General features: G+C 41.5%; 6 protein-coding genes across 11 annotated transcripts in view; 5 read left to right on the forward strand and 1 right to left on the reverse strand.

The window, feature by feature from the left end:
- The first annotated feature begins 916 nt into the window (after positions 1-916).
- Positions 917-6,526, forward strand: LOC134574814 (zinc finger protein OZF-like). The gene is made up of 2 exons (XM_063433879.1): positions 917-947; positions 4,899-6,526. The coding sequence occupies exon 2, from the start codon at positions 4,916-4,918 to the stop codon at positions 6,503-6,505; it is 1,590 nt and encodes a 529-aa protein (XP_063289949.1). The 5' UTR covers positions 917-947; positions 4,899-4,915; the 3' UTR covers positions 6,506-6,526.
- Positions 6,527-17,090: 10,564 nt separating this feature from the next.
- LOC134574815 (zinc finger protein 282-like) lies at positions 17,091-22,251 on the forward strand. The gene is made up of 3 exons (XM_063433880.1): positions 17,091-17,361; positions 17,440-17,563; positions 22,214-22,251. Exons 1-3 carry the CDS (start codon positions 17,194-17,196, stop codon positions 22,249-22,251), a joined length of 330 nt encoding a protein of 109 aa, XP_063289950.1. The 5' UTR covers positions 17,091-17,193.
- Positions 22,252-23,858: 1,607 nt separating this feature from the next.
- On the forward strand, positions 23,859-25,442 carry LOC134574816 (zinc finger protein 547-like). Its single transcript, XM_063433881.1, has one exon. It carries the CDS (start codon positions 23,859-23,861, stop codon positions 25,440-25,442), a length of 1,584 nt encoding a protein of 527 aa, XP_063289951.1.
- Positions 25,443-33,882: 8,440 nt separating this feature from the next.
- LOC134574817 (oocyte zinc finger protein XlCOF7.1-like) lies at positions 33,883-70,337 on the forward strand. The gene is made up of 7 exons (XM_063433882.1): positions 33,883-34,252; positions 47,682-47,864; positions 47,946-48,069; positions 48,613-50,114; positions 64,639-64,758; positions 64,840-64,963; positions 68,311-70,337. The coding sequence occupies exons 1-7, from the start codon at positions 34,103-34,105 to the stop codon at positions 70,275-70,277; spliced, it is 4,170 nt and encodes a 1,389-aa protein (XP_063289952.1). The 5' UTR covers positions 33,883-34,102; the 3' UTR covers positions 70,278-70,337.
- On the forward strand, positions 64,591-106,982 carry LOC134574538 (oocyte zinc finger protein XlCOF22-like). Of its 2 annotated transcripts, XM_063433654.1 has the most exons (4): positions 100,632-100,812; positions 102,666-102,845; positions 102,925-103,048; positions 105,187-106,982. In XM_063433654.1, exons 1-4 carry the CDS (start codon positions 100,636-100,638, stop codon positions 106,905-106,907), a joined length of 2,202 nt encoding a protein of 733 aa, XP_063289724.1. In that variant the 5' UTR covers positions 100,632-100,635; the 3' UTR covers positions 106,908-106,982. The 2 variants fall into 2 exon arrangements, with proteins under 2 accessions (XP_063289725.1, XP_063289724.1); XM_063433655.1 differs by lacking the exons at positions 100,632-100,812; positions 102,666-102,845 and adding an exon at positions 64,591-64,758.
- An 18,445-nt stretch (positions 106,983-125,427) lies between these two features.
- Positions 125,428-144,179, reverse strand: part of LOC134574527 (oocyte zinc finger protein XlCOF6-like) — a 169,018-nt gene continuing 150,266 nt past the window's right edge. Inside the window, exons 1-6 of one of the 5 annotated variants that reach the window (XM_063433638.1) lie at positions 143,162-143,176; positions 134,489-134,578; positions 129,773-129,893; positions 128,611-128,787; positions 128,406-128,529; positions 125,428-127,862 (exon numbers count right to left, since the gene is read on the reverse strand). In XM_063433638.1, the coding sequence (XP_063289708.1) occupies positions 125,728-127,862; positions 128,406-128,529; positions 128,611-128,787; positions 129,773-129,850 (2,514 nt within the window). In that variant the 5' untranslated portion in view covers positions 129,851-129,893; positions 134,489-134,578; positions 143,162-143,176 and the 3' untranslated portion in view covers positions 125,428-125,727. Of the gene's footprint in view, positions 127,863-128,405; positions 128,530-128,610; positions 128,788-129,772; positions 129,894-130,457; positions 130,692-134,488; positions 135,490-143,161; positions 143,219-144,179 lie in introns of those variants that run through there. The other 4 variants (XM_063433640.1, XM_063433637.1, XM_063433639.1 and 1 more) reach the window with 4 other exon arrangements.

Genomic DNA, 144,179 nt, shown 5'->3' on the forward strand with positions numbered 1-144,179 from the left:
TTGCTATTTTTTCTTATTTTTTTTTTATTTTTTTTTAAAGATGCTTGTTTTTAAACTTTCAGGGATACTGTAGGTATTGTAACCATTTTATCTCATTGACGTGGTTGTGTTGCCTGTAATCCCTTAGACTCACAGCAAAACATTTTTTTAACACTGAATAAGGGTCTGCCATCATCTGTAGCCTGACACTTCTCTCTTACTCAGGCTAATGTAATGGGCAGCAATGGTTGGCAGTAACTGTTTCAGCGTATCCACGGAGTGCTTTCTGCCTATCTCTGCACCCATGGCTGATATTAGTTGGTATGACTAAGGTTTATAATTGTTCCAACATCTCCTTCTGTGTTGACCTACACATAAATGAATTCATGCTCTTGGGAGCAAGGCCCTCATCACTAATTCTTATTGAAATGGGGAAGCATGTTACCACTAATAATAATAATAATAATGCAATAGGAGCCCAGGATTACAGACACATTTAGAGGTAATATCTAATTTACAAAAAAAAAAGTATAATATTTTAGTTATGGGAACACTTCAACATTGTCCCAGAATACAGTGAAATAACACATATATCTAATATAGCAGCAACAAATTAAAATGAGCAATGGAAGCCTAAACAAACAGAATATAAATAAATCCAGTCCAGTGGGGGCTGAGTAAAGACAGCAATTGTGGTGCAAAGTTCTAAACGTGGAGCAATCACCATGGTAACCAATGGAACGTTACTGCTCATTGCTCCACATTTAGAACGTTCCATTACAGACACCGACTGGGCAGCTCAGTGCGTCTAACTGACCGCTGCTCTCTATGCCCTCCATGTCAACCTGAACTACAGCTCCCAGAATTCCTCTGGGCGGAGCAAGCCTGGGTTGGCTTAGCCCTGGTGACGGATTGATTACACGTTCGGTCACAGTGAAAGATTGCTGATTTAACGAAGAGAAGGACATGTACGTGTATCACGTGTTTATGGTTTTGTGACGCAATCTGTATGCGCCTGGACAGGTGTTTATTCTTTGTGCTCAGTGTTGAGTGTGGGGGAGATCTGATAAAGGAGTAGTACGCACAGTGCACGGGTAATGGGAGAGGAGGGCTGGGTATGTGTGGGGTCTGCTGGCTGGTAAAGGGTACTGGGAGAGGAGGGCTGGGTATGTGTGGGGTCTGCTGGCTGGCGGTTTATAATCAGTTAGTTATATTATAGCTCTCTGACAAAGAGATGGGATGCTCTACAGCAAACAGGAGGGGGTTAGGGGGGTTGGCAAACTGTGCTGCTGCCTGTGAAGACAGGACTGGGGTGGGCTACTGATACCGTGTTACTCAATGAAGGGGAGAGGGCGTGACCAGGGCAGATGGTGTTCTTGGAAAGGCGATGATCTGCTGCACTGAAAAGAGGTGGGATGCTCTGCTGTATAAGGATGAGGAGAAGTCTGATGTTCGGTTGAGCTGGGAGGAGGGATGAGGAGAGGTGAGATGTTCTGCTGCTCTGGGAGGATGGATGAGGAGAGGTGAGATGCGAGGAGGATAGGTGGGATGGTCTGCTGCACTGGGAAGAGGGATGAGGAGAGGTGGGATACTCTGCTGCACTGGGAGGAGGGAGGAGGAGAGGTGGGATGCTCTGCTGCACTGGGAGGAGGGATGAGGAGAGGTGGGATGCTCTGCTGCACTGGGAGGAGGGAGGAGGAGATCTGGGATGCTCTGCTGCACTGGGAGGAGGGAGGAGGAGATCTGGGATGCTCTGCTGCACTGGGAAGAGGGATGAGGAGAGGTGGGATACTCTGCTGCACTGGGAGGAGGGATGAGGAGAGGTGGGATGCTCTGCTGCACTGGGAGGAGGGATGAGGAGAGGTGGGATGCTCTGCTGCACTGGGAGGAGGGAGGAGGAGATCTGGGATGCTCTGCTGCACTGGGAGGAGGGATGAGGAGAGGTGGGATGCTCTGCTGCACTGGGAGGAGGGGTGGGATGCTCTGCTGCACTGGGAGGAGGGATGAGGAGAGGTGGGATGCTCTGCTGCACTGGGAGGAGGGATGAGGAGAGGTGGGATGCTCTGCTGCACTGATTGGTGGGATGGTCTGCTGCACTGGGAGGAGGGATGAGGAGAGGTGGGATACTCTGCTGCACTGGGAGGAGGGATGAGGAGAGGTGGGATGCTCTGCTGCACTGAGAGGTGGGATGAGGAGAGGTGGGATGGTCTGCTGCACTAGGAAGAGGGATGAGGAGAGGTGGGATACTCTGCTGCACTGGGAGGAGGAGAGGTGGGATACTCTGCTGCACTGGGAAGAGGGATGAGGAGAGGTGGGATGATCTGCTGCACTGGGAGGAGGGATGAGGAGAGGTGGGATACTCTGCTGCACTAGGAGGATGGATGAGGAGAGGTGGGGTGCTCTGTTACACTGGGAGGTGGGATGAGGAGAGGTGGGATACTCTGCTGCACTGGGAGGAGGGATGAGGAGAGGTGGGATACTCTGCTGCACTGGGAGGATGGATGAGGAGAGGTGGGATGCTCTGCTGCACTGGGAGGTGGGATGCTCTGCTACACTGGGAGGATGGATGAGGAGAGGTGGGATACTCTGCTGCACAGGGAGGAGGAGAGGTGGAATGCTCTGCTGCACTGGGAGGATGGATGAGGAGAGGTGGGATGGGATGCTCTAAAGAAAGTTGCACTGGGAGGGGTAGAACTGGGATTGTCTGCTGTATAAACAGGAGGGATAAGGAGAAGTGAGAAGATCTGCTGCCCTGGGAGAAATGGTGTGATGCTTTGGTGCACTGGAATGAGGAATGCGGAGGGGTGGGACGCGCTAAGAACCCCCACAAATCTTAAAGCTTTGGAATTGATATTTTTATCCTAAATGCTTCTCTATGAGAAACAATTGATTGGACAAAGCCCAGTACTAACAAACAAGTAAGTGCTGGGCAAAAAGGGGGTGGATCGTCAATAATAAATGCCCTCAGATGGCATCTATCATTGATAAAGGGACAGGGGTCCCGAAATGATTGTACTGTGGATGCTCTTTGAATAAATTTGGGCTGCACAAGTAGGCCCCTATAACTAATCTGCGCTTTGTGGATGAATACTTTGAATTGCAGATACACTGATACACATGTACTGACAAGCAGAAAAACTGACACATATACACAGACATACACACCAACACATAGAGATACACAGACACACGTGCAGATGCACTATGACACTCATACCAATTCTGACAAACATACAGATACATAGGCACCCATTAACAGACAAGATACACATGCACACAGACAAATATACAGACACACATACAGACATAATGTACACATTTTAAGCCACCCTCCTGTTTCCTACCTTTTGGGTGCAGGGGAGTGGCTTCACTGGGTCCAGTCGTCTTGCTCAGGCTGTTGGAAGTCAGACGATCTCCCACTCTGACCCCCCTCCACTCGGCAATCCTCCCTTGTGGCTCAGTGTTTTTTGGGAGAAAGTGACATCACTTCCTCCCATGCAGCTGAGATTGTAGGGGCCTGGTCGTGCTATTAAAGGGCTGCAGAGCTGACTGGGACCCTAAGAATACATTTGCCATTGGTTTGCCCTAACTGCATGGGTCCCCTTTGTGGACAATGGTGCAGCTGCACCAACGGTAGTTCCACTACTGGTCCCCAAGCAGGTCAAATGAGAGCATCCTGTGGACCGGCAGGAGAGTAACACCCATGAAACTGAGTACATGGTCGTGATGGATCCATGGTGAGGTGAGTTTATCTATAAATATTTTACATTGAATACATCATTTATCTCTTTACTAAATTATGTATTGAGGGCGTTGTGGGGATTTATATTAAAGTGAACCGGTCATTACTGCACAGTGTGCCGCACTGGTGTTCACCGTCTTCGCACAGTGCATGGAGACTGAACACTCCCCATAGAGATGCATTGATTCAATGCATCTCTATAAGAAGATGCTGATTGGCGCAGCACAGCATTTTTACTATGGGAAATCATTGGTTTGGCTGAAATCATTAAGATTGATGATCTCAGCCATGGAGGTAAGATCATCGCAGTGTGGGAGAAAAGGTGAGTAAACTAACTTTCCCCATGTCATCTGAAGGTGGGCAGTCACTACACTATAGTGTCAGGAATAGTGATGTCCCGAACTGTTCGCCGGGAACCGTTCGCTGGCTAACATAGCTTGTTCATGGCGAACGCGGCGGGCGAACATATGCGATGGTCGGTCCGCCCCCTATTCGTCATGGAGGTGGGAGGGTCTGCTGCTGATTGGCTGGAATGTGTCTGCTGACTGTGAGGTACAGGGTCAAAGTTTACTCAATGATGACGAATAGGGGGCGGACCAACCATCGCATATGTTCACCCGCCGCGTTCACCGCGAACAAGCTATGTTCGCCGGCGAACGGTTCCTGGCGAACAGTTCGGGACATCACTAGTCAGGAATTCTTGGCACTATATAGTGGTCCTTTAGCCATGTATGATGGTGTGTTTACACTTTATATAATAGTAGAACTGACATGCCTGTATAAATATCGATTCTCTATAAATGTGTGACATTCTATCATTGGAGAAACCGCCATCTGTTTCTAGAGCTATACCCTTGCTGTATGTTGATGACTCAGGGAATGGCAGTTTCCTCTAGGTCTTATACAAGGTTGAAGTTCCTGGCCCTTGTTCTGTCCTGCACCCCCCAGCTACAGCTACTTAATATGTTACATTTCCAGGCAGCACCATAGTAATTAGTAGGTTGAAGAATGGGTACTGACAAGTTAAAGGAGACCTGCATAAGTCCACTTATTTCGGCAATGAACATCTGTAGTTATGACCGATTACTTTATATTTGTTGAGAGCTCAGCTCCTCTGTAGCTGGGGATGATGCTAGAAAGACCTCCGAAAGATTTTAAATCTCTTTTTCATTAACAGATCCTGAATGTGAAGTCATGAAGATCATTAACAAAAATCAAAGAAGAAAATGCCCAAAATTAAATAAACCACAGAAAAGACTATTTAATTCTGAGGGAGATCATTCAGATTTGAGTAAAGATGATGTTGGATCTGAAGATTCGACACCCCAGGAACTAGCAAACACCGGCAGTACATCTACACATATTAAGGAAGACTTATCCATCGTCTGTAAAGAAAGAGATAACACAGACATTGATAAAGAGATAGAATATATATCAGTCTGTATTAAAGAGGAATCTGATGATGATGACACAGACATGTATCCATCCCCAAAGCATAAAGACGAGTCTGTATCCGGTCATATAGAGAATAAAGTTTTACTTGACCTTACGGAGATGGAATGTACAAATGTAATTATTAAAGAGGAATCAAGCACATTGATGCAAAATAGATATTTATACAGACAGAGAGTATATCATAATAAAAAGTGCAATGTACAGAACAAAAATAAACTGAGGAAAAATAAAAGTCTTATACAGTTAAAGTGCAGTGAGTGTGGGGCTAAATTTACAAATAAAGCTGCTTACACCATTCACCAAAAAACACACAGAAAAGAGAAGAGATTTGAATGTCCTGAGTGTCCCAAAAGGTTTACAAGCAAATCAGTTCTTGTTAGACATCAAGAAACTCACACAGGCGAAAAACTGTCTTGTTTAGAATGCGGGAGGTCCTTTACTTATAAATCAAGTCTGGTTTATCATCAGAGGAGTCACACTATGAAGGACCTGTTTCCGTGTTCTAAATGTGGGAAATGTTTTACTGGTAAATCAAGTCTAGTTTACCATGAGAGGATTCACACAGGAGAGAAACCCTTCTCATGTTCTGAGTGTGGGAAGTGTTTTCCTGATAAAACCTATCTTTCTAGGCACCAGAAGAGTCACACGGGAGAGAAGCCATTCCCATGTTCTGAGTGTGGGAAATGTTTTACTAGTAATACAAATCTAATTGCCCATCGCCGAATTCATACCCAAGAAAAGCCATTTTCATGCTCTGAATGTGGAAAATGTTTTACTGGAAAGTCGGCTCTTGTTAGACACCAGAGAAGTCACACGGGTGAAAAGCCTTTCTCATGTTCTGTATGTTATAAACGCTTTACAACCAATACAAATCTTACTACACACCATCGGATTCATACAGAAGAAAAGCCATTTGAATGTTCTGTATGTGGGAAATGTTTTAACAATAAATCTAATTTTGTTAAACATCAGAGGAGCCACACTGGAGAGAAACCATTTTCTTGTACTGAATGTGGAAAATGTTTTATGGACAAATCAAATCTTATTACACATCAAAGAATTCACACGGGTGAAAAACCATATTCCTGTATGGACTGCAAGAAATGTTTCACCTGTAGTTCCTCTTTTATTAAACATCAGAGGATTCACACGGGAGAGAAACCATTCTCCTGTTCTAAATGTGGACGATGCTTTTCAGATAAATCACATCTTGTTACGCATCTGCAGAGTCACACAGGGGAGAAACCGTTCTTTTGTTCTAAATGTGGGAAATGTTTCACAATTAAATCAAGCCTTGTAAGACACCAATTGAGTCACACAGAGAAATGAATTGCTACAACTTAATCTTAAATGATGGAAAGTTAAGTTTAATCTACACATTGTTCCAGCAGAATTGCTAGCAAATGTATAGATTTTTTTAATAGCAGAAGTTAAACAACTGCCCCCCCCTCCCCCCCCCCCCCCCCCCCCCCCCACCTCACTTGCCTAAGTCAGTACAGTAAGTTTTATTAACATGCTATAAAGCCAACATACAGTGTTGGGTACATTTGACCTGTTATGAGAAGCTAGACTGTAAATGGATATGCAGGAGAGATGTGTCCTATAGCAAATGTAACAACCAATGAAAACATGATCGATGGAGCAATGGAAATAAATTAGAATATAAGCTTTTAATCATATTAAAGGAAGAAGAAATACTTAATTGTATAACATGAATCAAGCCAGATGGTTAGAAAACAGCAAACGGTTAAACTTTAACCAAAAGTAATGAACTGATAGTAAAATGAATTTTAAATGTAAAATTGTACAATACAGATCCTAACTTTATTAAACATGTGTCCATGTTTCACTATGACATGTACAACTGGTTGATATTTTTGTTTAAATAGCGTGTGTAATTTTTTTTGTGTCTGTTTCGTCTATTTTTAGTTCATGAATAAACACAGATTTTGTTATACTTCTCATTGGTAAAAATAATTTAATGGTGAATGGGGCATGGTTTTTCTTTACCAAAAAAATATTTAAAGGCCTGTGATACTGTGCTGAAGAAAATATATGAAACATTGATAGAAAGACAGCTGTTTATGTGTTTTAGATAACAGAGGAGCATTATAGAGATAATCATAACTAAGAAATTAAAATTAAAAAAAATATACTTGGGGTTGAATGTAACTTGTTTAGAGTAGATCTCCATGATGTGCTGCTTCTGCCATTTAATGTTTTTTTTTTTTTTTAATAGGAACACATTGCTTATCCCATGATGATGACGAAAATGTATTTGCACCTCTTAGGCCTCTTATAAGAATTGAGCATCATTTGAACGTTACGGCTTACTTTAAGGGATACTCCAAGCCCTTAAAGCACTTCAGCTTGTTCCATTGCTTTACGGGTTACCTGCATGTTCTTTGTCCCAATTTATAAAAAAAATATTATGGATTTAGGACAATTTGGGAAAACATCCCTTCTTTCAAGCTGACAGCAAGGAACGCTTCATGGTTCCTTCTGCTTGAACCATTGTACATGCGGAAGTGCCGAACTTCCATAGGAAAGCATTAGTCATTGTTTTCCCATGAGAAGCATATAATTGGGTCAGCGGTGCATTATAGGTACGTTCACTGCAATCGCTGTTTATGCAACAGTTCCCGCCAAACAGTCACTGATAGTCTCCCAGAAGCCGGGGCAGAGGATACTACCCACTTGATAAAAAGGTGAGTAATGTATTTTTTTGTCAATCTTTGCAACTGTGGGGATATTTATGGGATGATAATATTAAACAGTTGAGAATTGCCCACTATTTCAATTCTCTTAGATCTTAGAGATCGTTATCATGTAAGTGAAATGTATTCCATACAAATAAAATCACAATTTGTTATAAAAATAGATATAATTTATTGTGACAAATATAATAATAATATTAGGCAGCATGCATGATAATAATCAGTGAATGTTTAGTATAACATAAGTATGCAATACAATGGCAATGTTAAAACACGTTCCAATGGCTAACAGCATCAACTGTCAAGACTTTAGATTTATGAGGGTATTTCACAGACAGAAAGTAAAACTTCACACAGTCCAGCGAAAAGCCATAAAACCTTGGCTAACAGTTAACTGAATAACCCTTTCAATGCTGGCTAGATCCTCCTAGGCATATAATCTCCTATTCTCATGTAATTTTTAATTAAAATAACATTCAAACCAGCTCATTAATCACTTCCTGGAACCATCCAATAAGAATAATCTACCAGATTCTATAAGCCGAATTTGTATTTGCCTAAAATGATATCTTATCTTATTTAGAGCAAATCAATACACCTGGATAAAAACAGCGGTATACTAACACATGATAATATCACATTAATATATAATTATTCTTAATTCCATCTGCAGAATGGAATGTTTATAACTATATATTCTTTAGTTAACTAAGATTTCTAAATATTGAAATCTGACCGTGATTTATCCAGTCATATATCATGCTATTAGATTTTAATTAAAGCGGCACTGTCATGCCGAATCCCGTTTTTTTTTTTTAACCCGCCTCCACTACATCCAATCGACCCCCTAGCCACCCCCAAATGCCCCTAAGCCCCCCACAATACCTATTTTTTATTCTTTATCTTCTGCCCCGATCTTTATTCAGGGCGTCGCCATCTTTGTGTGGGTAGGTGAAGTCCCTGTGGGACACGTCATCTACCCACACTACACAGACTGTGAGATTCCCGCACATGCCCAGTGAAACACCTGGACATGCGAACAGGAATTTCACCTATTCATTCATTCATCAGACAGACGAATGAATGAATAGAAAAAATCAAACGAACAAACAAACACCGAATATCAGTGTTCGTTTGTTTGTTTGTTCGGTTTATTACAAGGAGGGAGCTACCGGCGTGCAGCTCCCTCCTTGTAATATGTAAAGACAGAAGCGTCAGGGAGCTGTGCTCCCCACCACTTCATAAGCCCCCCATGTCCCCCCCTCACTCTATGGGGGTCAATATGACCCCCATAATAGCATAAGGGAGATAAAAATCTCCCCAATGCCCCTACTCGCTATACCGCGAGTAGGGGCATGTCCACTAAACAGTGAGCAGCCTGTGGCTGCTCACTGTAAAAAAAATGGTAATAAGGGGGGGGGGACCTACTGTCCTCCCCCCCAGCCCCCACCCCTGGGCGGCGGGTGGGGGCCATAATGGTAATAAGGGGGGGGGACCTACTGTCCTCCCCCCGGCCCCCATCCCGGGGCGGCGGGTGGGCGCCATAATGGTAATGAGGGGGGGGACCTACTGTCCTCCCCCCCCGGCCCCCACCCCTGGGCGGCGGGTGGGGGCCATAATGGTAATAAGGGGGGGGAGGACCTACTGTCCTCCCCCCCCGGCCCCCACCCCTGGGCGGCGGGTGGGGGCCATAATGGTAATAAGGGGGGGGACCTACTGTCCTCCCCCCCTGGCCCCCACCCCTGGGCGGCAGGTGGGGGCCATAATGGTAATAAGGGGGGGACCTACTGTCCTCCCCCCGCCCCCACCCCTGGGTGGCGGGTGGGGGCACTAAGTCAATTCCCCACCCCCCATCAAGGTGACTAGGGGTCCCCAAGCCCCTAGTCACCCACCCCCCACCCAAATAAAAATGCCCCTACCTACCCCCCTCACCCTAAAAAATAGTGAGGGGGGAATAAAATTGCTAACCTGTAAAGTAAAATTAAACTTACCATTCAACGTATTCTTTTTTCTAAAATCTTCATTTTTCAGCCCCAAAAAAGGCCAAATAAAAAACCATCATACCCGTCGAACTAAAAAAATAAAAAACCCGAGCGCAAAAAAAAAAACCGGACGGAAAAGAAAAAACCTGAGCGCAAAAAAATATATCCATCTTCACCCATGGAGGGCTCCGCGCAGACTGAGCTCCGCAGGGCGGGGGAAGGCTTATAAAGCCTTGCCCCGCCCTGCAATTAGGCTAAGAACACTCTGATTGGTGAGTTTAAGCCAATCAGAGTGTTCTTTGTCATTTTACAAGCGTGGGAAAGTTCTTTGGAATTTTCCCACGCTTGTAAAATGACACAGAGCACTGTGATTGGATGGATTTCAAGCCATCCAATCACAGTGCTCTGTGTCATTTTACAAGCGTGGGAAAGTTCTTTGGAATTTTCCCACGCTTGTAAAATGACAGAGCACTGTGATTGGATGGCTTGAAAACCATCCAATCACAGTGATCTGTCATTTTACACAGCGTGGGAAAGTTATTTTGAATTTTCCCACGCTGTGTAAAATGACACAGAGCACTCTGATTGGCTTAAACCAGCCAATCAGTGTGTTCTAAGCCTAATTGCAGGGCGGGGCAAGGCTTTATAAGCCTTGACCCGCCCTGCGGAGCTCAGTACGCGGCGTGCCCTCCATGGGTGAACATGGATTAATTTTTGTTTGCGCTCGTTTTTTTTTAAAGTGCGACGGGTATGATGGATTTTTATTTGGCTTTTTGGGGGGCTGAAGAAAGAAGAATTTAGAAAAAAGAATTAGTTATTTTATTCCCCCCTCACAATTTTTAGGGTGAGGGGGGTAGGTAGGGGATAGAATGTTTTGGGTGGGGGGGGGGTGACTAGGGGCTTGGGTCACCTTGATGGGGGGGGGCATTTAGGGCCCCCACCCACCACGAAGGGGTGGGGGCTAGGGGGGGAGGAAAGTAGGTCCCCCCCTTATTGTTTTATTAGGGCCCCCACCCACCGCTCAGGGGTGGGGGCCAGGGGGGGGAGGACAGTAGGTCCCCCCCTTATTGTTTTATTAGGGCCCCCACCCACCGCTCAGGGGTGGGGGCCAGGGGGGGAGGACAGTGGGTCCCCCCCTTATTGTTTTATTAGGGCCCCCACCCACCGCACAGGGGTGGGGGCCAGCGGGGGAGGACAGTGGGTCCCCCCCCCTTATTGTTTTATTAGGGCCCCCACCCACCGCGCAGGGGTGAAGGCAGGGGGGAGGACAGTAGGTCCCCCCCCTTATTGTTTTTTTAGGGCCCCCACCCACCGCGCAGGGGTGGGGGCCGGGGGGGAGGACAGTAGGTCCCCCCCTTATTATTTTATTAGGGCCCCCACCCACCGCTCAGGGGTGGGGGCCAGGGGGGAGGACAGTGGGTCCCCCCCTTATTATTTTATTAGGGCCCCCACCCACCACTCAGGGGTGGGGGCCAGGGGGGGAGGACAGTAGGTCCCCCCTTATTGTTTTATCAGGACCCCCTCCCACCTTATTAAGGCCCCCACCCACCGCGCAGGGGGGAGGACAGTGGGTCCCCCCCCCCCTTATTGTTTTATTAGGGCCCCCACCCACCGCGCAGGGTTGGGGGCCAGGGGGGAGGACAGTAGGTCCCCCCCTTATTGTTTTATTAGGGCCCCCACCCACCGCGCAGGGGTGGGGGCCAGGGGGGAGTGTAACGGATCGCCTGGCACTCCGACTGGGTACCTCCGTTAAAGGATGCTCCTAGCGTTTCCTGAGGACTCCAAGCACTCTGGCAGACACCACAATCACTGAATCTGAGAAGCATATAAATCCTCTCAAGCCTCTGAATGCTGTAGACAGTTGAATAGGAACCATACGAATAGGTTTGCACTCCTAGCAGTCAAACTGGAACAGCATGCAATAAATCCTCCCCCAATAATGAGACGACACTTCACTTTGAGGGTTAAGCAGGAACACTGGACTGGCACATCCAGCCTGGCTTTTATTTCCATCTCACACATATAAGACCGCCCACAGGGGAGGTGTAAAATATCCAATAGCATTACGGGTGCAACCCACACATCCCCTCCCCTTAGTGTGACACATAATCCCATTATTCATACAGTTTAAAATGTACTTTTTACACAATATTTATAACTTCAAAACCATACATCACATTCACATAAAATTACATATCCACAATCAATCCATTCAGGGGAACAACATATTAAAAAATGGCATGGATCAGACCAGGGGTTCAAAAGTTAGTAAAGTATCTTTTAAAACCCCTAGCTTTCCAGCTCAGACCGGTTTACAGAGCCTTCTCTCCTGGAGAAGTAATCCAATTACCTCCCAGCACAGAGACAGACTCCATTGAGCACATGGGGACACAAAGACAGTAAACCACTTTAAAATACATAAATTCATCTTTTACACATAACACACAGACATTTCACATATCCCCAGATAGCTGGGATCTGAGCGCACAAAACTACCGAATAGTGCGCAGATCCTATTCACACAGTTCACTTGCCATGGAGCCGAAGTCTTTAACTACACAAATGGGCTCCATGGCATAGCTATCTGGGTTAACACATTCACATAAAGTCTGGTCCATAGTCCAAAGGCAAGAGGCGGGCAAGCAGCCCCCTCCAAGGACACGTGGCGAGGTCGGTTTCGCCACACTTCTCCCCTTTACCCCCCAGACTAACAGGGTATCTGACCTCCTGCCGGTCAGTGCCCTGGTTAGTCCAGCAACCCACCCACGAAGCACTAACAGCAGTACCTCCCACCCACAATAAATGTTTACTCCACCTGGATAAAGTAGCAGCTTGTCCAGGTCCAGGTTCCTCACCACGGCTGTGCGGGGAGCTGGTAGACTGCCTTGGTGGGTTGCTGAGTGGGCAGAGACCAGCGGTACTCTGCCCTGGTGCCAGCGCTACCACTGAAGTAGCCTGACAATCTCCCCTCTGGGTACACAGCTCTGTGGCTGGGGGAGAGGACCGACCATCCTTACCCCTTGTGCTGCAAGTGCAGAGACTACGGTCCCATCTGCATCGTTGGGGGGTGTAACATCTCCCCTTGGTGGGTTAGGCTGCCGCTGGAGAGAGGGTGCAACAAGTTCCTCTCTCTGCACTGTAAGCTGCCGCTGGGGAGAGGGGGGTAACAGGCTCCTCTCCCTGACGCTCTCTCTGCTGGAGGGGAAAACCGACTGCCTCCCCTTCCAATACCTTGGCTTGCTGTTGGGACACAGGACAGACTGTCCCTATCCCCGGTGGTGCAGATGCAGAGACTACGGTCCCATCTACACCGTTGTGGGGCTTAACATCTCCCCTTGGTGGGCTAGGCTGCCGCTGGGAAGCAGGACCGACTGTCCGTACTCCTTGTAGCTTGGGCGCAGAGACCCTGGTTCCATCTGCGCCAGTGGGGAACTTAGTGTCTCCCCTTGGTGGGCTAAGCTGCTGCTGGGGAGAGGGGGTAACAAACTCCTCTCCCTTAACCGTAGACTGCCGCTGTGGAGCAAGGACGGCCCCTTCAGCTCCCTGTAACTTGGGCGCAGAGACCACGGTCCCATCTGCGCTGGTGTGGGGCTTACTGTCTCCCCTTGGTGTGCTAAGCTGCCGCTGGGGAGAGGGGGTAACAAACTCCTCTCCCTTACACACTTTCAGCCGCTGGGGAGCAGGGCTGACCCTCTGTACTCCCTGTAGGCAGGGCGCAGAGACCACGGTCCCATCTGCGCTGGTGAGGGGCTTACTGTCTCCCCTGGGCTGCCGCTGGGGAGGGGGAACTAGACTCTCCCCTCCCGGTAAAATATTCTGCCGCTGGGGAGGAAGGATGGCACCTTCAGCTCCCTGTAACGCACACTGCCGCTGGGGATCTGGGCCGACTGCCCAGCATCCCTGTAGGGCCGGTAGAGAGACCGCAGTCCCACCTCCACCTGCCATCTGTGGGTCTTCCCAGGACCAATCCGTGAGGCCCCTCAACATTTGTGAGTAAGGGCCACCTGGCAACTCTGGCTGCTGCTGGGGATCTGGGCCGGCTGCCCAGCATCCCGGTGGGCCCGGTGGAGAGACCTTGGTCCCATCTCTACCTGCCTGTTGTGGATCTTCACAGGACCAGTCTATGAGGACCCCCACTTCGGGTTCGTCCCGCCGCCTCAGGGAAAGACGGCTAACCTCCTCGGATGAAGCCTCTACTCGGCTGCTGTAACGCTCCTGCTGCTGAGCATACTTCCTCTCTTTCGCAAGCCGGAATTCTCGGCCCAGCCTTGTGTTTCGCTCGGCCATGACCTGGTTCCAGATCACCCGGCGTGTCTCCATGGGTATATCATCCCCATACTCGGCCACTCACTGCCTAACCTCGGCCAGCCAATCATCTCCAGAGCCAGAACCTTCCATACTTGTCTGCTCCCAGGGGCGCTGCACGAGTGCTAGCGTTGCCCTCAATTTGTAAATCCGAACATTGTCTCTGAGCTGCTTTACCTCGCACTAGGACGCCATCCCACCGCTTGCCACCAATGTAACGGATCGCCTGGCACCCCGACTGGGTACCTCCGTTAAAGGATGCTCCTAGCGTTTCCTGAGGACTCCAAGCACTCTGGCAGACACCACAATCACTGAATCTGAGAAGCATATAAATCCTCTCAAGCCTCTGAATGCTGTAGACAGTTGAATAGGAACCATACGAATAGGTTTGCACTCCTAGCAGTCAAACTGGAACAGCATGCAATAAATCCTCCCCCAATAATGAGACGACACTTCACTTTGAGGGTTAAGCAGGAACTCTGGACTGGCACATCCAGCCTGGCTTTTATTTCCATCTCACACATATAAGACCGCCCACAGGGGAGGTGTAAAATATCCAATAGCATCACGGGTGCAACCCACACATCCCCTCCCCTTAGTGTGACACATAATCCCATTATTCATACAGTTTAAAATATACTTTTTACACAATATTTATAACTTCAAAACCATATATCACATTCACATAAAATTACATATCCACAATCAATCCATTCAGGGGAACAACATATTAAAAAATGGCATGGATCAGACCAGGGGTTCAAAAGTTAGTAAAGTATCTTTTAAAACCCCTAGCTTTCCAGCTCAGACCGGTTTACAGAGCCTTCTCTCCTGGAGAAGTAATCCAATTACCTCCCAGCACAGAGACAGACTCCATTGAGCACATGGGGACACAAAGACAGTAAAACACTTTAAAATACATAAATTCACCTTTTACACATAACACACAGACATTTCACATATCCCCAGATAGCTGGGATCTGAGCGCACAAAACTACCGAATAGTGCGCAGATCCTATTCACACAGTTCACTTGCCATGGAGCCGAAGTCTTTAACTACACGAATGGGCTCCATGGCATAGCTATCTGGGTTAACACATTCACATAAAGTCTGGTCCATAGTCCAAAGGCAAGAGGCGGGCAAGCAGCCCCCTCCAAGGACACGTGGCGAGGTCGGTTTCGCCACAGGGAGGACAGTAGGTCCCCCCCCTTATTGTTTTATTAGGGGCCCCACCCACCGCGCAGGGGTGGGGGCCAGGGGGGAGGACAGTAGGTCCCCCCATCTTTAACCCCCGCGCGGGGGGGGGGGTGGTTAGGTTTTGTTTTTTTTACAGTGAGCAGCCACAGGCTGCTCACTGCTTACTAGACATGCCCCTACTCGCGGTATAGCGAGTAGGGGCATATTATTTACTAATACTAAGTAATCTTTACTTAGTATTAGTAAAGTTGGCTGCAAGACCAATTTAGGTCTTTCAGCCTTTTAGTAGATAGCTCCCTGATACCGTGGGAATTAGGGAGTTATCTACTAAGCGGCTGCAAGATTCAGCCGCGGCAATGAATAGGATCGGAGTTTCATTCATTAGAATGAAATTCCGATACGATCAAAGTATCGAATTGCTTCCTAACACCAATGGAGAAACAGTGCTCATTCTGTTAGACAAAACGCCGGCAAAACTGCCGAATTGCATCCTAAGTGACAGGACGTTCGGCAATACTGACAGGAAGCATTGTGGGAACAGGGAGGAAAGCTAGGGATCATGGGAAAATTGCTCTGACCAGCGGAAATGAAGCACACTTTGCTCCTCCGCTGGTCTGAGCTGGTCAAGCGGAGAAATCCTCCATAAGACAAAGAGTCCCTACTTTGTCTTATGATTTTAAAGAAAACTAAAGACAGGAAGAAAAGAAGAACAGATCATGAGAGAGGGGGAGAAAAGGAAGAGATTGAGGAAAGGTAAGTTCGGCATGACAGTGCCGCTTTAATGGGGGAAGGATGAGATGCCCTGGTATATAAAGGATGTGAATCCTATATGTATATGACGGTGTATATGAAAGAAAGGTATTAGGTAATGCCTGTATGTAAAGAGCCTAGATAAATAGTGTGGAAACAAAAGGCTCAGTGATAAGCATAAATGATGAAATGTCACAAATTCATCAGTAAATGTTGCCAATTATATACACTGTCAGATTTCAAATAGTAATAAAGTATATAGGGTAAATTGAGCTAGCCATGAACTACTGTGAAGCACAGAGCAGTTTGCACCGAAACTGTGCAACCACTGCTATATAAATGATAGCAGTGAGACTGAAACGAGGTTTGGGTATAAAGGTGCCCAGAACTAGAATCTCATTGTGTCTGTATTAGCACGTGGCATGTTTGTAAATGAATAGTGTCAGTACAGACTGAATAGTATCCATTAATATTATGATCTGTATTACAATGAGTAGCCTGGATGCAAAATATCATTCTTGGATTGATACTGACAGGACACTAGTTGTAGGAACACGCTGGTATGCTCAAAGGATAAAAAAGTGTGGGGGGGGGGGGGGGGAGGGTCACTACACATATAGGAACCCTAACAATAAACCAGGGAAATGTCTTGTGAATAGAAAGCAAAGTATTAATTTCGGCACAATGTATATGGCCCATAGTCGGTGGGCAGGAGGCTAGCTTCCACACTCCTCAAGGAGTTCGTGGCGTACGTCCCAGGTAAAGGACGTTTGTCACACTTTCCCACCAAAAGAGAGAGAGTAGCTGCACTGCAACAGGCAGGTAAGAGGTTAATTAAGTATCAAGCCAATAAAATGATTCATTTTAAGTTAACTTATTGAATTGATCATTTCTGTCCCTTTGTGTTACCTCATATTATTGTATATATGTATTGTATATAGGTGTAACGCACAAGAAGAGAGAAGCGTTGAGCTGTAAATGTCCATTTCCGTAGTATCATATGTTAAAGAATAGCTTCAGCAAATTAATTGAAAAATATAACTTATACCTTCTACATAGGATTATATGATTGCGAAGAAGCTTGGTGAGTGTGAAACACATGCCAGTGGTAACTTTGCATCAGAAGTATCCTGCAGCACCCAAAGTCTCAGCACGGTGCCTCCACCTCACTCATTGATACATGAGAGGAACAATGAGAAGATCGTGACCAACAAAAACCAGCTGACTGGAGAGGTGAGGCTGCTGGTGTTGGACATTTAACAGTAAAAACAATGGCTGTGTGCATAATGACTGCATTGTTGTATATATCAGGTTCCTGTAAGGTGTCAGGATATTGCTGTCTTTTTCTCCGTGGAGGAGTGGAAATATTTAGAACGACACAGAGATCTTTATAATAATGTGATGGTGGAAAATCACCGATCTGTCAGCTCGCTGGGTAAGCAGAGATTTACCTATTGTCTTATTTTTTTGAAACACCTAGCCAAGCTGTTTTTGAACACATTGAATCAAATTAGATATAAGCCCTAATGTTGACATCTGATGTAGTAATCTGTATCACCACACCGGCCAACATCATACTGTATTCTGGCACAACTTCAGTGGGATCGTGGCCTATGCATCAGAACATTAACGGTGCAGATTTAGAACCTAACTTCCTAAATTAAATTATATGTAACTAAATTTTATCACAACTAAAACCTTAACCTACCTGTTTTTCTTTAATAACAGAATTAGCTACACAAAACAAATCTTATTCTAAATTTTATTTTTTTAATTAGAAAAGTATCAAAACACAATGTATAATATATACTTTACATTTTATTACATACAATAACAACAACAAACAGACAACTTGCTCAGGGCTTCATAACATGGCATATGGGTCTTCTCTTTGTCCCTATCTTGTCTCGTCCAGAGTTAATCTCTGTTTGCTTCTATTGCGTTTCTATCTATCGGGTCTAACCAATATTTATATATTTTTAGTATTCTGTCTTGCCTTTACACTGAGCCAATTATATCCATTTTCTATCTTCATCTGGAATTTAATTTGATTTTTTTAGTTCTTGTATATTAGAGTTTATTGTTTCAATTTTCTTGCTATTAATATCTTTGTAGCGGTCAAGACGTGAATTATTAAGACCAGATGTTTCTCAGATAATTTTTTGTCTATGATATGTAGCAATGTTGTTTCTGGAGAAATATTCACCTGTGTTTCTCCTATGTCTGTCATAAATTTAAATGAAATGTTCCAAAATTCTCTAATAACTGGGCATTCCCACCAGATATGTAAATATGACCCTCTATACGTATTACATCTCCATCATAAATCATTCAGTTGTGGATATATTACTTTTAATTTAGTAGGTACGAGGTACCAACGGTTCATTACTTTAAATCGATTCTCCTGTAAAGTTATACAATGAATATATCTATTAGTGATGTTCATAACATGATACCACATTTCTAAAGATATATCTATATTTAAATCATCTTCCCAGGCTTTAAATGCTGGGATTTTGGTTCCTTTTTGTGTTATTATATTATTACAAATATATTTCTTATTCTAACTTTTAATGTCACCAAGTACTAGTAATCTTGCTATTCACTCTAAATTATACTTTTTCCTAGACCAGGATTTGAGGCTCAGTAATCACAGTTTCTTAGCTGTCTGTAGCATGCATTCTTTGTGACTCCCATACTGTCTGGGAGACAATCAACATATAGTGCGTGACGTGTGAGCCCTCCAGTAATAGCCCAGTATAGGCTGATCCTAGGGTATAATGGTTATAGTTGATCCCTGTGGCCTGTCACTATGATAGGATAATAGTTAGTGTAATTCAGAGTAATGCCAGCCTGTCTCATGCCTGTGACATCCAGTAATACCTCAATACAACCACGAACATCATGTATTAGGAATGCCACATGTCTGCAGTAATGCTTTAAGGCAAGGGGTATCTGACAGCTGTGACATGATACCTAGAATAACCATCAGTAGGCTATTGCTGGGTTACCTCCCTAGTGAGGATTCCAACAATAGCCCTCTTTCACCACAATTGTCGAGACCCTCAGATTTCAGCAACTCTGAGGTCCGACATCCAAGATATGGGAGCTGTCATAAGGGCCAGGCCTGGACTGGCCGTCAGCAAATAATCGGTGGGCTATGTGGTGGACTATGTTGGCAATGGGCCAATGCTGGCAGGGGAGACCAAAGGATCTCCCCTGCTGGCCCGTGCAGGGCAGCACTCTAAGAGGAAGCTCTGTCCCGTGATGGATTAGGTTTACCGGGGATAGTGAGCAGGAAGCCTCCTGGCAGCCTCTCCTTCTCGTGAGCTCAAATATTATCAGAGCGTTGGCATGGTAACCCACTGAAACACCAGCGCTTGCTGGAGGAAGAGACACTCTGGATGTCCAGACCACATAGCTAGCCCACTGGACCACCAGGGATCAGTGTGCTGCCTCTCACCCAGCAAAGTAATTAGAGGGAGGGGGTAGTAAATGTTTTTCTTTTTTTTTTTTTATAACTGAATTAGTAAATTAATTATTTATGCCCCTATCCTAACCCCTATGTAACACTGCACTAACACACAAACACTCTGTACCCCCTATATTCACACTACACATTCTAAGCCCCCTATATACACAGTACACCCTATACTTACACAAACACACTACACACAATCTACACCCCCTGCACTTACACACAAATGCACTATACACAGTAAAGAAAGAAAAAAGGTTGCGCCAAGGATAAAATAAATAAATAAAGATAAAAATTAAAACAACAATAAAAATATAAAAAATAAAAATAAGTAAAATACAGAATAGTTGGTAAGTTCCAATGGGTGTCTGGAGATAAGATAGGTATAGTCACTAATTCCGCTGTGGGGGTAGGTTCTCTTGTTGTAGTAGTTCCCACCGTCTCGTAATATGGAAGACACAAGGTGAAAGGACTAATCGTGCGGAGTGTATACACTTAATGTGACAGTATTGAAAATATATATGTTACACTCACATTTGGGTGAGCTATAGCCAGCTCAGGGTTTGTAGGCATATAGCGGTATAATCCCCGCTTATGGGATATATTGGTGCTTGTCCTCCAAGGGGTACGTCCAACTCTCAGGAGAAGAGGGAGATAAAAACAGCAGATAGTGCTCTCCGATGATATTAAAAGGTGGTGAATAAAATAAGATAAAATATACTCACAAGTAAAGTGCAGGTCACACTGCACTTTGGAAATAGCGTTAGTGGGATAATCCCCACTTCAGGATATGTAGAATAAAAATGCCAGGAAAAAATAAAATAAGATAAATAATGATAATAGTGTATATAAAATGATAGTGGTACAATTGTCTAACCAAAAATCATTTATTTTAAAATAACACAATATAAATAACCATTTAACGCGTTTCACCGCTGGGGTTTTATCAAAAATGGAATAACATATTACCTGGCACATAAAGAATTTATATAGGTACACTAGTACTTTAAAAAATGGCACCAAGATGACATCATTACTTGGCAGCCAGTCAGAATCATACAGTTTGCATTTTACAAAAGATAAATAAAAACTTTATAACGAAGTTTTAAAACATAGTTATAATAAATTTTAAAATTGCGCGTCACGTGACTTGCACAGCATCTTGGGGAATGTAGTGTGCGAGTCACGTGATCGACGTGAGGTAGCTGATGAGGTAGTGCAGCCGTCCTATTGGTGGGCGGCATGCACTTCTCTAAGGGTGGAACGAAGATCATCACGTGACCCGCGGCCAATAGGGAAGTAGTGTGCGGGTCACGTGGTCGGCAGATCGGAGAAAGGGCGCATGGGAAATGTAGTTTTAAGCGCCCTTTCGTCTGTAGATCGGAATACATGAAGGGAAAATTCATAATATCTATGAGTATAGATAGACATAATGTTTAAATTAGTTGGTCACTAGGCAGAAACACTATGGTTAGACATATTGTATATACATATATAAGATAAATTGATTATAGTGGTATAAATAGGGGGGAAATTAATTTGGGGCATATATATAAGAAATCAAATGTATAACAAATATATAACAAATAGTGTATATATAATCATTGGAGTACATAAAACAATTTAAAATCTGATAACACATTTTATGAACCATTTTAAAAGGAATATTTTTAAAATAAATATTTTTAAAATCACTTTAGGTATAGTAAAACATTTTGAGAGCCATTATATGATAAAATGGTATTAATAGGGATAATTCATAGTAATAAATAAAGACATAGGAAAGCTATATAGAAAAGTGATGATAGTGGGAATCATATGTACATACTGCAACTGTAATGCATACATTAAATGCGTTTTAACATATATATATATATATATGCTGCAAATAGCAGTGGGGAATGCTGTCAGGTTGGGGATATCCTAGACTATAATGCCGTAGGTAACAACTATAAATAGGATAGCCCCAAACTGACAGCAAAGAAATAAAAGTGATAAAATAATTAAATAACAGTAATATTGCCATAAAAAATTAAATAAATCAAAATCAACGTTAAGACCTTGGGGGGTTAAAGTTTGTAAATTGAACACCCACTCCATTTCTAATCTCCCTAGAATATTTTTCATATTTCCACCTCTCCAGGGCATTTTGCATTTCTTGATTCCTATACATTTAAGGAATTTAGGGTCCCGGTTATGTTTAACAAAATGCTTAGATACAGAGTGGTTGGGATATCCATTCTTTATATTTCTGCAATGTTCTGCTAATCTAATCTCAAGACATCTGGTGGTCATGCCCACATATTGGAGGCGACAAGGGCACTCCAATAGATAGATGACGTTAGTGGTATTGCAGCCAATAAAATCTTTTATAGTATAGTTTTTCTTGGTACTATTAGATCTGAAGCTAGTAATTTTGGACTGTGTGGAGGAGTCAGTACTCTTGCATACAATGCATCTTTTGCATTTGTAAAATCCTTTAGCTCCATCTAAAAAGGTGTGTTGGGTATTTTTGATTTCTTTAATGTAATTATTAGTCAAAATGGATCTAAAATTGGGAGCACCTCTAAAAACAATTTTCGGTTGTGTTGGTAAAATGTCTTTCAGGCTATCGTCTTGTTTTAGGAGATGCCAATGCTTTTTGATTGTTTTCTTAATAAAACCACTTTTGTTATTATAGTTAAAAATTATCGGGAGGATGGGAGCTTCTGTGTTATTTTTATCCTTATAGGTGAGAAGGCTCTCTCTCGATTTCTCTTTCACTGTTTGTATAGTGTTATCCAATTTTGTGGGGGAATAGTTTTTTTCTTTAAATTGTTTTTTTAAAAGCTGTGATTGTTCGCTAAAATCATCAATATGGGAACAGTTGCGTCGTATTCGTAAAAATTTACTTTTAGGTGCACTTTCAAGCCATGGTTTGTAGTGACAACTGGTGTGATCAATTGCAGTGTTGGTGCATACTTTTTTAAAATGTGTTTTAGTGTGAATTGTACCTTCCTTGATAAAAATACATAAATCTAAAAAGTTAATTGTTTCTTTACTATATTCACATGTTAAAACAATCCCTCTATTATTTGAGTTAAGATGGGATATAAAAGAGTTAAGTGAGTCCTCCGAGCCTTTCCATATAAAAAACAAATCATCAATATATCTAAAATAGGAGACCAGGTTTTGCTCCCAGGCATGCCGTCCCCAAATGGCGCTGGATTCCCAGTCTGCCATAAAGAGGTTGGCATAGCTGGGAGCAAACACACTCTGTACCCCCTATATGCACACTATCACTCCTGCACTCACACACAAACATACTACACACACTTTATACTGTCTATAAAAACACACTTCACCACCTTCACACAAACACACCATAAACCCCCTATAAACACACACTTCTCCACTATAAATACACACTGTACCCCATACACACACTACACCTATACACACTCTTCTAACCCCATTGTGCCCACTTCACACCTATACACATGTGCACTAAACCTCCTATCCACACACATTACCGCACCTAAACACACATCTGCACTATATCCTCTATATGCATACACACAATGCAACCCCTGCAGCCCATAGATATACACACAGTACAACCCTTACATGCACACACAACACCCCATAGGCCCACACATTCTGCAAGCCCTACAAACACATGCACACACAAACTTTACAGCTCAGAAAAACACACTACTGTTCATAGCCATACATAGTATGCCACAAACAGACCGCTTTACACACAACACAAACCGTCTCCTCTACACACATGCAATCCCACAAACAGCCTCCAAACACATACAACACCACAGGGAACATGCCCACACATGCACTAAACACTTTAACAAAACAGCCATGTCCCATTTTTGTTCTCTGGTATCCCACTATTGGGTACACCAGAGACAAGTCACTAGCAAACACAGTGCATGCTTGCATTGTTCAGAAAAAAAAGACAAGATATTTTTTTCATCCGAGAGCACTAGATGCTGTGGTGGGGCATCATACTAACATTTGACGAAGAGAGGTGCTAGTAATTGGTGATGTCATAATTCACCCCTTTTCTGGCCCCCTCCCTCCTAGTGGGCTGCTCGGCCTTTAGCTGTCTTGTCCCAGTCCGCCTCTGATAAGGGCACTTTACTTATCACTAAGATGTAAAATGTTGGTCAATTCATATGTTTGTTTTCTATTTATTCTGGTTGTTGGCAACAAATATATTTTACAGCAATACATCTCTTTTCAACAGGATGGTGCTATGGGCAAAAATTCCCCTGAAGAAATTGACACCCCAGTTTCTTCACCGGGTTCTGCAAAAGAAGCAAAATATGATGTTAAAACTGAAGAAAGAACACACTGTAAAAGAATAAACAAACCCCAGAAGCTACAGGAGTCATCAGTGAGAAGTGAGGTAGAGGAATTGGCCTCATACGAAGATGGACATTTAATTGCTTCAAACTTGTATACATCCAGAGAACAAACAGAAGCAAAATCGGTTCCTATCAAAGAAAAATCAACTTCATTAGATGAATGGGACATGGCAGGTACTAACGTTTACACCTGTACAGAACATAGAGAATATCCAAGTACTCAGGTTCAAGGGGAATCAGCCCCATGTGAAGAAAATCCTCTTACATCTGCAATTTATACAACAACAGATCAGAAGCCACCAGAATGTACCTTCACTCATTCTAAAGAGAAATTAACCTTTTTTGATGGTGTAAACGTTACAGATCCTCACAATTACCCAACTACAGAACATACACAGGCAAAATATACATCGACTCACATTCTGAATGAGTCCTCCTCTGGTGAAGAGGGAAATCTTACAAACAATGAAATATACCCAGAAGCACAGCAATCAAAGAGTGAATATCCTGGTATTCACATTAATAATAAATCTGTGTCATACCAGAATCTCAAAGACGTTTATACAACCAAAAACGATAAAACACAAACAGACCATACATTTAGTTCTATTAAAGAGGATATTTGTACACCTATAGAACATAAAGAGGCTGAATGTAGAACTATTTCAATTAAAGAAGACTCAGCATGTAAAGAAGGAACCAATACAATCACTAATATTTATACACCTACAGAACAAATAATCACACAGTATACATCTGCTCTTATTAAGGAGGAATCTGATTCATGGGAAGGAGGCAGGTTTGTAGACAATGGTTTTTATGGACTCACCGAGCATAAACAATTAGAATGTACATCAAGTCCTATTAAGGAGGAACTGGTCTCATGGGAAGAAGGACATCTCACAGAAGATGACATTTACACACTCACAGAATGCATGGCAAGGAACAGCAGTGCACATACCTCTAACCATAGCTTTCCAGCAATAAAGTGTGAGGATATTTTTGATGATCAACATGTTTTGCGATCTCACCAAGGACCATACGCTGCAGAAAAGATATACAACTGCTCTCAGTGTCCGAAATGGTTTACCAGTTATTCAGATCTGGCCAAACATCAGTCGGCAGTTCATAAAGGAAAGAGTCTGTCCTGCTTACAATGTGGCAAACAATTTCTGTGTAAATCAAATCTTGACAGACATTTCATGATTCATACAGGAAACAAACCATTCACATGTTCAGAGTGCGGGAAATGTTTTACTGACAAGTGGAAGCTTCTTAGACATCAGTGGGTCCATACGGGAAATAAACCCTATTCATGTTCAGATTATGGGAAATGTTTTACTGACAAGTGGAAGCTTCTTAGACATCAGTGGGTCCATACGGGAAATAAACCCTATTCATGTTCAGATTGTGGGAAATGTTTTACAGATAAGTCAAGTCTTGCAGCTCACCACAGGATTCACACAGGATAGAAACCATTTGCATGTTTTGCTTGTGGGAAATCCTTTTCCAGTAAGTCACATCTTGTCACACATCAGAGGATTCACACAAATGAAAAACCGTACTCGTGTCTTGTATGCGGGAAATATTCAAAATGAAAGATAATAGTGCAGACTGTTTAAGCAGGAAGATAAAACTCTCAATAATGACAGTGCTCTGTGTGTATAAGGTGCTTAATTAAAATACAACCAATGTATATGTGTAGCAGCTCAAAAATACACATAAATGATAAAACTAAAAAAATGAACTAGGTAGAGAGTACCACCAAAAGTTATTAAGTGGAGCGCTAGATATGAATACACTTACCCCTCAGAAATTGGGGGAGGTATATAATGACAAAAGAGATATATTCTGAAAAATATAAAGTGAAATACAAACTAGTGCAATATATAGAGTCCCCCAGAGTGATATGTATGGAGGTATGGACCACACTCACATGGTGTAGAGCCCTATCAGGATAGGCTCAAATCTCATAGGCAGAGGTATATTAGGTAATACCAAACCCTTCCCCGGATTCTTGGCTTGATGATCCTCAATATGGAGTCAAAACGGAACAAAATATCCTTGTGCAGATTGTAAAGTGCAATACATAGCCGAAGTGCAAGTGACTACTCGCCTTTTGGGATGCCAGCTATACTAGTGTCATGTCATACATGTCATGATTCCCTTTTATTCCAGAAGTTTGGTCCTTAAGGGGTTAATGGGAACACATCCCTTCTTGTGCAGCAGGAGAAGAAGGTGGTAAGGATCCACAGGACTTGATTAGATTAGTAGAATACACTTTATTGTTACAAAATAAAAAATGTAAGTATAAATAATACCGATAAACAGTATATACAGTCTTGGGTGGTCCTCCTTTCACCGAGACGCGTTTCGCCAAACGGCTTTCTCAATCGGCATGTCTGTTTTCCTGCTGCCTCTGTGTTTAAATCCGTGGAATGTTATTCTGATTTGTCACCGCATACCTTCGGTGGCCAATCATTGCGCTGCTGTTTTGAGGTGTGTATTACCAGCTGTAGCCTCTGATAGCCCAAAACCGGAAATTACGTTGTGGACCAGACTCAATGTCAAATGAGGTCCGCCCACCTGATGAATGTATCCTGGATGCGTCTGTAATGTGTAATTTCTTGTAGGGGCTGTGCGGAAATCATAAGTGTGGGCAATTGCTTTGGATAGTAAATTGAGGAACATACACTAACTGATGGCAAACTGACATGTTACATTGGAGATGTGTTTTATCTGGCCATATAGAAACTCATAAGTATGCAGTCCGTTATTAGTATAAAGTGAAAGAGAAAAACAAGGGAAGAAAATGGAAATAAAAACGTGGAAGAATCAATAATTACAAAAAGGCAGGATTATATAATTATTCACCTATTCATCCCTTTATGGAGTAGAACAGAATTTTAATATATTAAATATATAATTAAAGGGACACTATAGTCACCTTAACAACTTTAGCTTAATGAAGCAGTTTTGGTGTATAGAACATGCCCCTGCAGCCTCACTGCTCAATCCTCTGCCATTTAGGAGTTAAATCCCTTTGTTTATGAACCCTAGTCACACCTCCTTGCATGTGACTTGCACAGCCTTCCATAAACACTTCCTGTAAAGAGAGCCCTATTTAGGCTTTCTTTATTGCAAGTTCTGTTTAATTAAGATTTTCTTATCCTCTGCTATGTTAATAGCTTGCTAGACCCTGCAAGAGCATCCTGTATGTGATTAAAGTTCAATTTAGAGATTGAGATACAATTATTTAAGGTAAATTACATCTGTTTGAAAGTGAAACCGTTTTTTTTTTTCATGCAGGCTCTGTCAATCACAGCCAGGGGAGGTGTGGCTAGGGCTGCATAAACCTTTATGGAGTAGAACAGAATTTTAATATATTAAATATATAATTAAAGGGACACTATAGTCACCTGAACAACTTTAGCTTAATGAAGCAGTTTTGGTGTATAGAACATGCCCCTGCAGCCTCACTGCTCAATCCTCTGCCATTTAGGAGCTAAATCCCTTTGTTTATGAACCCTAGTCACACCTCCCTGCATGTGACTTGCACAGCCTTCCATAAACACTTCCTGTAAAGAGAGCCCTATTTAGGCTTTCTTTATTGCAAGTTCTGTTTAATTAAGATTTTCTTATCCTCTGCTATGTTAATAGCTTGCTAGACCCTGCAAGAGCCCCATGTATGTGATTAACGTTCAATTTAGAGATTGAGATACAATTATTTAAGGTAAATTACATCTGTTTGAAAGTGAAACCGTTTTTTTTTTCATGCAGGCTCTGTCAATCACAGCCAGGGGAGGTGTGGCTAGGGCTGCATAAACAGAAACAAACAAAGTGATTTAACTCCTAAATGACAGTGAATTGAGCAGTGAAATTGCAGGGGAATGATCTATACACTAAAACTGCTTTATTTAGCTAAAGTAATTTAGGTGACTATAGTGTTCCTTTAAATCAATCTTTATGTACACACATGAAAAATGATTGTTTATATTGAGAAAAAGACAGCAAATGTATTTTTGATCACCACATAATAATAACACATATATTAGTAAAATAAAAAATATAATTTTCATCTGAATGTTGGAGAAAAAATACTAAAAATTGATATATAGTAGTTATGGAAGGTAATTAAAAAGCTAAAACAGTTCGCCAATAAAATATATTGAAAAATGGTACTGAAATTAAAAAAGGTGATTGGGATGTGTGAACATTCTATACTAACATTCTAAATGAGGTATTGTGGTGGTCCCTGATCGGGAGCTCCCACCAAGGGGTTTAATTCACCTCCCGAACAGTGACCACCACAATACCTCATTTAGAATTTTAGTATAGAATGTTCACACCTTGCAACATAAGTGTCAAAACCGCAAAGGAAACAATTAATGAGTGCTTCCCTGGGTGGCCGCCATTTGTACAGGCGAATGCCACCAGGGGGAGCATTTGTGGATTGTTTTCTGACTCGTTTGTATCCTGAACGAGCGCCTCCCCGATGTCCCATTAGAACGTTCACACCAATTTTTTCAGAACGCTCGCACTCGCAACATTGGTGTGAAACCACAAAGGAAGTAATTAATGAGTGCTCCCCTGGGTAGCCGCCATTCGTACAGACGAATGCCATCCAGGGGGAGCATTAGTCCCCCGAAAGGAGACTCTTCCCTTGTCTGGGTTTCACACCAGGACCTCGCGAATGGAGACTAGTCGATCAAGGGATCGAGGCGAGGATCTCTGAGATTGGTGTGGGAACTTCTGGGGCACTGGCAAGTTTTGGCGGGCTCTCATGAGCCGGACAAAGAGACCAGCTCTTTTTCAGCGGGCGGACTTTTCTGTGCCAGGCACAGAGGCTCTTGAGAAGAAGACCCCTGGTAGTTGGTGTGGGGAACCCTGGGTATTTAGTGGCAGGCTTTGGGGACAAAGGGAACGGAGTTCCTTCCCGCACTGGGACCTCGGGGAGGGGGAGGATTGTGGGATGTGTGTTTGTGTGTGTGTGGGATCCACACTTTGTACGGAGTGTGGCCAATAAAATTATATTGTATCTTCAGGACGCTGTGTTGTATGGTTACTGGGGGGAAATGGGTCCCTTTACACTCTGAGTGTTTCCTCAGTGGCTGAAGGCAAGGAATTAGCGGAGGTAACCGGTTGGGTTACCCGAGTTTCGCTACATTCACCTTGTTATGTGGGTAGTGACTGTAATTATCCATATTGTGTGGGTAGTGACTGTGATTACACATATTATGTGGGTAGTGACTGTGATTATCCTTGTTATGTGGATAGTGACTGTGATTATTCATATTATGTAGGTAGTGACTGTGATTATCCTTGTTATCTTGGTAGTGACTGTGATTACCAATATTATGTGGGTAGTTACTGTGATTACCCATATTATGTGGGTAGTGACTGATTACCTATATTATGTAGGTAGTGACTGTGATTACCCATATTATGTGGGTAGTGACTGTGATTACCCATATTATGTGGGTAGTGACTGTGATTACCTATATTATGTGTAGTTAGTAACTGTGATTACCCATATTATGTAGGTAGTGACTGTGATTACCCATATTGTGTGGGTAGTGACTGTGATTACCTATATTATGTGTAGGTAGTAACTGTGATTACCCATATTATGTAGGTAGTGACTGTGATTATCCATATTGTGTGGGTAGTGACTGTGGTTATCCATATTGTGTAGGTAGTGACTGTGATTATTCTTGTTATGTGGGTAGTGACTGTGATTATCCATGTCATGTGGGTAATGACTGTGATTATCCATATTGTGTAGGTAGTGGCTGTGATTAACCATATTGTATGGGTAGTGGCTGTGATTATCCATGTTATGTGGGTAGTGGCTGTGATCAACCATGTTATGTGGGTAGTGACTGTGATTATCCATATTGTGTGGGTAGTGACTGTGATGATCCATATTGTGTGGGTAGTGACTGTGATTATCCATATTGTGTGGGTAGTGACTGTGGTTATCCATATTGTGTAGGTAGTGACTGTGATTATTTTTGTTATGTGGGTAGTGACTGTGATTATCCATGTTATGTGGGTTATGACTGTGATTATCCATATTGTGTAAGTAGTGGCTGTGATTAACCATATTGTATGGGTAGTGGCTGTGATTATCCATGTTATGTGGGTAGTGGCTGTGATTATCCATATTGTGTGGGTAGTGACTGTGATTATCCATATTGTGTGGGTAGTGACTGTGATTATCCATATTGTGTGGGTAGTGGCTGTGATTATCCATGTTGTGTGGGTAGTGGCTGTGATTATCCATATTGTGTGGGTAGTGACTGTGATTATCCATATTGTGTGTGTAGTGACTGTGATTATCCATATTGTGTAGGTAGTGGCTGTGGTTATCCATGTTATGTGGGTAGTGACTGTGATTATCCATATTGTGTGGGTAGTGGCTGTGATTATCCATATTGTGTGGGTAGTGGCTGTGATTATCCATGTTGTGTGGGTAGTGACTGTGATTATCCATATTGTGTGGGTAGTGACTGTGATTATCCATATTGTGTGGGTAGTGGCTGTGATTATCCATATTGTGTGGGTAGTGACTGTGATTATCCATATTGTGTGGGTAGTGACTGTGATTATCCATATTGTGTGGGTAGTGGCTGTGATTATCCATATTGTGTGGGTAGTGACTGTGATTACCTATATTATGTGTAGTTAGTAACTGTGATTACCCATATTATGTAGGTAGTGACTGTGATTACCCATATTGTGTGGGTAGTGACTGTGATTACCTATATTATGTGTAGGTAGTAACTGTGATTACCCATATTATGTAGGTAGTGACTGTGATTATCCATATTGTGTGGGTAGTGACTGTGGTTATCCATATTGTGTAGGTAGTGACTGTGATTATTCTTGTTATGTGGGTAGTGACTGTGATTATCCATGTCATGTGGGTAATGACTGTGATTATCCATATTGTGTAGGTAGTGGCTGTGATTATCCATGTTGTATGGGTAGTGGCTGTGATTATCCATGTTATGTGGGTAGTGGCTGTGATCAACCATGTTATGTGGGTAGTGACTGTGATTATCCATATTATGTGGGTAGTGGCTGTGATTATCCATATTGTGTGGGTAGTGGCTGTGATGATCCATATTGTGTGGGTAATGACTGTGATTATCCATATTATGTGGGTAGTGGCTGTGATTATCCATATTGTGTGGGTAGTGGCTGTGATGATCCATATTGTGTGGGTAGTGACTGTGATTATCCATATTGTGTGGGTAGTGACTGTGGTTATCCATATTGTGTAGGTAGTGACTGTGATTATCCATATTGTGTGGGTAGTGACTGTGATTATCCATATTGTGTGGGTAGTGGCTGTGATTATCCATATTGTGTGGGTAGTGACTGTGATTATCCATATTGTGTGGGTAGTGACTGTGATTATCCATATTGTGTGGGTAGTGACTGTGATTATCCATGTTATGTGGGTTGTGACTGTGATTATCCATGTTATGTGGGTTATGACTGTGATTATCCATATTGTGTAGGTAGTGGCTGTGATTAACCATATTGTATGGGTAGTGGCTGTGATTATCCATGTTATGTGGGTAGTGGCTGTGATTATCCATATTGTGTGGGTAGTGACTGTGATTATCCATATTGTGTGGGTAGTGACTGTGATTATCCATATTGTGTGGGTAGTGGCTGTGATTATCCATGTTGTGTGGGTAGTGGCTGTGATTATCCATATTGTGTGGGTAGTGGCTGTGATTATCCATATTGTGTGGGTAGTGGCTGTGATTATCCATGTTGTGTGGGTAGTGACTGTGATTATCCATATTGTGTGGGTAGTGGCTGTGATTATCCATATTGTGTGGGTAGTGACTGTGATTATCCATATTGTGTGGGTAGTGACTGTGATTATCCATATTGTGTGGGTAGTGACTGTGATTATCCATATTGTGTGGGTAGTGGCTGTGATTATCCATATTGTGTGGGTAGTGGCTGTGATTATCCATATTGTGTGGGTAGTGGCTGGGATTATCCATATTGTGCGGGTAGTGGCTGTGATTATCCATATTGTGCGGGTAGTGACTGTGATTATCCATATTGTGCGGGTAGTGGCTGTGATTATCGATATTGTGTGGGTAGTGGCTGTGATTATCCATATTGTGCGGGTAGTGGCTGTGATTATCCATATTGTGCGGGTAGTGGCTGTGATTATCCATATTGTGTGGGTAGTGGCTGTGATTATCCATATTGTGTGGGTAGTGGCCGTGATTATCCATATTGTGTGGGTAGTGGCTGTGATTATCCATATTGTGTGGGTAGTGGCTGTGATTATCCATATTGTGTGGGTAGTGGCTGTGATTACCCATTCTTGTGGGATGGACAATGTCAGCATAACATTGAGCCATGTGCTGCAGCTGTGGTGACGTCACAGAACTCATAACAGCAGAGCTCTACGCACAGGAGACATAAAATAGTGTCCCCCTTTAAAATAGTGTCCCTTCCATAACGATATTACGCCAGTATACAGAATCACCTAGTTACTGGCTATTTTACACTCGAGTATTTGAGACTCTGTTGTAACCATGGACACGCGAGTGATGCCGAGGCTTGGAATGCAGATGATATCCGGTTTGCAACTTCCGGTGATGCTTGTTTGGACACAAAGCGGGAGGAGCTGCAGGTGTGTGTCTTGCTTTCTATCGAGAGAGATATCGCGATATATTTCTCCCAATATTACCCATTGCCGATAATACCCGGTATATGGGATGTTATCCCTCCAATAGCCGGTATACGGGATGTTATCCCTCCAATAGCCGGTATATGGGATGTTATCCCTCCAATAGCCGGTATATGGGATGTTACCCCTCCAATAGCCGGTATATGGGATGTTACCCCTCTAATAGCCGGTAAATGGGATGTTACCCCTCTAATAGCCGGTATATGGGATGTTACCCCTCCAATAGCCGGTATATGGGATGTTACCCCTCCAATAGCCGGTATATGGGATGTTACCCCTCCAATAGCCGGTATATGGGATGTTATCCCTCCAGTAGCCGGTATATGGGATGTTATCCCTCCAGTAGCCGGTATATGGGATGTTATCCCTCCAGTAGCCGGTATATGGGATGTTATCCCTCCAGTAGCCGGTATATGGGATGTTATCCCTCCAGTAGCCGGTATATGGGATGTTATCCCTCCAGTAGCCGGTATATGGGATGTTATCCCTCCAGTAGCCGGTATATGGGATGTTATCCCTCCAGTAGCCGGTATATGGGATGTTATCCCTCCAGTAGCCGGTATATGGGATGTTATCCCTCCAGTAGCCGGTATATGGGATGTTATCCCTCTAATAGCCGGTAAATGGGATGTTACCCCTCCAATAGCCGGTATATGGGATGTTATCCCTCCAATAGCCGGTATATGGGATGTTATCCCTCCAATAGCCGGTATATGGGATGTTATCCCTCCAATAGCCGGTATATGGGATGTTATGTAATGACATGTTGCTAATATTACCCATGGCATGATGGGAACATTACATTGTTTGCTAATCTCTACAATATTCCTTTATTTTACATTGACAATGGCAATCTCATAATAACCAGAATTAAGGATAATATTATATCATTTGTAGATATTTAATACAGTATCAATTGAGTGCAGCTTAAAGGAACACACGGGACACCATAACCACTTCATCATTAAGTTGTTATGGTTCCAAGAGGTTGCTGGGCACTTTCCTACCTGAAGGGGTTAAACCCCCAAATATTGCCTCTAGTGCTGGATCTCTAGTTCCCTTATTCAATGGCTGATTATTTATCGCCACCAGTTTTACTCACGTTATATTCTCCTTTATCATCAGCAAACAGGACATAATGAAGGAAAGGTTTGTTTAATGTGTGTGATGCAATAGCAAGAGTGAGGAGTCTGTACTATTCTGGTTTATTTTATTCCATGACAATGACAGATATAACATGCAGTTATGTCAATCTGTGGATCTCGCTGTACCGTGACACTAGCAGGTTTTATCTGCAATACCTGTAATTTACTCTTCTTGCTACAGGTTACCACTTGGTCTGAATTTAACGTGACTATTTTATTTGTCATTGTAGGTTGGATTGTTTTTTTAAGCGGATGAATGCACAACACTATGTTTCTCACTGCCTGCAAAGACCAGAGTCCATTATTAGAGCATCTGACCAACTCTATGAAAATGGACAAGGATAAAAATATGTCTGAGAGGATGTTGCACCTGACTTTGGAGATGATCTCTCTGCTGACTGGAGAGGTGAGGGATTGTTGAAATTGCATAATTACCTCAGTACTATATAGCAAAATTCAAGTTCTAATGGGCTACCTTCATAAATCTTCTCCGCTAAGGGCAGTCACACAGTAACACAACTGGGGTAACCCCAGATACTCGTGTTTGGGAGTACACACTAGATTTGAGATATTTAGTCAACCTTGTGGCACTAGTTAGGATTAGTGGGTACACACAGGACCTGGAGCCAATCATTTATTGGGGTGTACAGCATTTGACCGAGCAAGATTGAGGTTTCCTGGTGTGACAGACTGCCTGGACCCCCGACCGGGTACCTTTGTCAATCGTTGCTTCCTAGTACTTGCAAATACCATAAGCACTGCACTGGAACACCATAACCACTGTAAACCCCATGAACCACCTCAGCTTGGTTGGGGTCTCGCCGTCCTCCGCCCACCAATGTTCTCCAATTTCCCAAACATGAGCCTAGACTTCATGAAGGGTAAAATGAGTGTGTTTAATGGAAGCCACAGCTGGCCACAGCTTGAATAGGAACCATACGAATAGGCTTACACTCCTAGCAGTCAACTGGAACAGCATGCAATAAATCCTTCCCCCAATAATGAGAGGACACTTCACTTTGAGGGTAAAACAGGAACCCTCTGGCTGCTAGCTTGCAGCCCTTTTTATTAGGTGCTCCCATGAAGGGGAGGGACACACACAGTAACGTACATTAACCAATCACACAATAGTTACATCCCACACATTGCCCTCCCCTCTACCTGTAAACTAATTATCTGTACACACAGGAAAATACAATTATCATAGGTAGGGAAAATACAGTTTTTACACAACATTCATAACTCCCAAAATATACATCACATTCGCATAAAAATACATATTCACAATCAATCCATTCGGGGGAACAACATACTCAAAAATCATACGAATTGGACCAGGGGTTCAAAAGTTAGTACAAATGTGCATTTGACCTTCTGGAAGCATGGTTTTTCCAGCTCAAACTAGTTCCCCAGAATCCTCTATCCTGGAGACAATGGAGAAGCTGATTTAATTATATGCAGGGACAAACACAGCCTCCATTAAGCACACATGTTACCAGCAACCACCAAAAGACATAAAAATACATAACTCCTGTTATACTAAACAGAACCCCCACATTCAACCCATCCCCAGATGGCTTGGATCTGAGCGCTCAACATATCCAAACAGCGCTCAGATGCCACAAACACAGTTCAAACGCCATGGGGTTTAAGTTTCATATGGGCTGATGAGAGGGCCCATAATCCTGGGGCAGCCCAATAACCCACAGTATGCCCAAATACCGTGCATAAAGGGCCAAATCGCCATGGGACCGTAGTCACAGGGTAAGAGGCGGGCAAGCAGCCCCCTCCAAAACACAGTGGCGAAGTGGCTTTCGCTACATATCTTCCCATTCGGGGGTAGACTAACCAGGTACCTGACCTTCTGCCGGTCAGTACCTAGATTAGTCGGGCAGCCCACCCATAAAACAAAATTAGCAGAGTAGCCCACCCACAAAACAAATTTAGCAGTGTAGCCCCCCCCACAATAAAGAATTCACAGAATGGCCCACCCACGGTACATAGTTCACAGAGGGTCTAACCCACCAAACAAATTTAGCAGTGTAGCCCCCCCACAATAAAGAATTCACAGAATAGCCCCCCCACAATAAGTCATACGGCCTGTAGGTCCCAAGTTGTGGGGTGAAACTGTGGCACCCTCGGCCTTGCTGCGCAAATGGCTGTGAGTACTTGGGGGCCAGATGCCCGATGTGCTCTGCTCCGGGGTCAGAGCTGGGGTAGTCTCAGGGTAAGGAAAAAAGGAAGGACAGAGGCCAGTGGCGCTCTGCCCAGTTGCCAGCTCTTCCGCTGGGGCAGCCTGTAGAAAGTCAGGCTCAGGGGAAGGAAACAAGGGAGGACAGAGGCCAGCGGCGCTCTGCCCAGTTGCCAGCTCTTCTGCTGGGGGGGGTCAGGGAACAAAGGAGTTGACTGGGGAGGAGAAATATCACTTACCTCCCCCTGGTACTCCGGCTGCTGCTGGGGGGGCAGGTCGATGCTCTCCACTTTCTGTAACTCCAGCTCTAGTTGGGGATCTGGGCCGGTTGCCCAGCATCCCTGTAGGGCCGGTGGAGAGATCTCGGTCCCATCTCCACCTGCCTGCAGGGGGTCCTCCCAGGACCAGTCTATGAGGTCCTCTACCTCGGGTACCTCTGGTTGCTGTTGGGGAGGGAGACCGGTTGTCTCTTCCTCCAATAAACACATTCTGCCGCTGGGGAGTGAGACCGACTGTCTCCCCTCCCTGTAAAACATACTGCCGCTGGGGATCTGGGCCGGGTACCCAGCATCCCTGTAGGGCCGGTAGAGAGACCTCGGTCCCATCTCCACCGGCCACCTCGGTTTCTTCCTCGTCCCACTCCACCTGTGGCTGGAGTTTCTCCCAACGTGCCCACTGGCCTTCCCTCAACGCCCTGTGTTGTAGGTTCCGGGTCACCATGTCCCACACGAACCGCACGTATTTCTCCTCTGGATTGGGTCCGTAAAACTTCAGGTGCAACCCTACCATCGTGCCAAACTCTAGTACGGAGTAGCTATACGCCATGCTTGCTGTAGCCACTGCTGGTTCCATTATGTTGCTGAAGATAGGGACGCTGCACAACTCCACACGTTACCGGTGTCTCTGAGCTGCTTCTCCTCGCACTAGGACGCCATCCCACCGCTTGCCACCAATGTAACGGAGCTCCGTGTACTCCGACCGAGTACCCTCCGTTGAAAGATGCTCCTAGCGCTTCCAGAGGACTCCAAGCACTCCACCAGACACCATAAGCACCGCAGGCTGCACCTATCTCCCTTCAGAACGAAGCAGGAACTAGCTCTTACAAGAGCTCAGTGATTAGAGCAAGGGAATATGCCTAGCATAGCAATCCCTTGTAGCAGATTCCCCCAATAAGAGACAGGACTCAAGTTGAGGGTAAAAATAGAACTCTCTGGCTGCTAGCTTGCAGCCCTTTTTATTAGGTGCTCCCATGAAGGGGAGGGACACACACAGTAACGTACATTAACCAATCACGCAATAGTTACATCCTACACATAGCCCTCCCCTCTACCTGTAAACTAATTATCTGTACACACAGGAAAATACAATTATCATAGGTAGGGAAAATACAGTTTTTACACAACATTCATAACTCCCAAAATATACATCACATTCGCATAAAAATACATATTCACAATCAATCCATTCGGGGGAACAACATACTCAAAAATACGAATACGAATTGGACCAGGGGTTCAAAAGTTAGTACAAATGTGCATTTGACCTTCTGGAAGCATGGTTTTTCCAGCTCAAACTAGTTCCCCAGAATCCTCTATCCTGGAGACAATGGAGAAGCTGATTTAATTATATGCAGGGACAAACACAGCCTCCATTAAGCACACATGTTACCAGCAACCACCAAAAGACATAAAAATACATAACTCCTGTTATACTAAACAGAACCCCCACATTCAACCCATCCCCAGATGGCTTGGATCTGAGCGCTCAACATATCCAAACAGCGCTCAGATGCCACAAACACAGTTCAAACGCCATGGGGTTTAAGTTTCGTATGGGCTGATGAGAGGGCCCATAATCCTGGGGCAGCCCAATAACCCACAGTATGCCCAAATACCGTGCATAAAGGGCCAAATCGCCCAGGGACCGTAGTCACAGGGTAAGAGGCGGGCAAGCAGCCCCCTCCAAAACACAGTGGCGAAGTGGCTTTCGCTACACACAACATATCCCCATAAATGTTACATCCCCTGATAGCCCTGATCTGAGTGAACAACATATCCAAAGAATCACCAAGATCAGAGCAGGGGTTCAGGAAATTCCCGGAAGTCTCTTTTCGACCGATTGCACTCATGGTTTCATGCCCAAAACAGTTCCAGAGAATCAGGCTGTGCGGCCGGTCTTTTTTTCCAATAGTCAAAATACCGTTCGAATTACCGAACGTAGCCATTCGTGGATTTAGTCTGTGTATGTCTCTGGTTCTGGGGCATCTTCTTACCGAACCCCGTTCAACTCCCATTCAAATAGCTGAACCTCCATGGAAGGTAAAAGTTTAGTGGTGTTCGTGCCGTGGAGTGTCCGATTTGAGTTCCATGCACTCGACGACCAAACACCGCTAGATGCCTTCGACTAAACAAGATGTCCGCCGCCAAGTGTTTGAATGTCGACTGTTCGGGAGTTCGAAAGTTCAAATGGTTACTGTCTAAGCCCAAACAGGCACAAACAGGGTCTTTAACCCAAAATTCAATGCAGGGGCCACAGTCACAGGGCAAGAGGCTGGCAAACAGGCCCCTCCAAAAGTCAGTGGCGAAGTTCAGTTCGTCACACCTGGCACATCAAAATTCTAATTCTACTGCATTTCTCAGCATATAGAGAGGAGAAGACAGGCAGTCATCATTCCTCCCCCGTACACATATACGGTTATGCTCAAAAGTTTGCATACCATGGCAGAAATTGTGAAATGTTGGCACTGATTTTGAAAATATGACTGATCATGCAAAAATGTATTTTACTAAAGGATAATGATCATATGAAGCCATTTATGTTTACATAGTTGTTTGACTTATTTTAAAATTATAATGATAACAGAAATCACCCAAAAGGCCCTGATCAAAATTTTACATACCCTTAAATGTTTGGCCTTGTTACAGACACACAAGGTGACACACATGGGTTAAAATGGCAATTAAAGGTTAATTTCCCACACCTGTGGCTTTTTAAATTGCAATTGGTGTCTGTGTATGATTGTCAATGAGTTTATCTCTCACGTGGATGCACTGAGCAGGCTAGATACTGAGAGCCATGGGGAGCAGAAAAGAACTGTCAATAGATCTGGGTAACAAGGTAATGAACTTTATAAAGATGGAAAAGGACATAGATTATCCAAAGCCTTGAAAATGCCAGTCAGTACTGGTCATTCACTTATTAAGAAGTGGAAAATTCTGGGATCTCTTGATACCAAGCCAAGGTCAGGTAGACCAAGAAAGATTTCAGCCACAACTGCCAGAAGAATTGTTTGGGATACAAGAAAAACCCACAGGTAACCTTTAGAAGAAATACAGGCTGCTCTGGAAAAAGACGGTGTGGTTGTTTCAAGGAGTACAATACGATGATGGGTGAACAAAAATGAGCTGCATGGTCGAGTTGCCAGAAAGAAGCCTTTACTGCGCCAATGCCACAAAAAAAGCCTAGTAACAATGTGCCCGACAACACCTTGACACGCCTCACGGCTTCTAGCACACTGTCATTTGGAGTGGCGAGACCAAAATAGAGCTTTATAGTCACAAATATAAGCGATGTTTTTGGAGAGGGGTCAAAGAATATCATCCCCACTGTGAAGCATGGTGGTGGCTCACTGATGTTTTTGGGGGGGAGTGGTGAGCTCCAAAGGCATGGGGAATCTTGTGAAAATTGATGGCAAGACGAATGTAGCATGTTATCAGAAAGTACTGGCAGACAATTTGCATTCTTCTGCACGAAGGCTGCACATGGGACACTCTTGGACTTGTCAGCATGACCATGACCATAAGCACAAGGCCAAGTTGACCCAGTGGTTACAGCAGAAAAAGGTGAAGGTTCTAGAGTGGCCATCAGTCTCCTTACCTTATTATCATCAAGCAACTCTGGGGAGATCTCAAACTGTAACTGCAGCTGGTTCCGATATTCTGTACATTTACCATTTTGGAAAATAAACTATTTCTAAAGGTAAATGCACAAAATATACATGCCACGTGTAGTGGATGCAGTGTGTTTAGACAGGGGAGCTGTGTATGTGTGTGTAGTGGATGCAGTGTTTGTGCAGTGTGTGTTTGTATAGGGTGTTTGTATAGTGTGTGTGTATATAATGCAGTGTGTGTTTGTATAGTGTGTGTGTATATAATGCAGTGTGTATATAATGCAGTGTGTGTTTGTATAGTGTGTGTGTGTGTATATAATTCAGTGTGTGTGTGTGTATATAATTCAGTGTGTTTGTATAGTGTGTGTATATAATGCAGTGTGTGATTGTATAGTGTGTGTGTATATAATACAGTGTGTTTGTGTAGTGTGCATTATATATATATACACACACTATACAAACATACTGCATTATATATACACACACTATACAAACACACTGAATTATATACACAGTGTGTTTGTGTAGTGTATGTGTATAATAATAGTGTGTGTGTGAGGGGGCAGTTTTTATTAAAAAAAGTTTTTTATTTTTATATTAAATTTTTTTTTTATATAATTATGATTATTTTTTTTTTGTTGTCCCCCCTCCCTGCTTGTTGTCTTGCCAGGGAGGGGGGATATGTTAATCCCTGGTGGTCCAGTGGCATTGGCTTAGCTGGGGGAGGGGAGGGGAGGGAAGTGGGGTGGGCAGCAAGTGTTTACTCACCTCCCAGCAGCTCCTCCAGCTCCCCAGTGTAAATCTCGCGAGACCCGCGGCCGTCAGAGCTGGCCGCGGGTCTCGCGAGATTTACACTGGGGAGCTGAAGGAGCTGCTGGGAGGTGAGTAAACGCTTGCTGCCCGCCCCCCCCAGGACCGCCGGGCTTGTAATGAGCCTGGCGGTCCTGGGAGGTATTATCGGCAATATCGGTATCCCTATTGGCCGATACCGATATTGACGAAAATACCGAATATCGGCCGATTATATCGGTAAAACCGATAATCGGTCGATCCCTAATAGTGGCCACCCCATATGGTTCAGCAGTTCCCATTACCACCGTGGAATAGTGGGAGGTACTGCACGAGGCGGATCCTGTCCAGGCCAATGTTGATAATCTACAACATCACAGGCAGACCGTATACCTGGATGGTAAAGCAGTCCGAGGACTACGGGACTCGGGAGCCACTATCACCCTGGTACAGAGCCACCTGGTTTCGGATCAGGCAAAATTAAGCAAAACTGTGGCCGTCCGGGTAGCCGGGGGAGCAGTGTACCGGCTACCTACAGCAAGGGTAGATTTACATTGGGGAGCGGGGACAGGGCACGTGGAGGTGGGGTTGATGCCGCAGTTACCGGCGGAGGTTTTATTGGGGAACGATCTGGGGAGGCTCACTTCTGCTTTTGAGCCCCAGACGCCTACCACAGGAGAAGCCAACCCTGTGGTCACCCGACAACAGGCCCGCACCCAGGACTACAACACACTGCCGGAGGTCCAGGTAAGCGATCCTACCCCTCCCCTAGAATGTGTCCTCTGGGCCCCACCTAATGAATTTGCAGCTGAAGTAGCAACAGACCCTACGCTTCAAGTTTATAGGGACAAGGTTGTCACGGGCTCACCCGGGGGGGAGGGAGAGAGATTTGTCTGGGATAAACAGCTTTTGTACAGGGAAACAGGCAAGCAGATTATGGGGTCAGACCCGATAGTGATGAGGCAGCTAGTGGTGCCGCAGCGGTACCGAGCTGAGTTACTCCGGATAGCGCATGATATTCCGCTATCCGGACATCTAGGGGTCAGTTGCACTAGGTACAGACTGACCCAAAGTTTCTTCTGGCCAGGGATTAGCCAGGAAGTACGCAGATATTGCACTACGTGCGATACCTGCCAGAGGGTAGGCAAACGGGGAGACCGAAGGAAGGCGAAACTCCACCCCTTACCCATAATTGAGGAACCCTTTAGCCGAATAGCGGTAGATTTGATAGGTCCCCTCCAGAAAGCTAGCCCGTCAGGAAAAAGGTATATTTTAACAGTAGTAGATTATGCCACCAGGTATCCAGAGGCAGTGGCTCTGACCAACATCCACGCTGAAACGGTTGCGGATGCCCTCATGCGGATATTCTCCCGGATGGGATTACCCAGGGAGATTATCTCGGATGAGGGCACCCAATTTACTGCAGAGTTCACCCAACACCTCTGGAGGATCTGTGGCATTAAGCCTATTATCAGTGCCCCTTACCACCCCCAGACGAACGGGCTCTGCGAACGGTTCAATGGTACCTTGAAGCAGATGCTCCGAACCTTCGCAGAGACCCACAAGGACTGGGAGCGATTCCTGCCGCATCTCCTGTTCGCATACCGGGAGGTGCCGCAGGAATCCACGGGGTTCTCCCCGTTTGAACTGCTGTTTGGGAGGAGGGTCAGAGGTCCCTTAGATCTTATTAGAGAGCATTGGGAGGGAGACCGGAGCGCAGATGTCACTCCCATCATACCATATGTGCTGGCCTTTCGAGACCGCCTGGAAGCATTGACTAAGACGGTAAGGGAAAACCTTCAGGCGGCCCAGACCCGCCAGCGCACGTGGTATGATCGGGGAGCCAGGGACCGTAGCTTTCAGGTCGGGCAGAAAGTACTGATTTTAAAACCTGTCCGACATAAGTTACACGCCGCCTGGCAGGGACCATATAGGGTGGTGGAACAGAGATGTGACACCACCTATATCATAGGCCCCTGCACAGGGACTGGAGGGCGACGCATGCTCCATGTGAACATGAGGAAGCCCTACCAGGAGCGCGCCGAGGAGGTAACCGCCATATGTGCGCCCAACACTCAGGAGTTTGACAGCTTACCCCTTCCCGATTTGCTGGGGGATGGGCAGTTATCTGGGGATTTAGGGGAGGTTGCACTGGGAGATCGGCTGAGCCCACAGGAGCGGATCGAGGTACAGCGATTATTAGAGGAGAAACGAGACACGTTCTCTAATGTACCTGGATACACTCCTCTGGCAACTCACCGGGTCGAGACCCCAGGGCAACTACCCATGCGCCAGACCCCCTACCGCATCCCAGAAGCGGTGAGGGAAAACATGCGCAAGGAGATCGATGAGATGCTCCAACTGGGGGTGATTGAGCCCTCAGCCCATGGGCCTCTCCGGTAGTCCTCGTCCCGAAGCGAGACGGTACGACTCGCTTCTGCGTGGACTATAGGAGGTTAAATGAGAAAACCGTGTCAGACGCCGTGTATGCCCCGGATAGACGAGTTACTGGACAGAATGGCCAGGGGCCAATACCTCACCACTATTGACTTATGTAAAGGATATTGGCAAATTCCCCTGGCCCCAGACGCCATCCCGAAGTCTGCCTTTGTCACCCCATTTGGCTTGTATCAGTTTAAGGTCATGCCATTTGGGATGAAAAACGCCCCAGCTACCTTCCAGAGGATGGTGGATCGACTTCTGGATGGATTCCAGGACTATACCTGTGCCTACCTGGACGATATTGCTATTTTTAGCAATACGTGGCAGGAACACTTGGCCCATATAGGAGCTGTACTGGACAGGATAAGGGAAGCTGGTTTGACCCTGAAGCCGGCCAAGTGTAGTATAGGAATGGCTGAGGTGCAGTACCTGGGACATAGAGTGGGGTGCGGCAAACAGAAGCCCGAACCCGCCAAAGTAGAGGCCGTAGCCCAGTGGCCCACCCCTAGGACCAAGGCCCAGGTTTTAGCATTTCTAGGGACAGCGGGGTATTACAGGAAGTTTGTTCCCAATTATAGCGCCCTGGCCAAACCCCTCACTGACCTGACCCGTAAGAACCTTCCCCGCCAAGTAAACTGGACCCCAGAGTGTGAGCAGGCATTCCAACACCTGAAAAATGCACTGATAAATGCCCCTGTCTTGGCAGCTCCCTATCCAACTAAACGATTTCTTGTTCACACAGACGCTTCTATGTTTGGATTGGGGGCAGTACTGAGCCAAGTCGGGGCCGATGGTGGAGAACATCCCGGGGCTTACATCAGTCGCAAACTGTTACCTCGAGAAGTAGTCTACGCCGCCATCGAAAAGGAATGCCTGGCTGTGGTGTGGGCCCTAAAGAAACTGCAGCCCTATCTGTATGGACAGCCCTTTTCCTTGCTCACGGATCACAACCCGTTAGTATGGCTAAACCAGGTGGCTGGGGACAATGCCAGGCTGCTGCGCTGGAGCTTGGCGCTACAGCCCTTTGATTTTAATATTCAGTACCGCCCGGGTAAGCAGAATGGAAATGCTGACGGGTTGTCAAGACAAACTGACCTAGAAAAATGATCCGTGAGCCCCTGGACATCCCCAAGCCGATCCGTGTTGGATCAGACTGTGTATGCCGGCTTGTGGGCAAGGGGGAGCAGTGTAGCGGAACCCTGTTGTTGGCTGCCCCCTTCCTGTATTGTTGATTGCCCTCACCTACCCTACCTTGCCCCTAAAGACAAATACTGTTCCTGGCCCTTGGATTACTTCGGGGCAGTGTTGCAACTTTAAATGGGCACTTCAGATACCGTCGAAGTGCTGAAGTAATCGAAGTTGTCGAAGTCGTCGAAGTGAACGGCATCGAACAAAGGACCACGTGGCGGCGGCCATTTTAACTTCGAACACCGCCGACCCTTACCATCGACTCCACTTCGACACTTCGACTAAAGTCGAAGTACCGGCCACACTTCGAACGGGACTTAGCCGTTTTTATGCCAGAAATTGACCGACCGCACAGCCCAAATCCATGGAACTGTTTTGGGCAGGAAAATGTGCTTGCGGTCGGTCATAAAGGGACCTCCAACTAACTATTGATCTACTGGAGGGATTGGGAGGATTTTTGAGAGTATTACTAATTTAAGTCTGCTGATTAAGAAAATGTATGTTTTATGTTTGTACCACGAATATTGTAGAAGTTATAGATATTGTGTAAAAGTTATGTTTGAAACTGTATAATAAGTGGATTATCTCTCAGGCTAAGGGGAGGGAATCTGTGGGTTGCAACCGTTATGCTATTGGCTATTTTACACCTCCCCTGTGGGCGGTCTTATATGTGTAAGATGGAAATAAAAGGCAGGCTGGATGTGCCAGCCAGCAGTTCTGCTCCTGAAACTGTGTGTCGTCCAGTTATTGGGATTGCTGTTGGGATACTGCTGGATTACTTTACCTGCTGGAAACCTTGCCTGTGGATTTATCATCACCTTGTTCCTGAGCCTCACTGGTATCTTTAGTGGAGAATAGCTGTGAGATATCAGCTCTCCGCTACAGTGTCTGTATATTGAGTAGGATTGGATCCCACGTACATAAGGGGCTGCGTCTCCCTGAGCCCTTCAGGTTGGAGTGGTACTATAACCACTACATGTGTGTGAGTTTTAGGTCTTACATACTTGTTGTTTAACAGTGTGGCAGAAGGATTGTCTCTGCTTTTGTTTTTAGATCTGTTGGATCATCAGGAAATTGTGGAAGTGTATTAGATGTGCTTGTTCATTACTAGAAAATCACACTCATATGTTTGATTTTGATTTTTTTGCACATTAATTAGTTTTTGCACTTAATTGGTTTATTTATTGCTGTTATGAGAATAATTGGTTGTCACTTGTACACCTTAAAGGAAGACTATAGTGTAAGGAACACAAACGTGTTCCTGACCCTGTAGTGTTAAAGCCACCATCTAGCCCCCACCCCACCACCCTTGCTTCCCCAAATATAGTAAAATCTTACTTTTGTTCAAATCTGCAGCTGCTGGCTATGCCCCTGATCTGCCTGCTTGGCTGATGTCATCAGAAATAATTCTCTGAGCCAATCACAATGCTTTGCCATAGGATTGGCTGAGACTGTCAAGTAGGCAGATAAGGGGCAGATCCAGCATGATTCAAACACAGCCCTGGCCAATCAGCGTCTCCTCATAGAGATTAATTGAATCAATGAATCTCTATGAGGAAAGTTCAGTGTCTCCATGCAGAGGGTGGAGACACTGAATGTCAGTCACACTGTGCAGCACCGTCCCAGAAAGCGCCTCTAGTAGCCAACTGAGGAGTGGCCAGTGGAGGTATCCCTAGGCTGTAATGTAAACACTGCATTTTCTCTGAAAAAGACTGTGTTTACTGCAAAAAACCTGAAGGAAATGATTCTACTCAGCATAACAAATACAAAACGATGTAGTTGTTCTACTGACTATATAGTGTTTTTTTTTAATAAATCTATTTTAAGATTTCTGCAAGATATATATTTTAAAAAAATATTTAATCCTGTTTTATGAATTCTGAAAGTTAATTTATATTGTGCACCAATTCATTGGCTAATGTGAAAGCTGTCAAATCTGCATAATCGGTTTAAAACACAGTGAATCAGAAATAATGGATAAAAAAAAAAACTAATTTGATTATTTTAATAGAACCCATCAGGTTGTTAATGCCATGCAGGTACATACAAGTTATCAGTATGACAAGTCTATTTGGCAGCTGAACTGAATTATTACCACTTCTACATTTTAATTAAATGATTAAGCATGGGGTGTGACAGAACCACGTCTGCCAGTATGCACCCCAATTTGTCAGCTAAGAGATAATGTCACACTCCCTGGCTCTCCCTGCCCTTCACTAGGCACAGCCCTGAAGAGCGCCCTCACTCCAACCCACCCGGTGACTGAGCCTCGCAGGGAAAGCCATTAGTCTCCTAGTGGCTAAGACATTAATTAAACATCGTGAGTGCGATGTAAGCACTCTTTTGACCGAAGGAGATGGAGGGGAAAACGGTTTAGGGATATCAGACATGTATTTGTGTAATTCTTTTTTTTTTTTTTTTTTTTTTTTTTTAATACTTTATTTTTGCATTGACAGAAAGTAAAACAGAAATATACTCCAAGGCTTGTGCAGAAGCCAATGTTCGCAAGTGTATTATACATAGCATCATTTATACTTTAAATGGTAATGCATGTTAGTGCACCGTAGAAGTCAGTATTTTACAATTAGTATACATAATAGATTACATAATAACTTAGTATCTTATTAACAAAACAGAGATGTAAAGTAATGGCTCTGCGATTCTAGAGGGTTTTCGTTATGTTCCCTCAGTGAAGGTGTCGGGTCTTAGTATGAAAGGAGGTGTGTGTGTGTGTTTGGGTATCTCTCATGTATCTAGTGCTGGATCATCGTATTGTTCCCACAGCTCCCACATCTTGTTAAAGGTGGGAACAGTGTTTCGGACCTGTGCGGTTAGTTTAGTATTTGTGTAATTCTGTATCTTTTGAGGTATATTGTAATGGCTCCCTGATAGGGGATAATTAATTTAGCGGTTTCTGATCTAGTTATCTCCCAGACACGGAGGTGCCAAGGTGGGATTTACATTGTTCAAGTCATGGACCACCTGTTTGGGTTGTGTATATAAAAAAATGATGCCTTGTAATTATTTCTTCCTTCACTAAATCCCGGCTAGTGTTTAGGTGAGATGGCTATAATCACTCCAGGCATTGGTTTTTTTTTCTTTTTCTTCTCTTTGTAGTTTGTGTGAAACTGGGATATCTAGGCATGAAAAGACAGATTGTATGAATAGAGTTCAGTTTGTGTGAATTGGTTAGCGATTTCCCGTACAATTTCTTTCAATTTATGTTTGGTAATAAAATAATGTGGTCTGTAGAGTGCAAAAGCTTTCTTTCTCTTGCTGGGAAAAGTTATTTGCCTTCTATAATACCTGCCCTTTACTCTGCTTGTCAATGTGTAGGACTATATCATTGTGAAGAAGCCTGGTGAAACTATCCCTCACAACAGCATTCCTTATGAGTCAGAGCGATCCTGCGATATCCAGAGTCACAGCTCAGCATCTCCACCTCACTCACAAGAGAGCAGCCATGACATGAAGATCCTGGAAGCACCCAAAAAGAACATAAACTTGCTGACTGGAGAGGTGAGGCTGCTGGGAATGGGACATTATACACGAATACCAAGGGCTGTGTCTGGATGGTGACTGTATCATTGTGTGTGTCAGGTTCCTATAAGGTGTGAGGACATCGCTGTCTATTTCTCCATGGAGGAGTGGGAGTATTTAGATTGCCACAAGGATCTCTACAAGGACGTGATAACTGAGACTCACCAGCCCCTCAGCTCAAATGGTAAGCAGAGTCAAATTTGTGGTTCTAGCTTATGGTACGGCTAATTATGGGGTTCATTGCAATTTATTTTATGATTACACAAATGTTAAATGCTGGCCATGAACTGTTGTCGAAGCAATCACACATAAAGGGTAATGCAGTGAGAAGACAGAGGGAGATAGAGGTGTGACGCAGACAGTAGGCGGGAGATAGAGGTGTGACGCAGTCAGTAGGCGGGAGACAGAGGTGTGACGCAGTCAGTAGGCTGTTACACTTTTCTATGTGTTGGGGAAATTAAACTATGCATGATTTTGTTATGAAATGGACATTTTGCTTTTTAGTGTTTAGTGCTTTTTTGTGGGATGCTCTAAGCAGGCTTTATTTCTTGTAGAGCACAGAGTTTGAGTTCAAGTATGTAGGATGGTTTTTAGTGTGTAATCCATACAAATGGTTTAGACCCAGCACTCTTAATTCTACACCAATTTGTATATGGATTATATTGTTTTCTTCGCTGGATTATGTCAAATATTAATTATCAAATATCAACACTCTTGTTTCCAACAGATGGGTCTGTGGAAAATATTATTCCCAAAGAACATGGTGCCTCACTTACATCACCCGATTGTGTAAATAAAGAAAAACCTGCCTTCACAGCTAACAAAACAAGAAACGGTCAGAGAACAAGGAAGCCATGGAAGGCACAAAAAAGACTTGAGAGACGTGTAAGTGAGAAGACTTTATATGACAGGGATGTCAACAACTCTGGCATTTGTACACCCACAGAACATGCAAAAACCCAATACACATCAACCTCTATGATAGAGAAATCGAATCTATGTAAACTAAGAAACACCACAGAGACTGACATGTCTGCACCTATAGGACCGATGCTGGAGGAAAATATAACTGTGCATCTAATCGAGGAATCCACCTCCTGTAAAGAAACGAATACCACCCAAAGTGACATTGCACCACAGACAGAACATACAGCTTCCCGTTTTAAGGAGGAATCCGATATAGGTGAAGATGGAAATCTCAGAAACCCTGATATTTATTTACCTTCCAGACAAACACAGCCAGAATATGCATCTATACACATTAAGGAGGAATCTGCCTCCTGTGCAGAAGAAAATCTCACAGACATTGACCTTTATAGATCCACAGAACACACATCGATAGAATACCCATCTACTCATATTAAGACTGAACCATCCTCATGGGAAGAATGGAACTTTACAGATACTGACAGTTGTATACCGATGGGATATACACAGACAGACAGTAGGCATTATAATAACGAAGGTGAGATATGGAACCATAGTGATCATACAATGAGTGAGAACTTCACAACAATGGACTTTAATCAGATCTTTGATAATACATCTGATTGCTACCAAAGCATACATACTACAGAGGAAACTAGTAATGTAGATCTTGTCCATCATTCATTAGATCGCCAGGCAAAGAAGCTGACATGCTCGGAGTGTGGGAAACAATTTTTAAGTAAATCAAACTTGGTCAGACATTATATGGTTCATACAGGAAAGAAACCATTCACGTGTTCATATTGTGGGAAATGCTTTGCTGATAAGTGGAAATTTGAGCGACATCAAAGGATCCACACAGGAGAGAGACCTTACTCATGTCCTGTGTGTGGGAAAGGTTTTACTGATAAATCAAGGGTTGTTGTACATCAGAGGATCCACACAGGAGAGAAACCATACTCCTGTTCTGTGTGCGGGAAATGCTTTTCTGATAAGTCAGGGGTTATTAAACATCAGAGGACTCACACACGAGAAAAAACTTACTCATGTTCTTCATGTGGGAAGTGCTTTACCAGTAGGTCACACCTTATTACACACCTTAGGATCCACACAAAAGAAAAGCCTTATGGATGCTCCATATGTGGAAAACGATTTACTCAGAAAGCTAACCTTTTAACCCATCACAGGACTCACACTAGTGAGAAGCCATTCCACTGCTCTGTATGTGGCAAATGTTTTGCTCAAAAATCAACTCTTATAAAACATGAGCGAATTCACCCAAGAGACAAACCAGTTCCATATTTATAAATGTAGGAAATAGAATTGTTATTGGCCAAGTTTTCAAAAGATTCTCCAGACTGCTGTAGTGATTATGGTGCCACTATGCATGGCACCGCCTCCAGTTCTGTGTCAGTCCATTTTACAGTGGTTTGACATAAGCTGAACAATACACAAAGCAAGCGGAAAGATAACACAAGGGGCATGCTGGCACAGTAATCATTAAAGCAGTCTATACTTTAGAGATGCAATGTGCTGGAAAATATTCTTTTAATTTTGAAAACTACACAAAATTGGACATGCAAACAGTACAGCTCTACAAAAGCTATAAAATGTATAAACCTTGTGTCTGTTACTGGCGTGAACATTTGATAATTCCAAGAGAAACATTTTTATCTCATAAGCCTCTATTTGCCTTGTGCAACAATTATAATATGTAGGAATTTGGCATAAGATATTTTGTGTATTTTTCTGTCATGGGAAGTGCATTGAGTGTATACCTTGCACAGATATTTCCATTTAAGAGTACAATTTCATCAATACCCAAGTGTCTAAAGAGCCTATGGCTAAGTGCTGCAAAAGGTGAAACATGACTTTTTACACTGCGCTTCTTATTGTCTACATTCCATTGCCACATCTTTTGTATAGATTAAAGTTTACTCTTTTTACTACATCAGCCTGTGATCACTTACTTCACCAGGTTGTAATGACCAGCTCTACTATGTGCCTAATATGGAGCTGTAACATTTGTCATTCTTTGAAATATGTATACCTGCTTTTAATATTTCAGAAATCCAGTATTTTGTAATAGAGTATAAAAGCATTTATTTTATTAGTGATAGAGAGGTGTGTGTGTGTGTGTGTGTGTGTGTATGTAAAGGCGCAGCCTGGAGTTGTGGGAGGGGCTAGTGCTGATAAAAGAGCTCCCGTGTCATCTCCAGACTTGACCTCTGTATCGCACAGTTCGGGTTTGTGTCATCACTTCCGGGTAACTTGGGTGAGAGCCTGATCGCTGCACAGAGGTTCTGCCGCTGCCGGATTCCTGGCTGCTCCATGAGGCGGTTTTCCACGCAGAAACTGTGTACAGATGGGTACAGCAGTACGCCGTCTGTATCATTAACTAGGGAACCCGGCACCGAGGTTGCAATGTAAACCCCACACGTACACGAGACCCCCCCATGGACACGCAGCGGTCACCAAGGGTAGTGGGATCCCCTCAGGGAATTGCTGCATACCGGTTTTCGCTCAGCAGAACGTTTGTTTGATTATCCCTCACCAGAATGCGGGTTAATTTCACAAGCTTAATTTCCTATTTGCGTGCCGCAATTGCAAGACCCACCTGTGCAATAATCATGCTGTCTAATCAGCATCTTGATATACCACACCTGTGAGGTAGATGGATTATCTCAGCAAAGGAGAAGTCCTCACTAACACGGATTAAGACCGATTTGTGAACAATATTTGGGAGAAATAGGCCTTTTGTGTACATAGAAAAAGCCTTAGATCTTTGAGTTCAGATCATGAAAAATGGGGACAAAAAACAAGTGTTGTGTTTATAATTTTGTTCAGTATCTTTCTATCTGTGTCTGCCTGACACTCTCTCTCTCTCTCACACACACTTTCTCTCACTATATGTTTTCTTACTGTTTGAAGTCCAGTAGATCTCTGGAGCCTTCTGCTCTGTATCCTGTCAGTCAGCCAGAGCCGACGCTGTGTGCAGGAGATCTTATCTCCCACACTATCGATTCTGACCGCTGACGGCCTCAGGGGTTACTACAGCACACTACAGGTGCGTTCAAACGTACCATCAGGACACAGAAGGCACTGTGAAGTCTTTAGCTAAACAAGAAGACGTCAAACGTGAGTACTGTGCATCAGGCAAGACTTATCTAGGAAGTCCCTCTGGTGGCCGTCTGAGTGACTGCCACTGGAGGTGTTCCTAGGCTCTAAGGTAAACACCTTCTCACAGTGTACATTAAGCTGCAGTTGTTCAGGTGACTATAGTGTCCCTTTAATGCTATTGTGTAAGTACTAGAACTTCTCCAAACAAAAAAAGAACAACCTGCTTTTGGGTTGAATAATTTTCAATATCTACCAAAACAGTGTGTGGATAGTAAATTAAACATAACTTCTATGAAAAAAATATAAAACAAAGTATTTTATCATTAGATATTAGTGTTCAATTAATTTCCAAATAATAAATCTTAAATTGGATCAAATTCAATAATCTATAGAAAAAGATTATTAGAAGTCAATCAGTGACCCAAAACAAGGGCAGCAGCTACTCCTGAATTCCTATCTGGTATGTGCACAGATGTGTATAAAGTCAATTATTTCAAATATCCTGAAGGAGGAGGTCTTGTACCCAGGAGGGAATTACAGAAAGTCTCAATCTTTGTTATGAATAGGAACCTGCAGTATGACGTGTGGCCACCAGATGGCAGAAGACTCCAATAATGTTGTAAATAGGAACCTGCAGTATGAAGTGTGGCCACCAGATGGCGGAAGACTCCAATAATGTTATAAATTGGAACCTGCAGTGTGAAGTGTGGCCACCAGATGGCAGAAGACTCCAATAATGTTATAAACTAGGAACCTGCAGTATAAAGTGTGGCCACCAGATGGCGGAAGACTCCAATAATGTTATAAATAGGAACCTGCAGTATAAAGTGTGGCCACCAGATGGCGGAAGACTCCAATAATGTTATAAATTGGAACCTGCAGTATGAAGTGTGGCCACCAAATGGCAGAAGACTCGTATAATGTTATAAACTAGGAACCTGTAGTATGAAGTGTGGCCACCAGATGGCGGAAGACTCCAATAATGTTAGAAATAGGAACCTGCAGTATGAAGTGTGGCCACCAGATGGCGGAAGACTCCAATAATGTTATAAACTAGGAACCTGCAGTATGAAGTGTGGCCACCGGATGGCGGAAGACTCCAATAATGTTATAAATAGGAACCTGCAGTATGAAGTGTTGGCCACCAGATGGCGGAAGACTCCAATAATGTTATAAATAGGAACCTGCAGTATGAAGTGTGGCCACCAGATGGCGGAAGACTCCAATAATGTTATAAATAGGAAGCTGCAGTATAAAGTGTGGCCACCAGATGGCGGAAGACTCTAATAATGTTTTAAATAGGAACCTGCAGTATGACGTGTGGCCAACAGATGGCGGAAGACTCCAATAATGTTATAAATAGGAACCTGCAGTATGAAGTGTGGCCACCAGATGGCAGAAGACTCCAATAATGTTATAAACTAGGAACCTGCAGTATGAAGTGTGGCCACCAGATGGCGGAAGACTCCAATAATGTTATAAACTAGGAACCTGCAGTATGAAGTGTGTCCACCAGATGGCGGAAAACTGCAATAATGTTATAAACTAGGAACCTGCAGTATGAAGTGTGGCCACCAGATGGCGGAAGACTCCAATAATGTTATAAATAGGAACCTGCAGTATGAAGTGTGGCCACCAGATGGCGGAAGACTCCAATAATGTTATAAACTAGGAACCTGCAGTATTAAGTGTGGCCACCAGATGGCGGAAGACTCCAATAATGTTATAAACTAGGTACCTGCAGTATGAAGTGTGGCCACCAGATGGCGGAAGACTCCAATAATGTTATAAATAGGAACCTGCAGTATGAAGTGTGGCCACCAGATGGCGGAAGACTCCAATAATGTTATAAATAGGAACCTGCAGTATGAAGTGTGGCCACTAGATGGGGGAAGACTCCAATAATAATATAAATAAGAACCTGCAGTATGAAGTGTGGCCACCAGATGGCGGAAGACTCCAATAATGTTATAAATAGGAACCTGCAGTATGACGTGTGGCCACCAGATGGCGGAAGACTCCAATAATGTTATAAATTGGAACCTGCAGTATGAAGTGTGGCCACCAGATGGCGGAAGACTCCAATGTTATAAACTAGGAACCTGCAGTATGAAGTGTGGCCACCAGATGGCGGAAGACTCTAATAATGTTATAAATAGGAACCTGCAGTATGAAGTGTGCCCACCAGATGGCGGAAGACTCCAATAATGTTATAAATAGGAACCTGCAGTAGGAAGTGTGGCCACCAGATGGCGGAAGACTCCAATAATGTTATAAATAGGAGCCTGCAGTATGAAGTGTGGCCACCAGATGGCGGAAGACTCCAATAATGTTATAAATAGGAACCTGCAGTATGAAGTGTGGCCACCAGATGGCGGAAGACTCTAATAATGTTATAAATAGGAACCTGCAGTATGAAGTGTGGCCACCAGATGGCGGAAGACTCCAATAATGTTATAAATAGGAACCTGCAGTATGACGTGTGGCCACCAGATGGCGGAAGACTCCAATAATGTTAGAAATAGGAACCTGCAGTATGAAGTGTGGCCACCAGATGGCGGAAGACTCCAATAATGTTATAAATAGGAACCTGCAGTATGAAGTGTGGCCACTAGATGGGGGAAGACTCCAATAATAATATAAATAAGAACCTGCAGTATGAAGTGTGGCCACCAGATGGCGGAAGACTCCAATAATGTTATAAATTGGAACCTGCAGTATGAAGTGTGGCCACCAGATGGCGGAAGACTCCAATGTTATAAACTAGGAACCTGCAGTATGAAGTGTGGCCACCAGATGGCGGAAGACTCTAATAATGTTATAAATAGGAACCTGCAGTATGAAGTGTGCCCACCAGATGGCGGAAGACTCCAATAATGTTATAAATAGGAACCTGCAGTAGGAAGTGTGGCCACCAGATGGCGGAAGACTCCAATAATGTTATAAATAGGAGCCTGCAGTATGAAGTGTGGCCACCAGATGGCGGAAGACTCCAATAATGTTATAAATAGGAACCTGCAGTATGAAGTGTGGCCACCAGATGGCGGAAGACTCTAATAATGTTATAAATAGGAACCTGCAGTATGAAGTGTGGCCACCAGATGGCGGAAGACTCCAATAATGTTATAAATAGGAACCTGCAGTATGACGTGTGGCCACCAGATGGCGGAAGACTCCAATAATGTTATAAATAGGAACCTGCAGTATGAAGTGTGGCCACCAGATGGCGGAAGACTCCAATAATGTTATAAATAGGAACCTGCAGTATGAAGTGTGGCCACCAGATGGCGGAAGACTCCAATAATGTTATAAATAGGAACCTGCATTATGAGAGGCGTGGCTGTTAGTTGCTATGGAGCTCTGCTCACTCTGATAGCCCTAGCCTGGTTACAGGTAGGTGTTGCCATGGTAACTGCTAGGAGCTGTCAGTCTGAGTGAGATTGAATCCTGGGATAATAATGGAGTTATTCCATGTGGTAGCACTATGTCTGTATTCTCAGCTGGTTCCCAGCCCGATCTCAGTTATCTGATAACAGCACAAAATCTGTATTGGAGTTGTTTGAGGGATGTTTGCCCGAAACAGACATGGCCGCGGACTCCTCACAGAGCTCACCCAGCAGCCAATCAGCTTTCCGATCCCTCCCTGGTGCGTCTGACGTCACCACAGAGCGTTTAATGAAGGGGCGGGGCTATGCGTGCTGCGGAGCCGGGGGCACAGAGTTAATGGCGGAGATATTTGGGGAGGAGGAGCCTAGCGATATGTAAATTAATCCCTTATTGGACCTATCGGAGGAACGGCGTCACACAGCCTGGAAAACTACTGCGCATGCGCGGGAATACCGGAAGGCTATGTGTTACCATAGAGAGGAGTGAGCGGATAGACAGGCCCAGTGACCGCTGGCGGCCATATTTGATTTCGGCAAATCTCCCCGAATCTCCCCATTGTTCCTGAATCTCGGGCGGACTGAGCTCTGAGAGCGAGGGGGGAGCTGGAGTAGTGCAGACAGTGCGGGGAGTCTGGAGGGCAGGAGGTGAGAGACGGGGATATGATTATTATTATAATATGAGAGAGGGGGGGTGTGATTATTATTATAATATGAGAGAGGGGGGATGTGATTATTATAATATGAGAGAGAGGGGGGATGTGATTATTATTATAATATGAGAGAGAGGGGGTATGTGATTATTATAATATGAGAGAGAGGGGGGATGTGATTATTATTATAATATGAGAGAGGGGGGTATGTGATTATTATTATAATATGAGAGAGAGGGGGGATGTGATTATTATTATAATATGAGAGAGAGGGGGGATGTGATTATTATTATTATAATATGAGAGAGGGGGGTATGTGATTATTATTATAATATGAGAGAGGGGGGTATGTGATTATTATTATAATATGAGAGAGGGGGGTATGTGATTATTATTATAATATGAGAGAGGGGGGTATGTGATCATTATTATAATATGAGAGGGGGGGTATGTGATTATTATTATAATATGAGAGAGAGGGGGTATGTGATTATTATTATAATATGAGGGGGGGGTATGTGATTATTATTATAATATGAGAGAGGGGTGTATGTGATCATTATTATAATACTAGAAAAGCTACAATTTCTGGGGAAATTGTGAAGTGTTCTTGCCTCCACCAGTAGTCTACAACTGGAGTGGGCGGAGTAACGGTTATTATTTATTTATATAGCACATTTAATTGCAACGTTGTTGCACAGTTACATTAAAACATACAGTTATAAAAACATTAGCAGGTGCAAATGGCCCTGTCTATGACATCACTTGCTGCTGCAGCCTTGCACAGGTCAGAGTATTTTTGCGGTTGCCATCTTCAAACGGTCGTATTTTAAAATTCCTACTGTGAAGAGCTTTATATTGTGAGAATCACAAGACCCAGACCTACATTTTGATGTATAGTATGTCTCTGAGATATTAACAAGGAAGGCACAGTCGCAGTTTAGAAATTGCCCTTCAAATGTGAGCTTTGCAGAGTGGAGTTTCAATGAATGTCAATGGACTGCGTGAGTTGCAAACAAATGGTCATATTGCGAAAACAATCAGGACTATGGCTTAGCCGTGGACATTTTTAGTGGACGTTTTGATATAAGATTTGTGTAGGTGGGCTTGAAAATGAGGGAGTAGTGGCAGTTTAGAAATCATGTCCTGATTTTTCAGCTTTTGACAGCTCCCACTCTAGCTTTGCCATTCATTCCTATGGGACAAATTTCGCCAGAAGAACGACGATATTCCGTGAACCATTCGGCGAAACGTTCCACAAAGTAATAGCAATCCGATCGGGAACAATCTGCACGTTTTGGTATATTTTTGTCTATGTAGTGTAAAAACTGTGGGAGGAGTTAGGGTGGCAAATTTGGCTATAATAAGAATAATAAGAATAATAATAATAATAATAATATATATGTGAGATAACATTAAGTGGTCTTGCTATGCAAGAACACTTAATGAGAGAGGGGGGTATGTGATCATTATTATAATATGAGAGAGAGGGGGTATGTGATCATTATTATAATATGAGAGAGGGGTGTATGTGATCATTATTATAATATGAGAGAGGGGGGTATGTGATCATTATTATAATATGAGAGAGAGGGGGTATGTGATCATTATTATAATATGAGAGAGGGGGTATGTGATCATTATTATAATATGAGAGAGGGGGGTATGTGATCATTATTATAATATGAGAGGGGGGGTATGTGATTATTATAATATGAGAGAGAGGGGGACGTGGTCATTATTATAATATGAGAGAGAGGGGGAAGTGGTCATTATTATAATATGAGAGAGGGGGTATGTGATCATTATTATAATATGAGAGAGAGGGGGATGTGGTCATTATTATAATATGAGAGAGAGGGGGATGTGGTCATTATTATAATATGAGAGAGAGGGGCACGTGGTCATTATTATAATATGAGAGGGGGGGTATGTGATCATTATTATAATATGAGAGAAAGGGGGACGTGGTCATTATTATAATATGAGAGAGAGGGGGATGTGGTCATTATTATAATATGAGAGAGAGGGGCACGTGGTCATTATTATAATATGAGAGGGGGGGTATGTGATCATTATTATAATATGAGAGAAAGGGGGACGTGGTCATTATTATAATATGAGAGAGAGGGGGAAGTGGTCATTATTATAATATGAGAGAGGGGGTATGTGATCATTATTATAATATGAGAGAGAGGGGGATGTGGTCATTATTATAATATGAGAGAGGGGGGCACGTTGTCATTATTATAATATGAGAGAGGGGGGGTATGTGATCATTATTATAATATGAGAGAGAGGGGGACGTGGTCATTATTATAATATGAGAGAGGGGGGGACGTGATTATTATAATATGAGAGAGAGGGGGACGTGATCATTATTATAATATGAGAGAGAGAAGGGGGTACAGTCAGGTCCATACATTTTGGGACATCGACACAATTGTAATCTTTTTAGCTCTATACACCACCAAAATGGATTTGAAATGAAATAAACAAGATGTGCTTTAACTGCAGACTTTCAGCTTTAATTTGAGGGTATTTACATCCAAAATAGGTGAACGGTGTAGGAATTACAACAGTTTGTATATGTGCCTCCCACTTTTCATTGGACCAAATGGGACAATTGGCTGCTCAGCTGTTCCATGGCCGTGTGTGTGTTATACCCTCATTATCCCATTTACAAGGAGCAGATAAAAGGTCCAGAGTTAATTTCAAGTGTGCTATTTGCATTTGGAATCTGTTGCTGTCCACTCTCAATATGAGATCCAAAGAGCTGTCACTATCCGTGAAGCAAGCCATCATTATGCTGAAAAAACAAAACAAACCCAGCAGAGAGATGGCAAAAACATTAGGTGTGGCCAAATCAACTGTTTGGAAAATCCTTAAAAAGAAAGAATGCACCGGTGAGCTCAGCAACACCAAAAGACCCGGGAAGACCACGGAAAACAACTGTGGTGGATGACTGAAGAATTCTGTACCTGGTGAAGAAAACACCCTTCACAACAGTTGGCCAGATCAAGAACACTCTCCAGGATGTAGGTGTATGTGTGTCAAAGTCAACAATCAAGAGAAGACTTCACCAGAGTGAATACAGAGGGTTCACCACAAGATGTAAACCATTGGTGAGCCTCAAAAACAGGAAGGCCAGATTAGAGTTTGCCAAACAACATCTAAAAAAGCCTTCACAGTTCTGGAGCAACATCTTATGGACAGATGAGACCAAGATTAACTTGTACCAGAGTGATGGGAAGAGAAGAGTATGGAGAAGGAAAGGAAGTGCTCGTGATCCAAAGCATACCACCTCATCAGTGAAGCGTGGTGGTAGTGTCATGGCGTGGGCATGTATGGCTGCCAATGGAACTGGTTCTCTTGTATTTATTGATGATGTGACTGCTGATAAAAGCAGCAGGATGAATTCTGAAGTGTTTCGGGCAATATTATCTGCTCATATTCAGACAAATGCTTCAGAACTCATTGGACGGCGCTTCACAGTGCAGATGGACAATGACCCGAAGCATACTGCAAAATCAACCAAAGAGTTTTTTAAGGGAAAGAAGTGGAATGGTATGCAATGGCCAAGTCAATCACCTGACCTGAATCCGATTGAGCATGCATTTCACTTGATGAAGACAAAACTGAAGGGAAAATGCCCCAAGAACAAGCAGGAACTGAAGACCGTTACAGTAGAGGCCTGGCAGAGCATCACCAGGGATGAAACCCAGCGTCTGGTGATGTCTATGCGTTCCAGACTTCAGGCTGTAATTGACTGCAAAGGATTTGCAACCATGTATTAAAAAGTGAAAGTTTGATTTATGACTGTTGCTCTGTCCCATTACTTTTGGTCCCTTAAAAAGTGGGAGGCACATATACAAACTGTTGTAATTCCTACACCGTTCACCTGATTTGGATGTAGATACCCTCAAATTAAAGCTGAAAGTCTGCAGTTAAAGCACATCTTGGTTGTTTAATTTCAAACCTTTTGTGTTGGTGTTTAGAGCCAAAAAGATTAGAATTGTGTCAATGTCACAATATTTATGGACCTGACTGTATGTTAGCATTATTATGATATGAGAGAGTGGGATATGTTAGCATTATTATATGAGAGAGAGGGGGGGTATGTTTTCATTATTATATGAGAGAAGCGGGTATGTTCTCATTATTATGATATGAGGGGGGTATGTCATAATTATGATATGAGAGAGGGGGGGGTATGTCATCATTATTATGATATGAGATGGGGATGTAATCATTATTTTGATATGAGAGAGTGGGATATGTTATCATTATTATATGAGAGGGGGGTATGTGATTATTATAATATGAGAGGGGGGGGTATGTTATTATTATAATATGAGAGGGGGGTATGTTATCATCATTATTATGATATGAGTGGGGGGGGGGGGTTATGTTATCATTATTAGGATGTGAGATGGGGGTATGTTATCACTGATATGAGCTGCAGTAATGCTGGATCTAAATACATAGGAAACACACATTACTTACACTTTATGGATAAACCAGATTTTCCCACCAGGTGATGCCGGGAGTCTGTCCTGAACGTGCTGTATAGGAGGATCCCATGGTTTTCCCCTCTGTCCTCAGTCTTGTTAAATCCCCACCCCGTGAGGCTCCTAGAGGTGGATCTGATAGCCTCATCCTCCTGCTTTTCAGGCAGAACATGGTGTCAGGGAATAGAGCTGCTGGAAGGATGTCACTTCCCCTTCTTTGCTATGACAGTCCCATAAATGTAATATGTAAAACCGGTTATAGGGATTATTGCCGCAAAAGGTCTTGGAAGCAATACTTGGATTAAAAGGCAGATTTACTCTGATACTTTTGGAGCAGTAGGGGACGCACATTTATAGAGGGTACATTTTTCATGAGGCTGCCACTTATCTCCATGCACACATGTTTTTGTATGTTGATTATAATGACACCTTTTTGAGGCAGCCATTCCTCTCTCCAGATCCAAGGTACCACAAACAGATCATTATGTAGCTAATTTATAATATTTTCCTAGTAGTGAGAGTGCGGGGCGGAGGGTGGTGTTGAATGTAAGCTTGTGTGCTTTGACTACCTGTGTAAAATGTTGCCATACTTGGGGGTCTCTTCACTAAATCATAATTTGTTTTCAATTTTTAAAATCTTAAAGAGATTTGATCTGAAAATGGCTTAACTGAATGGCCAGTTGCTACAAAATGGTTTTCTGGCTGTAAAATAAGTGCAAGCAACTTTACTGACTACAGAGGCAGCGTGTCCATAAGATTGCAATGCTTTCTGCTGCTCTAATCTGCAGTCCTGAGCCACCGATAATGAGACCAGGCTTCTTTGCTAATTTAAAGGAACACTGCACATCAAATATTATAAAAAAAAAATATATCTATATATCAATGCTTAGTACATATACTGCAATGATTACATGTATGCGTTTATTTGTGCATGTAGTCATTGGGAGTGTATGCAAAAAGAGCTTGCAAAAGCTGTAGTTCTTCCGCTTGCTCCCATTCTTGCTCAGAAGGCCGGTCTCTTTATATAACTCTTCTGATGCCTCTGATGTCTCTGTACTCGTGTAACGGAGTTCAGGAAAACTGTTGGTCTGAGAAGAGGTCAGTATGGACCAATGGGAGAGAAGGCAGTAAAGCTCAAGTAGAGTGTGCCTGCCACTACCGTTACTTCAGGGGAACCAACAGGAGGAGGAAGAAAATCTCCCTCGCTGATTGAATGTAACCCTTGGACTGATTTGGAATGTATTTCTGATGTACTGCTCAGCACACAAATCAGGACCTCTCTCATATCTTTTAGTGCTTGCCCTGCCCCACTTCTCATGTGTGACTCAAAAGGTGCAGCTCCCCTGGTCTGATTCTGCTGAATGGAGCATTTTCAGCTGAATGTTTTGCAAATTATTGATATAGCATTCGCCTGTGTTTCAATAGACCCCCTTCATCTTAAAGGAACACTATAGCGTTAGGAATACAAATCCCTATTTCTAATGCTATAGTGCTCCTGTCCCTACTTGTATTCTGGTCCCCCCCCCCCCCCCACCCCCACCCCACCCATGTGCAATGAAATATATAAATACTCGCCTTCTCCCAGCAGCGAGGCTTTTTTGGCACTCGTCTCTCTGCCTCCCACAACATCACAGAGGACACATGGGCATCTCCGCTGATGTCCAATCCAATGCTCCTCATATAGCAGGGGACCTAATGAGCATGCGGGGTGATTGCCAAAGGTGCATTCAAACTTTCCCATTGTAAAGCATTGATTCGGTGCTATGGGGGCGTCCGTGTCATGTAAGAGAGTTTCTCAGTCAGATTTAACCGTGTAATGTAATGAGTTAAAATGACAGGGGAACTGCACCTAGACCACTTTATTTCCATCAAGGGGTCTGTGTGACTATAGTGTCCTTTAACATCAGTGCTGCTCCCACCAACCACATTTCTTACTTTTTCCCCACGCCTTCCAATTTTGTAAATGTCACTCTTTTTGGTGGATTGCTCAGACATTCCATTACACAATTAATCTATCAGCCTTCCAGCCACCATTTTGTTTCTAGTGTGTGTGTGTGTGTGTGTGTGTGTGTGTGTATATCTATATATATATATATATATATATATATATATCTATATATCTATAACAAACTATAGACAGACAGCACTCCAAGGACTTGTTAGTAAGATGAAAAAAGTATCAACTTAGCTTTTATTCAGCAGTGTGCCATAATGAAACAACGTTTTAGTTCCCGGTCGGAACTTTCGTCAGGATATATATATATATATATATAAAATATATATATATTTTTTTGTCTTCAAACTCTCACTCTTTACAGGGTGCTATGACATCCCCTAAAGGCAAGTTAACCCTGCAAAGAATACATTGCCGTTCCTGCATAATGGCAGTGTTTTCAGCTGCAGGGTTAAAGGCAAACTATTTTTATAGCGGGGAGACCTAATGCGCATGCGTGGCAATGACCACTCTCACACTAGGGTTTCCCTGTAGGAAATATACAATATATACAATTCTTTCCTATGTGGGTTCGGGTGACTATGGAAGTCCGATAGGCGACCAAAAGTTGCCACTAAAAGTGGAGTTAACCCTGAAAGGTAATTATAAAAAAAACTGCAATGTTTTATAAGAGCAAAATCTGAGTGGTAAACTGCGCCACAGAAGAATTGAAAGCAGTTAAAATATGGAAATGGTATATACATACAGGATATTCCAACAATATGATGGTGTATATAAACCTTAAGGAAATAAAATATAAAACAATGATAGTGCAATATGTCAATTAAATGGCTTATAAATAAAATATACAGAGAACCAGTAAAAAGGCTAACTCACACTTTGCAGAGCTACTGAGAGCTCTGCCGTATAGTGCCTGGACAGTATAATCCCTGTCTTGGGATATAAGGATAATGGTGGGCTGTAATATCCAAAGCTCCACAGCCGTGTGTATATATATATATATATATATATAAACAAGAGCACAAATAAAATCCAATGGTGTAGTATGTACTATAAAATAATGGTATATAGAAAAGTAAGTATCCTACTTACGATTTCCACAGCAATAACTTGCTCTTGTGGTGAAAGCTTATGGTGGTATAATCCCCACCAAGGTATATGGGCAGGATCCAAAGTGCACCAGGAACAAAAAGTAAACCAAAGAGAGGAATAGGAAAAAACTGCAACTTTATTAATAAAAATAGTGTAATAAAATCTATATATAAAAGTCCAGCATCCAGTCTCTCGCTCTACTTAACGCGTTTCGCCCGGTTGGGGCTTCTTCAGAAGTATCCTTTTTCTGATCTAATCAATATATAGATTTTATTACAACTTTTTTTTTTTTTATTAATATTGGAATATCCTGTATGTATGTATATACCATTTCCATATTTTAACTACTTTCAAATCTTCTGTGGCGCGGCTTACCACTCTGCTTTTGCACTTTTTGGTTATTAGCAGATATTGGGAAGTCCTGCTGGTTCACTGCTGCCGTATAGTCAGTTACTTTAGCGAGCGCCTATACCTGCCTTTTCAATGTTTTATAAGGGAACTGGGACAGTGCACTCAGACCACTTCAATGTCCCTGTAAACCAGGGGTACATTGAGATGAAAAGGTCTTGATGCCTAGTGTTCCTTTACCTAAATACACATAATATAAAAACTCACTGTTTAGTAGATATTCTTCCAATAAAAACATGTATATCTAAAACCGCTTGAACTTCAGTTCTTCCCCAGCCCAGACATTCTGTGACTGTACATTCACAGACTTCCCAATGCAGCTCAAAGAGAAGCCTTTGCAAGATTGGTGCTCTGGGCAATTACTGCCTCTTGAGTTTAGCTCCACTGAGCTAACCAAACCAGGAAGTAACAGGACCGATTATTTGACAGCCAACGAGGTGTAAGAAGGTTAATTTATAAAAAAAAATGCCAATTTCTGTCGACACCTGCATCTTCTATAAAATGGAAAAAAAGACACACTCTTTAAATATAAAGCACTTTATCCACCCAATGTTTTGGTCACAGGTTAAAACAATTAACAACAATCTAAGCCCCATTTCATGTTATTGTCTTTTAAAGTAGTAAGATATGAATTTCCCCATTTAACCTCTCTTGCAGTATATAGAATTGTGAAGAAGCAGTTTATGAAATTGTAACACCAAGCAGCAGTCGGCCAGGATCCAGAGCCCCAGTACGGTGCCCCCACCTCACTCACTGATACAGGAGAAAACTAATGAGAAGATACTGGAACTGACCAATCAGATCATCCAGCTGCTGACTGGAGAGGTGAGGCTGCTGGGAATGGGATAATATACAGTAAATCCAAGGGATGTGTCTGGATGGTGACTGTATCATTGTGTGTGTCAGGTTCCTATAAGGTGTGAGGATGCCATTGTCTATTTCTTCATGGAGGAGTGGGAGTATCTAGAAGGACACCAGGACATTTATACGGACATGATGATGGAGGATCACAATACCTTAAGCAGACAAGGTGAGAGTATTTTTGTGTAAAATTAGGGTGCTTTAACCTAGACATGATTTGATTGTATAATCAAAAACTCTGAATCTCAAGTCTCCACAACTTGCAGTTTAGTGAATAAATACCAATGTCTTCCTTTGCAAATATTGAACATTTTTAGCACAGATTAAGTACTGCAAAAAAACCAAAACACACAAAATGAAAAGGAAAAAATGCACGTTTCTTCGATTTCTATTCTCAACCCAGTGAATTCCACTTGGTTAATATATAAACTGGTTCTATTGCACCTTATTACTACAACACACTTTTTTCAGATATAATTGGTTTTAATTTGTACGCCAAGGATAAAGTGCTTCTGGAGACAAATATTGCAAAATATTTTATTTCCAGATTCTAGAAATATGTTGTATGTGTGTATTTTTGTTTGTTCTTTCTGGTTTTTGTTCTTTTGTTGCCTTTCTCCATCCTTAAAGGGATTCTATAGTGCCCCCCACACACTCGGTGCAGAAGGGGTTAAAAACCCTTCAGTCACCTACCTGAACTCAGCTCCAATGTACCTCCGCGCTGGGTCAGAGTCCACCCATGCCAGTCATCATCGCAATTTTTATAAATGATCTTGAAGACAGCATTGAAAGTCATGTTTCAGTGTTTGCAGATGACACAAAACTTTGTAAAATAATACAATGTGAGCAAGATATTACTTTGCTGCAGAAGGATTTAGACTGGAGGACTGGGCACTCAAATGGCAGATGAAATTTAATGTTGAAAAATGCAAAGTTATGCACTTCGGCGTAAAGAATACACAAGCAACATATACCCTTAATGGAAGTGAATTAGGGATAACAACACACGAAAAGGACTTGGGAATTGTTATAGACAACAAACTATGCAACAATGTGCAATGTCAATCAGCAGTGGCCAAGGCCAGTAAGGTATTGTCATGCATAAAAAAGGGCATTAATTCTCGGGCCGAGAATATCATTTTGCCTCTCTATAAATCACTGGTAAGACCAGATATTGAATATGCTGTGCAATTTTGGGCACCTGTTCTAAAGAAGGATATCATGGCACTAGAAAAAGTGCAGAGGCGGGCTACAAAATTAATAAAAGGAATGGAACATATCAGCTATGAAGAAAGGTTAACAAATTTAAACCTATTTAGTTTAGAAAAACGTCGCCTGAGAGGGGATATGATAACATTATACAAATATATTCGAGGCCAATACAAACCATTGTGTGGAAATCTATTCACAAACAGGACTTTACATAGGACACGAGGCCATGCGTTTAGACTGGAAGAAAGAAGATTTCGTCTAAGGCAAAGGAAAGTTTTTTTTTACTGTAAGAACAATCAGGATGTGGAATTCTCTGCCTGAAGAAGTGGTTTTATCAGAGTCCATACAGATGTTCAAACAGCTACTAGATGCATACTTGCAAAGACAGAATATTCAAGGATATAATCTTTCAATGTAGGGTAATAACTGCTTGATTCAAGGATAAATCTGACTGCCATTCTGGGGTCAAGAAGGAATTTTTTGTCCTAGCTTGTTGCAAAATTGTGCTTCAAACTGGGTTTTTTTTTGTTTTTGTTTTTGCCTTTTGGATCAACAGCAAAAAACAGGTGTGAGGAAGGCTGAACTTGATGGACGCAAGTCTCTTTTCAGCTATCTAACTATGTAACTATGCCAGTCCATGAACGCAATCATTGTGGTGAACTCTGGTGGATACCACTGTTAACTGATGGAGACTTTAGTGAGGCAGGTAGAAGGGGGAAGCTGGAGTGGCAAGGTTGTCTGCAGTGTAGAAAGTGCAGTGAGCAGTGATGTGATACTGAAATAATGACTCTGGGAAATGTATTCTGCTTAGACTTGAACCAGTCTACAGTACTACAAGAAAGTAGTAAAAACATGGGCGGAAATTACAGGTCTACCTTCACAGGAGCTTCTAGACAGACATAATAATAAAAGATATTTAAAAAGTGTTTTGTTAAGATAATAACCCATGCACTATAATGCAAAAAAAAGTTGGCTATTTTGAAACCTGGCTGCTCTTTGCCTTAACGGACCACTATAGGCACCCAGACCACTTCAGCTTAATGATAGTGGTCTGGGTGCCAGGTCCACGTAGGATTAACCCTTTCTGCTGTAAACATAGCAGTTTCAGAGGAACTGCTATGTTTATAATAGGGTTAATCTAGCCCTCAAAGCCTCTAGTGGCTGTCTCATTGACAGGCACTTCTCACTGTGATAAGACGCCAGCGTCCATAGGAAAGCATTGAGAATGCTTTCCTATGAGACTGGATGAATGCGTGCGGCTCTTGCCACGCATGCGCATTCAGCCGATGACTGGGAAAGGAGGTGAGTCTCCAGCACCGAGGGAGCCCGGCGCTGGAGAAAGGTACGTTTTTAACCCCTTCCTCTCCATCCAGCCTGGCAGGAGTGGGACCCCGAGGAGTGGCACTGTCACGCTGCACTTACCTTTCTCCTATTGTTTCCTCTTAGCTTCTTCTCTCAGAATCTGTTCTTTTCTTTATTTTGGATCTAGTTTTCTTTAAAAAAAACACAAAGTAGTGACTACTTTGTTATATATTTTTCCTACGCTTGACTTTCTTTGACCAGAGGAGGAGCTTAAGTTTGCTCCATTTCCTGTGTCAAAGAAAGTACTCACCTATCTCCATGACACAGGACATGGAGCGGACCTTTCGTTTAATAATACTCCAAATCCTCCTGACTTTTATTTTATTTAAATAAATCAATATATAGGGGTTACCCCCCATCTAGGAGGATTGTTGAAATTGGCACTGACATACATGCATAGAAGAGACAACTAGTCCGAGTGAAGCTCTGGAGATAATGTGACCATTAAAGATCTCCGAGCTATCCTTCAGTTAAACATTTCGTACATACTTGCCATTCTAGTGTCATACAATGCTATTTACTAAAGTGATTATTCAAAGTGAAAAAGTCAAGGCTAGATTAGCCTAATTGAAAGTATAACTGACTTAAGAGAATGTTTCTACTTATTTTGACCTTAAATTTGAAATTCTACATGAATTCTTACCTTGGTAAATAACCCATATATTGTTTTCCTTTTTTTTTCTTCTTTTCAATTCTTTATTTTTAGTCACTCAGCATGTTATACAGACATATTTTTTGTGGGCAATTGCCCTCAAAGTTTACATACTGTTTTACGGACATAGTTAGAGGCTTCTGTACATCCGCATGCAGTGATATTTTTTTTTTTTTTTTTTAAATGTTAGTCAACAGGTATAAGACAATGAGATATATGTTCTATTGTTTTCTTTTATAGCTATAGATATACTGTTAATTTTCTTTCCATCTCTCCTTACCTCTGTATAGATGGATCCCAGGAAAGGTTTACAGATGAAGATTTTCGTCCCCGGGTTAATTCACCAAAATGTGTCTTAGAAAACAGAACTAACTTCAAAAATAACCAGGAAACAAAATATGTTGTGAAAAATAACTCACAGAATGGACAGATGAAATATGTAATGAATAAAGGAGTGGAATTGGACTCCCATGAAAATGTAAATATGACAAACACTAATATCTATATGCAGATAGAATATACATCTACATCTGGGGCCGGGAAACTTGATTCACACATGGAAGAAAACCTCCTAGCCCCTCATACTTCTGTAAAGACAGACAATACAAAGGCTGAATATAAATGTGTTCATGTTAAAGGGGAAGCTGCTTCCTATGGAGAAATTAATCTCACCGGTGTTTATACATCCACGGGAGCTACACAGGCCGAAGACACCTGTCTTATTAAGGAGGAATTGACCTCATTGGAAGAAGGAAATATTATAGACAATTATACACCTGAAGAAGAGACAGAATACACATTTGATATAAAGAAGGAATCAGACTCAGAGGATCTCACAGATACGGACAGCTATACAACCACAAAACAGGCACAGATAGAATATACATCTACTGACGGTGCGGAGACTCAAGACTTGTATGAGGAAGAAAACCTATCAAAGGTTTATACATCCCCAGAAAATGCACACATACAATCTATATCTAATTGTACTAGAAATAAATACGTCTTGAGTGACGGCAGTATTTCGGACATAAATATTTATACACTCACAGAACATGAACTGATAAAATCTACATCTTCTCAGGTTAAGGCGGAACCAGTTTCCTGTGAGGGACACCTAACGATCAGTAATATAACCACATTAAATACATCTGCCCATATTAAGGAGGAACCAGTTTCATGTGAAGCAAATTTTGTCAACATTATACCCACACAATGTACACCTTTTCAGATTAAAGAGGAACCAGTTTCATGTGAGGGACATCTAACGATCAGTAATATAACCACATTAAATACATCTGCCCATATTAAGGAAGAACCAGTTTCATGTGAAGTATCTTTCACTAAGATGAATACAACCAAAGAACCCACATCGACTCAGATTAAGGAGGAAATATCTTCTTTTAAAGAATGTAATCTCAAAGCCAGTGGCATTCTGGCTCGTGACAAACATGCAGGAGTCAACAGATACAACAAAAGTAACAAAAATGTTTCAATAACAGAAGATGATGAGCATGGCAACAATATCATTAACTTGGCAGCTTTTGTAAATGCACAAAAACCACATAGTTTATTGAAAATGTTTAACTGTTCTGCGTGTCAGAAATGTTTTTCTTGTGTCTCTGATTTTGTAAAACATCTGAACAATCATAAATTAAAAAAGCTGCCATGTACCTATTGTAATAAACTGTTCACTTGTAATTCCAACCTTCTTAGGCATATGACAATCCACACAGGAGAGAAACAGTTTTCATGCAGTGAATGTGGAAAACGTTTTGCTCAAAACTCATGTCTTGTTAGACATAAATCTATTCACACACAAGCAAAGCCATTTTCGTGTTCCAAATGTGATAAATGTTTTTCCCAACGTTCCCATCTGGCCGAGCATGAGCGGATCCACACAGGAGAGAAGCCATTTTCATGTTTTGAATGTGGAAAATGTTTCACCAGTAGGTCAACTCTATTTACACACAGGAGGGTTCATACAGGAGAGAAACCATTCTCATGTTCTGCGTGTGAGAAATCTTTTTCTAGAAGTTCCAGTCTTGCTGAACATCAGAGGATTCATGCTGGAGATAAACCTTTTTCCTGTACTGTATGTGGGAAATGTTATTCTCATAAGTCAGACCTAGTCATACATAATAGGAGTCACACAGGAGAGAAACCATTCTCGTGTTCTGAATGTGGAAAATGTTTCAGCTACCGCTCACATCTAAAGACACATCAGAATAGTCACAGTAATACAAGTGCATCATAATGTTTTGTATTTTCAAAGTGTTTTACTGATAAATAAATAACTGACTTTGCTTACTAGAAAGGAATAATTTTCATTCTTTAGATAAATTATTCGCTCATCTGATTTGAAAGATATTTCGAATTTTACCAGCAATACAATAGTTTTTACTGTGGGAATAATTCAAAAGGAAATTGCAAATTTTAAAGGTACACCCCAGCCCCTTAATTTAATTAGAATTTTGTTTTGGTTTTTATGATGAAAGAAGGTTCAGGGTACTGGCATACTTTGAACCATTAAGCTGTTTAACTCAAATCTTTCAGTTGACACACAAATACTCTGTCCATGAACTTGCTATCTATCCTTACTGCATATTAGTAGCTACCCACTGAGAAAAGAGTGAAATTGTTATGTATTAATTTTCACTTTCTTTCCTGAATGAGGAGCTACTAATAGGCTGAGAGCATAAGCTGGACCCATTCTAAAGCTTCCTGATTGAAGCCTCTGACATTAAGTGGATGTTCGGGGGCAAAGCACTCAGGCACCTGCTTGAAGACTTTTGGGTTAAATCAGGTAAGCCGATGCCAGGGACCTCCTTGCATCCCAACAAGTTCATTCCAATAAAGTTGTTCTGATGGCCGGAATGGCTCTTTGAGACAAAGTGCCTAACGGTAATATGAGCTCTATTTTTACCTATGTTTTGCAATTCCCTTCCCAATCTTCTACAATTACCTGTTTAGTGAATAAACCTTAATGTATTTTTATCTGTTTTTGGCTTTTTATATGAAACTCCAGGCTGAATTAGAATCCTGTTAATTAATATATCATGTGACACCTGTGATGTCATGTCCATGCATACATGGTGTCCATGATGTCACAGGTTTTTGTAGTATTTATCCAGTGGAGAGCATTAAGGCAGTCAGAAGTGCCAGCTATTCTGGTACAGCTGTGCAAGATATGTCCTTGTACATCTGTACCAGGAAAGCTTGCATTGAAGAAGGTGATAAAACAAGAATTCATTTTGCAAAATTAATACTTGAAAAATAGTTTTAATTGTGCATTATCCTATATCCCTATGCACAATTTAATAACTGGGCAGTAAAACAATTTTGGTTTGCGGGTAGTTTATGGTTATTGGAGAAATCTAAATTCTTCTTGAGAAGTTTTACTAATCGTATGTATCACATGGGATCATTGGGACGGAGCTCCTGACTGGCATAGTTGCTTCCTGGAGCTTTCTCGTGTTATGAAAGTACAGCAGCTTTTAAAAGGTATTTTTTTAAAAACAAAAATAAAAAAAATCTAAATTTCTTTAATATATTATAATATTATTATATAATGCATTAGAAAAGGGGTTCCCCTTTCAGCCTAAAGTGTCCATAGAGTAGTTAAATGAGAACCTGGTAATTAAAAAATAAAATAAATAAACGGTTAGAAAAAGGTCGGATAATAAAGGAAAACTAAGCATAATAACCAACCCATTGTAATTGGTATGGTAGCAGGCTAATAAGAGTCCCGAGACTTTCTGCCAAACCATTTTTGAGCAGGTGTCAAAAACCAAGAGTCCATCAATCTTGTGGTCAAGCCCCTCAGTTGCTACAAGTTTGTTTATTAGCAATGATGATTTTGTCCAAATTGGGACACCATTGATTGGCTGAGACAGTCAACTGGCATAGTCAGTCAATGAATTGTGTCAAAATTTGCACAACATTTATATTACTAATGTGTACAAGTAACTTCTATAATACCAGTATGGGTAGTGAGACACTGGGCCACAGGCACCTGAGGTCCCCTTCATTTGTGTCACAGCACCTAAAAATAGATTAAAGAAACAGATGATTCCCCAGTAAGCAGCTAACACCATAACCACAAAAGGCTGTAATGGTTATGGGAATTTTAGGAATGTGGAATTTAGATTACCCAACACCCAGTACATGTAGTTCCAGGCACCTGACAGCCATTTTTTTTTAGCCCTACTGCGGGTAAGGATCAGGACTGCTATAGGGAGGACAGGGCTGAAGCACGGAGTGTGAGGTCTGCAACCCCAGCAGGTGCGAACCTCCGTAAATCGCTCCCTCACAGTCAAGCACTATAGTGCGCAGTTGAGATTCCCAGTGCACACTCAGACTCACTGAGTGCATGGACTGTGAGGGAACGATTACAGAGGTCTGCAGTGGCTGAAGGCTCAGACCACAAACTTACCCACTAGCCTCAGAATCAGCCTTTGCATCAGAAAAGCTAAACATGAAGGGTAGGGGCCAAAACAAAGTACTACACACTACATACAACCAGTACAGACCATATACAGGGGTTGGACAGAGGGTGAGACCCTAAACTGCAAATGTTAGCAAATTAAATCCGAAATGGCAAAACCAAAGCAAAAATAGCCAGTTGTAACTATAGCCGAGTTGTAGAATTGTTTTGATCACTTTTTATTTGCCTCTTTACCATCTGAATTTAACGTTCAGTAAATAACCCTGCCATAATCCAGGTCTAAGCAGGTAAACTTTCTGATTTGAAATTATTTTGTGGCAGGACAAGTAGATTTTTTTTTTTTAAAGAATTTCCACACCTGTATTTAAAGGGTTCCTTTTAATAGGCACAGAATGACAAAATGCCTGTTTTGTACCAAGTACCGTATATACTCGAGTATAAGCCGACCCGAATATAAGCCGAGGCCCCTAATTTTTCCCCAAAAAACTGGGAAAACTTATTGACTCGAGTATAAGACTAGGGTGGGAAATGCAGCAGCTACTGGTAAATTTCTAAATAAAATTAGATCCTAAAAAAAATATATTAATTGAATATTTATTTACAGTGTGTGTATAATGAATACAGTGTGTGCGTATGAGTGCAGCGTGTGTGTGTATGAGTGCAGCGTGTGTGTGTATGAGTGCAACGTGTGTGTGTATGAGTGCAGCGTGTGTATGAGTGCAGTGTGTGTGTGTATGAATGCAGTGTGTGTGTATGAGTGCAGTGTGTGTGTATGAGTGCAGTGTGTGTATGAATGCAGTGTGTGCAGGGCCGGTGCAAGGATATTTCCCCCCCCCCATATGTCCTGACCTCCCCTCCTCCTCCCTCAGTGGTCCTTACCTCCCCACCCCCGTGTTCCTTCACCCCCCTCCCCCAGTGGTCCTGACTCACCCCTCCCCTAGTGGTCCTTACTTCCCCCTCCCCTCCCCTAGTGGTCCTTACTTCCCCCTCCCCTCCCCTAGTGGTCCTTATCCCCCCCTCCCTCCCCTAGTGGTCCTTATCCCCCCCCCTCCCTCCCATAGTGGTCCTTATCCCCCCCCCTCCCTCCCATAGTGGTCCTTATCCCCCTCCCTCCCATAGTGGTCCTTATCCCCCCCCTCCCTTCCTCCCATAGTGGTCCTTATCCCCCCCTCCCTCCCATAGTGTTCCTTTTCTCCCCCCCTCCCTCCCATAGTGGTCCTTATCCCACCCCCTCCCTCCCATAGTGGTCCTTATCCCCCCCTCCCTTCCATAGTGGTATAGTGGTCCTTATCCCCCCCCTCCCTCCCATAGTGGTCCTTATCCCCCCCCTCCCTCCCATAGTGGTCCTTATCCCCCCCTCCCTCCCATAGTGGTCCTTATCCCCCCCTTCCCTCCCATAGTGGTCCTTATCCCCCCCCTCCCTCCCATAGTGGTCCTTATCCCCCCCCTGCCTCCCATAGTGGTCCTTATCCCCCCCTCCCTCCCATAGCGGTCCTTATACCCCCCTCCCTCCCATAGTGGTCCTTATCCCACCCCCTCCCTCCAATAGCGGTCCTTATAACCCCCCTCCCTCCCATAGCGGTCCTTATAACCCCCCTCCCTCCCATAGTGGTCCTTATCCCACCCCCTCCCTCCCATAGTGGTCCTTATACCCCCTTTTTTTTTTTTTTATTATTATTATTATTTTTTTTTTATTATTTCTTATTTTATTTATTTTTCGTCCCCCCTCCCTGCTTGATACATGGCAGGGAGGGGGGCTCTCCTTCCCTGGTGGTCCAGTGGCAGTTCAGTGGGGGGGAGAGGGGGGCTGGCAGAGCTGTACTTACCTTTCCTGTAGCTCCTGTCAGCTCTCTCCTCCTCTGCGCCGTCCGTGCAGCTCCTTCTATCAGCTCACACTGTAAGTCTCGCGAGAGCCGCGGCTCTCGCGAGACTTACACTGGGAGCTGACCGAGGTGCTGAACGGACGGCGCAGAGGAGGAGAGAGCTGACAGGAGCTGCAGGAAAGGTAAGTACAGCTCTGCCAGCCCCCCTCTCCCCCTGTCTGTATTATGGCAATGCAAATTGCCATAATACAGACTCTGACTCGAGTATAAGCCGAGTTGGGGTTTTTCAGCCCAAAAAATGGGCTGAAAAACTCGGCTTATACTCGAGTATATACGGTATATACTACTTATTAGTAAGCAGCTTGGTGAGTGTGAAATACATCATGCATAACATTATTGGGAGTCTTTTTTTGTCTGATGACATATTAAAGGGACACTATTGGCACCCAGACCACTTAATCTCAATGTGCCTCCATTGGTATCCCTGCAGGTGAAAACAATGCCGTTCTGCAGGAACAGCAACATTTCCATTGCAGAGGTTACATGCCTCCAGTGGTTGACATTCAGACAGCTACTAGGGCCTCCACGGAAATAGCGTAATAGAGAGTGAATCTCATAGATACCATCTGATTGGCGCAGCGGTTTGTTGCGTATGCACTCTAGCCTCCCAATGCATTCCTATGAAAAAGCGTTGGATTGGCTGAGATAGTTGATCTTAATGATCTCAGCCAAGAAGGTGGGACAGCAGCATGGAGACCAACACTGCGAGGGAGAAAAGGTAATATACCTTTTTTACTCCCTACAGGTGGGCGCTATAGCGTTTAGAATACACTCCCATCGGGGGCGTGGCTAGCAGCCGAGCAAGATGGAAGCATAATCCACAGCTCCGGCTCCAGAGCTATTAATCCATCGCCATCCTGGTGTACAGAACACAGAAAAAGACACTACAACGGAGATGTCTCAACACAAGAACAAAAAGAATGCCTCGAAGGCAAAAAAAATAAACTTTACGCAGAAAACGGAATCTGACCTTGCAGACCAACCGGCCTCTGAAAAAGATTGAGACAGCATGGAGGGGACAGAGGGACCGCAGCGCAAAGTGGAATCACCGGGGAGACTCACAACGAGGTTCCTTACAAAAGCTCTAGATGATCTCTCCAGGAAACTAATCGCCTCATGGCAGACCTCCATGGAATTCCTTCACAGGGACGTGAAGGAATTAGGCCAACGCACAGCCCACACTGAATCCAAAATGGAGGAATTCACCTCTGCGCATAATGACCTGGCAAGCCATGTGGAAGAACTAGAAACCAAACTGGAACACACCGAAACTAAGCTCGCAGACCTGGAAGACCGGGCAAGACACAATAATATCCGCATCAGAGGGGTGCCTGAAACTGTCCCATTGACAGAGCTACAGACCTATATCAGAGGCCTCCTCCACGCCCACGCACCTGAAATTCCCGCCGACATGCTGCTAGTGGACCACGTGCACCGGGTCCCACGGCCCAGACATCTGCCAGACACAACTCCTAGAGATATCCTACTACGGGCACACTATTAACATATCAAGGAACAAATCCTCAGAGCCAGCAGGAACAAAGCTAAACCGCCAGATGACTACCCAAGTGTACAGCTCTTCACAGACCTCTCTGCAGCGACACTCTGCAGGCGAAGGGACCTTGCACCGATTGTGGAAATCCTGAGATCAAACGGCATACGATACCGCTGGGGGATCCCTACCAAAATGCTGGTTAACAAAGAAGGAAAAATTATACCCTTACTCACCGCTGAAGAAGGTCTCCGCAAGCTGAGATCCTGGGGCCTGGAAAACCTACCAGATGAACAAGCAGCCATCTAACATCTGAGAATTCAGTCCTACCATAAATTCACTAAATGTACCCAATTCCCAGCAGACATCCAGGGGGAAGTGACAGCTAGGCCACGTTACCTACTAAGGAATATAAGGAAGGGTTCAAACGATCAATTAGAAGAAGAATCACAGCTAAAACATATTGAAACTTAAAAAAAAATGCTCACAAACATATGAAAAGAGAGAAAGCTAGGAGCAGGGACTAATTGCATAGACTATTGATAATACTTGCATGTAATTATTGAGGAGCAGCACAGGATTTGCACCCACTAGACTCTTCGAGTCACATTTTCCAGGAATACGAACAGGTGTGATGCAATAAAATCTCCCAGGAGTACTGGCACAACCTGTTAAGAGTAACACTGTGGCGAAAGGGACCTTGCCACTGTTTTTTGGAGGGAACTGATTGCCAGCCTCATGCCTTGGGACTATGGCCCCGGGGAGATTGGGCACTTTAAAAACAGCATTTGGGGCTTTTGGACTTCTATTGGACTGTGTATGGCCCTTGTTAATCTTAAACCCCATGGCGATATTATTCTGTTCGTGGTATCTGAGTGCTGTTCGGATATATTGAGCGCTCAGATCCAAGCTATCTGGGGATAGGTTGAATGTGGGGGCTCTGTTCAGTATAATAGGAATTATGTAATTTTTATGTGTTTTTACTGTTGTTGTAAATGGAGATATTTTCTGTATGCTGGAGATAATTGGCTTACCACACCCAAGCCATGCTTGCAGTTGGTCAAAAAGGGATTTCCAACTAACTTTTGAACCATTGGACCAATTTGTATGATTTTGACATATGTTTGTATTTGGAGTATGCTGATTCTGAAAATGTAAGTGAATGTGATGTATACTTTTAAAGTTATGAATATTGTGTAAAATTGTGTATTTTCCTGCCTGTGATAATTATGTTAGCCCATTGTGTTCAGTAATTATATCACAGGCAGAGGGGAGGATTTTGTGTGTAATTGCTGGGAGTGTCTGAGTCTATCGTACGTATTGATTGGTTGTTCTGCAAAACCCTGTGGGCGGTACTATGTGTGTAAAATGTGCATAAAAGCAGAGCGTTTAAGCTTCAGTTCTACTTCACCCTCAATTTGGAGTTCCGTCTCTTATTGGGGGAATCTGCTACAAGGGATTGCTATGCTTTGCATATTCCCTTGCTATAATCACTCCTAAGCTCTTTTTTTTGTAAATTCTTTATTTTTGTTATGCATTGATTACACATCTGCTCTTGCTATGCCCCAACAGCGTAACAAGGAGTTTGGTATACAGGCAATGCAAAGTATAAGGCATATATGATAGTCGTGCACATTTTTTAAATTTATCAATAAGGTAACAGGCTGGTCGTCCATGTCCTGATATAACGTTACGTGTGGTGGGTTGTGTTGCCTAAGTGGGTCGGTTGGACATGTGAGTGGTTCCATACAAGTATTGTTTCAAGCTGGCATTTCAAGTATAAGATCAAAACAGTAAAATTAAACACTAAACAAGAAAAGTCACGAGTAAACAGTTAGCTATACATAAAGGCACATTGTTTGTTGGGTTAGTTGGCAGTGCGGTGTGATGTAGGTGGGCTATAAGGTGTCTGGATGCATGTCATGTCTACCTGTGTAGTTGTGTATAGGTCTTCAGGTCATGTGGATGTGTATTAGGTGTTGGTCTGCAGTCGGTCTGGGCAGGTCAGGTAGGCATTGAGTCCCGCAAAGTAACTTAGCCCACACCAACGGTTGTTATAAGAGTGTCCTCCGTGGCAGCCCTGAAGTGCGCTGGGTCGGTCAGGTGCTGCAACAGTTGTCCCAGATTGCCATGTGAGCAAAGTTCACAAGGGTTGGCGATTGTGTTCAGGCAACATGAGGCAACATTCTTGCTCCTGTCATGCTGCAGGATCGATACCTCACTGTCCTGCGTCCGCTGGAGACCAATGTTAATCCAAGCTGGTGTCTCTCATCTTGATCCCGTTTCATTAGGGGGGTTGCACAGCGACGTTTAGGCAGGGTTTCCCGCCCCAGGACTGTATTAGAGCCGGTGCCATCTTGCCACGAGACTGGGAACCGGTATGGGCCAGGGTCGTCCCTTTCGGGATAGTGCGGGGAGTCTTGCTGATCGATGCCGGTCGTCGTTTTGTCGCTCTCCGCTGGTGTGGCCGGCACCCATGGGGTATGCCCCCTGCTGCTCTCAGCCTGGGAGGGCCTTTAGTGTGGGAGTTAGTAGCGTGGGAGTTAGTAGCGCGGGACTTCTTTGTGCCCTGAGGTGGAGTCCCGGAACCTTGAACCTTGTCCTGGGTGGAAGGTTTGCGGTGGCTCATCGCTGGTTGTAGATGCAGTGCCAGCTTGGCCCAGAAGCGGTCAAAGATTTCTTCGATGGAGTCTTTAGCATGGCCACTGGGGCCTGATGGTGTGTGTTGGTGCCGTCGCGCGTCTCTTGTGGTTGGATCAGGCTTTTCCGCCATGTTGGAGGCCCCTGCTCCCATGCTGCTCGAAGGAATCGCCAAATCTGTTGTGTGATATGGAGGGTGGGGTACCTCTTTTGGCGGGGACCGGGATATCCCCCACCGGTCCACAGGGGGGGGGGAGCATTACTCGCTTATGTGAGGGTTTCAGTGTCAGGTGGGAAGGCGGCCGTCCTTCCCCCTCGCCTCTCCCAGTAGGCCCAAACTGGCTGCTGCGGTTCCCGGACAGACCGGGTGTCGAGTAAGGCGTTTCCGGGTCCATAAAAGAGCTTGTTTTAAGAGCTTGTTCCTGCTTAGCTCTGAAAGAAGAGAGGTTCAGCCTGTGGTGGTTGTGGTGTCTGCCAGAGTGCTTGGAGCCCTCTGGAAGCACTAGGAGCATCCTTCAACGGAGGTACCTGTCACGGCAAGGGTGTATAATTCATTATTACACCCTTGGAATATTATCCTTTAATGTAGTTTGTGTAGTAAATGGCACAAATTACAGAGATGTTATTGCTGAGGTCAACAGGGGTTACATCTTTTGAAGCTGGGATCCCCCACAGAGGTCAGTTGACAGTTGGCTCCCAGACTGTGTGTCGTCTAGTCCTTAGGGAAGAGGGATTATTATTACGCTGCCTGTGTTTTACCTGCTTTATCCTGACTACCAGCGGAGATACCGTGATTATACTGCTACTCTGCTACAGTGAGTAATTAGGACTTCTGTATTTTATCCTTTTTGTTTTTATCTGTTGTTGGTATAAATAACTTGTTTATCATATATTGTTATATGCACTGTGACTATTCTTTTTTCATAATAAACATCATTTATTAAGTTCTGCCTTTGTCTGGTTAAGAATCACGTTACCTGAAGAGACTAGTTAGTATTTTTGTAATTCCTTAAATATTGTACTAAGTAATATTTGGTGGGTTTTATTGTTGATTTACCTGGGGGACCAAGGCACCCCATTTATAAATTGTCTTGGTGGTGGCGGCAGCATTAAAATAGTAATAGTTATATTATTATGTTTAAGTGTGGGTGGTGTTAAAAAGGGGGATTTTGTCATTATTTCCGGTCTAGTGAAGACAAATAGTGTACTTTAACCCTTTCACCACCACAACTGCTTCACGCACACTCTTGGAGTAGGGTGCGTTCGTGACAGTACCCAGTCGGGACAAAATGTCTCCTGCACCCGCGTGACACTGCGCCCCACTTGGGGAATTACATGTGTATAGCCCCTCCACCCCTAGTTAACCCCCTAGACCCGCTCACGTTCCCCCCCATACCTACCCTGGGACCATCACCCTTGGTGCAACGTACACCACTCCGACAAGATCAACCCCATTACAACTAATAGAGATGCACATACCATAGCAACCCATATAAGGCAACATAGAAAGCTCAGTAATGTTGTAGATTGTGAAACTGACAGCCCTTTACAGACCACCAGCTTTACCAGCAAGCCACACTGGTACCCAAGAACACTAGTGCACGACAAATGTACTAGGAAGCTTCCAGCCCATTTTACAATCCCCAATTATGATTATTTACTCACATAACGTGAGGGGACTGAACTCCCCTCATAAACGCAGGATGTTACTCAGAGACGCGAAACACGCTCAGGCTGACATCCTGTGCATCCAAGAAACACACTTCGTTAAAGCCAGAATACCTACTTTTGGCACCAAGGACAACCCCATACAATATCAAGCAGCCCACAAGTCAAAAGCGAGAGGAGTGACAATCCTTGTTCACAAATCACAGGCATTCGAGCTACTCAAATTGACTACAGATAGCCAGGATAGATACATTATACTGGTATGCAAAATAAATGACACTACGTATACAATAGCAAATTTATACAGCCCTAACACAAACCAGAGGAACTTCCTCCATAAGGTGTTAATGAAAATAGATCCCCCCAAACTGAACAGCTACTTATTTGCGGGGATCTTAATCATATATTCGACCTAGACATAGATACCTCAGCAACCTCACAACAACCCAGATGAAAAGCCTTACAAACACAGTGTACGTCTATAGCTAAATTGCTAACTGAATTTAGCCTATAAGACTCATGGCGAACGCTCCATCCGGGAGACCGGAACTACTCCCACTACCAGTGGTGGATACGGGGGGAGGGGGAGGGAGTAGAGGGGGGGGCAACGGGGCAATTGCACCCCCCGAGATTCTCCCCTGCTGGCTAGTGCAGGGCTGGCATTGTCCAAGGGCCAGCCCTGCAATGTGCCTGCGGACTGGGGAGGGAGATCACTGATCCGCAGGCACGGTGCTGACAGCCGGCAGGGAGGGAGAGAGAGAGGACCCGGGAGCTCAGCCTGCAGCTCCTCCGGGTCCTACTCTCGTGTGCACGGAGCGTTGCCATGGTTACCGCGGCAACGCTCCAAATCTTGCGAGAGTGAACTCTAGCCCTGGAGCGCGGGCTAGCGTTCACCTCACCACCACTGGGACCACCAGGGATTCCCCACCGGACCACTAGGGATCCAGAAATGTCCCCCCTCCTCCTCAATAAAGGTAAGAAGGGAGGCGGGACATAAATATATATTTTTTTTTAACAGCCTCCCTACCCTCCTTCTCCCCCATACAAACACTGCCCCACAAAAACTGCCCCCTTACACACACTACACACAATGCCCCACAAATAATGCCCCCCCATACACACACTGCCCCACAAACACTCTCATACCTTAAACGTACAGCCCAAACCAAACTTTTGACACTACTGAGGCAACTGGGGGACGCAACCACCTGTCACTTTATTTCCCTGTCGCCCGCCTTGCAAAGCACCATCGACCAGACACAAAAACTAATTAGTGAGTGGCATCTAAACAAAACCGCATACACGATGCAAAAACTTAGGAGTACGCCCAGGGCAATAAAGCAGGGAAACTACACGCATCAAGACTCAGGCCACAGAGACAAATCTCGAAAATCCCCTAACTTATACAATCAAATGGTACAAAAATATACAACCCCCAACATATAGCAGACAAACTGGCAGGATACTACTCAGGACTCTATAACCTCAAACACGATACAAACATTCACCAACCGACAAAAACAGACAGAAGCGACTTCTTGTCCCATGTCCACCTTCCAACTCTTTCTCCGGACCAACAACGAATATTACAAACTCACATCACAGTGGAAGAAATTCTTTCTACCATAGACGCACTACCGACTGGCAAATCACCGGGACCAGATGGACTCCCGAATCAATACCATAGGGCCTTCTCCAGCACATATAAAAACAAAGTGGTAAACCGCGCCAAAATAGTGTAAAAGATAAATCAGAAGTGATTATGGTATATACATACAGAAAATCCTGTGCTATAGGGATGTATATAACCCTAAAAAAAAATACAAAAGTACAAAACAATAATAGTGCAATACGTCAGTAATATAAGTACATAAGTAAACTGTTAAAATACTAACTCACACTTTGCAAAGCTACTAAGAGCTCTGCCGTACAGCGCCTGGATGGTACAATCCCCGTCTCGGGATATTAGGATGGATTTTATTGTTATTTTTTTCTATATACACGATTGTGGAGAACCGGATACCGCACGGTACCATCATCCTTATATCCCAAGACGGGGATTGTACCGTCCAGGCGTTGTACGGCAGAGCTCTTAGTAGCTCTGCAAAGTGTGAGTTAGTATTTTAACAGTTTACTTATGTAATTATATTACTGACGTATTGCACTATTATTGTTTTGTATTTTTTTTTTTTTTAGCCAAAAACGCAAGCCATGAGTCTCAACCTCCCCAATGAAGATGTAACATACCTGAAGTCCAAATTCCAATATGATTGGAGAACTGACCACCTTACCTTCCTAGGTATCAAACTCACCTCCTCAGTAACCCAACTTTTTAAAGCAAACTATGTAACATTACAGAACCAATTGAAAACATTCCTCCAGGGTTGGCACAAAAAAATTCTCTCTTAGACCAGCCGAGTAGCCGCGGTGAAAATGGTGATACTCCCGAAATATCAGTACTTCTTTAGGACCCTCCCCATTGGGATACCGTCATCCTACTTTACAGAAAATCAAATGCTACTGAACCAATTTATTTGGACACACAAGTCTAACATATCTCCAGGGTACCACTTACTATTGGTCATGTGGATCCCGCCCCCCCTTAGTCCTAAAGGCATTAAAATGCTGTCCACTACAGCCCTGACAAAACAGGTGTGGGAGGCCCACAGAGCAACTGTGCAAGACAAAGGCTTACTCCCCAGCAATGACGATCACCACACTACAACTGCTGATCCCAGATTTTAATTCCCGACTGTGGGAGAGACACCACATTAATTGCATCTCACAACTACTGCAGGAGCTGAAGATCATACCTTTCCCACAATTAAAAAAAATGATTATGTCACTCCGGGTTACTGGACGCAAGTCCCCTCCACTCTAGAGGAACATTCCACACACATAGACGACCTAGGCCGAACAACCACACAGTGGCAAAGGACCCCCATAACACAACCCCGATACCCCTGACCCACCCTCCACGATCCCTCACCTGCCAATGAGCAACCAACAGGTCGGAAACAAACAAAGGGCTAACGTGACAAGATCCCCTCAGACTCACGGCTAGTAATAGTCCACGGAGGGGGTTTGTCTCAGCACAGGGATGCCAGTAACAAATGACGGAGCGGCCCCCCTACTCTGTTGGCCTACCTGGGATCAGTGTATGGATAGGCAGGGATGGCTCTGTATTGGCTTACTATGATGCATTGCAAACTCTCACCTTGGTTTCACTTAATAGTAATATTAGACAGAGGGAGGAATGGGGCTGCCAGTTCCCAACCCTCCCAACCCCCGCACCCAATACCGAAGCTCTGCCCTGATCGATTCCTGTGGTGGGCCGTGAGAGGATGAGATACCTCAAATCTGTAGCACCTTGGGGAATACAGAAAGGCCGTTTTCACTCCTGTACGAGGTACCATCTCTGGGCTTGTTTGTTTATGGTTTTGTTATAGTTTTTGCTTTGTTTTCTTTGGTATGCCAGTATTTTTATCCGTACACACATAAGCTCGGGTTAAATCTGAATGTATATTTAAAAATTCTGCGCAAGTTACAGCTCTGATCCCCTGCCTGCTGGTTACATTAGGTACTTGTACCTTGCTTAAATCAAGGAAGGGGGGGAAAGGGAAAAGAAAAAGAAGAAAAAAGAGGAAAGGAAAGATCTCTATAAACACATATATTAACCAAGGACAAGTCTAATGCAATCAGAACTTGCATACCTGTTGACTCATACTGCAAATGTAGGGGTACTAACCTATGCAATGATCCCTTTTTGTAATGATTAACGCTATGTCAAAAATACCAAACCGACAAGCACAGAATGTCAAAAAAAAAAAAAAAAAAAAAAGTTAACCCATGAGTAACGAAGCATTTGAAACGGTGCAGATAGCTTGCAATATATGACTAAATATAGCACTATGATTTCAAGCAAAACTGTTTTAGACAGCATGTATAACCTGATTGTTACTGGTATTCTGTTATGCCTGACTATGTTTACTCTTGAATTTCTTATAAAAGAAAAATTGCAATATATCTTAAATCTGACACCAAATGTCGACTACTACAACATTCTCTGTCAGTATTGAAACTTGTAATCATCTATGCACATTCAAAAATAAAGAATTATAAAAAAAATAAAATGATTATAACTTGCCAAAACACAGCTGCATTTTCATATTTCCAAGTAAGGGCATGGTTACTCAAACATTATGTACCTGTAATGAAAAATGTAAATGAGCTGTGGCTGACGACCTTCGAATGGTCATGACAACACAAATGCCAGCTACGAAAACAATCTCGCTGCTGTATGCTAGCCTAAATAAAGAATCGAATATCAAAACGTTACTCTTTTTACAAGCTTGGGAATGAGAGCTCAACATCAATCTCCCTGACAAAGCATGGGGACGGCTACTTGCCACCCACAAAAAACAAACCCTATGCTCATCCCACATAGAGCTCTCAAAAAAATTGTTATATCGATGGTACCTAGTACCAAAGCGTCTACACCGCTTGAACCCAACGGTATCTAACCAATGCTGGAGATGCCAAAACGAGCTTGGGGACATGCTGCACATTTGGCGGGGTTGCCCAAAATTATCAAAATACTGGCGAGACTTGTAGCTTCAGTGACGGGGCTCACCATGCCACAAACCCCAGAGACCTTTCTAATACATAACTACCCCCCAAAACTCGCAAAGGCGATGGTGTATCTCACTTACCAAATAAATATAGCGGCACTTACACTTATTAGTGGAAATTGGCACAACAGTGAGCCCCCAACAATACAAGAATGTATCCACTTAATGGATCACAGTAAGGCCCCTGAGTGCGCAGCAAGGATGGCAGCCAATCAACAGTCTAAAGTATGGAGGATAGCCTGTGAAGGATGGACTGAGGCGATGAACGCCATAGCACCAAGCACCGAAAACGCCAACCCACCTGAAGTGTCGACAGCCGCACTTATATAAGCAAATCATGTGGGGAATTCATTCACTCATTCATTCGTAAATAGCAGTACTGTCAGACAGGCAATGTATAATGTGGAAAAGATGGTACAAGGTATTTGACTTCTGCACAACTGGGACACCCCTGAGCCTCCGATTAGGCCACTGGATTTATATGGAAAAATTAATTGGCCGTGACTCCTTAACTTCACTAAAGTTCCCACTCGCCCACCTTGTCATGCAAACACCGAGGGCAATAACGCCCCACACTTGAGCATTAAGCACTAAATTTCACAAGACTATGGCTGTACATGAGAGCTTAGCTTACTAAAAGCTCTCTATCCCAGGACCCCCCCTCCTACCCCACCAAGGTTCTGTTTGATAAAACTCACTGTACATTGCCAACACCTAAAATGTGAAAAAACTGTTTATTCTCTAAACACCAAAGATATCTAACACTGTTGTTTACACAATGTCGCAACCTGGAATGTATTATTCAATGTAATGTGTCATGCATGTCTGTGAATAAAAATTGTTCAATAAAAAAAAAAAAAAAAAAAGAATACACTCCCATCCACCCATTGTACAGCACTACATGATCCTTCAGCAATAGACATACACCTTGGGTCAGAGAGTGTTTGCCTTCGACATTTATCGGGTTTGATGATGATGTCACTGCACTTTGCAGAGAGTGAAGCAGGGAAGACCATAGAGACCAACGGTCGTTTTTCCAACACTGTCTGACCCAAGGTGTTTGTACACTGATTAGCCATGTGCCTAATATCGTGTAGATCCTTCTGTTGCTAACAAAATAGCTATGAAGCATTGAGGCATGGACTGCACAAGCCCTCTGAATGTGTCCTGTGGTATCTGGCTCCAAGATATTAGCAGCAGAACCTTTAAGTCCTGCAAGCTGCGAGGTGAGGCCTCCATTGGTCAGATATATTTCAACACATCCCATAGATGCTTAATTGAGATCTGGGAAATTTGGAGGTCAGGCAACACTTTGAACATTTTTTTTGCAGTGTGGCAGGGTGTAATATCCTGCTGAAAAAAAGCCATGAAGGGTTGTACGTAGTTTGCAACAATTTCTAGGAAGGTGGTACATTACAAAATTACATCCATATAAATGCCAGGAACAAAACACTATCTCTACTGACCTACTTTCTTCCAATTTCACATCCTGCTGCCCTCTATACCCAAGGTAAATGGTGCACTTGACCATCTACATGATCTAAAAGAAAACATGATTCATAAGACTAGGCAAATCTCTTCCATTGCTCCACGGTCTAGTTTTGATGCTCACGTAGTCATTGAAGGCACTTTAGTTGATGGACAAGTGTCATCATGGGCATTCTGACCAGTCTGCAGCTACACAGCCCCATACGCATCAAACTGTGATGCACTGTGTGTTCTGACACCGTCTATTAAGATTTTTCAGCAATTTAAGCTACAGTAGCTCTAGTACAGTAGCTCTAGTTTTTTTACATAGGAAAAAGACAAAAGGTTAACCGTCAGTATCTATATAGCACACAGTACCCTAGGTTTACAAGTGTACCCTTATAAACACTCAAAATTCAGTGACAAGAAAAAAGAAAGAAAACCAAGGTACAAAATATTGTGAATCACCAAAGTGATAATGTATGAATGAATATAATACAAACTGCAGATGTGTAGAATTATACGGATTCAAAATAGTATAAAATTAAGTAGAAATCAGGCGTATCTCCCTCTAAATTGGGGAACTGGACAGTATAGAAGATCTCCAGCGATGAATCTCAATATGAGATGATGACAAATCTTCTAATGCACTCCAAATACAGAAAAGAAAATAGATAGTGCAGATGGTATAAAAAATTAACAATTTAATTGCATATATTGCACTTACAATGTATCAGAGTAAAATCAGCTTGTCTCCACACTAGGTGGTATTCATAAGCAGCAACTGAACCAATCAGGATGTGGGATCAGGAACAGTAGTAGCAGCACCAAACAATGTACAAATAAAATAAAAGTTTGGTATAAAAAACAAATAAAACAATTCCAACGCGTTTCGTCCTTCTATGGACTTCCTCAGGGATGTATGACTGTGATGGGGGTAGGATTCCTCTTAAATATCCTTCAAATCATCTTCCAAACGATCGCCGGTGTAGGCGTGCGTTCCACTGTGGAACGCAAGTTGCTTCCGCATGACGTCATTTCCGGTATTCCGAGCAGATCGAAAAAAGTATACTCTAAAAAAACAGCAGCTAAACCTAGCTATAACCGTAGTGGAACAAATGGCAACATCATAAAACCTATTTTATACATATATAAATGACTGAATCTCATATTGAGATTCATCGCTGGAGATCTTCTATACTGTCCAGTTCCCCAATTTAGAGGGAGATACGCCTGATTTCTACTTAATTTAATACTATTTTGAATCCGTATAATTCTACACATCTGCAGTTTGTATTATATTCATTCATACATTATCACTTTGGTGATTCACAATATTTTGTACCTTGGTTTTCTTTCTTTTTTTCTTGTCACTGAATTTTGAGTGTTTATAAGGGTACACTTGTAAACCTAGGGTACTGTGTGCTATATAGATACTGACGGTTAACCTTTTGTCTTTTTCCTTTGTATTTTTTCCCTTATTGGTTAACTGTTTTTCTTGTACATTATATTTATAATACTATGGCCTCTAATAACATATTTTTAGAATTTAGAAAAGATAGAAAAATTAGATTAAATACTCTTTTCAATAATAGATGCACTGAAAATCAGAATATTAACTTTCTGTTCACTAAACTAGAACGACTACCAATATTGTACCTAGAGGCCTTAGAATCCTGAAAGTCCCTGCTTTCGGAACAGGGGACCAAACATTAATAGACGAATGGAATACGGCCAGTGATGAATGTTCCTTTAAATATATGAGAAGTCTAATAGATTTTCAAAGAAGATTCCTTAAAAAAAATCGAAGAGGATATTAATGCTATTGAAGCAGAAATAGAAAATAATCAGGAGGATAAGAGGTTTTTAGAAGAAAAATATAAACAATTAAAGGATAACATAAAAATAATTGACGATAAAGTTTCAGACATAAAATCTTCCAAATATAGAAGGGATCAGGATGACTATCGAACAGGCTGCCAAAGAGACTGGCCAAAATCTGATAAACATGCAAAGAGCTATACAAAAGATTTTTCTATTAGAAGGCCTTTTGATTATAGACAAAATAAGGATGATAATATTCAAAAAACCCATTCGACTAGGACACCATATAGAAAACGAATTTCATCATATGAACAACAACAAAGAAGTTCCCCATATGGACAGAAATCCTTCCCAAATAAACTTCCTTCACGAGATTATGGTCGCACATACAAACAACAGGACGATTTTTTAGAGAGGGAGCCAGACCAAAAAGAACAAAGGTCAAGGTACACCATTCCCACACAAAATCGTTTCACGAGTCTAAGATCACCCACAAAGAAACGACCACACATAGAGGTAGAAGACCAGGGGGAAACATCACATCAAACTCTACCCCACAGACAACACTAAAATCTAATGACACTGAAGGAATTTTTAATCTATCTGGGATTCCTCTAGATAAAGGTCAATTATCATTGTTAAAAAAGGGCTTAAAATTTGCCCCTTCCAATAAACCCAATCCTTTTCAGTTATTCCTGGACAACCAAATTTTTCTAAAAAAGTTAACTAGAAAGAGATTTTTTGAGAGAACTAAATATGAAAATTCGTTTAAAGAAATAAATACAAACAATCCACATTTGACACAGGTTCCAGACACCTTAATTGATCCTAAGGAGTCGATACAATATTCCAATTTAAAACCAAAATCTGATTTTTATCCTTGGTCAGATCGCAGCAAATATTTAGAGGTGTTTAGTGAATCTGTACAGGAGGATTTTGACAGATTGATAGAGACATCTCAGAAAAAGCACAAATATTTGCCATGCAATCTCACCAAGATTGAAAAACAGGCTCTACAATTATTACAAAAAAATCACGAGCTAGTAATTAAAGAAGCAGACAAAGGGGGTGGTGTGGTCATTTTGTCTAAAACTTATTACATGGAAGAAGCTTATAAAATTCTGAACGATGAGGTTACTTACAAATGTTTGGATAAAGATCCAACTGTATCATTTTTAAAAGAACTTGACATCCTTTTAAAATCTGGATTAGAAAATGATATAATTACTAAAAAAGAATATAACTTTTTATATAATCCCCATTGCAAAATTGCATGCTTCTATTTTTTACCTAAAATTCATAAGTCCACCACACACCCTCCAGGCCGTCCCATTATTAGCGGTATCGACTCACTTTCCTGTAACCTTTCAGCCTATATAGATTTCTTTCTACAACCATATGTATCAAAAATTCCTTCATACATTAAAGATACCAAAGACCTACTAAATTATCTACAATCTGTAACATGGAAATCAAGTTATATTTTGGCCTCAATAGATGTATCTTCTCTCTACACGAGTATTCCTCATCAGAAAGGTTTGTTGGCTGTAGAGGAGGTTCTGTTACAACATTCCTCCATTTCCAAGAAACAAATTGAATTTTTGATTAAATGTATGCTTTTTGTTCTCACAAGGAATTTTTTCTGGTTTAATGACCAATATTTTTTACAGCTATGTGGTGTCGCCATGGGGACGAGGTTCGCCCCCAGCTTCGCCAATCTATACGTCTCCCATTGGGAATCCAGATGTGTGGCTTTGGGCCAGACGCTGGGGGGGAGCCTCGTTCTGTGGCAACGCTACATAGATGATGTCCTTATTATATGGGACGGTGATCAGACCAGTCTGGATAATTTTATTTTGCATATTAATGATAATGATTACAACTTAAACTTCACTTCTACTTGTCACCCTACACAGATAGATTTTCTAGATTTGACTATCTATATAGACAACAATATTTTAAAGACAAAAACTTTTTTCAAAAACACCGACTGTAATACGGCCATAGATCACACCAGTCTACACCATCCTATGTGGTTGAAAAATGTCCCAAAAGGACAATTAACACGACTAAGGCGCAACTGCTCAGACAAAGAAACCTTCAAAATTCAATCTAAAATTATTAAACAGAGATACATAGAGAAGGGATACGATTTAAAAACTATTGAAGAAGCAGAATCTTCTCTAATAGATAGAGATCGTAATCAATTACTTTCATCTAATAAAAATAAAAACAAAAGTGAAGATTCGAATAAATTTAATTTTGCTTTTATCACTAGATACCAATCTCAAGCTCGTGAGATCAAAAACATCATTAAATCGACACTGGCATATTTTAAAAAAAGATACTTTTCTCAATAAGATTCTACCACATAATCCTACTGTAATCTACAAAAAAGCGGATAATCTAAAAAACAAACTAGCTCCTAGCATCCTTCCCACTAACAAAAATATCTCCTCTTTACCCACACAAATCTTTTCTAACCAAATATTAAAGGGCTTTTTCAAATGTGGGAAGTGCTCCACTTGTTTCTTTCAGAAAAAAAGCACAGATAAATTTTTAGGTACATACACCCAACAGAGTTATCAGATCAATAAATTTATCCAATGCTCCACTACCCATGTAGTGTATTTACTACAGTGTGGATGTGGAGCTCAATACATTGGCCGTACGATCAGAAAACTACATGTGAGGTTATTAGAGCATTTCAAAAACATAAGGAACAAAAAATTAGAACACAGTGTTTCCAGACACTGTGCTCATTGTCCACAGTTCCAATGGGAAACACTGATAGTCATTGGAATAGACAAAGTGGAGAGACACTGGAGAGGAGGGAATATTGAAACTTTATTAAACACTAAGGAGGCTCAGTGGATTTTTTATTTAAAAACTTTAAAATTTGGTTTAAATCAAGAGATAGATTTAGCGGGATTAATTTGACAAACAATTTCCATATCTTTTTTTTCCCCCTCCCTTTCCCTCCCCTTTTTCTTCTTCCCTCCTTCCCCCCCCCCCCCTTTCTCTTTCTCTAACTTTTTGTTTCTATAATTATTATTATTATTATTATTATTATATTTCTATATTTGATGACTAATTGTTGTCTCTCATTGCAGAAATGTTCCCCAAAACATATTCTTATTATGATGAAATTATATAATAATGTATTATTCGAATTTGTAAGACATGGAGCACCTTAGGATGATCGATGTTAACTATATATCTCTTTAATTATTTCTTCAAACTTTTCAAAATTTATATTCTGGTAGTCCATTGTTTAACTCATTGGAGGAGCTTATATAGTAGATTATTCATTCTACATCAATTATATATTTTGAAGGACTATGATATTTCTAAACATCAAATTCTTTAAATATTAAAATTCTTTAAATATCAATTTTACATTAAAATTTTTATATTCTCAAATTAACATTCATTTCCATATATTACCATATCCATTGGAATGAATTTCACTCTCACAGAAACCTCCAATGTCTTGACCTAGAGCATTTCTCCACTAATCTCCAAACTCTCCTTTTACCTATCACAAACCTCACCTGTCCTAGTTCTGCAACCTCCTTCTACAACTCCACTCTCTCCTCTCAACTAGACATCATGGCACCTTGTACATTTAAACGCCGCATGCCCCCCCCAACAACAACCCTGGCACACCAAGCTCACTCGATACCTCCAAAAATACTCTAGAACTGCTGAACGCTGTTGGAGAAAGTCTCACTGTGCATCTGACTTTCTCCACTATAAATTTATGCTGAGCTCATACAGCTTGGCTCTTTCCTCTGCAAAAGTTAATTACTTCAATACCCTCATAACCACACTCTCCCGCGAACCCAAACGACTATTTCACACATTTAACTCTCTTCTTCACCCTGCTGTTCCTCCTCCACCTACTAACTTGACCGCATCAGACTTTGCAACTCACTTCACTGACAAGATCTCTACAATCAGAGCAGAGATCTCTCATCTTTCTCCTCCCCCTTGCAATACTTCCCCTAACTTCACTCCCTCTGCTGTTCTATGTTCATTTGCACTCGCTACATTGGAAGAGGTTTCTGCTCTGCTCCAGTCCTCCCGCCCCACCACTTGCTCCCTAGATCCAATTCCCTCGCATCTCATCCGTACTCTGTCTTCTTCTCTTTCTCCACCTCTCGCTAAAATTCTCAATCTCTCTCTCTCCTCTGGTATATTTCCATTGCCCTTCAAACATGCAACTGTAACCCCAATTCTAAAGAAGCCCAATCTTGACCCTAACTCCCCATCCAACTATTGTCCTATCTCGCTACTGCCTTTTGCATCCAAGGTCCTTGAAAGAATTGTGTATGCGAGATTGACAGACTTTCTCGAGTCCAACTCTCTGCTAGACCCTGTGGAAACGGCACTGACCAAAGTATCCAATGATCTACTCGCTGCAAAATCTCGTGGTCACTACTCTATCCTAATTCTCCTTGACCTGTCTGCGGCTTTTGACACTGTTGATCATCAACAGCTTCTCATCCTCAGCAATATCGGTCTACAAGATATTGCTCTCTCCTGGTGCTCCTCCTACCACTCCCAGCGCTCTTTCAGTGTTTCTTTCTCTGGCTCTGCTTCTTCTCCCCAACTCCTCTCTGTTGGTGTCCCCCAAGGTCCCCTACTGTTCTCCATCTATACTGCCTCTCTTGGTAAACTCATTAGCTCCTTTGGCTTCCAATATCATTTCTATGCAGATGACACGCAAATCTACCTGTCCTCTCCTGATCTCTCCCCGTCCCTCTTGACTAGTGTCTCTGACTGCCTCTCTGCTGTTTCTAACTGGATGGCTGCCCACTTCCTTAAACTAAACTTGACCAAAACTGAAATTCTGGTCTTTCCTCCCTCAAGTGTCGTTACTCCTGTATCTGTCTCCCTCCAAGTCAATGGTGCTACCATCAGCTCCACCACGCAGGCTCGCTCACTAGGTGTTCTCTTTGACTCCGACCTCTCCTTCAAGCCTCATGTTCAATCTAGAAAACAGAGAAAGGTTGCGCCAATGATAAAAATATAAAAATATATATAACCAGTAAAAAACTGTACAACAATAAAAATAATAAAAAAGTTCCAATGTGTGTCTGAAGATCAAATGGTTTTTAGTCTCTAATTCCGCTGTGGGGGTGGCTTCTCTAGTTGTTATGGTTCACACCGTCTTGTAATATGGAAGACACAAGAAAAGAGGACCAATCGTGCGGAGTGTATTACAGTAAAACGTAGTAGTATTAGATCTTAAGTATTACACTCACATTTAGATGAGCTATAGCCAGCTCTGGGTTTGTAGGCATACAGCGGAATAATCCCCGCTTACAGGATTTGTTGATGCTTGTTGATGCTTGTCCTTCAGGGGTTTGGTCCAACTTGCAGGAGAAGAAGATAAAAACAGCAGATAGTGCTCTCTGATGGTATTTTGAGTGATGAATAAAATAAGATAAAATATACTCACAAAAGGAGTGCAGGTCTCACTGCACTTTTTGGATAGCGTTAGTGGTATAATCCCCACTTCAGGATATATAGTATAAAAATGCCAGGAAAGATAATAAAAATTATAGTTGTGTATAAAAAATGATAATGGTGCATATATCTAACCAAAAAGTCATTTATTATTTAAAACACAATATAAAATAACCATAACGCGTTTCACCGCTGGGGCTTTATCAAAATGGTTTTACATATAACCTGGCACAAGAATAGTTTATATAGGTACACTAGTACTTTAAAAAATGGCGCCAAGATGACATCATAGTTAGGTGGCCAATCAGAATCATACACTGTACATTTAGAAACAGATTTAAAATTGAGTTTAAAATTTTAAACCAAAGGGGTGTATCTTTTATAAAACATTTGTTTAAGTCATATCCGATCGTTATTTTTTAAAAACGAGGTTTAGAACTTTAGAAAATAAAAGTTGTAACAATCGCACGTCACGTGACCCGCACGGCACCATGGGTAATGTAGTGCGTCGGTCACGTGATCGGCACTACATTACCCATGGTGCCGTGCGGGTCACGTGACGTGCGATTGTTACAACTTTTATTTTCTAAAGTTCTAAACCTCGTTTTTAAAAAATAACGATCGGATATGACTTAAACAAATGTTTTATAAAAGATACACCCCTTTGGTTTAAAATTTTAAACTCAATTTTAAATCTGTTTCTAAATGTACAGTGTATGATTCTGATTGGCCACCTAACTATGATGTCATCTTGGCGCCATTTTTTAAAGTACTAGTGTACCTATATAAACTATTCTTGTGCCAGGTTATATGTAAAACCATTTTGATAAAGCCCCAGCGGTGAAACGCGTTATGGTTATTTTATATTGTGTTTTAAATAATAAATGACTTTTTGGTTAGATATATGCACCATTATCATTTTTTATACACAACTATAATTTTTATTATCTTTCCTGGCATTTTTATACTATATATCCTGAAGTGGGGATTATACCACTAACGCTATCCAAAAAGTGCAGTGAGACCTGCACTCCTTTTGTGAGTATATTTTATCTTATTTTATTCATCACTCAAAATACCATCAGAGAGCACTATCTGCTGTTTTTATCTTCTTCTCCTGCAAGTTGGACCAAACCCCTGAAGGACAAGCATCAACAAGCATCAACAAATCCTGTAAGCGGGGATTATTCCGCTGTATGCCTACAAACCCAGAGCTGGCTATAGCTCATCTAAATGTGAGTGTAATACTTAAGATCTAATACTACTACGTTTTACTGTAATACACTCCGCACGATTGGTCCTCTTTTCTTGTGTCTTCCATATTACAAGACGGTGTGAACCATAACAACTAGAGAAGCCACCCCCACAGCGGAATTAGAGACTAAAAACCATTTGATCTTCAGACACACATTGGAACTTTTTTATTATTTTTATTGTTGTACAGTTTTTTACTGGTTATATATATTTTTATATTTTTATCATTGGCGCAACCTTTCTCTGTTTTCTACTTTGTATTCTTTGTATAGAGGGTTAGAGGGTTACCCTCTATAAGGTCGCTGCCTGTTCAATATATTATTAGCGCTAACCTACACCCCTTTTTCTTCTCATGTTCAATCTATTGCCAAATCCTGCAATTTCCATCTCAAAAACATTGCACGCATCCGCCCCTACTTAACACCAGATGCGAGAAAGGTGTTGGTCCATTCCACTGTCCTTTCTCGCCTTGACGATTGTAATCCGCTTCTCAGTGGTCTTACGTGCTCCCAACTTGCACCGTTACAGTCCATAATAAATGCGGCGGCGAGGCTCATCTTCCTGTCTGCCCGCACCTCCCATGCCTCACCCTTCTGTCAGTCCCTACATTGGCTTCCTATAAAATATAGAGCTCAATTTAAAATTCTGGTTCTTGCTTTCAAATTTCTACATAATGCTGCTCCCACCAATCTATCCTCCCTTATACACAGGTATGTCCCGTCTAGGCCCTTACGATCTTCTGAAGACTTGCGTCTATCTTCTGTCCGTACGCCCACCTCTGATGCTCGCTTTCAAGATTTCTCGAGGGCTGCACCGTTCCTGTGAAAGTCGCTTCCCTCCTCCGTTAGATGCTCACCCAGTCTCCACTCCTTCAAAAAATCGTTAAAAACCCACTTCTTCATAAAAGCGTATCAATTAAACTGTTAATAGCTCCCAACTGATTCCTCTTCTGCAACTGTCTCTAGTCTAATACCATCCTTACCTTTTTGTGTCATTTTACCCCACTCCCTCTAGCATGTAAGCTCATTGAGCAGGGCCCTAAACCCCTCTGTTCCTGTGTGTCCAACTTGTCTGGTTACAACTACATGTCTGTTCGTCCACCCATTGTAAATCGCTGCGGAATTTGACAGCGCTCTATAAATATCATAATAATAATAATAATAAAGTGATATTATATATAAGGTAATATTAGATATAAAGTAACACTAGATATAAAGTGATATTACATATAAGGTAATATTCGATATAAAGTGATATTATATATAAGGTAATATTGAATATAAAGTGATATTGGATATAAAGTGATATTAGATATAAAGTGATATTATATACAAGGTAATATTAGATATAAAGTAATACTACATATAAAGTGATATTAGATATATAGTAATATTCAATATAAAGTGATATTATATATAAGGTAATATTAGATATAAAGTGATATTATATATAAGGTAATATTGGATATAAAGTGATATTGGATATAAAGTGATATTAGATATAAAGTGATATTATATACAAGGTAATATTAGATATAAAGTAATACTACATATAAAGTGATATTAGATATATAGTAATATTCGATATAAAGTGATATTATATATAAGGTAATATTAGATATAAAGTGATATTAGATATAAAGTGATATTAGATATAAAGTGATATTAGATATAAAGTAACACTAGATATAAAGTGATATTAGATATAAAGTGATATTAGATATAAAGTGATATTAGATATAAAGTAACACTAGATATAAAGTGATATTACATATAAGGTAATATTCGATATAAAGTGATATTAGATATAAAGTAACACTAGATATAAAGTGATATTACATATAAGGTAATATTCGATATAAAGTGATATTAGATATAAAGTAACACTAGATATAAAGTGATATTACATATAAGGTAATATTCGATATAAAGTGATATTAGATATAAAGTAACACTAGATATAAAGTGATATTAGATATAAAGTGATATTAGATATAAAGTGATATTAGATATAAAGTGATATTAGATATAAAGTTACAAATGAAAAAAGAAAATAGAGTAGAGAGAGATTGTCAGGTTGCCATAGATATATTGGGGGGTAACCCCTGTAGATAATAGAGATAACTAGTAGAAAAGAGAGTACTAGTTCCCAAAAAAGAAAGAGTATAGAAAGAAATGTCTCATTTTCAGTTTCTTGGTGGGTTGCCTATATGGTACTAGTTCCCACCAAGAAACTGAAAATGAGACATTTCTTTCTATACTCTTTCTTTTTTGGAAACTAGTACTCTCTTTTCTACTAGTTATCTATATATAAAGTTATATTCGATATAAAGTGATATTAGAAATATAAAGTGATATTAGAAATATAAGGTATTATTAGATATATTATTATTATTATTTTATTATTTATATAGCGCCAACAAATTCCGTAGCGCTGTACAATATATAGTGATATTAGATATAAAGTGATATTAGATATAAGGTGATATTAGATATAAGGTGATATTAGATGTATAGTGATATTAGATGTATAGTGATATTAGATGTATAGTGATATTAAATGTATAGTGATATTAGATGTATAGTGATATTGGATGTATAGTGATATTGGATATATAGTGATATTAGATGTATAGTGATATTAGATGTATAGTGATATTAGATGTATAGTGATATTGGATATATAGTGATATTGGATATATAGTGATATTAGATGTATAGTGATATTAGATGTATAGTGATATTAGATGTATAGTGATATTAGATGTATAGTGATATTAGATGTATAGTGATATTGGACATATAGTGATATTAGATGTATAGTGATATTGGATATATAGTGATATTAGATGTATAGTGATATTAGATGTATAGTGATATTGGATATATAGTGATATTGGATATATAGTGATATTAGATGTATAGTGATATTAGATGTATAGTGATATTAGATATATGGTGATATTGGATATATAGTGATATTGGATATATAGTGATTTTAGATATATGGTGATATTAGATATATGGTGATATTGGATATATAGTGATATTAGATGTATAGTGATATTAGATGTATAGTGATATTAGATGTATAGTGATATTAGATGTATAGTGATATTAGATGTATAGTGATATTGGACATATAGTGATATTAGATGTATAGTGATATTGGATATATAGTGATATTAGATGTATAGTGATATTAGATGTATAGTGATATTGGATATATAGTGATATTGGATATATAGTGATATTAGATGTATAGTGATATTAGATGTATAGTGATATTAGATATATGGTGATATTGGATATATAGTGATATTGGATATATAGTGATTTTAGATATATGGTGATATTAGATATATGGTGATATTGGATATATAGTGATATTAGATGTATAGTGATATTAGATGTATAGTGATATTATATATATGGTGATATTATATATAAGGTATTATATTATCCTCCTGTCTATAACTCAGTACATACCACGTGACTCTCTCCCTTCTCCTCTAAGTTCATACTGAGCTCCTGAGCTGCACTGGGAGAACATCCAGAGACACGCCTCCTCTGTGACGTCACGCGCCTGCTTGTGATGCGCGCTGCCGCTCTGCCAGCGCAAAGCATGTCGGTAAATGTAGTTCAACTTTATCACAACCATGTAGCATGTATGATTCCTGCGCATGTGCAGGAGTCTCCCGGAAGTGTGTTACAATAGAGATCAATCTGAGCGGCTATACAGTCCCAGTGAGGTAATTTGCTGGTGGCCATGATTGTTTTCGGCAAACCTCCAATTGTTCCCACAAGCTGTATGGATGGAGCTCTGAGAGCCGGGGTTATCGGGGATGTGTGACTTTTATCTTCACAGCCCTCACTGTTACTCGGAGCTACTCCACAGACTGACCAGGGGCCACAGAGCAGGAGTAGTGGGGACAATGCTGAGACACTAGGAGGAGGGAGGGCAGGTGTGTGATGGTAAAACATGGAGGAGAGGGGGGTGGTGGTAAAACATGGAGGAGAGGGGGGTGATGGTAAAACATGGAGGAGAGGGGGGTGATGGTAAAACATGGAGGAGAGGGGGGTGATGGTAAAACATGGAGGAGAGGGGGGTGATGGTAAAACATGGAGGAGAGGGGGGTGATGGTAAAACATGGAGGAGAGGGGGGTGGTGGTAAAACATGGAGGAGAGGGGGGTGGTGGTAAAACATGGAGGAGAGGGGGGTGGTGGTAAAACATGGAGGAGAGGGGGGTGGTGGTAAAACATGGAGGAGAGGGGGGTGGTGGTAAAACATGGAGGAGAGGGGGGTGGTGGTAAAACATGGAGGAGAGGGGGGTGGTGGTAAAACATGGAGGAGAGGGGGGTGGTGGTAAAACATGGAGGAGAGGGGGGTGGTGGTAAAACATGGAGGAGAGGGGGGTGGTGGTAAAACATGGAGGAGAGGGGGGTGGTGGTAAAACATGGAGGAGAGGGGGGTGGTGGTAAAACATGGAGGAGAGGGGGGTGGTGGTAAAACATGGAGGAGAGGGGGTGGTGGTAAAACATGGAGAAGAGGGGGGTGGTAAAACATGGAGGAGAGGGGAGTATTGCTAAAACATGGAGGAAAGGGGGGGTGATAGTAAAACATAGAGGAGAGGCGGTGATGGTAAAACATGGAGGAGAGGGGGGTGATGGTAAAACATCGGGGTGGGGATGATGGTAAAAACATGGTGGAAAGAAGGGTGATGGTAAAATATGGAGGAAAGAGGGGGTGATGGTAAAACATGGAGGAAAGAGGTTGATGCTGGGCTGCATTTGAAGCTTATGAGGCTTTGTTTAATTTTACTTAAAATAATTTACTTTTTTTTTTTAGGTACCGTAACTTTTATAAGAGAACATTCAACCCATAATTTAGATAATTTAAGGCAATGCGACCAAATTAGGGGATTAACTGATACATGTATGATGTGTATATGTTTTATTGTATAGCCAGTGACTTATATTCAGCTGATCACATAGAGTTTGTTCAGATTTTAATTTGATAGAATTTGGTACCGGAACATTTTATACATTTAAATGTAATAAAGAAGTCGCTGCAGACACAGTTGCTATTGCTGGCCTCACCTGGGATTTCTGTGTAATCTTAGACTTGGCTTTGTGTTATTTTCCTAGTATTATATATTATTTACACATTGCACGCCTGGCTGTCTTGGTATGGTTTGGGCATGCAATGCAAAGCATTTTTTCCTAGAGGTGTCTCATTTGTTGGCCAGTGCTATGGAAGAAGCACCCATTCACTTATACACTATTTCTGGGCAGCTGTCTGAGCATCGTAGACCAATGAAGCTGCCCTGAATAGTATTTACGCCTGTAAAGGGAAGAGGAACTGTCACTTTTAAAGAAGTTGGTGTTCTGCTTTAACACTATATTTTCATTTAGATGTTTTATTTAAAAAAATGTTTTCTCAACAACTGCCTAACCGAAAAGTACAACGTTACATAAACCAGAACAGTAAACTCCTTAAGAGCTGGGTTGTAGGTGACCACAAGTTTTACAGCAGAGTTGATTTGTTTGGTAATAGTCTTTGGTTTTTAGCCTTTCTGTCTCATAGATTGAGAGAGTACATTTAGATGGGATCAGAGCATATGCGATGGTACCTAGTGGCTTGGCTGTAGATGATGCCCTGTTTACTATGGGAGGAGTGGAAGCTGGAGTTGTGAAGGTCACTGCACCTGTCTGTGGGTTTTCTGTAAACTGGTGTGGATTGTGCCATTGTTACATGTCACAGGGGTGTCCAGAAAATTCACAGATCTAGTGGAATATTCCATTGTTAGTTTGATTGATATAATGTGTGTATAATGTATATACATACTATTAACTGTTTTTACTTCCTACTTACATGCATATTCTCATTATATTTATTTCTACAAAGAACAGAAATCCATCCTCCATTTATAATGAAAAGGGACAGGAATAAGATGGCTGAGAGGATATTGAATCTCACCCTGGAGATCATCTACCTGCTGACTGGAGAGGTGAGGGATTCTGGGTAATGTCAATATGGAGATCATCTACCTGCTGGCTGGAGAGGTGAGGGATTCTGGGTAATGTCATTATGGAGATCATCTACCTGCTGACTGGGGAGGTGAGGGATTCTGGGTAATGTCAGTATGGAGATCATCTACCTGCTGGCTGGAGAGGTGAGGGATTCTGGGTAATGTCATTATGGAGATCATCTACCTGCTGGCTGGAGAGGTGAGGGATTCTGGGTAATGTCAATATGGAGATCATCTACCTGCTGACTGGAGAGGTGAGGGATTCTGGGTAATGTCATTATGGAGCTCATCTACCTGCTGACTGGAGAGGTGAGGGATTCTGGGTAATGTCAGTATGGAGATCATCTACCTGCTGACTGGGAGGTGAGGGATTCTGGGTAATGTCATTATGGAGATCATCTACCGGCTGACTGGAGAGGTGAGGGATTCTGGGTAATGTCACCATGGAGATCATCTACCTGCTGACTGGAGAGGTGAGGGATTCTGGGTAATGTCAGTATGGAGATCATCTACCTGCTGGCTGGAGAGGTGAGGGATTCTGGGTAATGTCACCATGGAGATCATCTACCTGCTGACTGGAGAGGTGAGGGATTCTGGGTAATGTCATTATGGAGCTCATCTACCTGCTGACTGGAGAGGTGAGGGATTCTGGGTAATGTCACCATGGAGATCATCTACCCGCTGACTGGAGAGGTGAGGGATTCTGGGTAATGTCATTATGGAGATCATCTACCTGCTGACTGGAGAGGTGAGGGATTCTGGGTAATGTCGGCATGGAGATCATCTACCTGCTGACTGGAGAGGTGAGGGATTCTGGGTAATGTCGGCATGGAGATCATCTACCTGCTGACTGGAGAGGTGAGGGATTCTGGGTAATGTCATTATGGAGATCATCTACCTGCTGACTGGAGAGGTGAGGGATTCTGGGTAATGTCACCATGGAGATCATCTACCTGCTGACTGGAGAGGTGAGGGATTCTGGGTAATGTCAGTATGGAGATCATCTACCTGCTGACTGGAGAGGTGAGGGATTCTGGGTAATGTCACCATGGAGATCATCTACCTGCTGACTGGAGAGGTGAGGGATTCTGGGTAATGTCAGTATGGAGATCATCTACCTGCTGACTGGAGAGGTGAGGGATTCTGGGTAATGTCACCATGGAGATCATCTACCTGCTGACTGGAGAGGTGAGGGATTCTGGGTAATGTCACCATGGAGATCATCTACCTACTGGCTGGAGAGGTGAGGGATTCTGGGTAATGTCATTATGGAGATCATCTACCTGCTGGCTGGAGAGGTGAGGGATTCTGGGTAATGTCAGTATGGAGATCATCTACCTGCTGACTGGAGAGGTGAGGGATTCTGGGAATCTCAACAAGGCATCATTATTTATTTATTACAACAGTATGCTCTCTTCCTGAATATTAATATAGAATGTGTTTGAGCAACTTTGCTTAAAAGAATGTAATTACACCAAGGATTAAGTGTATTTTAGATGTTTCTGCTTAACCCCTTAAGGACACATTACATGTGTGACATGTCATGATTCTCTTTTATTCCAGAAGTTTGGTCCTTAAGGGGTTAAAGTAGTTGAGATATTTTGGAGAGTATAAATGACTGGGTATACAGTGAATCCTAGATTAATACTGCAAATTAATTTGATTTAATGCATGTCTTTATTCAACATGTGTCCATAACACTTATGTGGATTTTAAAATGTGTACACAATATATGATAACTTTGCTCAAGTCTGGTTGTGTTGTGTTATTGTATTTGAGTGCAATGAAAGATATATTTACACTTGAAACATTACATTTCTCATAATGCAAAGGATTACATAGTTGTAAAGAAATCATGTGAGCGTGGCAGCAGTCCCCTTGTGTTCAAAGAGTGCTGCAGGACCCAGAGCCCAATCACGGTGTCTCCACCTCACTCGCTGATACATGAGAGAAACTATGACCAGAAGATCCTGGAACTAACCAATCAGATCATCCAGCTGCTGACTGGAGAGGTGAGGCTGCTGGGAATGGGACATTATACAGTAAAACCAAGGGATGTGTCTGGATGGTGACTGTATCACTGTGTGTCAGGTTCCTATAAGATGTGAGGATGTCACTGTCCATCTCTCCATGGAGGAGTGGGAATATCTAGAAGGACACAAGGATTTCTACAAGAATGTAATGATGGAGGATCACCAGTCCCTCGGCACACTGTGTAAGAGGTTTTTTTTAATAATTTTTTTTGTTTTTTAATAGGTTGGAAAAAAAACAAAAACACTTTATATCCTGTTAAAAATAAAGAAACATTGGGGAAGGTGGCACTATAGCAATCTAATACAGGTAAAAACATCTGCACAGGCTGGACATAAGTTGGTACTCCTGTCCTAAACGTAAAAATAACAAAGGAACACTCTCCTTTTCTAGGTTAGTGACCACTCCCCCTGTTTGTCATTAAAAAATAAATAAATGTTTAGCACCTTTTTCTAACGGCTTCTTCGGCTCTGGTCACCTTTCCTCCTCCAGTGACGGTTCAATCCAGCGTTTCTCATGGAGAGCAATGGGGACCTGATGTGCTTGCGTGGCAAAGGCCAAGTGCGCATTCAAGTTTCCCCAAAGGAAAGCATTAAATTCAATGTTTCCCATGTTTCGCAACACATGACAGACTTTTATTCAGTCTGTGCAGTGAAAGCGCCTCTGGTGGTCAACAGGAACCACTAGATCAGGGGTGGGCAGCTTTTAGCACTCCAAAGGTCGGGGACTACATCTCCTGTGATGCTTTGCCTGCATTATCGCTGAAAGAGCATTTTGGGAGATGTAGTCCACATCATCATCTGGAGTGCTTAAGGTTGCCTAGCCATGCACTAGATCCATGGAAAGATCAGTGCACCCAGACCACTATATTGAAACAACTTTAGTGGTCCTATAACTAAGATAAGCTACAAGTAGATAGTTACAATATAATATTAATGAGGAAAAATTAAAACACACTACTTAAATACACACATCCCCTGAGTAATCATCTCAAGAAACCAGTGAATAAAAATATGCATAAACCAAACCAGAAAAGAAAGGAAAATAGAAAAACAATTAAAACTAATATAATTCTACCACGTACCCTAAAATGGACTGTCCTTACCTGGATACCATTACAAAGTCACTCACTAGGTCTTTTCCTAGAAGTATTCTAACTTGCTTTTTTTGCAACTTTATATTTAGTAAGGTGCTATATAAAATGTCTCTGTGTAATGAAAATAAATTAATCCATGGTCAACACTGCAGTCACAATGAACCATAGTGTCCCTCAGCACTGCTATACTTCAAGTGTTGAAACTGCTTATACAAAGTGTTTATTGCAGCTATTGCTGCCCAGTCGCTAATCCAATAAAAGTGGACTCCATGCCCCCTTGGTTGGGCACCTATTAATATAATTAGGTGTGGATGACATAGTGTTGGTCTGTGTGTGTGGCATATTAAAATGAACAGGGGGACATTGGTGACAGGTGCGTGTCCTAAATAACAAAGGGTGAGTGGACTTGTTGCCAACCCCCCAGCCCCACCCATTGACAGCGGGTGGAAGTCCTTAATAACAAGGAGGGTGCACCTTATGTCCCACCCCAACCAATTGGAGGTGTGGGGCATAAATAATAAGGGGGTGAACCCATTGTCCCTTCCCAGCCCTCATCCATTGGCCACCGTAAATGAGTGGGATATAGGTAGGACAATTGGTCCACCCCCTTATCATGTGGGAGCCCTAAATAATAAGGGCCAATCAGAGTGCTGACAGGTAAGCCAACCAATCAGCTCTCGGAGTCAAATTGCATGGCGTGGGGAAGCTTTGTAAGACATACCCCACCCTGCAAGCTCAGATTTCAATCGCAGCCTGATCGGAATTTCATTAATCAATTTCATAAATGAAATTTAATTTAATTTTCAAATGAAAATTAATTTGTCTGAAAACAAATGAACAAAGTGACAAAATTCAGTTGGGATGAAACAATTTTTTTTTTGTTTTGTTTTTTTGTCCTTTTGTTTGGTAATGTGATCAGAGAAAATGAAAATTTCGTCAGCGTCCAAGTCTAGTGGATATTGAGAATTGATTTCAGAATCACTGCCTTAGACATCATGTGTTCTCCACAGAAAGTGAGGAAACTAAAAATAATAAAACCAACACAGAAACGGCAACTTACTGTAATGGGCTTTCTTATGAAAGCATCACATACATACGTCACATTGTTACAGAGGGAATTATTGTGTCTGGTTGGAAACAATAAATCAGTGTATTTTCCCAAGCTGTTAAATAGTGGTTGTGTTTCCATTGCAAAAACTAACCTACAATATATTTTTTTCCCATAGATGGACCCGCGGGTCGAACTACACATGAACAATTTGACAACCAGTTTGCTTCCCGGAATTGTGCCACTGAAAACACTGATGATATCAGAAGTAATCAGGGAACAAAATATGTGATAAGTTGTTCACGGCAGCAAGAAAGGAAAAATTTGATGAGCAGAGCAAAAGAATTGGCATCAGATGAAAATGGAAATCTCCCAGATACAGATATTTATATAACTATAGAACATTCACAGACAGAATCTACATCGATACCAATGTTAATGAAATCTGCCTCATGTGAGGAAGGAAATCTCACTGATAATTATATTCGTATTACCACAGCCATGCAGGCACAGTCTATGAATACACCTGATAAAGGGGAAATTGCTTCATATGGAGAAATAAATCTCACAGGCATGTATATATCTACAGAACATCCACAGGCAGAAAACACATGTCATATTAAGGGGGAAGCAGGAAATCTCACAGACCCTGATTGTTATGCGCACACAGAGATAGATTATACATCTACTCATAGTTTGTTGTTGGAAGATGAAGGAAATTACACAGACATTTGTACACCCAAAGAATATAAATCTACGCAGATTAAGGTGGAACCAATCTCCGGTGAAGGACATTTAACTAACATTTATACAACCACAGAACATACATCTACTTTGATTAAAGAGGAACCAGCTTCATCTGAAGAAGATAATTTCACAGATACCCAGGAAGAATATCTAGTTGAAGAGAATGAATGCAATAGAAGTAACAATATTGTTTTGGTAACAGAAGAGAATGATCATGGTAAAAACATCAACAACGTGACAGATTTTGTAGATTCTCCACAACCCCACAGCATGTTGAGAATGTTTAACTGCACAGCATGTCAGAAATGTTTTACCAGTAGCTCTGAATTTGTAAAACATCTGAACACTCATAGAGTAAAAAGGCTCCCGTGTTCTTATTGTAATAAATACTTTGATTGTAATTCAAGCCTTGTACGGCATATGACAGTCCACACAGGAGAGAAACCATTTCAATGTTCTGAATGTGGTAAACGTTTTACTCAAAATGCATGTCTTGTTAGGCATAAAAATATTCACACACAAGAAAAACACAAATTGATGCACACACAAGCAAAGCCATTTTCATGTTCTAAATGTGGGAAATGTTTTGCCCAACGCCCCCATCTTGTTCAGCATCAGAGGATTCACACAGGAGAGAAACCATTCTCATGTACTGAATGTGGGAAATGTTTCACCAGTAAGTCAACTCTGCTTACACATAAAATGGTTCACACAGGAGAAAAGCCGTTCTCATGTTCTGTGTGTGGTAAATGTTTTTCTAGACGTTCCAGCCTCGTTGAACACCAAAGAATTCATACTGGAGAGAAACCTTTTTCCTGTTCTGTATGTGGGAAATGTTATTCTCATAAATCAGATTTAGTTGTACACAGTAGGAGTCACACAGGAGAGAAACCTTTCTCATGTTCTGAATGTGGGAAAACATTTGACACCCGATCCTATTTTGCTACGCATCAAAGGATTCACACAGGAGAGAAACCATATTGTTGTGCAGAATGTGGAAAATGTTTTACTGCAAAATCGACTCTTGCCATGCATCGAAGGGTTCATACAGGAGAGAAGCCATTCTCATGTTCTAAATGCGGGAAATGTTTTAGTTCTCGCTCATATCTAAAGACACACCAGAATAGTCACAGTAATACAAGTACACTGTAATGTTTTGTATATTCAGACTATTTTACTGCTAAATTAATTAATAAATGATTTTGCATATGGGAGAAAAGTCCTCTTCATTCTTGAGATACACAATCCAATGAGCTGATTTGAAAGGTGTGTTTTATGATTAAAGGGACACTATAGTCACCCAGACCACTTCAGCCCAATGAAGTGGTCTGGGTGCCAGGTTCCTCAGGTTTTAACCCTTTAGATGTTTAAATAGCAGGGTTAATCCAGCTTCTAGTGGCTGTCTTCAGCTAGAGGCGCATCTGCGACGCAGAACGTCCACAGGAAAGCATTGAGAGTCAGGAGCTGACGTCGGCGGGGGAGGAGAGGTCACCAGCGCCAAGAGAGCCTGGCGCTGGATTAAAGTAAGTAGCTGAAGGGGTTTTAACTCTTTCAGCGCCAAGGGTGGGGGCACCCTTAGGGCACTATAGTGTCAGGAAAACGCGTTTGTTTTCCTGATACTATAGTGATCCTTTAATATCACCAGAAATACAGTAGCGTTTTGTCATGTTTTCATTTTGGTTTTTTTTCAATTGCAGCTTCTTTTTTGTCCTTGAGCAAGGGGTTCCTGATCCGAGTGCCCTGCATTTATGGTAATTGATGTTTTTACATTTGTATTATTGACAAATGTAAACTGCTATTGAGAAGTTATGTTTGTAAGAGACATTACATAATAATACCTCCTGAAGATGTTGTTTGTAGTGGTGGAATGTTCTGTGCATAATGCAGGTAGGTGACTGGAGGGAGTTTGAATGTAGAACAAAAGGTGTCTACCTACCAGTGAAAGAAGACTTGCATTGGATAATACAGTTGCTTGTTCAGGAAATAAATGAAAGACAAAAATAGAATCACTGTCCAGCTCTGTACGTTATTTTCTTGTATATTTTATGTGCAATTGGAAATAGTCAATGTAGAAACCGAACTACAGGGATATAATTTGTGGGAAGTAATCCTGCCCCGCATGCAGCCAACCCTGGGATTTGCTGCCCCGAGACAGGTAAATTAGGCTAACAAGCAGGCTGGCATATTAAGCTTAGGTGAGAAAGAAATAATGCCATCTTTCCTTTCTACGGGAGCAGCCATCTTGGTCTGGCCAAAAGAAGGCACAGCCATTCGCACTGGTCTATAATCTTCTGTTTTATCACGTCCAAGTTCAGACTTTTCCCAGCACATGACCCGCATCTACTAAGGGGAGGGGCTGGATCAGGTAGCATGTGGCTTCCGACATTAACCATGGATAAATAGCTACCCATGGATGGTGCTGGAAAGCCTAGCGTGCTGAACCTCAAACTTCTTACATTTTTAGGTCAGCAGATATATTGTCACATGCCAGCTCATTAATCCAGTAACAGCAGCTGGAGATGTAACTTGAGAAATAAGCTCCCCTACCACCTTTCAACTGTTGATCAGTTGTCCAATTTCTTGAGACCAAGATCAACCCAAGAAGAGAGCTAATAGTTGAAGACAGACCCAAGCTTTGCAAGGACCAGTCCATTTAAACCTTATCTAAGGCTAAACAGCAGCACAAAACCCTATCCCTGTAAGTGTATACTTAGTATTTGGTCATAGCTGGGAGACAATCGTCCCAGGAAGGGGCTGAATGAAGCAAATGCAAATCTTGATGGCAGTGGCAAAATTTCAAATGAGACTGTAACGGAGCTCCTATACTCCGAGTACCTCTGTCAAATTTGCTTCCTAGTTGCAATCAGGGATCTTGGAGCGCTCTAGACCCAGTCGCTGCTGCTTGACTGGGGTATCTGTGCAGCTCTGTCACCCTGGACCAAGCTGCTGTTGTTATAGCTCTCTGCAGTGAGAGACCCTTTCCCCTGTGAAGCAGTGATTATAGATGGTTTTCCCCACACATTAAACGCGACAGAATGTAGGGGAATAGAGAGCAGCTGTATTGAACACAGCTTTTTATGTACAGAAATGTAGACACAAGGGGGTTCTACGTGTAATGCAATGTCTCTTACCATAGTTCCACTCCGGGGCCACTCTTTCTGGGGTCTGAATTGCATCATCCCGAGCTAACCAGATAGACTTCCTGCTGTGCCTTCCCAGACCAAGAGACAGTATGTACAAAATGTCCTTTTTGTAATTTCTGTCCATGTGGGGATCCGTGACAGAGACCTTAAATAAATAAATGAGGACTTGGTAATAGTTATACATAACAGCTTAGGGAACAACATGCAGTGTCTTCCAATTGCTAATGCAAGTAGGGTACTGCTATGTATCAAAAGGGTATTAATTCATAGGATGAAAATTAGATTTTGTTGTGTTTTTTTTTTTTTTTTTTTAAATCAACATTAAATATGTAGTGCAAATTTGGGCACTTCGTTCAAAGAAAAATATAATGAAACTAGAAAAAGTGCATAGGTGGGTTCATAATTTATAAAGGGGAAGTCATAGTTTAGTTATGAAGAAACGCTAGAAAATGTGTATTTGTTTACTTTTACCAAAATAACATACAAATATATACGGGACTAGAACAAACAACTGTCTGATAACCTGTTCAATAATAGGAATGTACAAAGGACAAAAGGTCACCTATTAAGACTTGAAGAAAGGGTTATTCACAGTAAAAATGATACATATGTGAACTCTCTGCCTTAAAGATGTTGTTCTACCTGAGTCTGTACTGGTAGATGAGTTGAGGTTTTTTTTGTTTTGTTTTTTGTTGAGTTTTTTTAGAAACAAAATGTTAACATAATACTTGATATGTGAAGTAACAGCTTGTTCATCCAAAGAGAAATCTGCCCCAAAGAAATTTACACCAACAAGAAAATAACATGTCAGAGTAAGCATAGTCCAACAAGCAAGATATCAGCTTCCTCAGATTAATGTCAATGGTGGCTTGCGCAACCTGTTGTAATGAACTTGATAAAACTGCACAGCAACAGACCAAGCCTCTATTACAAACCGCAAGAGTGGAGACGGGAGATAGACCAACTGCATTCTCTCCGTGGAACTCACTCTGCTGCTGGGGAGGGATGCCGCCTGTACCCTCTCCCTGGATCTCTTTGCACTCCTTCTCTAACTTCCACTGCTCAGCTATGACTTCCTTTAGTTTTTTTTCCAGACATTAGAGATATCCACGATCTCCAGTTCTGCCATTTGACTGGTTCAGATCTCCCAGAACAGGGCACCCTCTTGACTCCCATAGTTTTCGTCCTGTGCCATGATATAACACATGGAGCCAAGGCGCTGTGAACAAAGTCCTGGATAGGGAAGTTAACTTCTGGCATGCTGAGGTATTCCTACCAGACTCTGGAGTGCATGGCTTTATACTGCACTTTCATGAATATTGTATCACAAATCCAGCCACTCATATCTTCCTGGGTAGGATGGGGCCCTAGGATGTAGGGGCTCCATTGCTCTCTCCTTGCAATGTATGTGCCGGTAAGGTACTTGTCCCCTTTATTCAACTTCTTCTGCCCAGTAGCTCTTCATTCTGGCCCTGTCTCTCTACAGATCGTGTCCCATCGGTGATCTGGACATTTTCCAGAGTATGAGAGTGTGAACCCACCACTTGCCACTAATGTAACAGAACGCCCATACTCAGCCTGAGTACCTCTGCTTGTCTCCCTCCCTCATCCCACTCAACTGTACAAGTGCGAGTATAGCTTGTTTAGCTGTAATTCCAAACATCAGCCAAGAATTGATGAAGGGTCTAACAAGAACTGATACAGTGTCCAATCACCACCAAGTTAAAGGTTTGACCAGCCATTACTAATTTTAAAACCACTTTAAAGTTCCATGTGTACAGCTTCTAACACTGGTCTCTAGCCAGGTACTACTGGAACTGGTTGGCATCATGGATGCTCAGGTAAGCTGCATTGGTGGGGGAGGTGGACATAGGGATTTTAAAAATAGTTATTTTGGGTGCTTTTCAGGGTGTTCTGTTACCGTTCCCATAGTCTGTAGGGAGGAGACTGGCCTCCAAGCCTCTCCACCAGCCCCGGTAACAATGCTTCCATCACAATAGCTCCTTAATTTCATACCCTTAAGTTGGATTGCCTGTTTAAGGATACCAAATGAGACTGCTATTTAGTAGATACCTCCATAATTTGGTGCCCTTAAGGAATTTTCTGTCTGTTTAAGAATATCAAATTAGGGCGCTGTTTAGTAGATTTTTATTTTTTTTTATAGTTTTCAATGCTGTTGCCCAGGATGTGAGAAGCGCTGCCCTTGGTGACCACTGTATTTGTGTGCCAGCAGTTGTCACACCCTGCAGAGCAGTTTTTATTTAAATTTTAATCAATACACATGACAATGCAATGTTACAGACAATCAGCAATAATCTTTGCACAGAGCATAGTGAATCCATTTATCATACAAGAATGTACAGAAAACTATCACATAATAAACAGGAGTTGGAAGTAAATATAAATAACCAAAGTTATGGCACTTGAATACATATCTCATGATAAAGGTCTCTGGTCTCTCATTGAAAGAACATCTGTATGGCAGCGAGTGATCCCTCCTTAACGTTGACATCATGGACTCTGGTTGTGTGGTCTAACTATAATTTATATTCCCCTTATGATGGTGGGCCTCTAGAATATGTTAATTCCTGTAATTTGATCCTTTTCTGAATATAATCTAAACACTCTCAAATGTCTCATTTAGTTCAATTTTATCTATTCGGCTCAAATAAGTTGGTGCTGAGGGCTGTTTCAATTTTAGTGCTGTAAGATAATGTGCCACTCGGAGTAGATGCGCGGCCAAGCAGTTAGATTCAAAGAATATGGTATCTGGCCACGGTAGCAGGAGGTTGGTGGAAGGACTAAAGAGCAGACATTGGATGAAAAGGGCATGATACAGGTCTTGAACTTGTTTCACGAATGGGGAAATTTAAGAACAGGTCCACCATACATGTATTGTCATTCCCATCTGTGTGCCAGACCACAGGCAATATAAGGACACCGGGGATGCTGCCAGGTTTCACTTAGCACGGGGCATAAAATGAAATGTAATAGAAAAACACGAAAAGAGGCCCCATGACCTATCACTAAAATAAATGTCAATGAATTATGCCTTTCCGGTTAAAGGGCTACTCAAACCACCATGAATAGCCCAAATACGTTATTTGTCTGCATTAATGTTCATCCATGTTGACCTTTCAGATCTCTATTCTCTACTTCAAAAAGGGCTGATAGGTGTGAAATAAAAGAAGGAAAAGGAAACTGATAAAGGAGAGAGGGAAGTTGAGAAAGAGAAAGTGAAGGAGGACTCATAATGCCACAAAAAAGAAAGGATGTTACAGTTGGAGCTTGTCATGAAAATATAAAAAGACAAAAAGCCATAACATTAGAAACAAAACTAAACATCATAACAGACCATGATGCTGGAAATACCACTAAAGAATTAGCTACCAAATATTCACTAAGTAAATGAACTGTGAGTAAAATTTTGAAAGACAGAGAAAAAATATTTAAAGGAAATAAAAAATGCGCAATCCCTGCATTCTACTTGGATACTGTCACGATTCGGGAACCTAACACGCTAACAGGTCACAGATAGTAAAGGGTGCAATACCGGTCCTTAGAATGGCCGGGTTAAGCACACTAAGAGACAAGCCAAGTAAAGGGAGCCAGAAAACAGGAGAACGAGAAACAAGCCGAGGTCAAAGGAATGGAGAAAGCAGGAGAATCGGAATAACAAGCCAAATATTCGGTAACACGAGAGAAACACGAGCAAATTGCAATACAGGTATCATAAGACCACCACAGGGCACTGAGAGACAGGAAAGGTAAGTATTTAAATCCTGTGCTTAATTCTGATTGGATAACTTCCAATCAGAATTAACAATCACACGTGGGGGATATCTATACCTCCCACTGTGATTATTGTGCTGTTGCTTTAACGCCGGGTCACGTGAGTGACCCCGGCGTTTTGATAAATGTGCCAGCTCCCAGCGTGCAGTGTTATACATGCTGCCGCTGGGAGGAGAGGAGGGGGACGCGAGCGGCGCGTCAAGCAGAGAGGACGCCGCTCGCCGACAGGTAGGGGGACCGCAGGGCGACGGACCGAGGGTGAGTGCTGCAAGAGGATTGCAGCCTCCCCTCACAGCCGCCCGTGGAGCCCTGACAGATACGAACCAAGGAAAATTAAAGCCTTATTCCTCATATGGAAAATCAGCATGGATAAGTGATCAAACTGGACGGCTCCATATGCCTGTTACCTATGCTGCCATTTGTGCTAAAGCTTTATCACTTTTTGAGACACTGAAACAAAGAAAAGGAGGCAATGTGGAAGAAACATTTTCTGGAAGCAGTGCGTGGTTTGATCGGTACAAAAAAAGAGCTGGTTGGCATAACATAAAAATCCTTGGAGAATCTGCAAGTGCTGATACAGAAGCGGCTAAATTATTTCCTGCTAAATTGGCAGAAATATTGGAACAGGGAAATTACTCGCCATCACAGGTTTTCAATGCGGATGAAACCGGTATCTTTTGGAAGCGCTTGCCATCAAGAAGCTACATTGCAAAATTAGAATCATCAATGCCCGGTTTTAAACCAGCGAAAGATCGACTAACTTTATTGCTTGGTGGGAATGCAGCTGGAGACTGTAAGTTAAAACCCATGATGGTGCATCGTGCAGAAAATCCTAGGGCACTTAAAGAAATTGTGAAAAGCACACTGCCAGTCATATGGAAAGCCAATAAAAAAATACCCCCATGATGGCATACCATTTGCAAAAGTAGACAACCCAAGGTATTGCAAATGGGGTATGTCCAAGCTTTTTTAGTAGCCACGTAGTATCAAACACTGGCCAAAATTAGCGTTCAATTTCGTTTTTTGCATTTTTCACACACAAACAAATATGAACGCCAACTTCATATTTATTGTGGCCAGCCTAAGGCACACCTGTGCAATAATCATGCTTGATATGCCACACCTGTGAGGTGGATGGATTATCTCGGAAAAGGAGAAGTGCTCACTAACACAGATTTAGACAGATTTGTGAACAATATTGCAGAGAAATATGCCTTTTGTGTACATAGAAAAAGTCTTAGATCTTTGAGTTCAGCTCATGAAAAATGGGGGCAAAAACAAAAGTGTTGCGTTTATAATTTTGTTCAGTGTATATAAAGAAAATGATATTAAACTTTTAAAGTATATCAAAAATCTATTACAAGGGTGGCCTGTTCTAAAGAAAGATATCATGGCACTAGAAAAGAACAGGTGCCCAAAATTGCACAGCATATTCAAGGTGTGGTCTTACCAGCGATTTATAAAGAGGCAAAATTATATTTTCATCCTGAGAATTTATGCCCCTATTTATACATGACAAAACCTTACTGGCCTTAGCAACTGCAGATTGACATCACATATTGCTGCCTAATTTGTTGTCTAAACCAACTCCCAATTCCTTCTCGTTAAATTTCATCTGCCATTTTAGTGCCCAGTCCCCCAATCTGTCCAAATCCCTCTGCAGCAAAGTAATATCCTGCTCACATTTTATTACTTTACAAAGTTTTGTGTCATCTGCAAACACTAAAACATGGCTTTCAATGCCTATTGCAAGATCATTTATAAATATGTTAAATAGAAGCAGTCCCAAAACAGAACCCTGAGGGACACCACTTACCACTTTTGTCCAGCCTGAAAATTTACCATTAATGACAACTCCTTGTACTCTATCCTTAAGCCAATGTTCTACCCAAGAACAAGAATATTCATCTAGACCAATTTATTTTAGTTTGTTCCTTTAATTATAAAATATGTCATAGGTTTGGGGTGCGGTTTCTTTATCAATTGGTACAAGGAAGGGCAATATTAAATTTTGATACTTTAAAATCTAAATATGGCATAGTTAACATGGCTCAGTATTCTTATATGCAGATGAAATCTTGTCTACAAAGACATTTTTTAAGAAATGATCCATCCGCAATGGAGCAGAAGTTTGAGAAAATATCTGTATGCCTTAACCCCTTAAGGACACATGACATGTGTGACATGTCATGATTCCCTTTTATTCCAGAAGTTTGGTCCTTAAGGGGTTAAAGGACCACTATAGGCACCCAGACCACTTCAGCTCAATGAAATGGTCTGGGTGCCAGGTCCATCTAGGATTAACCCTTTTTTCTATAAACATAGCAGTTTCAGAGAAACTGCTATGTTTACCTATGGGTTAATCCAGCCTCTAGTGGCTGTCTCATTGACAGCCGCTAGAGGCGCTTCTCACTGTGAGAAGACGCCAGCATCCATAGGAAAGCATTGAGAAATGTTTTTCTATGGACTGACTGAATGCGCGCGCGGCTCTTGCCGCACATGCAGCCAGTGAAGTCGGAAGAAGGAGGAGATTCCCCAGCGTCAAGGGAGCCCAGCACTGGAGAAAGGTAAGAATTTAACCCCTTCCTCCCCCTTCAGCCGGGCGGGAGGGGGACCCTGAGGGTGGAGGGACCTATTAACACTATAGTGCCAGGAAAACGAGTTTGTTTTCCTGGCATTATAGGGGTCCTTTAAACCTCAAAAAAAAAATATCTAGAATATATGCATCTGCATATATGCATATCAGCTGTAAAAAGCCATCATTTGTATCGGCTTGGGAAAAGGGCTTAAGCAAAACACTCACTGAAGAGAGTTGGAGAGAAATACTTAAAGGGAATAAATCACTCACATTATGCATTACATACATTGAACTCACTAGGAAAATATTGCACAGGTGGTACAAGGTGCCAGTACGTCTCGCCCGTGGGAAACCCGGTACTTCAGACTCCTGTTGGAGAGGTCATATTCAGGCTGGCACAATGTTACATATATGGTGGTCCTGCCCAAAATTAAAGGCATATTGGGGGGACATAGCTGAAATAATTAGTTGTGTGTCCAACTTGTCTGGTTACAACTACATGTTTGTTCGTCCACCCATTGTAAAGCGCTGCAGAATTTGTTGGCGCTGTATAAATATAATAATAATACAAATGTAAAGGAGTGCACCTTCCGTTTTGCCCTAAAACCTACTTGTTACAATATTTTCAAATCAAAATAAAGAAATCTATTAAATATTTAATGTTTCATATAATTATAGCTACATTCATTGTAATAAGTAGGAATTGGTTGTCTGACATTACTTTAACTACACAATCTTGTATAAATAACTTGGAACGCATAAAAATATCTGAAATTGGGGGGCGGGGCCTGACCTGCATACTGAACGGTCGCATGGCAGAGGAGCTCCCGACACTAAAGCGGAATTTAGGGCAATACTCGCTGATTTGAAGCCTGAAAAGATGCCGGGGTACGCTACCCAAGCTGGGGGCACCCTGGCGAATCGCCCGACACCAGACACACGATTCTCCCGCAGGCATGCACCTGAAGCGGTTCACGGCGGCCTGCGGTGGCAGGGGCAGGGGGAAGGCGGCCGCTCTCCTCGCCTCCACGCCCAGGGCGCCAAGCCACTACTCACCCGCTCCCCCCCCCTAGGACCGGCGGGGGTGATCCCGGTCCAACCCTGTCAGGCAGCATGGCAACAGCAGAGGCAGACGAAGGAGCCCCACAAGCAACTCCTAGCCGCACAAGTTCACAAAATGGCGGACGCCACGTGCGACCACAATGGCGGCAGAGAGGGGACCGATCTCCAGACAAGGCTAGATGCCATCCTGGATGCCTTTTGGGCAAAAGTAGCGTATAGAGAGCGACAGGGCAACACACCAGCGACCATACCAAGCAAGAAATCCACACGTATTGGCCACAACGATCTCGCCGATGGGAGGAGGGGGATCCACAGACTAAAAGCACCGGCTCCCTTCACAGACCAGAGCCAAAGAAACAATGACCTGCCGCAGCGAGGCAAAATAAAGATAAGACCTGCAGAGAAACCCAAAGCAGTGCCGGGGACGGGTAAGCAGAGGCAAGTGACGCGAATACAATCACGTTGTCCACAGCCCGTTTGCCCTTCAAAGCGCAACCTGCACAGGAGGCATAAAAAGCAGAGGGCCTCACAGCCTCATAAAGCTAGTGTCCAAAGGCCTGCAGCGACACAAGCGCCGGAGAGGTTTACATGCCGTCCGCTGGCAACACAACGCCTCCATAACCCTTCTAAATCACCCCGCAGCTGCTTATCAAAAGGGAGCTCCGGAGGGGGCCAACGCACTGCACACCACCGACAGAGTCACACGACACCCACTCAGCGCTACAAAACGCACCATAGCCCTGACCCGGCGACTGGACAGGACACTTACCACATCAATAGGGCACAAGAAAGCACGTACATATGGATCATGTGGCACCCTCCCGCGAGGATAAACCTATCGGGCCAAAGAAGGGACTATTTGCTCCGGCACAATAGAGGCGTCGGGTGAGGAGCTGTTGTAAAGAGGACTCCCTTTACTGTTGCTGAACACGGTTCTTATTCACTACATTCCTCCTCCATCTCTAGATCTGCTTTTCCCTATTATCTGCCTCCATGTTGCAATCTTATAGTGTATGTATTGCCTTAATAGCCACAAAGTCCAATGCTCAGTTAATATGGGTTGTGGGAGAGCACCCTATGACTATGTTTCTACCATGTGGCACTCTAGCAAAACCTACATCAACACACTTAAACAGACACATATGAGCAATGCAGCTAGCTAATGGACCCTAACGGGACCCACCACTTTAGACACACTAACTCAGCCTGCAATCAGCCCACACCTTGATATACCTCTACTATATTTTCTCACGACAAATACAGTTCGCCTACTCATTAATCACTGTGCTACGCTATAAAAAGTGCAACACACCCATAATCTTATACATGACTAGTTGTGTGGAGCGCACAAATAGCCTGGCAGGATATACTAGAGGGATCACATATTGTGCAAACCCCAAAGAAGCAAAGTGTTACTATACCCTACCCATGTATGTTTAGTGTACTTACTTTATGTTTGACTAGCTTATGACATAGCGTGAAAACCTACTATCCAGAATGTTACAAGCGATGTTGTTTCGTGTTATATATTGAAATGTTTATGCAACGAAAACCTATACTGTTCACTGCCTAATTTACTTAAAAAATGTGCTAGATCCACTGTCTACCCCTATGTTTAAACTGTTTACCACGCGCTAGAGGACTGCCTTTGGGGTACCTCACAAGCGACTGTTACAATCGTATGCACAACTAAAATAAAGAATTTAAAAAAAAAAAAAAATATCTGAAATTGCAGCTAGAAAAAAGGGGAAACCACAAAAGTATTGAAGCTTGGGAGTCCTATTTAACCCCTTAAGGACACATGCCATGTGTGACATGTCATGATTCCCTTTTATTCCAGAAGTTTGGTCGTTAAGGGGTTAAGGAAAATGCTATATGTTCCCTTATGAATTAAGATAAGGTTTGTTAGCTGTAAGAGGATTGGAATTGTATCACTATTGGACACAGGTATATTGAATAGTACTGTTGTGAGCTGCATATGTAATTATATAGTAACTTCTTATTTGACGATTGATGCCATGATATAATGCTTATAGGAAAATCTTACCCCCTCCCTTTCTTTCTTTCTTTCTTTCTTTCTTTCTTATGTTTATAGATTTAAATCTGACTTCCATATACTTTTTAAGTTATAAAAGATTCACTGCTGTTGTACTATTAAGGTGCATTGTAAAGAAGACAAGATTGGAAACAATTAAAACAATGTTAATTATGTTCAGGAGAATAAGATATTTTGTGTTTATAGATTGTTACATTGTTTTGTCATATTAATAACTGTAAGTTAATTTGAAAATTCTAAAAAAAAAAAAAAAAAAATCCTTGCCTGGAAATTATAGACCTGTGAGCTTAACTTCTGTGGCTGGGAAAATATTGGAAAGGTTATTAAGGGCTAATATTCAAGAATTCCTTGAGAACAACATGGTTATCAGCAAAAATCAGCACGGTTTTATGAAGCACAGGTCATGTCAAACTAACTTGATTGCGTTCTAAGAAGTAAGTAGAAGTATAGATCAGGGTGTTGCAGTGGATGTGGTCTATTTGGATTTTGCCAAGGCATTTGATACAGTTCCACACAATAGATTAGTGTTCAAACTCAAGGAAATTGGTCTAGATGAAAATGCTTGTTCTTGGGTAGAACATTGGCTCAAAAATAGAGTACAAGGAATTGTCGTTAATGGTAAATTTTTAAGCTTGACAGAGGTGGCAAGTGGTGTCCCTCAGGGGTCTGTTCTGGGACCCCTTCTATTTAACATGTTTATAAATGATCTTGAAGAAAGCATTGAAAGTCATGTTTCAGTGTTTACAGATGACACAAAACAAAAAATTAATACAATGTGAGCAAGATATTACTTTGCTGCAGAGGGATTTAGATAGACTGGGGGACTGGGCACTCAAATGGCAGATGAAATTTAATGTTGAAAAATGCAAAGTTATGCACTTCGGCGTAAAGAATACACAAGCAACGTATACCCTTAATGGAAGCGAATTAGGGATAACAACACACGAAAAGGACTTGGGAATTGTTATAGACAACAAACTATGCAACAATGTGCAATGTCAATCAGCAGTGGCCAAGGCCAGTAAGTTACGGTCATGCATGAAAAAGGTCATTCATTCTTGAGAGCGCTCTCTCCAGTGGATACCTGCGTGGGGATATCCACTGGGGAGAGGGGTGCGCGCCATCAGCAGGGAATCTCTGGAGCTGCAGAGTCCCGCTGGCCGCATGGAAGTCTGTGCGGACGAATGGGAGAGGTCGCGCCCATTCAAACAGGGTTTTGCACCCTTTCTCCTGATTGGGCGACTAAACCCCTCTCCTCCCAGAGTGCAGATTGGTGCAACAGAGTTTCGCTTCCTTTCCTCGGATTGGGCGGCAAAACTCCTCTCCTTCCCCGAGCGCTGATTGGCGCGATTTGGTTTGCGCCCTTTCAGCTGATTGGTTGTTGCTTGGTTTAGACGCAAAGTTTGAATTCACCGGACTAAACCAAGCAACTCCATGGAACTCATTTCGGGGATGTACAGAGCCTCGAGCCCCAGACTTTAGATGAGTGTTCCATGTTAGTTTATGGACAAGATGCATTGAGAAAGGGCTTTGCGTTTGTGTTGATGCTTTGTTATGGGCAAATGCAAATATTATAAGTTTTAAAATAAAATGTTATATTTCTTAAACTGTGTACTTTGTCTTTAAGAGATATTGCAAACTGACAAGGTGTTAGAATGGAACATATTGTTTTTCATACAATGTTTCTTTAATAACTTCTTACTTACTTTCAGTGCATATTATGTTTACGCCATTTTGTCCCAGACGAATTACAATAACAATAATGCATAAACAAGCTTCAAGGCTATGCTACGACACTTTCAGTACACAATATACTGTGGTAACCCTAAATAGATAAAGATGTTCAGACTTTAAGATGCCATCTTGTCTCAAGTCAGGGAACTTCCCCATGACGTGTACACCCGTACGTTTTTATGGCCTTGTATTTTTGCCAAGTTAAGGGAGGTCCTAAAATGAATAAAGTGAAAGAAGTGTTACTTTTTCATATATGAACTACGGTAACCCTAAAATGAAGACACCTAAAGTATAAATAGGTGTACCTTTTAAATGTTAAGACACAGAGGAGAGACTTGGAGACAGACGCTGCTCTATCTTAAAATGACAGAGAGGCTGACATGATGACGTGTTCAGGAGGGTATGTTAACCTATTAATGATATTTGCAAGCATTTAGTTTAATCCTATAAACTCTGCTATAAATTATTGTAATGGATTTTATGTCTATATTTCTATTTTTATATAATAAATATCTAAAAAGACAAAACTTTATTGCTTCCAAGACAATCCTTATTTTATATTGTATTCTCAATTATTTACATATGTTAAATAGAGGATCTCTTACTAACTATATAACATTATGGCTAAGATATCTGTATGGTTCGCCCTGCTAAGTTCTATGCTTTAAGATGTTCATCAATTAAAGCTGTAGCACTTTGTGCACATATTTGTGGTTGCCCTTCCCTCCTTTATCAAAAAGTTTTGTTTGCTGGTATCACTGTAGGAGCCTGACTTGGTTATTGTATTTTCTATTTGGAGTACTGTGTTAACTCCAGCCTTTATAATTTTTTATATAAAAATACGATCTTCGATATATCTCTGCCATAGGACAAGATTTGCACCAAAAAAGGAATTTGCCCAGATAAACTCATCTTTTCACTTGCCCATAAATAAATTGGCATAGCTTGGCGCAAATCTGGAACCCATAGCATTTCCCTCGACTTAAAGATAAAAATTACCTTGTGCCTTAAATAATTATGCCTTAAAATGAAGACTGTACATTTTACCAAAAAGTCAATCTGATGGTTACTCAAATCAGAATGGTCAGCTAAGGCGTATTGTATGGCTTCACACCCTTGTAGATGTTCTATAACCATATAGAGCGATGTCACGTCTGCTGTCACCAAAATAAGTTTTTATTTATTTATACAGCTTGAAGAAAAAAAAGAATAACAGACCAATGAGCAATATTCATTTGAATCAAAGTTTTCTGAACATGGTAGTCAATATTCAAAGAAATAACAATTAAAATGGACATATACATACACAGATCTGTGTTTAAAGGGACAGTCTAAGCCAGGGGTAGGCAACCTACGGCACTAGTGCCATGCACGGCACTAAAGGTGTTTTTGCACGGCACTCAAGGATGCTAGAGCCAAACAGTTAGAAAAACACCTAACCAGGGGCTAACGGGGAGGTTGCCCGTGGGTTGGTGTGGATATGCCCTAAAAAACTCTCCAAGGCGGGGAATAACCCACAAATAATAAACGTTGAGGAGGAGAAAAAGGACCTAAGTCCCTATTGGGAGAGTAATGAAATGAGGGGGTCCCTACCTTTAATAAACCTAAGATAATAAGTAAAAAAGACAGGAGGGGACCAAACAGGGATAATGGGAACCAGTCTAAACCATTATTATATGGTGAGAAAAATAGGTAGGTGGTAATAAGAAGGGGGGGGGGGAGGAGGGAGGGTGGAAGCCAGAGGAATAGGGGAAACAAATCTCCTTGGAATAACCAATACCCCAATGGCTCACCTTGAGTCCCAAATCCCCACACCTAAAGGGGGCACAATACTTGCCCTGTATACCTCAGCACTGTAGAAAAACCATAAGTGCCTACCTATAACTCAATATCCTATCTGGCTACACAGCAGAAGATCAGGATCTCGTGACCTGGTCCCATATGAAGGGGGGGGGGGGGGAGGTTAGACAGGGGTGGGGGGAGAGGGAAGGAAACCAGAGGAATAGGAGAAATAACCCTCCTTGGAGGAGTAAAAGGATCCCCAGTAGTTCGCCCAGAATCCAAAGTATCCCAATTGTCCACACCTAAAGAGCACACTGAAGCTTGCCCTGTATACGTCAGCACTCTGGATAAACCAAAAGTGCCTACCTTCAACCCTGATGCCCTTCCTGTCTTAGTAGCAACGAACACACACTTAGTGAAATCACTCCATAGTGCTACCTAAATCAATAGTGCTACCTAAAGTGGAAAAAGAAAATTCTATCTCGACGCGCGTTTCGGCGTTCTAACACGCCGTCGTCAGGAGTAATGAGCTTCAATGTGACACAGTATCCTTTTATATGTTATGTGGCAATCCGTCTATAAATCGTTAGTCGGTGTGGTTCGTCACATGTGACGGAATATGAGTTCTGCGATTGGTCAGGAGCTCTCCCTTAATCCGATTGGACAGGGGGCGTGGCGACCAGTCACCAGCACTCAGCATCCACGTGGGGAACGAGAGAAAGTTTGCCGCGATTAGGGGGAGTGGTTTTGTGACGTCACTGTCACTGTCCACATTAACCCATGCGGTAAAACGAAGAGGTTGCCAACATATAACTACCCCATAGTGCATTCTCGCCCCAGCTGATCAAAGAGACATACACCGATTGACTTCTTAGGTCAATCCTATTCTCATTTAGTGATGAAGGGAAGGAGGATGGCACTATGGGCCGAATTTAAAGGGATAGAAGTCTTGATGTAATTGTGGATTTAAGGTGCATCAAAATTCAATATGATGGTTTTAAATCCGTATGATAACTAATAGGTGCACAGTACAGTCACCCTAATTGTATAAACGGATATTACCACTTATGAATTCAAATGGTGAACCTTCTTATCTCATAACATAAAGACCCTGATATAGCTATGGCATAAGGTGCACCTATAATACAATATGATGGTTTTGATTCCGTATAAGTAATAGGTGAACAGAACAGTCACCCTAATTATATAAAGGGATGTTACCACCTATGGATACAATGGTATAATACAATATGATGGTTTTGATTCCGTATAAGTAATAGGTGAACAGAACAGTCACCCTAATTATATAAAGGGATGTTACCACCTATGGATACAATGGTATCCATAGGTGGTAACATCCCTTTATATAATTAGGGTGACTGTTCTGTTCACCTATTACTTATACGGAATCAAAACCATCATATTGTATTATAGGTGCACCTTATGCCATAGCTATATCAGGGTCTTTATGTTATGAGATAAGAAGGTTCACCATTTGAATTCATAAGTGGTAATATCCGTTTATACAATTAGGGTGACTGTACTGTGCACCTATTAGTTATCATACGGATTTAAAACCATCATATTGAATTTTGATGCACCTTAAATCCACAATTACATCAAGACTTCTATCCCTTTAAATTCGGCCCATAGTGCCATCCTCCTTCCCTTCATCACTAAATGAGAATAGGATTGACCTAAGAAGTCAATCGGTGTATGTCTCTTTGATCAGCTGGGGCGAGAATGCACTATGGGGTAGTTATATGTTGGCAACCTCTTCGTTTTACCGCATGGGTTAATGTGGACAGTGACAGTGACGTCACGAAACCACTCCCCCTAATCGCGGCAAACTTTCTCTCGTTCCCCACGTGGATGCTGAGTGCTGGTGACTGGTCGCCACGCCCCCTGTCCAATCGGATTAAGGGAGAGCTCCTGACCAATCGCAGAACTCATATTCCGTCACATGTGACGAACCACACCGGCTAACGATTTATAGACGGATTGCCACATAACATATAAAAGGATACTGTGTCACATTGAAGCTCATTACTCCTGACGACGGCGTGTTAGAACGCCGAAACGCGCGACGAGATAGAATTTTCTTTTTCCACTTTAGGTAGCACTATTGATTTAGGTAGCACTATGGAGTGATTTCACTAAGTGTGTGTTCGTTGCTACTAAGACAGGAAGGGCATCAGGGTTTAAGGTAGGCACTTTTGGTTTATCCAGAGTGCTGACGTATACAGGGCAAGCTTCAGTGTGCTCTTTAGGTGTGGACAATTGGGATACTTTGGATTCTGGGCGAACTACTGGGGATCCTTTTACTCCTCCAAGGAGGGTTATTTCTCCTATTCCTCTGGTTTCCTTCCCTCTCCCCCCACCCCTGTCTAACCTCCCCCCCCCCCCCCTTCATATGGGACCAGGTCACGAGATCCTGATCTTCTGCTGTGTAGCCAGATAGGATATTGAGTTATAGGTAGGCACTTATGTTTTTTCTACAGTGCTGAGGTATACAGGGCAAGTATTGTGCCCCCTTTAGGTGTGGGGATTTGGGACTCAAGGTGAGCCATTGGGGTATTGGTTATTCCAAGGAGATTTGTTTCCCCTATTCCTCTGGCTTCCATCCTCCCTCCTCCCCCCCCCCCCTTCTTATTACCACCTACCTATTTTTCTCACCATATAATAATGGTTTAGACTGGTTCCCATTATCCCTGTTTGGTCCCCTCCTGTCTTTTTTACTTATTATCTTAGGTTTATTAAAGGTAGGGACCCCCTCATTTCATTACTCTCCCAATAGGGACTTAGGTCCTTTTTCTCCTCCTCAGAGCCAAACAGTCTCTTTCCTATCAGGAGTCCCAGTAAAACTTCAGTTATCTGCTAATACGAAGAGGTGGTGAAGGACAATCCTCATTTTTTGCATTGCAGCACGTAGAGGAAGTGATCTCAGATCACTTCCTCCCAGCACTTGTGAATGGGAATCCAAACTGTAGCAGAGCAGCCTGCAGCTGCTGTTGCAGCTCCAATACTTAAACTATACCTGGCCGGCACGGTCCCCACTGGAACCTAGGGAAGCCACCCACACTGCTAGATATACACAGAAATGCAGAATAACCCTCCCCTCATACAAATAATACGAACAGCCCACACACAAACATACACACAATCCCCACAAACGCAACACCACTAACAATCCACATACATGCACACAACCCCACATGCAATACCCCAAATAGCCCCCACACACTACCAAACACACAATGTGACATATCCATCCACACACAATTCCACAAGCAGCCCTCATACAGAGCCCACATTCATATGTATCATACACGATACCACAAACTACTCCTGAACATATACAATTTAATAGCACATATACACACAAATACAACGATACAAAGCAATTACAGTAAAAATAACAAGCAGAATACGGCAGCATATACAAAAATAGGATCGGCACGCTACAGGACATCACAATCCTATATCGGCACAGTGCTGCTAAAAGGTTGCCTACCCCTGGTCTAAGCACTGCTCGGTGTAATGGTTAAGATGCAAAGAGTCTAAAGGCACCATCTCATGTTATTTTACCAAAACCTATAGACCACCTACTCTCCAGCCATGTTGGCAATTGCAGAATTTACACTACTACATTACTAATATAAATTCTGTCCAACATGAATTATGAAGACAGAGCACTGGAGGTGATTTAGACTGTCCCTTTAAAAAACACTTAAATTACTTGCTTGTTTCAAGTCAAAAATCCATAAGAACCTGAACTGTATGGCGCTTGTTTAAATTGCATCTCAAAATATACATATTACAACTTCAGAGTGCAGAAATTGGATTGCTTCCTATGTGAATTTTCTGATGTTTAATCAGACTTGATTTCTCTTTGAAACACCTTCCACAGTCAGAGCAGGTGTAGGGTCTTTCTCCTGTGTGAATTCTGTGATGGGTGACAAGATTGGATTTACTGGTGAAACACTTCCCACATTCAGAACATGAGAATGGTTTCTCTCCTGTGTGAGTCCTCTGATGTTTAAGAAGTATAGATTTGTCACTGAAACATTTGCCACAGTCAGAGCACTGGAATGGTTTGCTTCCTGTGTGTATCCTTTGATGTGCCACAAGATTTGATTTACTAGTAAAACATTTTCCACATTCAGAACATGAGAATGGCTTCTCTCCCGTGTGTATCATCTGATGTTTCAAAAGACTCGATTTGTCACTAAAACATTTCCCACATACACAACATGAGAACGGTCTCTCTCCTGTGTGTGTTCTGTGATGCTTAACAAGATTTGATTTACTAGTAAAACATTTCCCACAGTCAGAACATGAGAATGGTTTATCACCTGTGTGAATCCTATGGTGTCTAACAAGGCTTGAGTAATCAGAAAAACGGTTCCCACATTGAGAACAGGAAAATGGTTTCTCCCCTGAGTGAATTCTTTGATGGACAGAAAGACGTGGACTGCTGGCAAAACGTTTTCCGCATATAGAACATGCGAAAGGCTTATCTCCTGTATGAATTCTCATGTGCCTAACAAGATGGCCTTCACGGGTAAAACATTTCCCACACACAGAACAGGTGAAAAGTCTCTCTCCTGTGTGAATCCTCTGATGTGTAACAAGATTTGATTTGCTGGTAAAGCATTTTCCACATTCAGAGCAGGAAAATGGTGCCACTCCTGTGTGAATCCTATGATGCCTAACAAGGGTTGAGTAATCAATAAAACATTTCCCACACACAGAACAGGGGAATGGCTTTTCTCCGGTATGCCTTTTCTTATGCCGGACTAGGTTTCCTCTACTTGTAAAACTTCGGCCACATTCAGAGCACGTAAAGGGGTCCTCACCTTTGTGCACTGTCTGATGCCTCTCAAGTTGGGAGCTATCAGGAAAAGATTTCTCACAGCTAGAACATGGGTATGGATTGTCACCTGTATGACTCTTCCGATGCTGAATCAATTCTGATTTATGCAAGAATCGTTTCCCACATTCTGAACAAGTCACCTTCTTTCCTTTGTGAGTGGTTTGATGTTTGACTAGGTCAAACTGACAAGTAAAACATTTCTGGCACTCAACACATTTATACGTCTGCTCTATAACGTTATTTGTTTGTACAGATATATATTCAGATGTGGTGTTCTGTCGCATATAAACATCTCTACCATTGACTAACAAGCTCTTAATTAGGTCCAGTCCATTACTGTCCCCTCCATTGTGTCCTCTATTTTGGAAATATGAACATTCTGAAGGTGTGTATTCTATGGGTACATTACTGTCTACATGATTCCCTTCTTCACCTGAAGCAGATGGTTCCTTAACATGACTAAATGGATATACTATCTGTGCATGTTCTGTAGGCATGTCAATGTCAGCGTCTGCGCAATTTTGTTTTTCACAGGAAGCTAACTTCTCATTTGTATGAGTAGACATATATTCTGTATGTGTGTATTCTGTAGATATATCAATGTCTGTATTTCCTTTTTCACATGAGACTGATTCTTCCTTAATATGAGTAAACACATAGTCTGCCCTTATACGTTCTGTGACTGTATTAATGTCTGTGAGATGTCTGTCATTATTTGCGGCTAATTCTTCCTTTATGGCATATTTTGTCTGGGCATGTTCTGTGTATGTATAATGATCAGTGTCTATGAGATTTTGTTCTTCACTTGAAGCGGATTCCTCCTTCATTGAAGTTGATGTGTATTCTGTATGAGCATGTTTTGGTGGTATATAAGAATCTGTGTCTGTGAGATTTCCTTCTTCACTCGAGACATAGTCTTCTTGATGATCTCTCACCACCCGGGTAAGTCTTGTCCCTGAAGTATTACAACTCAGATATTGTTCATCCACTTGATTTATAAAGTCACTTTTTAAATGTCTTCCTAAATATGGCGAACTTACAGAACTGTATGGATCTTCAGGTGCATTTCTGCTCATTGACCAACCTAACAGAAATGCAAATATCATGATTATGACAACTGCATATCTATAGCTGCATCTGTAAAATTATATAAATAGTGAAGTTTTCTTCTTCAACACTTTATGAATATTTCTGAAAATACACTATAAGCACCAAAACAACTTAGCGTAATGGGGTGGTTTAGTGTAGAGATTAAGACCCTGCAATCTCATTGCTCAATTCTCTGTCATTTAGAAGAATCCTGGAAGTAGGGCATGCATGCTCCTGGCAGGGCCTAGGTAAGATGTCAAAATGTAGTAGATTTAAAATGGTTTATTTTAAAATATTGAGCAGCTTCTGTGATTTCCACACTGGATTCAGTCATGTGTACAGGATCTATGTTATTAAAGAAGTTTATAGAATATAAAATGTATTGGGCATAGCAAACACTAGATCAGATTAAGAGTAAAAAAACAACTCTGCAGAGTTAAGGTTTAGTAATGTATCTACCAACAGGCACTCTGTGCACAAGGTGTTTATATACCATTCAGTGTAGGAACAATCAAAGTGCTGATTAAAATCGTCTTACCAAATGAATTCAGGAGCTGGTGGTTCTCCATCATCACATTCTTGTAGAGATCCTTGTGTCCTTCTAAATACTCCCACTCCTCCATGGAGAAATAGACAGTGACATCCTCACACCTTATAGGAACCTGACACACACAATGATACAGTCAACATCCAGACACAGCCCTTGGTTTTACTGTATAATGTCCCATTCCCAGCAGCCTCACCTCTCCAGTCAGCAGCTGGATGATCTGATTGGTCAGTTCCAGGATCTTCTTCTCATGTATCAGTGAGTGAGGTGGAGGCACCGTGCTGGGGCTCTGGGTCCTGAAATGTCTATCTGATACATGGTGATTCCTGCTGTGAATGGCTCCATCACCAATCTCCTTAACAACATTGTAATTCTGTATATTAAGAAATATATTACAATGTAAACATAAACCAGTTTTACACTTCAGAGTAATCACACAGCACAAATAGTGCTTAGCACGATCTAAACTCTCACTTAGAGCAGCAATGAAGTACTATTTAGAGTGCCTCTAAACTTAAACAATTGTGTTTTGTTCAGCAAAATCTTAATTTAATCATTATTTTTTTCTACAAAAATGGAAGATCTTCATTTCACTCCCAGCCTCTTTAATAGAACTGGGAGGAAAAACAACAAAACGTTATTATTTCCATTTGATTCATTTATATATATATATGGTGGACAGATTTTTGGTGGAAACCATGACAGACAAAAGAAACATCATCAAAGAATTCAGAGAAAGGTACATCCACTGCAAAAATGAACAAAAAAAGAAAGAAAAAACAACCAAAGAGAGGGGATCTGTTTGTGATGGAGTTGTACCTGACAAGTAAAGTAACAGGTGTAGTCCTGGTAGTCCTTTCAATTTCAGTTAATATTTTTCAAATGTGTAGGTTTTACCCTGACTCACTGCTTTCACTAACTACTCAATAAAGCACACTGTTATTCCTTTCCGATGCTGTTTTTTATTAGACAAAGTGTTACAAGTGGCACTGAAGTGGTTTGGTTTAAAACGCTACACATAAAGATTAAACCTTTAGCTGCCGGAGGTGTAAATCCACCTTCATTAACCAGCCGAGAAAAGTCCTCTTCAAACTTGTGGTCTGACGCTAGCACACATCGCATGTTGGTGTCAGACAGGAATGGTGACATAACCTTCCCTCTGTGCTACCACTGTCCTCCCCCTCTGTGACATCGTTTTTCTTGGTGTTTAAGGAGGCCGACCACCACAGGAGGGGTTACAACAACCAAAAGCAGTGTTTTATGAAAACACGTTTTTTTCCGTCGGAGTAATCCTTTAATGCTCTGAATAGTTATATTGTAGTGATTAATATAAAAATACCATTGCCAGAATCACTCACCTCTCCGGTCAGCAGATAGATTATCTCCAAGGTGAGGCTCAATACCTGTTCAGTAATGTGATTTCTTTTCTTGTGCATTATTAGAGGTTGTGAGATGGTCTTTGAATCCTAGTGACACCTACTGAAAGGGAGATGAACTAAATTTTCATTTGCAGCAAAATCAGTGTTTTTTTTTAGATGCAGTAAAGGTTAAGACTTTAGACCTAGGGTAGGCAACCTTTGTCACTCCAGATGTTGTAAACTACATCTCCCCTGATGCTTTGCCAGCATAATGGCTGTAAGAGCATTATGGGTGATGTAGTTCATGACAGCTGGAGTGTCAATGGTTGCCTATCCCTGAATACACAAATTGCCACTAGCCATGAAACTATTTTTTTCCAACATAAGTCATTCTTCCCATTCAGAATGGACTGTCCCAACATAAATACATCAAAGAAAAAAGCAGCTAACAATGTTTTATTCCATGTTCTTTTATTCAACAACAATCTTTGAAACAGACTCCCCCTCTCCCCCTCCCCCGCCCTTTACACACACACACACACACACACACCATCTGAACTGTTGATTCCAGGTTTAGGACAGAGAGATGTCCCAGTTTCCTTTTATGTTTCTGACTGCATAACCTTCAGGCCCCTCAAGTTTGTTCCCTTAGCAGAGAATATCAATAACTAAAATGATATTGTACCAAATAGTGAGGAATTGCAGGATTAAACTCTCCAGCTTCACACAGTGATGTTCTACAAATAGAGCTAAATGCAGGTGGCTGTGGAGGAGAGAAACTGGAATTAACTCTGAAGGGTTTGCATTTGCATTTTTGGAATTTTGTATCTGTTATAGTATATTTTTCATTGTTTACACGTTTCAAAGTCACTCCACTTCGTCTGGAATGATGCTGAACGGTCCACACACTCTGCAGGACGACATGAGAGTCTTGCAAAATCCCTCAGGGGGTAGGCCTAATGAGCATGTGGCACTCACCATGAGCAATAGGTTGTCCCTCACAATGTCTTCGAAGGAGGCAGACAGAGCCAGCACCAGAGGCCCTTGGCGTTGGAATCAGGTAAGTGTTTAAACCGTTTTTAACCCTTTCATTGTAATGGGGGCACAGAACACTATAGTGTTAGGAATACAGCTTTGTGTTCCTAATAGTATAATGCTCTTTTAACTAGAAAAGTATTTGATGTGTCAGGTTTTGTGTAAAGTAACTGTCACAAAACACTGGCTGTTATGGAATTAACTTGTGGGGACATACTAAACAGAATATTGAGATGATGGGATGATGGGATGATTGGCTGCAATGCTCAGCACTTCCATTAGGTGTCAATATACTTTTCACACCTTACCTGGTAATGACTTTTTGATACAAGGTTGCAAATGTTTAACTAGTCACTTGCTGATATAAAAAACATTGTATAATGCAATCATAGTAAATTGCATAAAAGACTAGAAAAATGGGCCAATACACTTGTAGAACTACATTACTGATTTAATATAGTACATACATGTACAAAGCAACACATTTTACCTGCTTTGATAGGAACCTGGGAATAGATGTTTTAAACATGGGTGTAATGTGAGTACACATGCCAAGGTATTTAACCTGTTTCCAATAGAAGACATAGGTAATTAATTCAAGAAGTATTATGAAAGGCTATATAATTTACATCATATGCCTACAGATTAGGCTATCGAGAAATATTTACATAAAATAAAAATTCCTAAAATTACCTCACTCCAAAGAGAAAATTTTAATCAAAAAATATCACAGACAGAAGTAGAAGAAACCATAAACAATTTACAATCGTCAAAAACGCCTGGCCCTGATGGTTTTTCTAATTTATTTTTTTAAATATTAAAAAAAATTATTATACCTAATATAACGTTCAACGAAATTGCCTCTTCAGGCAAAATAGCACGAGAATTATTAAGGGCCAATTTAAAACCTATTTTGAAACCTAACAAAGTTTCAACAGAAATAACAAATTATAGGCCTATTTCTTTAATAAATATAGATGTTAAATAATATGACGCAGTACTAGCCAAAAGACTTAATTTATTACTTCCTGAATTGATACATATAGACCAAATAGGGTTTGTTAAAGGTCGTCACGCTAGTGATAATTCCCGTAGAATCATTGATTTATTTGAATATGATCAATTAACAGAGACGCCCCTTCTGACCGTCGATTGATGCAGAAAAGGCTTTCGACAGGGTCGGATGGGGATATATGAATAAAGTTTTGACTGCATTCGGCTTGGAAGGTTGGATTGCACTTGCAATCAAGGCTCTTTACAAAGGCCCATCAGCAAGAATAATAGGATATGATATATGTTCAGAATGGTTTGATATTAACAATGGAACGAGGCAGGGGTGCCCACTATCGCCCCTGCTATATGTTCTCTCAATCGAACCATTCGCTATAACTATTAGAGAAAATTTGGGAATAAGAGGTATGATAATAGAAGAAGTAGAAGCAAAGATATGTCTTTACGCAGATGACGTATTAAGCTCAATAACAGATCCTGATATTTCACTTTTTAATTTAATGCAAGAGATTAAAAATTATGGCGATGTATCAAATTATAAGCTAAATTTCCATAAAACTATAGCTTTAACAATTAATATAAATTATCATATACTAGGTTCTCTTCATGAGAAATATAACTTCCAGGGGACTAAAAAAGAGTTTCAATATTTAGGAATTACTATTATGGCAAATCCTCAAAATATAGTAGAGACTAATTTTTTAAAAATGTTAAAATACACCAATAAAACTCTAAAAGAATGGCGCCCCTTAGAAATTTCTTGGTGGGGAAGAGTCAACACAATAAAAGCATATGTTATCCCCAAATGGGCCTATCTTTTTAACATGATCCCATTGAAAGTTCCAAAACCTTGGCTAGACATGCTCCAATATTCATTCTCTAACTTTATTTGGAATGGAAAAACACCAAGAATAAAATCCCAAGTTTTAACAAAAAAAATGAATCATGGAGGAATGGCCTTTCCACTCATTAAAGATATATATAGTGCTAATATTGTTTCCCATATACATAAATTCTATATTTCTGATTCAAGAAAACAACCCTGGTATCAGATAGAATCAATTAGAACAAAAGATAATGATCTAGCTCTCCTGAATTGGGATGATAAGACTAATTATAATATTAATTTAATGCAATCCAACTCTATGATTGTATCTCATCTTATCGAAGAATGGCAACAAATCAAAAAATTACTTAAGATATCAAAAAAGATAATTGAAGGAGCAAATATCCGGGCTATGGAAAGAGTTATTCCAGACATAAATCTCTCCAAATGGGGACTTGATAAAGAGATCTAGATCAAAGATCTCCTTCAAAATAGCAAATTGCTGCCATTTAATAATATTAAATCTAAACTTAATCTCTCTGACACAGAAATATTTTCTTACATGAGAGTAAGAGGATTTCTAAATGAGTCCTTATTAAGAAAGGAAAGCAACATAAATAACTTGGTTTATAGGATTTTTGATAAAAAGGAAACAAAATCAATATGTTCTATTGCAACTGATTTGATTAGACAAATTTACTGAGATACTTACCCCACAGCTAAAAAAAACAATGGGAATATTACATTATCTGATAAGACTTGGTGCACACCTATGAAATTACTTAGAAAACATATACATTGTTTAAATTTAATTGAAACTTTTTTTAAAGTTCTCCATAGGTGGTACCTAGTACCAACAAGGCTGGCCAAAATATCTACATCTAATTCCTCCCTATGTTGGAGATGCCTAACACATGAGGGAGATATGTTACATATCTGGTGGAGCTGTCCAAAAATTTCCAGTCTATGGGAATCAATATATTGTTTTTAGAGTTTTTCAATATTAAAATTAAAAAATGTCCACAGGTAGGTCTGCTTCATTTCAACTGGGATAGACTCCCCAAAGATCAATTAATACTGATCATCCATTCTTTTATTGTAGCGAAGATACGAATAGCAAGAACTTGGAAACAAACAACCACACCAGATAGGAAACAATTTATAGCTCAATTGTTCTTCCAGCTTGAGATGGAGAGAGGAGTTGTATGTTTAAATAATGATAGAAAATATATCCATCATTTTGACAATTGGATAAGAAAGACTAAAGAGCGTTTTCAATGAATGTTAATTCATCTTTGATATGTTAGATGATATGGGTTCCTTTTTCTAATCTATAGATTCCAGCCAATAATTGTTAATGATTGTTATGTCTGTTATGTATGTCTTGTTATGTGTTAAGTATTGTAATTTTTATACGTATCTACACTGATGATAACAAAAGTATATTTGTGTATCTATGAATGTTTTTGAAAAAGAAAAGAAAATGAAAATATTATTTCAATAAAGAGAAATTTACACTAACCTGTTTCCAATAAGAATATGGGTGTCATTCTTTTTATACGTGGGGATTATGGGTGAAACGTCAAGGTTATACATGCCAAGGAGCATACTTTCTGATAAGAATATAGGTATCATTGTTTTTCTATTTAAGCATTATGGGTGGAATATGATGGTTAAACATGCCAAGGAACATATTTAACCTATTTCTGATAAGATTATGGGTATAATTATTTTTATATATGGGGAGTTTGTGTAGAATATTATGGTTAAACATGCCAATAACATATTTGACCTTTTTCTGATGGAAACAGGGGTATAAAATAGAAAATGTATTCCGCACTTACCGATATTTTCTTTTTTCCGGATCTAGGCCATGGCAGCATTACAGATGGGTATAGCTCCTCCCCCCCCCCCGAATTGGACAGGAACACCTCCTAATTAAACAATAAAAAGAGACTCCTCCTACATACTCAGTTTTAGTCCAAAACCACAAACAAGAAACAAAGTAAGGGTGGGCGTGTAGTGCCTCATGGCCTATATCCAGGGGGGGGGAAACCTGTGATAAGTATGGAATACATTTTCTGTTTTCCCAGATATAACCATGCAGCACTACAGATGGGTAATACCCAAGCTAAAGACATAAGAGAGGGAGAAAAATTATGATGCAAAAAAGAAAATATTTATTATTAGTTATAATGCAGCTGGAAAAACACTTCTGCCAAACACAGACTAGCAGATCTGGCTACATGCAACCGGTAATGACGTATAAAAGTATCAAAGGACATCCAAGCTGCAGCAGAACAAATTAAGTCAGAAGAGACATTGGCTGCAGCTGCTTACGAAGAAGCCAAAGTTCTTGTGGAGTGAACACGGAGATCTTTGAACTTACCCCATTTTCTAGGGGTATGCTTATACCCAAGTAAGCCACCAAATAAAAAGAGGAGGTGCAAATCATTGTCCAAATTAAGTGGACAGGTAAAAAGACTCAGAATGTAGGAGATGAAGTCTATTTTAAATGTCAAATTAGGAGGTGCTAATTCATGAGAAGGAGGGAGCTATACTCATCTGTAGTGCTGCCACAGCCTTTATCTGGTAAGTATGGAATAAATTGTCTATTTTATATCCATGTTTATATCGGAAACAGGTTAAATATCTTCCTTGACATGTAAAAACTTGATATTCCACCCATAATCTTAATATAGAAAAATAATTATACTGGAGATTCCATCAGACACACGTTAAATATGCTCCTTGGGATGTGTTAACTTGATGTTTCACCCTTAATCCCCATATGGAAAAGTAATTATTCCCATGGTTCTATTAGAGACAGGTTTAATATATTCCTTGGCATGTGCAAACATGACATTCCACACAAAATAATTATAATCATGATTCCATCAGAATTAGGTTAAATATGTTCCTTGGCATGTATAACAATGATATTCCACCCAAAATCCCAATATAGAAAAATAATTAGACACATGGTTCCATCAGAAACAGGTCAAATATGTTCCTTGTCATGTGTAAACATGCTATTAACCCCATAATCCCCATATAAAACAATCATTATACCCGTATTCTAATCAGAAACACGTTAAATATGTTCCTTGGCATGTGTAACCATGATATTCCACACATAATCCTCATATAGAAAAATAATTATAACCATGGATCCATCAGAAACCAGTTAAATGACCACTCCACGCCCAAAAAGCACTTTTATAAATTTGCTAGGGAACACCCCTCTGGCTGTCAATCAAACAGCCAGGGAGGTTTGCAAACTCCTTCCCTTAGCTCCCCTGAGCTAAAGGAAAAGACAGGCACGCTCTACTTGAGCGTGCTTGCCCCCGCAATAACCAGCTCCTCAGCTCAAGACCTCAGACCAAATGTGTCCGCAGTAGAGTGCTACCCTTTAGGAGAGAGCAAGAGCCAGGTATGCATGGTAGAGGTTACTCTGGGAAGCCATAAGCTTTCCTAAAGAGATGAGTTTTAAGGCACTTCTTCAAAAGATGCAAGACTAGGGGAGAGTCTAATGGCGGTAGGCAGGCTATTCCATAGGAAGGGTGCCGCCCGCGCGAAGTCCTGCAAGCATGAGTTGGGCGTATGGGTGCAAACAACTGACAGGAGATGGTCACGGGCAGAGAGGAGAGACCGAGAAGGGACATACCTATAGATCTGTGAGGAGATGTAAGAGGGGCTAGAATTGTTCAGTGCTTTATAGGTGTGAATTAGTACCTTGAATTGACTCCTAAAGGATACAGAAAGCCAATGTAAGGACTGACAAAGGGGTGAGGTATGAAAGAACCGACTAGAGAGGAAAATCAGTCTGGCGGCAGCGTTCATTATGGACTGTAACGGTGCAGTACGGTGTAACCGCTGGCGGTTCCCTTATTTACCTCTATAATGTCTTAAGGCATAGAACTTAGCAGGGCTAACCATACAGATATCTTAGCCATAATGTTATATAGTTAGTAAGAGATCCTCTATTTAACATATGTAAATAATTGAGAATACAATATAAAATAAGGATTGTCTTGGAAGCAATAGTTTTTGTCTTTTAGATATTTATTATATAAAAATATAAATATAGACATATAAAATCCATTATAGCAGAGTTTATAAGATGAAATTAAATGCTTGCAAATATCATTAGTAGGTTAACATACCCTTCTGAACATGTCATCATGTCAGCCTCTCAGTCATTTTAAGATGGAGCAGCGTCTGTCTCCAAGTCTCTCCTCTGTTTCTTAACATTTTAAAAGTACACCTATTTATACCTTAAGTGTCGTAATTTTAGAGTCACCATAGTTCATATATGAAAAAGTAACTTGTCTACTTTAAATCAATTTAGGACCTCCCTTAATTTGGCAAAGATACAAGGCCATAACTAAAGGGTGTATACGTCATGGAAATTTTCCTGACTTAGTTCAAGATGGCATCTTAAAGTCTGAATAGCTTATCTGTTGTTTATACTAAGACGTAAGTGCACAGTCGTGGGAGATTCCCGGATTTGGGGAAGTTCCATTAACTTGGGGTTACCACAGTATATTGTGTACTGAAAGAGTCGTAGTATAGCCTTGAAGCTTGTTGATGCATTATTGTTATTGTAATTCGTCTGGGACAAAATGGCGCAAACATATTATGCACTGAGGTTATTGCTTAAAGAAACATCTATGAAAAACAATATGTTCCATTTCTAACACCTTGTCAGTTTGCAATATCTCTTAAAGACAAAGTACACAGTTTAAGAAATACAACATTTCATTCTAAAACTTGTAATATTTGCATTTGCCCATAACAACGGCTTTTGGGAAGACCAATCAGGAGAGGGTTACAATAATCCATGCGGGAAATTACTAGAGCATGGACAAGGTCCTTGGTAGCATCTTGCTTATTAAGAATGGGGCGGATGCGGGCTATGTTTTTAAGATGGAATCTACAGGATTTGGTAACATACTGGATGTGAGGCTCAAAGGTGAGGCCAGAAACAAGTATGACGCCAAGACAGCGTGCTTGCAAGGATGGACTTATGTGGATACCACTAACTTGAAGGCAGAGCAAAAGAGGAGGATCAGTATTAGGAGGAGGAAAGACAAGGAGCTCAGTTTTAGAGAGATTAAGTTTCAGAAAGCAGGAGGACATCCAGTCAGAAATGGAAGAAAGGCAAGCAGTGACACGTTGCAGGACGGCAGGAAAGAGGGCCGGGGAGGAGAGATACATCTGGGTATCATCAGCATACCGGTGGTAGTGGAATCCAAGAGAGGCAGGAAACAGGATAACCCCTTGAGGACCAATGACTGTTCAGGGCCGTCATCAGAAACATCCCCTATTACGGTCCTGAACCGTCATAACGTTAATTATTACTTACCAGATGGCCGCCTTTCCCCTGCCAGCGATCCGCACTGCTCCCAGTCTGGGGGGGACTGACAGCCCAGACAGTTCCCCCTCTGCAAATTAGGCCCCCGCGGGCCATGTGATCGCTCTAACAGAGCGGTCATATGGCCGCAATATGGCAGTCTCCCTGCATCTGTTAAATAAAAAAAATTATCTCTATATAATATATCTTACACGAAGAGAGCACTCTGGAGTAAATAAATAGTGCTTTTATTCAGCAATCAGGTAATATCGACGTTTTCAGTCAATGATAAAGGTCTGTATTGACTGAAACGTCGACATTACCTGATTGCTGAATTAAAGCACTATTTATTTACTCCATAAAGACTCCAGAGTGCTCTCTTCGTGGAAGATATATTGGGCTGGAGATTGCACCAGAGCACTTTAAGACCTGGAACGTCGAGTGCTGGGATCAAGGAAATATATATATACATATATCTTACATATATTTTGTCATACTAACTGTATTTTTACATTAATATATACATATATTGATATAAAAATACACTTATAATTAAATTACAGAATATATATATATATATATATATATATATATATATATATATATATATATGTATTAAGGCAATTTTGCCTGGATTTGTGGGAGGTGCTGGTTTGCTACCCCTAGCTTACTTAAGGCACTCCCCTTACCTTGCTCCTTACCGTTCGAGGTCAGCGTTGAATGAGGATCCACTTCCGGGTTCTCTCAGACGCCATCTTGGTTTTCTTACCCACGAGTTTCTCCGCGGCAAGCTGTGTCCAGGAATCCTCTTGCAGGCCTTTTCCGTCCGTCCAGCTTCTTACCCGGGTCTTCGTCGTAGATCGCGTCCCAGGGACTCCTAAACCGTAAGTTAGACCTACCTGTCACGCCAGGATCATAATAATAATTGATGTACTGGTAGTATCTATTTTTAATAGTTAATAATTGATGTACTGGTAGTATCTATTTTTAATAGTTAATAATTGATGTACTGGTAGTATCTATTTTTAATAGTTAATAATTGATATACTGGTAGTATCTATTTTTAATAGTTAATAATTGATGTACTGGTAGTATCTATTTTTAATAGTAATTGATGTACTGGTAGTATCTATTTTTAATAGTTAGTAATTGATATACTGGGGGGGTATATATATTTAATAGTTAGTAATTGATGTACTGGTAGTATATATATTTTAATAGTAATTGATGTACGGGGGGGTATATATATTTTTAATAGTTAGTAATTGAGGTACTGGGGGGGTATCTATTTTTAATAGTTAGTAATTGATGTACAGGGGGGGTATATATATTTTTAATAGTTAGTAATTGAGGTACTGGGGGGGGGTATCGATTTTTAATAGTTAGTAATTGATGTACAGGGGGGGTATCTATTGTTAATAGTTAGTAATTGATATACTGGGGGGGTATCGATTTTTAATAGTTAGTAATTGATGTACTGGGGGTATCGATTTTTAATAGTTAGTAATTGATGTACTGGGGGGTATCTATTTTTAATAGTTAGTAATTGATGTACTGGGGGGGTATCTATTTTTAATAGTTAGTAATTGATGAACTAGGAGGGTATCTATTTTTAATAGTTAGTAATTGATGTACGGGGGGGGTACCTATTTTTAATAGTTAGTAATTGAGGTACTGGGGGGTATATATATTTAATAGTTAGTAATTGAGGTACTGGGGGGTATCTATTTTTAATAGTTAGTAATTGATGTACTGGGGGGGTATCTATTTTTAATAGTTAGTAATTGATGTACAGAGCGGGTATCTATTTTTAATAGTTAGTAATTGATGTACGGGGGGGGGGGTAACTATTTTTAATAGTTAGTAATTGATGTACTGGGGGGTATCGATTTTTAATAGTTAGTAATTTATGTACTGGGGGGTATCTATTTTTAATAGTTAGTAATTGATGTACTGGGGGGTATCTATTTTTAATAGTTAGTAATTGATGTACTAGGAGGGTATATATTTTTAATAGTTAGTAATTGATGTACTGGGGGGGTATCTATTTTTAATAGTTAGTAATTGATGTACGGGGGTATATATATTTAATAGTAATTGATGTACTGGGGGGTATCTATTTTTAATAGTTAGTAATTGATGTACGGGGGGTATATATATTTAATAGTTAGTAATTGATGTACTGGGGGGTATCTATTTTTAATAGTTAGTAATTGAGGTACTGGGGGGTATATATATTTAATAGTTAGTAATTGATATACTGGGGGGGTATCTATTTTTAATAGTTAGTAATTGATTTACTGGGGGGGTATCTATTTTTAATAGTTAGTAATTGATGTACTGGGGGGTATCTATTTTTAATAGTTAGCAATTGATGTACTGGGGGGGGTATCTATTTTTAATAGTTAGTAATTGATGTACTGGGGGGTGTATCTATTTTTAATAGTTAGTAATTGATGTACTGGGGGGTATCTATTTTTAATAGTTAGTAATTGATATACTGGGGGGTATCTATTTTTAATAGTTAGTAATTGATGTACTGGGGGTATCTATTTTTAATAGTTAGTAATTGATGTACTGGGGGGTATCTATTTTTAATAGTTAGTAATTGATGTACTGGGGGGTATCTATTTTTAATAGTTAGTAATTGATGTACTGGGGGGGTATCTATTTTTAATAGTTAGTAATTGATGTACTGGGGGGGTATCGATTTTTAATAGTTAGTAATTGATGTACTGGGGGGGTATCTATTTTTAATAGTTAGTAATTGAGGTACTGGGGGGTATCGATTTTTAATAGTTAGTAATTTATGTACTGGGGGGTATCTATTTTTAATAGTTAGTAATTGATGTACTGGGGGGTATCTATTTTTAATAGTTAGTAATTGATGTACTAGGAGGGTATATATTTTTAATAGTTAGTAATTGATGTACTGGGGGGGTATCTATTTTTAATAGTTAGTAATTGATGTACGGGGGGGTATCTATTTTTAATAGTTAGTAATTGATGTACGGGGGGTATATATATTTAATAGTAATTGATGTACTGGGAGGTATCTATTTTTAATAGTTAGTAATTGATGTACGGGGGGTATATATATTTAATAGTTAGTAATTGATGTACTGGGGGGTATCTATTTTTAATAGTTAGTAATTGAGGTACTGGGGGGTATATATATTCAATAGTTAGTAATTGATATACTGGGGGGGTATCTATTTTTAATAGTTAGTAATTGATTTACTGGGGGGGTATCTATTTTTAATAGTTAGTAATTGATGTACTGGGGGGTATCTATTTTAATAGTTAGCAATTGATGTACTGGGGGGTATCTATTTTTAATAGTTAGTAATTGATGTACTGGGGGGTATCTATTTTTAATAGTTAGTAATTGATATACTGGGGGGTATCTATTTTTAATAGTTAGTAATTGATGTACTGGGGGGTATCTATTTTTAATAGTTAGTAATTGATGTACTGGGGGGTATCTATTTTTAATAGTTAGTAATTGATGTACTGGGGGGTATCTATTTTTAATAGTTAGTAATTGATGTACTGGGGGGGTATCTATTTTTAATAGTTAGTAATTGATGTACTGGGGGGGTATCGATTTTTAATAGTTAGTAATTGATGTACTGGGGGGGTATCTATTTTTAATAGTTAGTAATTTAGGTACTGGGGGGTATCTATTTTTAATAGTAATTGATGTACTGGGGAGGGGTATCTATTTTTAATAGTTAGTAATTGATGTACTGGGGGGGTATCTATTTTTAATAGTTAGTAATTGATGTACTAGGAGGGTATCTATTTTTAATAGTTAGTAATTGATGTACGGGGGGGGTATCTATTTTTTATAGTTAGTAATTGATGTACGGGGGGGTATCTATTTTTAATAGTTAGTAATTGATGTACGGGGGGGGGGTATCTATTTTTAATAGTTAGTAATTGATGTACGGGGGGGGTATCTATTTTTAATAGTTAGTAATTGATGTACTGGGGGGGTATCTATTTTTAATAGTTAGTAATTGATATACTGGGGGGGTATCTATTTTTAATAGTTAGTAATTGATGTACTGGGGGGTATCTATTTTTAATAGTTAGTAATTGATATACTGGGGGGTATCTATTTTTAATAGTTAGTAATTGATGTACGGGGGGGGTATCTATTTTTAATAGTTAGTAATTGATGTACTGGGGGGGTATCTATTTTTAATAGTTAGTAATTGATATACTGGGGTATATATATATTTAATAGTTAGTAATTGAGGTACTGGGGGGTATCTATTTTTAGTAGTTAGCAATTGATATACTGGGGGGGTATCTATTTTTAATAGTTAGTTATTGATGTACTGGGGGGTATCTATTTTTAATAGTTAGTAATTGATATACTGGGGGGTATCTATTTTTAATAGTTAGTTATTGATGTACTGGGGGGTATCTATTTTTAATAGTTAGTAATTGATATACTGGGGGGTATCTATTTTTAATAGTTAGTAATTTATGTACTGGGGGGGTATATATATTTAATAGTTAGTAATTGAGGTACTGGGGGTATCTATTTTTAATAGTTAGTAATTGATGTACTGGGGGGTATCTATTTTTAATAGTTAGTAATTTATGTACTGGGGGGTATCTATTTTTAATAGTTAGTAATTTATGTACTGGGGGGGTATATATATTTAATAGTTAGTAATTGAGGTACTGGGGGGTATCTATTTTTAATAGTTAGTAATTGATATACTGGGGGGTATCTATTTTTAATAGTTAGTAATTTATGTACTGGGGGGGTATATATATTTAATAGTTAGTAATTGAGGTACTGGGGGGTATCTATTTTTAATAGTTAGTAATTGATGTACTGGGGGGTATCTATTTTTAATAGTTAGTAATTTATGTACTGGGGGGGGGGGGTATATATATTTAATAGTTAGTAATTGAGGTACTGGGGGGTATCTATTTTTAATAGTTAGTAATTGATGTATTGGGGGGTATCTATTTTCAGTGTTAATGTAATGGTTGATAGAGATGGAATATTTACACCAGACCCATCTATTACACACGCAGACCCCCCAAACTAACTATAGATAAAATAAAGATTGTGACAGGAGAGGGGGGCATGGTCCACCCCCATACAGACAAGCCATGCTCTCCCACCCAGACTCACTCAATACCTCCCTCTCTTCCACAGTCGCCTCACGTTGGCCCGTGTTTATGACGTCACTGATGTAAACATCCAACTCGCGGAGGCTCAAGGGAAATGTAGTCCCCTCCCAGCCCAGCTAGGATTCCACCAGGCTCAGTTGGCTTTCTCCTGGATGATTATAGTAAATCGCCGCAGATCTCGCCGTTACACTGGCTATGTAAGGCCACTCCGCTCAGTTTGCAGGCGCAGGGCATCTCGGGACATGTAGTTCCATATGTGGTCACATGCAGACAGGGGATTCCATGGAGTCCTAGACGTGTCTGTGGGTGAAGGGTGCTTCCCAGCAGAATGGGAACTCCCTGTGTGAAATCAGTCCATTAATCACAGCCAGGATAACACAGGGTCTAATCTGAAACCATGCATGCAGCTCAGGGTCTAATCTGAAACCAGGCATGCAGCTCAGGGTCTAATCTGAAACCATGCATGCAGCTCAGGGTCTAATCTGAAACCATGCATGCAGCTCAGGGTCTAATCTGAAACCAGGCATGCAGCTCAGGCTCTAATCTGAAACCATGCATGCAGCTCAGGGTCTAATCTGAAACCATGCATGCAGCTCAGGGTCTAATCTGAAACCAGGCATGCAGCTCAGGGTCTAATCTGAAACCAGGCATGCAGCTCAGGCTCTAATCTGAAACCAGGCATGCAGCTCAGGGTCTAATCTGAAACCATGCATGCAGCTCAGGGTCTAATCTGAAACCATGAATGCAGCCCAGGGTCTAATCTGAAACCATGCATGCAGCTCGGGGTCTAATCTGAAACCATGCATGCAGCTCAGGGTCTAATCTGAAACCATGCATGCAGCTCGGGGTCTAATCTGAAACCATGCATGCAGCTCAGGGTCTAATCTGAAACCATGCATGCAGCTCAGGCTCTAATCTGAAACCATGCATGCAGCTCAGGCTCTAATCTGAAACCATGCATGCAGCTCAGGGTCTAATCTGAAACCAAGCATGCAGCTCAGGCTCTAATCTGAAACCAA

This window comes from Pelobates fuscus, chromosome 10 (assembly GCF_036172605.1).
Source record: "Pelobates fuscus isolate aPelFus1 chromosome 10, aPelFus1.pri, whole genome shotgun sequence".
NCBI lineage: Eukaryota > Metazoa > Chordata > Amphibia > Anura > Pelobatidae > Pelobates > Pelobates fuscus.

What these genes read in the sequence shown, in the direction of transcription:
- LOC134574815 (XM_063433880.1), top strand. Translation starts at nt 17,194, where the DNA reads ATGATTGCGAAGAAGCTTGGTGAGTGTGAAACACATGCCAGTGGTAAC. An exon ending in AAAACCAGCTGACTGGAGAG is followed by an intron (nt 17,362 to 17,439) that starts GTGAGGCTGCTG and finishes TGTATATATCAG; the next exon opens with GTTCCTGTAAGGTGTCAGGA. An exon ending in CCGATCTGTCAGCTCGCTGG is followed by an intron (nt 17,564 to 22,213) that starts GTAAGCAGAGAT and finishes AATGTCTTTCAG; the next exon opens with GCTATCGTCTTGTTTTAGGA.
- LOC134574538 (XM_063433654.1), top strand. Translation starts at nt 100,636, where the DNA reads ATGTATATACATACTATTAACTGTTTTTACTTCCTACTTACATGCATA. An exon ending in TCTACCTGCTGACTGGAGAG is followed by an intron (nt 100,813 to 102,665) that starts GTGAGGGATTCT and finishes CATAATGCAAAG; the next exon opens with GATTACATAGTTGTAAAGAA. An exon ending in CCAGTCCCTCGGCACACTGT is followed by an intron (nt 103,049 to 105,186) that starts GTAAGAGGTTTT and finishes TTTTTCCCATAG; the next exon opens with ATGGACCCGCGGGTCGAACT.
- LOC134574816 (XM_063433881.1), top strand. Translation starts at nt 23,859, where the DNA reads ATGGGCAAAAATTCCCCTGAAGAAATTGACACCCCAGTTTCTTCACCG.
- LOC134574817 (XM_063433882.1), top strand. Translation starts at nt 34,103, where the DNA reads ATGCACAACACTATGTTTCTCACTGCCTGCAAAGACCAGAGTCCATTA. An exon ending in TCTCTCTGCTGACTGGAGAG is followed by an intron (nt 34,253 to 47,681) that starts GTGAGGGATTGT and finishes GTCAATGTGTAG; the next exon opens with GACTATATCATTGTGAAGAA. An exon ending in CAATACCTTAAGCAGACAAG is followed by an intron (nt 64,964 to 68,310) that starts GTGAGAGTATTT and finishes ACCTCTGTATAG; the next exon opens with ATGGATCCCAGGAAAGGTTT.
- LOC134574814 (XM_063433879.1), top strand. Translation starts at nt 4,916, where the DNA reads ATGAAGATCATTAACAAAAATCAAAGAAGAAAATGCCCAAAATTAAAT.